At 40.5% G+C, this 144,179-nt stretch overlaps 1 protein-coding gene and 1 long non-coding RNA gene across 3 annotated transcripts; one reads left to right on the forward strand and one right to left on the reverse strand.

Moving 5' to 3' along the window:
- Window positions 1-351: 351 nt before the first annotated feature.
- LOC148224447 (uncharacterized) lies at window positions 352-70,222 on the reverse strand. 2 transcript variants are annotated; one of them, XR_015802900.1, is made up of 3 exons: window positions 70,150-70,222; window positions 69,649-70,009; window positions 352-614 (listed from the first exon to the last, which is right to left on the reverse strand). It is a non-coding gene; the product is annotated as an uncharacterized LOC148224447 (long non-coding RNA). The 2 variants fall into 2 exon arrangements; XR_015802899.1 differs by lacking the exon at window positions 352-614 and adding an exon at window positions 57,971-59,215.
- Window positions 70,223-115,678: 45,456 nt separating this feature from the next.
- TENT5A (terminal nucleotidyltransferase 5A) lies at window positions 115,679-122,038 on the forward strand. The gene is made up of 2 exons (XM_014877837.2): window positions 115,679-116,177; window positions 117,180-122,038. Exons 1-2 carry the CDS (start codon window positions 115,755-115,757, stop codon window positions 117,957-117,959), a joined length of 1,203 nt encoding a protein of 400 aa, XP_014733323.1. The 5' UTR covers window positions 115,679-115,754; the 3' UTR covers window positions 117,960-122,038.
- The last annotated feature ends 22,141 nt before the right edge of the window (window positions 122,039-144,179 follow it).

Here is a 144,179-nt window from a genome sequence, read left to right on the forward strand (position 1 = left end):
CTAGGAGATTGCTGCTGGTATGGATTTGGAATGAGATGGAGTCTATTTTATTGCCAGGCTTGTGTTTAGCAGTAGCAGGTAAAATCAAAAGAATACATGTGTGACTGTGGAAGATGAGTGGCAGGATGGGTGCTGGATGGAATGGACATGAGAAAATCCATAGCAACTAATTTGACTGAGACCTGAGTAGCCTTTTCCCCCATATCATGGCAGGACTGATGGCAACATCAATAAGTTAAAGAGCTCCTTGCTCTTTTTTTATTAGTGATAAGAAGAAGTAATAATAACAAAACAATTACATGCAGGACACATATGAACTAGAGAACATGTGCATGTAAACCAACACACAGGCACAAATAAAGGTGAGAGATCAGTTAGCAATTCTATGGCAAATGTAGGCCAGTGTCCAGAAGCCTTGGTCTGCAAGTCCTCCTGAAAGAATATTCTGCTCTGAATCACCAGCCAGGCCTCCTGCTTCAGCAGGGTTTGTCAGCTCTCTCAGCTGGTGCTCCATGTCAAGTCTTCATCATCTGTTTGTGATAACAGCGGTGGAAACGCCAGAAGGCACAGATGAACTCCTCAGAAGTAAGCATTCCATTTCTGTATAAATATCCCTCGGAAAAAAGGGAAAAGGATGAGAAAATGCAGCAAATCTGTTATACAGTATCAGCAAAACTGTTGCTAAATAGAATGTTTTTGTGAGCAGTCAGCAGATGCTGAGGCTCAGATATTAGCTTGGTGACTGTGTAACAAATTACAGTCATAAGACTTAGTTCACTTTCACCATCTTGTGCTTGTTTTAATGGCAAATAAAGATCTAGTTTTCAGGGGGGGTATATTAGGGTTTTTTGTTTGCTTTGAGGTTGGCTTTTTTCAGTGAAAATTCATATTCCCTTCTGGCATTCACCAGACTGCAACTTAAGTCAACAACAGAGAGCTTTTATAAGACCTCATTATGTTTTTCTCATTATTGGTTTGACTGCCCTCTCTCTATACAGATAAGTTCCTTAAATCTCTTTTCAGGCTTTTGTGTTTAGACTTTTCCAAGGGCAACAGCTTAATCAATGTATTATAATCTAGTTTAAATTTTACAATAATACCTTTTTAGGATTCTTTTCTTATTACCCAATGTAATTTTGGGGTTCTGCAGATATGGGTAATAATCTTAACTAATAAATTCAAAAAGTGATGGTTGTGCCTGAGGTCCAATGAATTACTGTTGTCCAATTCATGTCAAAGCAAGTTAGTAGGAAAAAACTTCCACTGGGCCCAGCAGAATTAGATCAGGCCCTGCACCTCTGACAAAACTCACACGGCTTGAAGAGCAAAATAAAATTATAATTTGCATTTGCTTGCAAAGCTGGGAAAGGAAAGCATACTCTCTGCAGCTACTAAATGGAGCTTATGCCTGAATTGTTCCTGGTTTGAACTGTCAAGGGAGAACACAGCACACACCACCCATGGATTTATCCAGTCATTGTCTGCAATAATCAAGATAGAAAAGATTTTACTCTTTCAGACAATTACACTTCTCTCCAAACATCTAAAAGAGATAAAACAAGATCAGGAAGAGAGATATTTTTCATTATTATCCCACTACCTTTTATCCTTTGTAGCTCAACAACAGCTCTTTCTGATGAAGGGTCTATGTGCCACTGCTGTCAGCTGAGAGATGCTCTTATTGAGCAGAGCTTTTACTGTGCTCTGGGTTATCTTCTATTTTAAAATGCTCTGGACTAAAAGCATTAGTGGCAAACTAAAGCAACCTGCAGAATCTAGCCTACAAAGAATAAGTAGAGATTGTCTCAGATCATGGGGATCTGAAGTGGATCAATTTATATATATTGTGGGCCCTGCCCATGTATATAATTAAATGTTAATAAAAATATTTATTAGCAGGGTAAAATGAGTTGAACTGAATCAGTTTGGAGGTTCAACTTGCTGTTTTCACTTACAAGACATAACGAAATGTGAAACATTGTGCTAATTTTGTGGTTGACCCCAAGTTGGCTAGTGCAGGATGCTGGAGGGAAGGGATGGCATCCAGGGGGACCTGATAGCCTTGAGAGGTGGGCTCGTGTGAACCTCATCAAGGTAAACAGGGCAGAGTACAAGATCCTACAGCTGGGTTGGGTAATCCCCAGTATCAATACAGACTGTGGGTGATCAAACTGAAAGCAGCCCTCACCAAAACACTTAGGGATATTGGTGGAAGAAAAATTGAACATTAATCATCAATAAGCACTTGCAGCCCAGAAAGAAAATCTATTGCTGAGCTACATTAAGAGAAATGTGACCAGCTGGCTGAGAGGATTTTCCCACCCTACTCCACTCTTGTGAGGTGCTACAAGATAAAGCAAATCCACGGGAGAGCCACAAAGATGATCAGAGGGCTGGAGCACTAGAAGGTTCCAGAGAGAACTTATATCATCCCTCCTCTTCCTGAAGGGAGCTTATGAGCAAGACAGGGACTTTTATAGGGGTGATAGTGATGCACATGGGGCAGTGGTGTTAAACTGGAAGAGAATAGGCTTAGATTGCACACAAGTAAGATTTTTTTTTTATGATGAGGGTGATGAGGCGCTGGCAAAGTTTTTCCCAGAGAAGTTGTGAATGCCCCTCACTGGAGGTATTCAAGGTCATGTTGGATATGATTTTGAGAAACCTGACTTGGTGAATGATGTCTCTGCTGTAGCAGAGGTTGTACTAGATGATCTCTAAAGGTCTCTTCCAACCCAAGCCATTCTATGATCCCAAGGTTTTCAAGTTCTTGTAGAGTGCAGGAAAGTGCCGTAAATGGTTGGGAGGTTTTTGTGACCTCCATACTCTTGTCACACCTGAAAAAGCATTGAACACTTGGACAGCATTTATCTTCTTTTGTAAGGCTGCATTTCATTTGTAACATCTGGTGTAAATAAGTAAATTCCTTTTTGATACTAAATTCTTATTATTTTGAAATATTTTGCAAATTTTCCAATACCATTATTATTTTCCTTGCTTGTGGCGTATGTGTGACTGAAGTAAATCAACATTGTGTGTTTGGGATGGAAGCACTCTCCTGTTTTATCTGAGTGGAAATTACTCCTATGTGTGTGTGCCTTTTCAGCATGAGGTAGTTTGTGACTAAACAGCACATTTCCATAAAGCATCTTACTAACTGTTTTCCTATTTTAATTTTAATTACAAATTACCCGTGGAAAACACCTCCAGATGTACTTAAATAGCTTTCAAATGTATGGATGAATGGATGAGAGCTGCCCTGTTCCCTCCTGAGCCAGGGAACTCAGAAACCTGCAACCACGTGGGGCAGCTCTCCAATTGCAGGACCTGTTCCTCATGTTTGTGTGGCCACAGGCTTTACTGACTTGTTTGTTCAGTGGAACAGAAAATCCCACGAAGCATATAGAAATATTTTCACTCTGTCTGCACTTTGTTACACTATGAAAATTTAGGGAGGGGACATGGGGATGCATTCTCAGCAGGTGAAAAGGGCAGGGCTTAGGTGAAAGGACTGGTGTTTTGCTCTGCAGCAGCTCTGGGGTTGCCACTGTCCACTAGGATATTGAACATTAAATAAAATTTCAGAGTAAAAGTGAGGATGCGTTTTCAGGGAAAGCTGTCATCTTACCTCTCTTTGTTACTAATGAAAGACTTGTGGAAAACAGATGAACACGTGGGCACTTTCGGAGAAGTTTTTGTGCTTGGAAACTTATCCATCATCCAGTGGCTACAATGAGTCCAATTAAACATATTGATTCTCCTTAAAATAATTTACTTGCTGTTATATGCTATAGCAAGTAAAATGATGTTTGCTTAAAAAAAAAATGTGTCGAGAACCAAAGATGAATTATCACTTATGCCTGTCCCACTTCTACTTCGTATGTGGGAACAAACTTGCAGGCAACATTATCCCTAAATTAAAAGAAAGGTAAACTGACAGGTGCAAATCAGGGCTGTACAATTTAATCCTCATTGGAGATTATGCTTTTCACTTGAATTTGTATGAAAACAGATTTGGGATCCTCAGTTCAGATTTTTAATCAAGAATGAATTACAAGTGATACTTGCTCAGTTGGACAGAAATGATATTCTTGCTTGTCTGGCAAAGGCCTTGCTTAAGCGAAGTGTGTAGAGTAAATTACTGACTGCACAATGCACAAAAATATTCAGCATTTGGACACATAGCCAGTGTTTCCACTTCTGCTTTAGTTTGATCTGATCCTGTGAGACACTGAGCACAATGAGGATCAGGTGCCCAGCAGACAGAAGTTCCATATCAATAGGCTGAGGGTTTTATATTGGTTTGTCTCTGTGATATTGAGAACAGCTTTCAGCTGCTGTGACAACTCCTTACATCTTTGATGCACCACATCATGCTGAATGGTAGTGATGAGTCAGGATTCTTCTGCCTCCAACAATATTTGAGCAAACCTGGATAAAATTAAAAGGTACCAGCTGCTGGGCTTGGCTGTGCCCTGCAGGGGATCTGCTGGAGCCCCCACTGCCAGCTCCTCCCTGCTTATACCTAATACCTTCCTATCTTCCCTTTGCCTTGTCTGCCTGGGTTTTAGACCACAAATATTGTCTTCCAAGGTCTGTTTTGCTGAAATATTTGTCTTTACAGGAAAGTGTCCTAAATAAACTTGCCACTCCAGTAGGGGACATTAATTTAGTATCATCTCATATTAATTTAATATCATCTCCATTTGGATTCTATCTAGGACTTTGAGACCTACCCTCCCACTGAGAAATCAAAAGCGGTTGTGATCTTTCTTGACACTCCTGGAGTATAAATTGTGTCTAAAGTAGCAATAATTGGAGGTGAGCAGGTCTGGAGTTCATCTGTCACTTTGTCTTTCTCACTGGAGGGACATCTGCTCCCAGGACTTCTCCATCACCACCTGAGATTCCTCTGCAGTTTGCCAGGCAGTTCTGGAAGAGCAGTGAGGGCCAGGCTGAGGCAGAGCAGATTTGCTGTCCTTCAGCACAGTTAAGAAGTGCCAGAATTTAGTTTGCACACTGTGCTTCCAGCGGATGAAAGAACAGATCTGAAAGGGCTATGGATGCAAACAAAAGTTAAGAACAACATTTTCAAACACAGCTACTGCGTGCCCATGGATTTACAGCAGATTTTTGGAAGCATTCCACATTTCATAACCTCCAAAGGGAGCAGTGTTTATTGAATGAAACTACTCTTTCTAGCAGTTTTGTTGTGTAGCAGAAGGTGTTGCTTTTGTGCCTGTATTTGTAAAGGCTGGAGAATAGGTTAGCTGCACTAAATTCAGTAAGATTTTCTGACATAGGAGTTAGAACCAAAGAAGGGGTATCAACCAAAGGACCCTCCTTGATTCACACTAAGGGCTTTGGAATCCAGAAAACTACAGGATTTGTAGCTGCAAAAAATCTAAAAACTTGTAGTAGCCTTTGATTCTTTCAAACCCAAATTTTACCTGGGACTGAACCACAAGATAAGAAGATGCTGGAATGTATATAAAGGTGAGATGTGAAGGACAAGTGTACTTGAACTGCTGGCTTTTTTTTGAGAATTGCTGTGATGGGCTCAAGCTGTTGCTAAGAATACAGTTCGAATTTAAGGCAACTCAAGGATCATATAAAAACCTGAAATTCAAATTAATTAATGCAATGGTAGACATTATTTAAAAAAATTACCTTGTCAAGTGAAAAGATCTGTAAAAACATCCTCAAGTTACTGCAGTGTAAGTTCCTTTCCCAGATAAGCTTGATCTGGTTCACAGCAAATATGAATATTAATCAGAACACTAAAACATATCTGCTTAAAAGATTTGTTTTTACTTTGTCGTTGAGCCTTTTCATGAAATAAGAAAAAAGGGAACAGGAGGACGGATCTCTTACAGAGGAATTTGAAGACCATTCACAAAACCTGGATAGCTTTACATAATCTGAAGCATTTGAACATCTTCCAGATAGTTGCTTTTTATTCTAATTGATTTCCCACACTTTGTGATATAAATACCTTTGTGTGTTTTCAGGCCTTTTTTTATATTCTTCTATTTTAGTGTGAACGTGCAGTAAATTCAAGTCCAATATGTGTTACATTTAGATGTGAGACATCAGTTTAGAGGCTACCCAAGGTGGAAATTGAGTCTGTGGCCCTGGCAACAGTTTTTTGCTGAACTGAGAATGCAACATCATGGCAAATTCCTTTATCAGGTAGCTTAAGCCAATCTCTTGAAGTGTTTTGCATAACAGGACCTGAACTTAAAGTGAACTTTGATTCCTGGTAAGAAGCTGTTGTAGTGAGAAGGCCTCTGGGAAATTGCATCCATACTGACCTAAGTTTTCCAGATGGCTCAGTTCATTTCTGCTCTAAATCTTTCAAAAGCTGTTTCTTCAGTAAGCTGATGAAATCTTGTTCTGGAGGTATGCTGGACACACACTGCTAGAACATAATCCAGATTCATTAATGATGAATATTCTCTATCTGAAGTTCTCCCTGCTGCTTTCTCCTGGCTTCAGTTTGACATCTGAGAACAAAACACACAGGAAGCCTTTAGTCTCCCTATTGTTATGTAATTCATGACAGGTAAGCTTTCAGTGTAGCATATATTGCGTGAGGGAAAAACTTATATTTAAAGATTATGGCTCCTGAAAATTAAAACAAAATCTCTCCTGAGGAAATAACATTCCTAGCCTTGAAGAGGAAATAAGAGACTATCCAAATGCAGATATTTTTCAGTGAAGTACAACATTACTGTTAATCATTTGAAAGAAATAATCCAGTACTTTTTCTTTCAACATGTACTTTTCCAGGCCCGCTGTGTGTATTGGTTTCCAGAGTTTTCACAGAGGTATGTATGGGCAAAATCTGAACTGTTGAAAGTTGTTACTTCTGGAGCAGACCATTAATATTCCTAATGGATGTGAACAAACCGATTATGGGGGAAGTTCTAACACAGCAGAACTTCTTGATGAAGATGTTTCTTTATACATGTGGATGCTGTAGTCAGCTCTATAAGGGAGATAAATAGATTGATTTTATAAAACTTGCAGCTCTAAGCCAGCAAATAATAATTTTTTAAAATTTTCTGATGCTTTTTTCTGCAGTGGCTGAACATGACAGAAAAATAATCAATCTTCAGAAAATTTCTATGAAGTGATCAATTTGAATGTTTAGCTTTAAGCAAGAGAGCAAAAACATTGAAAACTTGAATGATATGCTCAAAATCATAGAGCGTCAAAATCTGAAATCAAGAACCTAATCTGGGTTAACTGACTGTGCTGAGATCCCACTAATCCTCTCTTACAGAGGAGAGATAGAAAAGACTTGCACATTTGGTGTGTATTCAAAATGAATTTTGATCCCGTGATGCCAAGTTTAACATCTAAAAAAATTTCCAGGTTTGAGCCTTCTGCCTTGCCATACAGACCCATGTAGGATCTATATGTTTCTCTGCTGGACTGTAAATGGCAACAACTTTTCTGTGATCTCTGTTTCAGTGCCCTACTGACAAGTGAAAACGTGCACAAGTAGTGAAGTTTATTGCAAGTACAAATGAACAACTGTAGAGAGATCATTCATTGCGCCCTGCCACAGACCGAGCACAGAATTAATTTGGTGCAGATGCTGAACAAATGGTTTGAATTTTGTTGCAGAGGATGATGCTAGTGACTGTTGACATGGGGAATAACCTCTGTGTCTACTCGACTGAACGTTGCTTGAACAAAAGTTCAGACTGATGGGTTTTGCCATTTTGGATCCACTTCCTTAGCAAGGTAGCTAGGCAGGGGATCCCATATGCCTGGGGCTGTGCCACAGTCACTTTTCTTGTATCCTCTAGCTATCAAAACTTGAAAGAGAAAAAGAAAATTGCTTTTGTTCAGCATTATATGTAATGCTATTTATCCTAGAGAGATTCTCTGTTGTTGACTGGCTTGAGATCTTCATCAAGACATACTGTAAGTTATTACCGTAATGTCCACAGGCTTTGAAATCCTCAAAGGATTTGTAAAGAAAATGTATTGATATCAAAACTTCTTTCAAGTCTAATTTCCAAAAGAATCAGTTATTGTTGGTTATATGTTGTAAAAACAATAGAAGATCATTACATATTTGCCAAAAGTAGCAAACAGTTTTATGGAAACAAACCTTTTCCTTATATCCACACTTGATCACTTTAGCATGAAAAATTAATTTTAAAATATTATCACAATGATAATTCCTGTTGAATGAAGCATATCAGAGGGAGAGAAATAGAAGCTGGGAAAACAACTGGAAAGGAATCAGACTAGAAAATTTTCTCAACATCTTCTGGATTAGACAAGTTCATTCTATAACAGTCAAGGCAGAGATGTGGTGAGAGAGAGAGAAAAATGGAGAAATCGTAGCTATGACAAATGTTCTTCTGACAGAGCCAGGATTTTACTTGGCACAACCAAACCTGTTTAATCACACAGATGGGGGCCGTGGAAAGCATCTCTCATGCTGGCAAAAGAAATTACCTCCGTGGTATTTGTAGTGGCATATGAGATATCCTATGCCTCAGCCTACATCAGGTGGAGGAACTACAACTTACAAAGCCTGCACTGAATTAGTAAATATATACAACATGCAAACCAGGAAAGGAGTATAATGGGAGAAACAAAATAGTTACAAATGTTAAGGGATATGAACACTGAAAGAAGTTAATTGAAAACTGACAGGAGCTAATACATTCATGAGAAAAGAAAGAATAAGTGAATTAAATGGAAACATCAGGGTAAAAAGAGAAAAAAAAAAAGAGAAAATATTTCAGAAGAAATAATATATAATAATATAATTTATACCGGTATAAATAAGTATTTTTATAATTTATGCAGGTATAAATAAATATTTTTATAATTTATACAGGTATAAATAAGTATTTCAAAAAGACACTGACTCCTTCTCATTGGAAATGTGTTCTGGAGTACAACTATGAGATAGTAATGCTTTTAATTCTTTCTAAGACATTGAAAATTCTGTGAGATGGAGAGACATAGTGAATTGTGGAAATGCTACCTGATGTTTATCCTGCACTGATTCAAAACAAGCCATCCAAGCTCAAAGTAAAAGATTGCTCATCACTGGAAATTTCATCTGATGGGAGAAGTGTGCCCCATGCTTCTGTAGGATGCATGGCCAAGAGTAATGCTAAGTGTCATAGCAAGCAGCCTTCTATTATGATTGCAGTGGTGCTCTGACATTTAATAGCAACTAAAGGAGTAACCTCATTTAGCACTCAGGGCTCAGGGATCAGTTGGCTCAGGACTCATTCCTAGGAACAAAAATAGACAAATACCCATCATGATAGGTAATTTTTTCCCCATTTCATCAGCCTCTGGAAACTAAACTGCTGAAAATGCTGTTGGTCAAGCTGGCAGACAAGGGGGCTAATGGCCTTCAGCCATGGTAGCTGGGGGGATCCAAATGAGCAGATGATGATGGCATGGCAATGGTTTCCAGCTCTGTGAAGGAAAACTCCTGCTGATTTGGAAGTTCTACTTGATGAACACCACATGTCTCTACTGAACTTTCTCTCCTATTTATTTTAAATTTCCTATGAAAGTAATTTCTATGTGAAGGAATAAGGAAACTACGTGCTTGAAAAGAAAATCTAACTGCAGTGCTTAGAAGTATGTTTATTCAACTGTGAAGTTGACCGCTGAAATAAGGATTGACAGACGTTAGCCATATTTTATCACTACTCTCATGAATGCCAGGACTAGAAATGCTCAGGAGAAGCTGATGCCAACAGTAATCTGAGCCATCAAGCCTGAGCTGAACATGTACTGAAAAGATTTATTCTTGCTTTTTTTTCATTGTGCTTATTCCAGACTTCCCACAACAGGTCTTAATGAAAAATATTCCAAACTTAAATGACAGTTCCAAGTAACTGACAGATGGAACAAAGTTCACCAAGAACTTTATTAAGAAAGCGGACACCTGAGATAGGATTTGGGAGAGATGCAGGTGATTCTGTCTGATACTGTGATCCCTGAGACCTTCTGTCAGCTTGCAGCCGAAGCTGGACATGTTTACTTTGTGTTGGCAATCTAGACTTTGACTTTGTAAGCAGCCAAAGTTTGACTTCTTCCCTGTCCAGAACAACTTTCTTTGTGCTAATAGTAATTATGGAGCAAACATTCCACGCCTAAAACCTAAGAGGATGCCAAACTTGAGCAGCTTTCTTCTGTCTGCCTTGCTTGTAGGTGTGGCTGCAGTACATGATGGGAAAAGGGCAGGTCTGTCCCAGGATGGTCTTATGCAGCAGCAATGAGCAGCAATGGGCTTCGTCCCCAGGCTGCCACTCTGTCCCTTTAATGCAGCAGTCCAGCCCATACTCTTCTCTGTCTGATTGTGAGGTATTTTGTCTGATTAAGGTGAGACTTGCAAGGCAAACCTATTTCAGGTCAGGAGAGAGCTTCCCCTCTGTTACTATTCTATACTCTATTCTTTTGTCTATCAGTAATTTGACATTCATTTTAGCATGTGAACTGTAAAATGCTCTTTAATTTCCCCACATGAGGGTTAGCTGAACAAACTACTAGCTCATGGTACATTGCAGTTCATGGTAAGGAAAGTAGGAGTGGCTCTAAATAGAAGGAATTTTTCAGTTTTGTGTGTCTTCATGACCTATCCCTGCTATCTTCACACGAACACACACACCCCCACACCTGTCTGATCAATACTCTTGATTATTACTTTGATTAAAATTTTGGGAAAAGCAAAAAGAGTGAAAGATTTGCTCCTGGTTAACGCTGTGTTTATCTGCATAGTCTGTCCATATTCTTGTCACATAATGTTCTGCCTCTGATAAAGAAACCCATCTGATTGATTAACGGGGTGTAGTTGCACATAATGTTGCTATAAATGTCTACCCTGAACCAGTCACAAACAGCTTAATATACAAACAAGTTTTTGTTAAAGGAACTTACAAGTAACTTCTGATAATAGAAAGCAAATGTAGGTAAAATTCATTGAAATAGTGATTTATTGCAATTACTTGATTTGCTTTTGAATATATGCATATGCAGAGAGCATGTGGGCTTTTATGAAGGAGCAACAAATAATTCAGTGGGTGTTTGGTTTTTTTTGTTCCTATACAAACAAAATCTGTATGCAAGCTTTGGAGACAGGGAAAAAAGAGGAAAAAAGAGTAGAACTTTTATGTTTTCCAGAAGCACCTTGACATATCAGTCCTGATTTACTACACCTTACAAGCACTTAGAGGGAAGGTTGGAGACATTCTTTTCCCATTGGAGAGTGCTGAATGGAATTACTGTGGAGTACTGCTTCATCAGTACTCCAGAGAGTGAAGTTCACTATAACTGGTTGAGAGATGCTGCTTCTGCTTGAGAGCTAAGGCTGCATGCTTCTCCAACTCTCTGGGAATCTTTCTGCTCTGGAACATTAGCTTTGATCCAGAATTTATGAAAATCTGTTTAATAGCACTGCAGAGAATGAGTTGCAGAGCCATTTATAACAGCCAAAATAATTCAGTCATGACCTCTTTGTGTTCCCATAAAACTGTTTTTCCCTCAACATCAGGAGATGAGTCAGCAGCAGTGATAACAAGAGTTAGAGAAATACTGGAAAAAACAAGTGTCCCAAGTACTTTGGCAGTGAAAAATTTAGCTTCAAAGTGATTTCTTCATGGAACATTTTTTCTCTCTCCAGGACACCAAGTTGATGGAGTATATTAAAGAATGAAGAAAAAGAGGGAGAGAGAGAGTGAAAACAGGACTTGGATGATATTTTTCAGTGTCTGCCAATATCTAATATGCTTTTGGAAAAGTTGCGTAACACAACCTACCAAGAGAGCCCTGTTTGAATAGAGGTCACTAATTCTTTCTATTTGGTGCTATGCTTGTGGTTTTGCAGAACTGACCCACAGGGCCTCATTTTCTGACTGGTGAAACAGGCTGTATTTTTTCTTAAACCTATCGGGATCAGGAAGTTGTTCTCTGAATGCATGCCTGACTAGAATTTGCCATCAGTTTACCAGCAGCTCTATTATTCTTAAGCCTGTAGGACACTTTGAGTGATGGAAAACCTTGAATGTTCTCTTTTGTGAAGGAGAGTCTTTGCCTCCAGTGATCAAACATACAGGTAGAATGTCAGGGAATTTGAAGTGTTACCTTTCATATAATTCAAGCATGGACTGTTTGCAAAGGTCTTTTCTGGTTTGCAGTGCTTTCAATATAATTTCTTTAGATACTTTAATCTACTCTGTATGACAAATTAAAAGCAGCGTCGCACAATATTTTTCATTACAGATAAGTGTCAACAATTTAAATTTTTGAATGAAGGAATATGACTTCTAATACTGAGATTCTTTTGTTTTCATGGCCTTTAGGTAATGGCTATGAAGAATGGCTCAGTGACTGCTGAGCCGCTTGGATATTCATAAATTTATGGGCTCAGATAGGATCCATCCCAGGGTGATGAGGGAGCTGGCAGATGAGCTTGTGAAGCTGCTCTCCTCATTTACTAACAGTCCTGGCTCACTGGGGAGATTCCAGATGACTGGAAGATGGCCAATGTGACACCCATTCACAAAAAGGATGGGAAGGAGGATCCTGGTAATTATAGGGCAGTTAGCCTGACCTCAGTACCTGGTAAGGTAATGGAACAGTTTATACTGAGTGCCATCACTCAGCACTCAAAGGATGGCCAGGGTGTCACACCCAGCCAGCCTGGGTTTAGGAGGGGTAGGTAGTGTTTGATCAATTTGATCTCCTTTTATGACCAGGTGATCCAGCTGGTAGATACAGGAAAGGCTGTGGATGTTGTACCTGGATTTCAGCAAGGTCTTTGACACTGTCTCCCACAGCACACTCCTGGAAAAGCTGGCAGCCCATGGCTTGGACAGGAACACTCTTTGCTGGGTTAGGAACTGGCTGGATGGCCAGGCCCAGAGAGTGGTGAATGGTTCTGCATCCAGCTGGGGATCAGTCACCAGTGGTGTCCCTCAGGGGTCTGTGCTGGGGTCAGTCCTATTCAATATTTTTATTGATGACATGGATGAGGGGATTGAGTCTTTCATTAGTAAATTTACAGATGACACTAAGCTGGGAGCGTGTGTTGATCTGCTGGAAGGCAGGAGGGCTCTGCAGAGAAACCTGGAACGTTTGGATGAATGGGCAGAGTCTAACAAGACTTCATAAGTCCAAGTGCAGAGTCCTGCATTTTGGCCACAATAACCCCTGCAGTGCTATAGGCTGGGGACAGTGTGTCTGGACAGTGCCCAGGTGGAAAGGGACCTGGGAGTACTGGTCAACAGCAGACTGAACATGAGCCAGCAGTGTGTCCTGGTGGCCAAGAAGGCCAATGGCCCCTGGCCTGTATCAGGAATGGTGGCCAGCAGAAGCAGGGATGTCATTCTTCCCCTGTACTGGGCACTGGTGAGGTCACACCTTGAGTGCTGTGTCCAGTTCTGTCCCCTCAGTTTAGGAAGGACATTGAGACACTTGATGTGTCCAGAGGAGGCAACGAGGCTGGTGAGGGGCTTGGAACACAAACCCTGTGAGGAATGGCTGAGGGAGCTGGGGTTGTTCAGCCTGGAGAAAAGGAGACTCAGGGGTGACCTTATCACTGTCTACAACTCCCTGAAAGGTGGCTGTAGTCAGGTGGGGGTCGGTCTCTTTCACCATGCAGCAACTGACAGAATGAGAGGACAGTCTTAAGATGGACCAAGGGAAATATAGGTTGGATATTAGGAAAGAGTTTTGTATGGAAGGAGTAATAAAGTACTGGAATGGTCTGCCCGGGGCAGTGGTGGAGTCACCATCCCTGGATGTGTTTAAAAAAGACTGGATGTGGCACTTGGTGCCGTGGTTAAGTTGAGGTGTTGGGGCATGGGTTGGACTCGACGACCTTGAAGGTCTCTTCCAGCCTGGTGATTCTGTGATTCTGTGATCTCTTTCCTGAGGTTTAGGGCCCACCTGCCTTTGACAGTGTAAATGTCTTCACAGTTTCACTCATGTGATGGACCCACCAGAGTCCCCTTGCACAGACATAGGTTGGTCATGATTATACCACATCTCTGACAAAAATCTTGTCAAGTCAGGTCTTTTGTTGGCTGGGCTATGTGTGTGTGAACCTGTAAGACTGTGCATCCACTTGTTCTGGAGCAGGTGACAAAGCGTGACAAAGACAATTAAGGGACTGGAACATCTCTCCTACAAGGAAGTGCTGAGGGATCTGGGCCTGTTCAGCCTGGAGAAGAAATGACAGAGACACTGTATCAATGTCTCTGAGCATCTGAAAGGAGGGTGTCAGACGATGTTTCCAGGCCCTTCTCAGTGGTGCCAAGCATCAGGACAAGAGGCAACAGGCAGACACTGAAGCACAGGAAGTTTCACCTGAATGTGAAAAAATTTCTTTACTGTGTGGGTGACCAATGACGCCTTTCTGCCTTACATTGGGAGCAAAAATGGGTGCCTTGAGAGGCTGACCTGGAACAGAGGCTAGACAGTGTTAAAGGAATACAATAAGTATTTATTAAAAAGGCCTTAAAAGGATAAACATTGGGCAGTACAAGAGCCCAGCTGTGGCTCTACCCAGGATGGACCCACGATGGACAACTGGTCACCAGTTTTCACTCTTTTATAAGTTTTGGTCCATTTACATATTGGGGTTAATTATCCAATTATAGCTTCAGGTTATGAATTCCCATACTGCTAGACTGCTTCTCCATTGTTTACAGTTTTTGGGCCCAAAGCTGCAATGGTGCCCTTGCTTCTCAGGCTGGAAAAGGATTGTTTTGTCTAACTAAACTGTGAAGAGAACTTGCTATCACTTTATATAAAGTTACACACTAAGATAGTATGGAATCTGAAAAATATGAAAGCTAAAACTTAAGGCATCAGCAGGCACTAGAACAGATTGCCCAAAGAGGCTCCCTCTCTGGAGATGACCCACTGTGTTCCCTTCCAACCTGACCTGTTCAGTGACTCTGTTACCTATCCTCTCAGGTCCCTCTGGTGCAGAATTTTCCTATGCTGGTGCTCTGTGTAGTTGGGATAAAGGAAGCTGTGTGACACCTATTTACAGAAACGTGACCATCCAGGGGATTTTCTTGGGATGAACAGAAGATAGAAGGAGTTTAGGGCATTCTTGAAGGTAGGTGGTAGCTGAAATGGGGAGCTGAGATTCCCTCTGAGGGTGAAAAATTGACCATTTTTAACAGACTGCAGAAAATTGATACTGTGACTGTAAAATACAGTTTATTGTAGTAAAGAGTGTAAAAGAAGGTGTTTTATGAGGCATTCCCCTGCAACTTTGCCCTCGATATTTGCTACTTGAAACTAGTAAGGGGGAAAAAGAAGTGACCATTGCTATCTTGTTTTATTGTTCTGGCTGGCACATTCCTGTGCATAATGCTCGAGAATCTGACTGTACACCAACAAAGTCTTTGCCTTGACCCATTCTCCTCATAATCATGAGGTTGACTGTCAAATTATCTGGGATTTGGATGAAACCTGCTGAGAGGAGTATAACATTCCAGCTTTATTCAACCTAGAGCTGTGAGAAATATTCACCACAAAACCTAAAACTTTTCAAGGCAGCTTATGTGGAATATCAAATGCAGGGAGGGATTTACTGTTGGGTCAGATTAATGTAAAACTCTACTTCTGACATACTTTTGACCTGAAACCTGACAATGCTCAGATATTTTGACTAAAGTTACTTTGAGGCTACAGAGCCAAAAGTTAAACTCAGAAACTGCAAAGGTGGCATGAAGAGCTCAAACTTAACCCCAAATCTGCTTCAGATTTCATGCTGGATTGAGCTAGGTGCTGTTTAACCTTTCTGCTTCCAAGTAAACAACAGGCATATTATTGAGGCATTGTAATCTGTTGCAAACACGAACATGGACTAGAATATTGTGAAGCTTGAAAATAATCAAATCATTTTGTATTCTCAGAAAAAGAGTCATGAACTATGAGGATAGGAGTGTTACTGCTGATTTCCCCAAAGATTTGCTCAAGGGCATGGTTTAGAATCCCAGCTGAGATGGAGCTTTGTTGGATATTTAATCTAAGTTGTTAATTGCTTGGTGTTGCCTTAGCACTGTCCAGACATCTCAACCTTTGATGATGAGCAGCAACTTGGAAATGATCCTGTGCAGTGCATTTTTGTCTCCTATTTTAAAAGTATATTCTTTTTTCTCATCTCATATTGCATTAGGAATAACTACAAAAGATCAACACACAGCAACAAATAGGAATAGCAGCAGGATTTGCTTAGTTATTTCACCCAGGCTAAATTTAGTGGAAAACCTCTATCAGATGAAGAAGAGGCTGTGTTGTATTTGCAGATGAAAATATTCTTGGGAGAAGAAAGCTTTTCTCTATAAAAGTGTTACTGCAGGGGATCAGACAAACACTCCCAGCTCACTGAATAGCCCAAGTTCTGAGAGCTGTAGTTCCAACAGGCTCTAGGAAAGAAGTCAGTCATGCACATGTATGTGAATTCTCTCACATGAGTAAAAGCAAAGGAACTTTGACACGCTGAATCCTAACTTTTTTTCAGCAAGGAATTTTCTGCCTGGAGAAAAAGAACATCTTATTCTCTCCCCTGCTGACTCTTGCTGCTTATATTGCCTCCCTAATTGGAAGCTGCAGTATAGATGTGCAAAAAAGGATATGCTTTGAGCATACCTCAAGGGTGAGCTGTCTAACCAAGGAAACAATTTCATCCTGTCTGTTGTGAAAAGAGCCTGGCGCTACAGAACACCTATTTCATTGCTCAGCAGGGCAAAATACAGCAAGGAGAAAAGACTCTGAATGCTGAAACTGCAATACATTAATATTCATAGTTTCTCTGTGAAGCTTTTTGTAGTCTGGTAAGGAATTGTTTGGCCTTAAATTGGATAGCTGAAGTTCTAGCATTCTGTTTTTGTCACTGTTTCAGATAGAACTGTAATTGAATCAATGAATAAAGAAGACATGAAAGTCCAGAATAGATCCATTGCTTGCTGCAGAGTGGGCTATGTTTTCAAATGGTTTCCATCATACACCTTGCATTTGAGACTCATAGGTGCACAAAGGGAATTATCAGCTTTCAAAGGCAAGAGTGGCACTCTTAGCACTGCTCCCTGCAGGGGAACAGCGTGGTTTGTCCAAAAACCTACCCACCTGGGTATAGGTGGCACCTTCTGCATAAGTGGTGATGTTAAATCCTGAATGTCATGGTGCTCCCAGAAGAGCAGGTCTAAATAAAGAAATTTTAAAGTCTGACTTGCTCCCAGGGTTACCACAATACTACCACAAATAGGGCACAACTTCAATAAATATGATGGTCTTCATTCAGCAAATTTTAATGTTAGAAACATCCCGGCTAAAACCAGTGGAGGTATTCAGGTGTTTAAAATTAACCATATGCATATTTATTATGTAGCATTTTGGAAAGGTAGAAGTATAACTGAACAAGCTCCAGATGCTCTGTTTTCTTGCTGACATTGTTTGTAAGTTGAGTGAAATATTTGTCATCAAAGACAAACAAATGGAGGATGACTCAGTCTCACCCTTGCTTGGAGGGGAAAAATCCTAAGGGAATTGGATTTCCCTGTTTAGAGAACCCACACAAAGTGAGGTGAATTCACGTTTTTCTGGAGCTGTGAAATGCAATCCTGTTTAAAAACTGTTTTTCTGCAGCTATTATTATTTATGTCTGAGGTTTCTAGGTCAAACACTGTTGAATTTTTTCTCACAGTGAAAATCTGAAGGAAAGACTTGATATGACTTCTCAAGGAAACACAAAATGACTGTAGTCTCATATATGTTCTTTCTCAGGTCAATGAAAAGTGCTTTTCAGATAGTGGCAGCACCTCAGCCACAACTTTCTGTTACTTAAGCCAAGAGCAAAAGATAGGTTCCTTGTAAAGTCAGTGAATTCAGTGCAGATAAAACAACTTTTTTTAATAGCCCCACCTCCTCCTATCAAAACCACTGATGTAATAAAAACAGCTTATTTTTCTTATGCTCTTGGTGTCTTATTTTTTTTTCCAGATAGTGAAATATGTGGGAAAACAATATATTGAGCAAAATGAATAAAGAAAAATGGAAGATCACATTAAATTGTCATCTGAGTAAATGCAAGTAGAGATTTAAGTACTGAGCTCCTCAGAATGTCTAAGAAATATCCTTCATTATTTTTTATTAACTCACCTTCCCTGATAGTAAAAGCCTTGCTCATTTTGTTGAATAAATGTGTGAACCAAGCTTGATGGATGATGACAAATTAGCCATAAAGAACCTCATAAGTAGCAAAGGGCCATTAATCCTACATAGTTTGAACTTCACTTTCAGCATGGTGAGTAGGAGAATTTAGCTGCAATTAATATCATGGAGCTTTTGATCATTGTCAAATAAGTATTAGAAAATGAATATCTCACAACACTGAAACACCACCTTTCCTAAGATATGTCAGCAAGGAGCGTCTCCTGTGTTAATCATTGATTTTCCCTGAGCAGAGGAAGAAGTGTCACTGCTAGTGCTCAGTACAAGATTTGCTGTGGGGTTTCACCAGGAGGGAAAAATAGCTGGATTGAGGAACTAAATACTGAAAGGATTAAAACAATTGTGGGGATGATCCTCATGAATTTCTGGCCAGAAAGGGAGAGTGAAGGAGGGAAATGCTTTAAAAGAAAACTTTTGAATTACATTTTCTGAACTGCACAGCTGCACACAGGTTATAGAAGGATGAGATTTTGCTGCAGAAAACTCCAGTGTGAAACAAGTCTGGATCAGGGGGCTGGCAAGAAAACTACAGTGCCCACTTCAGTCATGTGGATCCTCATGGTGGGTTCCCATTTTCAGTGAAAAGTTGTGTTGGATACTTTCATCAGAAGGAGCATGTAGGGGTGTTCAAAGAAAAGTTAAGCATTGCAATATTCAAACTGAATCTAAGAAAACATGCTTCAGCTAAATAACATATTTGAAATATATTGGACTCTTATTTGTGATTTTCCTCAGGGCAGTATTAGTGCAATAACAAAACAGATGAGGCTGAATGCTTGATTTAAAAAGTTTGGGCCTTCAAGGGCTGATTTACTGTCCAGTGAGGCTCTGCAGGCTGGTCTTCCCAGGCACAGCAGCTCCCAGATTTGGAATGCTGAGGAAAGAGCCTTGGAGTGCAAAGCAGTCCAACTGAGGCCGAACATAAGGTCACAACCAGGAACATATGAGATGAATAAATCTTTATTGGGCAGGACTGCAAAACATTAGGTAATGGGGCCAGTGACAAAAAAAGAACTTTGTCTGAATCATACTCTAAAATGTGCACAAGAGCAGTTCAGGCCTCTAGCAAGGGGCAAAACTCATGTTTCTGGTGCTGATAGGAAAAACAAAAGAAAAACCAAGCAAGCGGTTTCTTCTGCTTGTGTAAGTGCATGCTTTGTATACATCTACAGCAATTCAGTCCACAGGAGCTCATGATATTTTCTGTAGTTCAGACTGGATGCAAATACTAACACAACCCTTTGTATTTCTTTCCCACCTTCCACCACCATATGTGTCTTCTGCTGCCTTCTCACCTTCTTTCTCACCTACAGATAGAAAAATTGAGCTGAGAAAGAAACCAGAAAACCAAAAAACCCTAACCTAACACTTCTGGGGGAGTGTTTCAGTGCTTATTTTGCCCTGAACTGTGGTTGATAGTTAAAATATCCCTTCTCTTCCCTCTATGGAAAATGAAATTCTGAGAACTCTTTGCTCATAACGAATGAAACAGTTGTGAATCATGTTGGAATTAATTTTCCTGTTGAATTGGTTTGTGCCCAAGGGAGATGATTACACAGTTTGAGGGGCTTGTAGTCCCATCTATTCAGGTCAGATACCCAAGAGCTTGTGGGCTAGAAGTTTGTGTGCCTTCTGGAATTCATTACTTGAAACACATACCATGAGCTATTTCCTCAGAAAAAGGACCTGCCTCCTGAAAGGGAGGAGAGCTGCTAAGAGGTGGAGAGACTTTGAAGAGAAGGCAAGGATGTCAGAAGGAATCACTCCCACGAAGTAGATCCAGACTTTAGGTCCCTAGTTGATCCATTTTAATGATCTCTGTTGTGACTGCTGCTCTGCCCAGGGAAGAGACCCATCCAGAAAACTGTAACTGTAGCTACAGTATGGCAAGTATTGAACAGGTTTCACATGTTACAAACTAAGAAATTAATTTAGTGCACACAAAATTTATGGGATTCAACACTGGTTGATGGGATGGATACCCCTGGATGGGGATTGCTGTCTTCCACTCAGATATCAAACATGAATGACATTTAATAGGAAGAGCTCTGACTGTGAAAATGTTTATGTGCCCAAAAGTAAATTTAGTACTGTTTGACTTCTATAGACAGCAATTCAGGATATCTGAATCACATTAATGGTTGGAAATATGGGTGTTGAGGGAAGGATTTTGTACTGTAAATATATTAATCCTAGACAATAAGATATGAGCTCATGTACATAACCTGAAAATTGAGATTTCGTTGCAATCTGTTCTACTTATTTTACCATGCATTATTGCCATATAAACTACTGTGTTTGGATCAAACTGAACAGAAGCTCCCACTTAGTCTAATATGATTTGTACACTTACTCATGCAGCCTCACTTTTATTTTTCTTTAACAAATTATAGCAATATGATCGCATACATATCTGAACTTAATGTAGACTTTAACTTAAAGCAAGCCAAGGACTATCTAGATGAGCTGAGGAGTATCCTTCAGGGCAAAAAAAAAAGGAGACCTACATGTATCAGGCTGGTGCTATAGATGCCTGCTTTTGAAATGATGGAATACAATGAAATTCTTGTCTCTAACTGAATGCCTAAGCTCTTCTCCACCACTAACATTTTGACCACTATTCCTTGTACTATTAATTATCCATTTGGACAGTTTCTGTAGCTTCTCTGCACAATACTTTTAGTCTCTGGAATATTTTATTTTAGCTCGGCCAAGATTAACTCAGCTTTCTGTGAAGTTAGCTGTAGTTCAAGGAACAATCATGCATGTGTGTGTGATACGTTTCTTTCCTCTGCAGGATGACCTTGAATACCTTCACTGGCAACATTCCTGGGAAGAAGCAGCAAGTTCATGTCATGTAGCAACATATTACTTAGTGGATTCACCCTGCTTTCTGTGCACATTGGATGGGTGTGCAGTGTTCTCCTCTGGCATGTAGTTTGTACATTAAAATCTCTTGGGATTAACATAGTGAACTACTCAGGAGGAGGAGACATGCAAGAGAGATGCTGGATTTCATAGCCTGCTCAATGCATTGTTTCAGCTGGAATCTGGAAGACTAACCTTTTATTTCCAGGCATGAGAAATGAGTTCATAAAAGGTACTGAAGGCTCCCAGGGCAGGCTGGAGGAATGGGTGAGAGAGCTGTCTGCCTCCTGGCATGATGCAGTGCATGCAGATGAGAACAAAGAAAAGTCAAACTTATGGCAAAGAGCCTGCTTTCCTACTAGGTACTTCCACTGAACTTCTGCTCTGTAGATCGCTACAGCTACAAGAAATACTGGATGTCTCTCAGTCGTAGCCCAGATTCCCTCACTACAGGCAAAACACCTCAAATTTTAATATTCAGGGGATTTTAAACAGGCTGGTCCTGCAACACTTTAAGTGAAAACTATAGTTGAAGGTTGAAAGCTAAGCCCATCATCAATTAACACAGCATCCCCTTTGGATAGCTAATACCACAATGGGCAGGACAACACAGGTACAGTGCCTGGGAGGCCCAGCATATTTATCAGGAGACCCCTACAGTAGGTTCGTGACAACAGAATTCCCCCTAAAAAAGAGCTATTAAGGTGCTATCAGAGAGATCAGATTAAAACTGAAACAGCACAATTGTCCGCGTTGGCAACAATTTAAATACTTTTATTCATGTTTTACTCCAGTGTGTTGCATCAGTAAAATGTGGAAGCAAGCTAGGGATTTAGGAATGCAGAGGCAGAGTTTTTTTTGAAACTGATTTGGAAAGTTTAAAAAACCAACTCAGTTTTCTATTTAAATAAGCCTGTTTTATTTCTTTATATAAAAATGGTTCCCCTGCATTTACAGCAAAGTAAAGAATTACTCGACTGCATAAATCCTAACAAAAAGCAGCCAGTGTCTTCAATTTCCCTCTTTATTTTAGAAGAAAGAACAGCCCTGCATTCCTATCTGCAGGCAGTGTGACATGAATCACAGAATTGTTTGGGTTGGAAGCAACCTCTGGAGATCATCCAGTCCCACTCCCCTGTCGAGGCAGGGTCACCTAGAACATGTTGCATAGGAACCTGTCCAGGTGGGTTTGGAATTCTCCAGAAAGGGAGATCCATGACCTCCCTGGGCAGCCTTTCTAGGGCTCTGGTACCCTCAATATAAAGAAAATTTTCCTCATGTTCAGGTGGAACTGTTTGTGGGGGGTTTTTTGTGTTATTTTATGGCCATTGCCCCTCATCTTGTCACTGGGCACTATTGAAAAGAATCTGGCACCCACCTTTGAGAAATCTTCTTGTTTTGATGAGATCCCCTCTCAGTCTTCTCTAGACTAAACAGCCCTAGCTTCTGTTCTGTCCTCATAAGAGAAGGGTACTCTTCCTTATGGAGATACATGATCCATTTCTCCGTCCACCTTCCCTAAGGCCTGTTTTGCTTTGTGAGAAATTCTGACTCATATTCAGTCTGAGAGAAAATTTAAAGATGAAAGTTGATACATGCAGCTATATCTTCTGCACTGTAAGGTAGATGAGGGGAAAGAGTAGAGAGCTAACATGCCATGCTCTGGGTGTTCACATCCTTGCTTATTTTCTAGGGACTGATAAAACTGTTAATGACCTCCTGGGCTCTGCTTTTTGAAGTTTACTCATATTCCTGAGCTTGCTCATTTTATTCTACTTGACAAAATTATCTGCTGTAGTATTTCAGTTGTTAGGCTAAAATCTCTACAACAGGTGGGCAGAAGACTGACTAGGATTTGCACCCTTGCATCTTGCTGACGCAATAAAGGCAAAATCCCTATTTATTCCTGTTACTGTCATATTACATATGTCATCTGTATAATGTTCTGATTGCTTCTGTGTCATGGGATGGTTCCTCTTTGAAACAATCTGATCTTCATAAAGCATGTTTAAGAGAGGCTGCACATTAAAATCTCCTTCCCCAGGGATTTGTTCCTACCTCTGCAATGCTGCTCACAGCTGCCTCAGTTTTGTTGGTGCAACTGTATTTAGGGTTGGGACAGCAATGGGGCCAGGGATGGAAGGAATGGCTAATGAAATGGAAGGCAGTGAGGATAGGAATAAGTGGCTGTAGGAAATCTTCTGGAAGTGGAACTACTAATAAAAATTTGCTTGTGGACACTGGCATTTGTTTTGTTGAGCATGGCACTTGTTAATTTGAATCCTTCTAGGCAGGTTAGGAAAATTAGAGATCTGTGGAATATAGATATATAGGTGCTGGAAGGAAATTATTTTGGCAGCTTGGTTCTAAAATGGTCCTGATATTTGACATTCAACATATCTCTGAAAGAAAGGTTTCTGAGAAAGTTATATGGCATTTCTGTGAAAAGGAAGTTAAAATATCTGCTGGTAGAGGTCAGCATTGGCCCTGGTATGTTGGCCTCTATCAGCTGGATGTTGGTTTTAGTCCTGTTGCAAATACTACCTGTTGAAACATAGTCTGAATGATGCAGTGTAAACTGGTCCTTGCGAGCCTTAATCTGGATGATCCTACATGTTTTCAGTCAGTTTACTAGACTGTCAGACACAAAATTATTACGTTTAACAATAATGTTCACTTGAGCTGCAAGGCTCTATAATATTCTCATCTGCCAATGTTTTAATTACAGGGTCACATTCACTAAGGGAAACTAAAATTAGAAGTGGATGAATGGATTTTGATATGAAGGGGAAGATTTACTTTCTTTTTTTTAATTTTGCTTTTTCCTTTTCCCAAGGAAATTACATTCTTGGGAGAACTGCAAAACCAGAAAGACCAAAATGGCCTCTCTTGAGCCATAGGGCGGAGAAGGCTTTGCAAACCAAAGGTCAGATACAAAGAGACATCTATTTATAAGTGACAAAACACAACAATAAAATAGAGAAAAGGATGATGTATAAGTGGAGAAGGGATTCAGGAGAGAGGCAAGGAGAGAATGGAAACTGTGATTTGTAATTCTGTCAGTGATGAGTGAAAGAATATTTGTGCAAAGTGGGTCAAGAACAGAAAAAAACTTCAGTGGTGGAAGGGTTTGGTGACACAATACAGGGAAGGGTCTCTCGGCCTGTAACTGACAGGATTGAGGGATGCCAGGATTTCCATAGAGCTGGGCTTGTCAGGGAAGTCCCATCATGCCAGAGTCTTCAACTGCTCCTTCTGAGAGCTCTTCCTTAGTGAGCCCTGGGTTACAGGGTGAGGGCTGTAGCTTCCAAACCCCAGGCACATAAAGAGCTGTGAGGGCAGGGAGGCCTGAGCAACCGTGAGTAAGATGGGGACTCAACATTGTTACAGAGTACACCTCCAAAACGGGAAGAAGAATGTTCCTTGTGCACAGCTCATAAGTAATCTCTGGTCTCTGTCTTTTTGGCGGATTAATCTTGCTGTAATGCTTCATAATTTTTTTTTTCTAGATATGAATAGCTGCTCTGAGAAAGGTTACTAGATACAGGACAGTATGATGTCATTGACATAAATCGTTTATGTGCACTGAATTACTACAGATATTTGTGAAAAATTTTGTGATTCTGCTGATGGCAAAATCAGTTCCCAAGATAATTTTTACAAAAGCAGTTTTTCTCTGCAGACTCTTGTCAAGTCTATGCAGCAGCACCAGGAGTCAGTGGGAGTTTTGTGTGTGTGTGTGTGTGTAATGTGAACTGGGACACCATGTTCACAACAAGTTTTGTCACTTGAAGATAAAAAAGGTTCAAAATATTTCTTTTGTTTGGCATCTCTCAAGTAGGTTAACATAACAATTTATGTGTACAGTATGCCACGGTTCATCCAGACATTGGACACCCCACCGAGTTTAAATGAAGAGAGAAGAGGCATGAATCCAGTCCCTGGAGCTGTCCTGTCCCCCAGACTGAGGGAAACTGAGCTTATGCAGAATATTCAGCCTGAAAATCAACCTGGCCTGAGACTTTGGGGTTTGAGGAGTTAACGGCATTGGCCCTTATGCTTAGTATTTCAATCTTAGACGTTCATAGCACTCTACAAAAACAAATAAAGACAAATGTGAGAGAAGCAAATAGTTCATACCCTGGAGAGTTTACCTTTTCAGTTTCACAGAATGAATTTCTGCATAAATCTGAGCACTCACTGAAGAGGTAGGCCACAAAGAACCAAATGGAACTAACCACGACTAGAAAAGCATGAAAGAAAAGGTAGATAAAGGTAAAGGCAGATAACATAGTTACACTGGAAATCAATGCAGATGCCTATGTCTATGTGCAGCTTGGTGTTTGTCTACTTTTATAAATTATACAAGACAATGATATTAAGAAAGGACACCAGAAGAAAGGCAAGCGTGAGAATTGTCTGGTACTCTCAGAAAGTAGTTGGTGGCAGAAAGGTAAAAGGCACACAGAATTATATTAAGGAAATTTTAGAGTAAATCAGAAGAATACATGAACTGAGAGAAAAAAATCTTTGCAGTTATATAGGTGTCAAAAGGAAGAGAAGGCCTATGTTTGATGGAAGTGGTAGAAGCCGTTTACAATAAAATAAGTCCATTTGGATACCAGACAGCCACAGCTTGTTATTTATACAAACTTGGAAGGAATTCCGAAACTTAACCCAAACACAGTAGCTGTCGTAAGAGATGCACAGCTCTGGAAAGAGACAGCTCAACTTAAATATAAACGAACTGAAACGAGGTTGGGCGCTGGCATAATTGTGACAGCAATTCTGCTGCGGTTTGCTGGAAAGCAGCGCCCGCAGTCGGGAGCTCGGGTGTCGGACCCGCGGTACGCCTCATGTGATTCTCACACACGTGCTGTGTGATGGAGTGGTCACCAAACACAGCAAGGGCACCTGCAGCTCTACCTTCCAAATTTCTCAGCAAATCTGGGTGGACAAATGTCTGCTAGTTACGGTTAGAGTCTAACTACCAGTCCAAATTTTATTTTTTTTTAATTACTTATAGCATTCACAAATAAATTGTTTTCAGCTGAAACTTCCTACACTGAATGTTCATTTTGCCAGATCCTTTAAATTGAATCCATGAGTCTACTTAAGGATTTTTTCAGTAATGGGGGAAAAAAGTACTTTTTCTTTTACGATCTGCTAAGACCGGGTTTAGAGGCAGAAGGACACATACTGAGCCTTGCAAGTGAATTGAAGGAGTTGACTAATACCTGCACTGCAACAATACAATGAGACTCCTGTGGATTTTTATTCAGTGGGATTTTCTGATTTTCAAAGAAACCCCTGGATTTTGTATGGTTTCCATCACAAAAATGTTAGTGAAAAAGTCTGATCTTTTAACTCAGAGATCTTTATTCTATAATTTAAGGTTAAAAAATTAGATTTTGAATGTTTTTCTCCACTATTTTACTAGCTTCTTTTTCTGACTTTCTTTTTACAAATTATAATTAAAAACCCCCAACCAGCCAAAAAACCTCAAAAAAAATCCCCACAAATAAACCTGAAAATAAGAAACAAGGAAATATAAAGGATAAAGAACAACTATGATTTTCATTAACACTGTTTTTGTGAGCTCATGAGATTATCCTTATATTCACCATTGCTGTAATACCTGTGTCAGTGAAAGGGAAAGCAAAAGCTTCATGTCCATTAGTCTGACTTGAGTAGTTTAAGAATATGAGAAAAAAAGATTGAAAGCTGTTGCTGTGAAAGATAAATACAACCTATCTTTTAAAAAAAGACTGACTGCCAAGCTGATCTGATATCTGAATGAGATAACTTCCCATGGAAAATATGTGTTAGTTATTGAAGGTTTGCCATTATTAACAGTGCAAAGAACTTTATCAACAGTGTCAATGCATTGTAAAGGAATTTGGTTGGTCCCAAGTCTGAGAGTGGAAAGGCCTTGACTCTGAACAGCAGAAAGGGAAGCAGGAAGATTTCAGCAATGACAATGATGCCATGTGGAGCAATGGTGTACACCATTGTTACTGTGAGCAACTTCAGGTTTCTGACTGCCAGAGAGTTAAAACTCGGGAACATCTCTGTCTTGGAGGCAAATAACCTAGTTATGAAGATGGAGCTTGATAACTATCTGGAACCATATGGCATGGTCAGCTGCAGTTGCCGACAGCTGAGCCCAGGGGAATCCTTTCCACTCTCAGGTTTCTGTACACTGGCTACTGCCATGTGAAATGTTGTTGTCCTGTGGTTGTACACGTGTGCTGATAAGTGAAGAAGCCAACTATGCTTCTGATTATTTCATAAAATGCCTTTGGTTATTACAAAAGCTATATACTATCCCATTTCCTAAGACTAACTACAAAAAAGCAGAAATGACGTTTTTAAAGCATCTTGTGTTCCAGTATCTCCATGAATGTTGGAATCTGAAAAGCAATTAATGCTTATGAAAGTTTATAGAGACTTTTATTGCAGTTTCTTAGCATTCAAGTTAGGATAAATGGGAAACTATGATTTTTTTTTCCCATCTTATTTTTTTTTTAATGGCTACAGGGTACATAGTTGGAATGAGGAACCTTTAAAGCCTCTCCATTTTTATTCTTTCCCTTTGTTTGTAAGTAGTCTCCTCACAAATCTGAGAAAACCAGTGGAGTGAAAACCATGCTCACCACTATGGATGTGATCCTCCAATATTCTGAAAGCTGTCTGGCTTTAGATTCCTTAGCTAAATGTTTTTTATGTCTTGGCTCATGCCAGCCTATGTTAGTCTGCACACCCCTTGGTACCTTGGCTTGCCTGCACTCCTCTAGAGCTCTGCCCACTTGCATTGAACATACAAATATTACAAATGGATCTTTCTTATATCAGTTCATTATTATACTTTCAAGTTCTCAATCTGCAGTTTCCAGGATACAGTAAAATACACTCAGTTTGACTTCCAGAATTCTTTTGATCTCTGAAGACACTCTTAACATGCAGTAGATGTGAAGGAAGTGCTTTATGCCACTCAGAGAGAAGTGTGCTCCATGGAGTCAGCCTTTTTCATTGCACTTGCAGGCTCTGCTTGTACTGTAAATTACACAGTGCCAGAAGACAGACCCAGGCACTAACTCCATTGTCTACACTGTTAAATTGTTTGAGCAGTCCCTGGAATGGTTTGTCCCCGGGCAGTCAGCCCAGGCCTCTCCCAAACAGTTCCTGGGCATGTTTTGAGAATTAGCACGGGCCAGGCACCATGCCCAACATGTAGTTTGGATGCGGGCACCCTTTTTTGGATGATAATAGACTTCACTAGTGCCAGATGGCCTCAGAGCCCCAGGGAATAAACACAGTCTGATTGCATATGCCATGTGCTCGTGCAGAGGATCTCTTGTGCTGTAAAATGATAGCTTGAATTGTGTGTACGTGCACATCTCCATGTTAGGAAACTGCAACCTGAAAGACTGGATTTTACAAGGGGTAGCCTCAGACTGGGACTTTGTGGCATCCAGGAAGACAGAGTGGGCATTATGCAATGCCTGTTTGCTGAAAACATCACAGGCACAGATCAAACCCTGGGACCATATGTCCAGTGCACTGTCTCAAATGGACGCCAAGTATAAATTGGCTTTAAGGTCTCCTGGGCACTCTCTTGCCTTAAGACATGTTTATGTCTCTTTGCTGTTCAGACTGCCTGAAATAATACAGGGTCTGTGTTACAACCCACCAGACGAGTGTTTTTAGCATACAAATTAGAAGGTGTATGTTTTATGTTTTAGGATGTGGTGTGTTCAAAGATGCAGCATCTACCAGGATGCTGTTACAAGGCTGTGTTGTTGGGAGAGAGCCAAAACAAATGTACCCTTGACCATTATGAACTGAGAGCAGCTCCTGTGACGTTCAGGCACTGCCCAAGCATTCTGCTCGCTGAAGTGATCCAAACCAGAGGTGAGAAATGATTTCATGGGGAGACTGATCAGGGTCTAGTGTGTGGTTCCCACACTGGCCCTCTCTTACTGAGGAGTACAACCATACCCCTTGGTGCTGGGTTCGTGGACACAAGACCCTAATCTCTTGAAAAATCCTTGCAGGTTTTAGGTTGTCTGTGAAATTTTTGAGCTAAATAACTTTCTTTCATGCAAAACAAACTCTGATAGTAGAATGAGAGAAGATCTCTGCACTGGATTCCTTTGTTGTTTTGTATGATTACCAGGGCTCAAGTAACAAAAATGATTAAATACTGAAGAGTTTAAATCTGCTGAAAAACACATGGGTGTCTGAGCCTATAAGTGTGTCTGCTGAATTATAATTGTTCCGGTTCCACTGGAGAGTACCAACAAACTCTGCTGGGATTTACTTTAACCCCAAGGTCTTTAAGAAATACAGTAGATCATATATAAAGACTTTATGTTCAAACTCTTCTACCATTTTGAAACTTTGGGATTAAATATTGAGTTACTTCTCTCTTTTTTTCATTTGCTTTCAATGTCACAAAGCTGTGTGGGAGAACAAACCTTGCTACAGCATGTTCACATTAAATAAAGAACACTTCAGGAAACCTTCTAATTAAAGAAAATTAAGAGGATAAAACCTGTCCTGGATGTGAAAAAATATGTTAATGATTATTACCATTAGCAATGATTAATCTTTTAAAAAATACTTTTTTAAAAAATGCTTTTTTAAAAATCAGTAATTTTGGAGAATATGGAATATTCAGGGATAGGCACGCAAACAGTGATGGAGCACATAGAGTATGTATTCAAGAGAAGCTTTTTGTGATTAGAAGCTGCTGAAGTACTTTGCAGTATTGTGCATTGAGCAGCTTGTTTCAACTTCAGACACTGAAGATGGGAAAATCTTTTACTGTTACAATTTTTTGTCCTTTTTTAGGTTGATCTCAATATGTTATCTTAGAGCTGATTTATGAGGTAGACATCTCAACTTAGTGGGTGAAAGGCAGGTGCCTGGAGACAGTATCTTCTTCAACTGCAAACCCAATGCTGCAAAGTGAGAGATGACAAGGCCAACCAATGTCTGCAGACAGATTTGGACGAAGAGGAAAACATAGTTAATCATCGTGTCAGAAGGAGGTGAATTAATAATATGAGACAAATTTTCAGTACTTGTTTGGATGGTGTGTGTGTGTGCTATCTGCCAGCAAGAAAATAATATCGATACCTTTCCTGATAACAGAAGTGGTCTTTTGTTTTTTTCTCCCAACATTTCAGCGTAGCTCATCAGTATTCAACTTATTCTTGCTTCATAGAGAGGGATTGTGAAGAGCAAAGTCCGAAGTTCAAAGAAAAGATCTTTTTCACTGAAGCAGGATAGCCCTGGCTACCTTGAGAAGAAACTGGATTTTCAGTTCAGAAATAGTTGCACAGTCCTGGAGACACCAGAATGAAATATTGCTGTCTTCAGCAGTATTTATTTGGCTGAAGAAGGTTTGCATGGTTTCAAGACAACTATATAACAGAGGGAGACATGCATACCTCTTCCATGTCATATACAGCAATTGCCAAATTTCCATCACTTCTGCTGCAGGAGTGCTAGCAGTCCCCTGGAAACACTTTTTATAAATTTCTGACACTGCTCAGGAATATCACAGCATATATTAACTTTGGCGGTTTTTCATAGTCACAGTCACCTACCTGTGGATGCCAAAATGTAGATATTTCTAGAGATGTTGGATGAAAGAAATGACTTCATGACCTAAACATATCTGACCTGTCAAGACTCCTTCTTATGCACCTATTTGCCATAAAAAGCTGTCAGGAAAATAGACTTTGTAATCTCCTTAAACATTGTTTATTTCTGTTTCCATGGAAAAATATTGTGAGACTGGTATAATGGGCATTTGAGGATATGTGAAGGAGTCATACTGCAGGCTGTATTTGCTGGGGTGCTCTGAGACAAATTCTTGGTTAAGTATTTGTAGTAAGCACTGGTATATATAAAAAAAGTCACCAGACATTCCATTGAGAATGATACAGGTATCATTTCAGATGCATCTTTTACCCTCTAAATGCCTGCAATCCATAGTCACCAGAAATAACTGCCCCACTGGGCAGTTGAGATGTAATCACCTTATTTCCCAAGAACAATTTCAATTTCACAGCCTGCACGTCTGGGCATGTGAAAGCTGCAGACCGAAGTATTATCATTTTATAGTGTTTCATGTGCAATGAAGTCACTACTTTCTCATGATTCACAGACAAATAAACAACTATCTTGTACTCCACTATCTGGTTTATCTCATTTTCTGTTTTACTACTCTCTATTTTTACACTAACCATGCATCTACTCCGTCTGTGGTGATGGATCATAGATTTCAATCACTCTGGCTTACCACTTCCTTCTTGTCAAACAAATTGAAGTCTTTAAAACAGAAGGCAGTTACTTATGAAATCAAGTGGTTAAGCTTTGTGGATAGTCTCAGTTTTATGTTGGTGCATACTGCAGTTTGCTTGTGAAAGATTAGCCTAACTGTCACTTGACACTTCTTTTATTTGTGATGTTTCAAACAAAAAATAACACACACATTTTTAACAATATAATCGAATTTATATTTCTGGGTTTGGTTTCAACTTCTGAGACTTCATTATGGTTGCAAAATTCAGAACTTTTTTCTCTAAAATGATCCTCCTTTAAAAAAGTTAAAGAACCCTTCCCTTCCCTTCCCTTCCCTTCCCTTCCCTTCCCTTCCCTTCCCTTCCCTTCCCTTCCCTTCCCTTCCCTTCCCTTCCCTTCCCTTCCCTTCCCTTCCCTTCCCTTCCCTTCCCTTCCCTTCCCTTCCCTTCCCTTCCCTTCCCTATTAAAGAAAATAAATTTGAACAGTAAGATTATACAGTGACAGATGGTAGAAAAAATGAAATTCATTCATTTACTATGTAACCCAACTTCAATCATTAGAGTTACAAAGAGCAAGAAAAAATTGTAAACAGAAGTTCCGTTTTCCTTAAGGATTCTCCAGATAGATTCAGAAAGCGCAAAAGAAGGCCTTTCTGCCTGCAGCTTCCCAAAAACTTGTTATGCTTGACATTAATATATCTAAGAAGAAGAGTATACCAATAGAGAAGGGTAAAAAAAAAGCATGTTTCATAATTTTAGCTAAGGTTCATGCACACCATTGCTTTTAGCTGTCATGTTCCACATGCAGGTAGTGAGTGACATCCACAGCCACTGCATCCCACTTCCTGTGCTTTGAGTACTGCCAGTCCTGATAACCAGTGTGAAACCCATAAGAGGTGGGAGGACTCACAGCCTGCTTGCTTCACTGAGAAGAAAAATAAGGAGAGGTATTAAAAAAAAAATTAAAATAAGGTTATGGCTATGGCAATAGCAAGCAGTCCCGTATTGACATTGGTGGGAGGTGTTTGATAATATGCAGTCAAGTGTTAATAATTGTAAGCATAAGACTAAATTTCAGCCACTAAACAACCCTTTTATACTCTGACTCTGCTTCCTCTTTTCTCTAAATGAGATAATGATCAGAATTACTCTTGAACAAGAAAACCAGGGAAGGTTTTCTTGGCCAGAAGTACTGGGGGAAAATCTGTTGCTGGAAGGATGAGCATAACAGAAGTGCTGCTCAGGATGCATGGATGTTGGGGGCCATGAGGTCATCAAAAGGGAGATTATCATTAGGTTTTTGTAATCTTGGTACAAAGTGGGAATGGTTCTTAAGGAGATTATAAAAATGACAAATTTAGAAATGGGGAAATTAAAGAGCAAAAAGTACTATTTCAGACAGGTATATTTTCATAAACTGTCAGTAGTAGGTGGTTGTGAATTTGGCCTAGCCCTTCCCCAGGCTGGTTTGTTGGACTGTGTACTTTGTGCCAGATCTGTCTCTTCTTCATGCCTCTGTTTTCAGTGTTTGATTGGCACTCAAAGGGTGATTGCACTAAGCTGATAAAGCTTGTTCTTTCTAAAGCTAATGCTTGCTCCAGTCATTACATTGCACTGGTAGCTACTTAAAGTAAATCTATCTACTAAATAAATAACAAGGAGCTGGAGGTCAGGTGGGTAGAAAGGAGGAGTACTGCCAGTTTGGCATTACCTCCCCTCTGAGCATGGAGGTGGATTCCTTGATCTGAAGCTGCACACCTGTTCCCAAACAGACTTCAAAGAGAGCAGCAAGATCTGTCAGCCCTGACTGCTTGCCAGCACTTCTGGTACAGTGCAGAAAGGTGAGAAGTGGTGAGTTAGATGCACATGATCTAGTTCAAGTTATATCTAGGCAAAGAGCTCTGTGCAGACAGCCTGTCCCTGCAGACAGACACCTCCTGTGAAGCAAGCCCAAGTGCGACCGTTCCCTGTAATGCCACTTGCTACAGCTCTGCACAACCTGTGGCTAACCTCCAAGCTTCAAGAGTTATGGGTTTTCGTCACACAGTGCTGTGAGGCAAGATGAGTCCCTTTGCCTGTCAGAGCCATTGCAGCCTGTTCTGCAATTTGGGCTGATTTGCTGCAGATGAATTTTTGGGAATACTCAGGCTTCTTTTTGGACCCTGACCTTTTCTTCAGTTTAATTACTAGAAACCTCTCTGACATAGATCTGTCTAATTTCAGTAATTATTTCTCAATGATTTGTTAACACAGTCGTGGTTAACAACTTTATTTTACCAAAATAGATGTAACTAATATCTATAGCTCAACATCATTTGTAAGTGCTAAGTACAAAGGAGGTATTTGTTTACCTGAATAGTGATGGTGGTGTTGTTTCCTGGAGAGATATGCAGCTGGCCTCATTGATATATGAATTATTTCTCTCAAAACTTTTTCATAATTAGACAGATTAGTATGTAAACTGCTTATATTATTTGTGCCAAGTTATGCATATTATCCTGAAGTTTTAATAGAAGTGCATTGAGGAGTGTTTTTTGGTTGGTGTGTGTCTTCCTTTTTTTTTTTTTTTTTTTTTGTTGTTGTTGTTGTTGTTGTTGTTGTTGTTGTTGTTGGGGTTTTTTTTGTTTGTTTGGTTTGGTTTGGTTTGGTTTGGTTTTTTTTATTTTTTTTTTAACCTTCTCAAATGTTAAGGTATGAGGCAAAGCAGCCAAATTATACAGGAGTTGTATGTCTTCCTGGTAGCATGTGTGCTGGTAGGGCACAGAACATCAGGAATAGAAGAACAGGAACAATGCTTCTGGAACAATTTTCCACCTTAGCAGTGGGTATAAAACAAGACACTCCTGCTGAGCTCAGATCTATTCATTTCACACTCTGTATCTTTCTGGGATTGAGTCTATTAAGAGTATTGTGCCCTTTCAATGTGAGATTCTTATTTGCTGGCAGATATTTAGGCTTAAGTAATTTGTGTTGTCTTTATGTATGTGTCTACACGGGTGACACAGTGTCTATAACCAATCCCACAGACCATAAATAATTGTCACTTATTTGGCTGCTAGTCCAGTGGTTAGAATTAAAAAGGACCTAATGAAAATAAATTTTTGTTAATGAAGCTGAGCTAGTTGGTTGGAAACCATCTTCTGTAGTTCAACTGTGCATGAAGACATTGGTGGGAAACTTGATCTTGTGAATAGGAAAACAAAAATCTTGTGAATAGTTGCCTAGCAGTATGAGGGAATTGTCACTGGGATGAGGAAAGCCCAGCAAAAAACCATGGATTTTCTACAGCAGAAAGCAGAGGTACAGAATAAACAGTCACTAGAACAAATGCCAAGGGGTTTTGTTTGCACTGCTCCCATATGAAGAATCCTGGCTCAGTACCCTCATGCTCCCTGTGGGAGCTCCATTTGGCACTCCAGCACTACCACCTTGTTCTCATATTGTCCAAAACCAGTCTCGTTTATCAGCCCATCAGAGAGGAAGCAGATAATTATAGTTTTTGAAAGCAGGGCTATTTGTGGGTGCTGCAAAAAAGGGAGCTGCTGGTTAGTCAGCAGTGTCACCCCTCTGCTACCACAAGGTAGAAAGAAGCTGCCTGTGTTCCTGATGCAAACACAACGCAGGGCCAGTGATGTTCTTGGCTTCTCTGGTAGCACATCAGTGTATGATTTTGCTGTGTGACATCAGCAGCAATGTTGTAGCATCCAGGAAAGCTGAAAACCTTCCTTTGATCTTCAGGGGAGCACACCAGGACAAACCCATTCCAAACTCTCTTTCTCTCTCTCTCTCTCGTATTTCTTGCAAGAAATGCTCTGACAGCTTTCACTTTTATAGATGTACACCTGAATTCCAAAAAGATAAAATTGCAGCATTTGGCTGGAAAACAAAGAAAAATACAATCCAAGAAAGGTGTAGTTTTGCTTGGGAAGTAAAAATCACTTTTGGAAGTCACTTTTTCTCTAACCCTGTCTCTAATGTAGATGCCTTGGCAGAAATTTTCCAGTCCCCTTTAAGGTATTGCTGGGATCTGGCCTTGTGTGATGGTTTTGACCTCAGTGGGAGTTAAGGACTCTCAATAAATCATTAAATCATGTCTGTAGAAAGAGAAAAATATTCTATCTTGCTAAGCATCCAGAAAGTAAAACCAAAGATACTTTTAAAGGTGAACCAGACCTGGGATATAAATTAAGTCATCATCCAATTTTTAATATAATCCATTACTTACCATAAATCAGGAAATGTATTTCAAGATAATTACAGATTTTTGAAAATGTTAGTTTTAGTAAAATTTAACACAACATTCAACTAACAAGGACACTTAGGAAAGACAGAATGGATATCTTAATTTTTAAAATAGGGGATTTAGTTTTATTGGCCTGTGTATGTCACTGTAACTATATACATTTCAAACACACGTTTACAAAATTAGACTGGAACTTTTATCTCTGCTTTCTAAGGAGGCTCAAACTCAGGAAGCATCTGAGCCTGGACTTTTGGGTAGCACACTAGAGTCAAAATGGGCATACAGAAAATGTCTTTATCAAGGTCTGATTGTAATTTCATGCACATTTTATACTTTCAGAGGAGGTTAGAGCAAACCTGCCTTTGGACTGGCTGGCCACAAAGTTGGATATGTGATCCTCTGCTTAGGGCATCTGGGTGGTGGCAGTGATGCATCATGGAAAAAATGTGTGCTTGAGACTGAAATGAGTGAACGGAGAGATTGATGGAGAAAACTTTCATTCAGTGAGCTAATTAATCTGCAGAAGAAATTGCTGAAGGTCAAACTTATCAAAACACGGTTGGTTGGCCATTTGATTGTACAGTGTGAGGTACCTTCATACCTTAATAAATGTTAGCTGCTCAAACTGGCATGAGCAAAAATGCAGCTTTAGTCTGAGGACTGTGAAGAAAACTCTCTTTCCGTCTCTGTGCCAGCCACGGAATGGAAAGAGACTTTCAGCTAAGTCTTGGCAAGGGGCCTTTATCTGCTCATCGCAGCTAATTAGCAAACAAAAATGAGGATATACTTTGGGAAAAGAATATCTAAATTTTTCTTATAAGACTCCCATTGTTTGGATTGTTTCCTTTCATTAATCTTAGACTTTTTTTACTCAAGTTGTCCTGTAAATAAAGGATAATCAAGCTGAATTTCAGTTGGGAATAGTTTTTCATTGTTTGTTTAATTACATTTTTGGTTGATTTTGTTTCTTCTTTTGTTTTCTTTTGTTTGTTTGGGAGGGTTTTTTGGTAAATTTTTATCCATGTGTGAAAGTCCCTTTTCCAGAACTGGCTTAGAATAACTGTTCTCCATGTTAGCCACCACAGTAGACTTCACATGAATGAAAGTTTAATCTTTGCCATGTTCATGAGCTTCCTCTCCTCCGTTAACACACGGATATTTAAAATACATCTCCTATATGTTAGAAATTGTAAATCTGGTATCTCTGTTGCATCTCCAGGACTGAAGGTTTAATTTGATTCCTAAACATGTGTTATCTGTTTGATGAATTGTATAACATGTGTGAGCTGGCTTTCCAGCATTAATTTGATTTAGTAGCTTGGGCATCAAATGAGCTCTGATTCTTAACACTCTCAATTCTTAAACACAGGCTCTCTGTAGCCCCCTGCCTTTCTTCAATTGTGTAGAATTCTTTGGAGCTTCAGATTTGAAATGACATAAAGCATTTGTTTAAATCTTTCCAGTTATTAGACATCGTACTGAGATTTACTGAAATAGAAGGGAAAGTGCTAATAATTAATCAAGGCAACCTAGCTGTGCTGGTGCCATGGAAGTGAATGAGTTCCCAATAGGGGATTTAAATGAAAACCATTAAGTTTCAAAATGAACTGGATGAAGTCAGGGGATTAGAACATAATTCTTTCAATTCTGGCAATTTAAAGAAAGAGAGAACTCTTCCAGAGGAAGGAACTGCGTAATGCATTGATGAGCCATCAAACACTAATTGCAGGCTATTAGTTAAAAGTGACACCTGGAGATTTAATATTGGGTATTTGCATGCAGGCCCCAGGATGAAGATATCTTCTGAAATGTGAATGGAGGTGAATTTAAGTCAGGAACCCTTATTTGGTGTGAATGCAGCCCAACTGTATTTCACTGGAAGTGAAAGATGGGCCTGCAAGGACATTTAGGGCACTTTGTCTATTCAATGTCCAATCGTGGGTGTTTCTTCACAGAGTGAGGAAATGTCACAACCACCCATACCACTGAATGTTTCCCTCCTCTCTGCTTATCACCTGGGTGTCATTGCTCTCACTGGTGGTTTTGCAGACTGTACAAAGCATGCAAAGATTAAAGAACATTATAGTCACATACATTTTCAACCACTGGAGTTTTCCCTCTGCACAATTCTTTTTATTTATTGACACTTCTGCAAGGGCAGCAGGAGAAAGCATTGGCAAGAGGACTGACTCCTTGTGATCCTGCAAAATGTGATGGACTGCAGTGACAGTAGAACACTTCTGTTTGGTTATTCTGTATAGCACTTATGCAAATGTTTTCAACTACAGCTGTGGAGATACACTTTTTACTATATTTCCTTTGGATTCTTCGTAATATTTGGTTGCATGATGTGAATTCCAGTATCCAGTGAGGCTGATGTGAAACACATTTGTCCTGCAAACCAAAAACTAGACCTATTTTCCATCACATAGCTGTTGTTATGCAGCAATGCACATTATAGACAGAAACACAGCAGCTGGCAGACACCACTTATAAAAACGGGTGCTTCTGAGACATGAAAGTAGACATTAAGTCTTGACCTTTTGTTTTGCTTATCATGAGAATGGAAACGTCATTGCCCTGAGTATTTATGGAACACTGACTTAAGTTTTGAATTTCTTTTACGTTTTAGTGAAAAATGGTGAGCATCTGTCACCTGCTGCTGAGGATGAAACTGCAAAGCTGAAAGGAAAGAAATAAGCCTTTTTACACACACAAAAAAAATCTTGCCTCTTATTTTGACTGTCTGACTATCATGTGAGATTTTTCAGTATCTTTAGTAGGACTGATGTGTCAGGGGTTTTTTTTGTCACAATACAACCTGATTTTGTTTTAACCAATTATTATTTCAGGTGTTTTTGGAGCTGCTCTAGGGTAAAGGGGCTGGGAAGGTTGATTATCCAAAAATCCTGGCCTTGTGACAAAGCTTGGCGGTTGCTAGTGATATGAAGGCTGGAAAATGAGTGTATTAGATTTCTGTAATTTAAAAATATTTCTATACTGATTCTTTGTCATGCAAGGGCAAACTGCTAAATGGGAAACATATTCTATAACTGCCTTGAATGCTCAATATAGCAATATAGCAGTTTCAAAAATAAATGACAGTAAGTTATGCATAAAAGCTGGTTGAGCAGAGGTTATATTGAAGAAAGAATTTCAGCTCTTTTCATCATTCCCTTCTTGAAATATTGCTATGCACTTTAAGTCATCTGTGTGTAATTTTTTATCTTTGTGTCAGTCTTTTTGGGACAACAGTGCAGTTGTTAGGACAACAAGACCAAAAGCATTTTTACTCCAGATTTCTGTCTCAGTCATCAAGAATGGATGCTTAGAAAGTGTACAAAAATCTGTGCCATATCATGTAAATCTTTTGTAAAGATAATCTGAATTTTTACTATCCCTATTAACTTTATATCATCTGTAAATTCATTACTTATTCAGTAGTTCATGTATGAATCTATTGAACGCTTTTGCTTCTAAACAATTCCTGAAGTAATTTGTTTATTTTATGCCCACTCTCAGTTTTTAATTAGTTACAAATATACAATAAACTTTTCTTTCTTCCTTATATCATGACAGGTTTGTTTCTTGCAACCTGATGGAGAGGTACCTTGTCAAAAGTTTTCTGAAAATTCATGCAGTTCTGTAAATCAGGCTGTCATTGTCAATATACCTACTGACAGTGAATCCTAATATCTATGTATATATAATACCTATGACCTGACTTTCTACTGAAAAAGCTGCTCCAGTATAACCAGAATATCAAATGTTGAGCAGATCCATAATTTCTAACAGCTCCATATGCACAGAAGTCAGACTTTCTGGTGTACATTACTTGCTCCTCTCTCAATCCCCCTTTAAAAGAGTTGTTTTTACAGCTGATATTCTCCATTCCTGAGGAAGTGTTAGGCAGTAGGTTACTGCTACAGCAGAAATTCAGTAGTCTCATAGTTTGATTATGGTACTACTTGGTGTTAAATGCAATGGAACCCAAGTGATTCTTTAGCATTTATTTTATCAGTCTGTTCATAAATGTTCCCTACTGACCTTTTGGTGGTTCACCAAACTTGACCCCTATAAAGAAAGTGTCTATGAATCTCTCTAATATTTTCTTCAACAAATGTGGATAAAGAGAATTCATGTATTTTTTCTTTATGACTTTACATTTTTTTAGTTCTTTTAGATCTGTGGACTGTACAAATTTTCTCCAGGGAGGAAAAAAGTTCTTATTTACTCAAATTAATCTTCAAAATCTGTTTTCATATGCCTTTTATGGTTTTATTTGTTTTTATGTGAAATTATCCTCTTTTTTCTTTGCTTCTTCAGATATGGCTTCTGCTTTTTGGAGGAAATCTTTCTTACTTTAAATGCCTTTGTTTATTGCTGTTCAGTGGTTCTGACTTCTATGTCTTCCTTTTAATTTGTTTTTAACAAGCTTCTTCTACTTTTTTTTTAAATTAAATCTACTTCATTCTTCTAAATGCTAAATTTAAATATATAGTAGTCATAATTACAGAGCAACGTTTCAAATGTAACATTGCAAACCACATCTTGTCTGCTTAAAACTGAGCCAAACTACTTCACTTGTGGGTTTTCTGAGTAGTAAGTTTAACAAGTGGTCATTTAAAGATATTTAAAACTTGTACCTCTATATCATTTCTCACAATGACATTCCTTCAAGTTTACATGGGTATAATTGAATTCTGCCATGTTTTTTATTTGCTCTGCTCTGGCAGCTTCTCTGATTTCTGTCTGAGCAGGTTGGTCACATCACTGCCCTCCTGGCTGGAATACCAAGGCTCTCATTAGGGCAAGCCTGTCATACCTGCACAGATGGCTGTGCTCCTCCTGGGTGCAGTCGATTTGTTTGCCCTATTTCCCACATTTAACTGTGTCTTCTCCAGTCAGAGAGAGCCAGTGTGCTCGGGTCAATGACCCAGAGCTGGGACAGGTTCCAAAGTTTGCCTGCTCCTCATGGGGCAAGGCCTGCCTGACCAGCCCAGCGGAAAAGCTGGGCAACCAAGAGGGGCACGGTGGCTACCCCAGCCTTGGGCATCTCCGTGGGGAAGGGGCCAGGTGGGCTGTGCACCTGCCGTGGTGGGGAGCCAGGGACTGGCCCTGCTGTGCTGCCAATGGGGCAGGGACCCACAGCCCTGGAGCCCCAGGGATGGGCAGGGACAGCTTTGGGGACCCAGCTTTGGGACACAGCTGATGTCACTTTGTTCTTCCTTCTCTGACCTCCTGAGGGAAGTGGCAGCACTTTCTCTGTTGCTGGCGTTATGCTAGCCCAGAAAAGAGTTTCATAGTTAAGAAAGCAATATACCTTGTTACATCCACAGTTCAATTTAAATATTTCCTGCCCTTTTGTGTGGGCTGACTCCCATTTATTTGCTTTGCTGATAACCATGAAACCTTCGACTTTGGCCTCCTTCATTCCCTATTGATTCCCTTCTGAAATCAGCAGTGGCCTTGGTCAATATAGGATACACAATAAAATCCTGAACAGCTTTCTGCTCTTACATATATATGGATTATTTCGAAATAGGAAGCTAGTGGAAGCCAGAGGTTTAACAAATGCACCTAGTACTGAATTTAATTTGTTTTAATATTTTTTTCTAGAAAAAAACCCTTTTTTTCCTTGCTCTATGCCAAGGAAGAAAGATCTGGTCCAATTTTTTTAAAAGACACTTAATGATAAAATACATACTGTTTAGTAGGAAATTGCAGTTTTCACATGAGGTAGGAAAATCAATTTTTATATATAAATTGACAATAAATCCAACAAGTATTTGAGTGGGTGATCATCAGATGCATTTTTGATTATGATCACACTTGTCCTCAGCTGTGCCTCAGATCTTTGCTTTTAGCTTCTTCCTGAATATTCATTCCCGAATCAGGCTCTGTTTAATGCTCTCAAGGTCACTGCCTTGGGGATCGAGCTGGGCAAGTGAGTGTGCCACAAAAATGGCTCTTTCTTACATACAGAAGTTATAGCTCATCTTTCATGCCTAATTTCCCATGGACCTTGAGACTGTTCGTTTGGGTTCAAATGCAATTTATTTTAAACCACACTGTTTAAAATATATTGTGATGAAACTCTCCTAGCATTTCTATCTGGTAGCTTTTTGTTGATGAAATTTTGCTGTTTCCTCTTTATAAGCAGCTTTGACTTTCCCTAGTTCTCTAGTGAAATTATTCTTCTGCTAAAGTGACAGAATTAGTGTAGCTCCCACAACATTTCATTCGAGTCTATTAAATACTTCCCTCTAATTCTATAATGAATTGTGAGTTTCATACAAAGAGTGTCTCAGTTTCCAAGGGAGAAGTTAGAAGCTGGCAGTGCAGGGTTTTTTGGCTTATATGGCAAAAAGCTAAGGCATCCCTATAACTGAAGAACAAGACAATGCCTTTTTGGCATGCTCAGTTCTATTAACTGCTCTGACAGTCTGTCTTATTTCTGAAGACATCAATTAGCCTGCTCTGTAACATGGTTACTATTTAAATATGTTTAAATGGAGAGTATGGCTGAGGCAAGAGATGGCTTGAGTGTCTCTCAGAAGCAATGTCAGCAACACTCACAGACTGTGTTTATTACTGTCCTTTGAGAATTCCTCATGTTTTGCACATGAAAAACCCCACCACTCATCAGCAACAGCCTTGTTATGGTGATATGTAGCACTCCATGAGCTTAGAATTTCCCTTGGCACATAGAGAACTGCACAGTTATGGATAATGGTGGGCTTAAAAGCTAACTTGGTATCTTTCAGAGAATTATTTAAGAAGAATTAGCTATTTACATGTGTGCTACTTGAGAATGGGATAGTCACATCAACATCCCCCAAAAGCCTTAAAGACAGAATTGTCTGTAAGCCGGCATTCTTACCTATTATATACAAAACTTCTTGACCTTTCCAAAGAAATCACGATTTTCTAATATCCCAATTCAGCTTTGAAAGGGCAAATATCTGTCAAAAGTGTGCAAAGTGTTCAAAGTGTTTGGCACAAAGAACTCCATAATTTTAACTTCAGATAATACATTATCAGTAGCAGTTAACTGAAAGGAAAAAAATATAAATAGAATTTAATAGGAGAAAGTTCTTTTTACAATTGTATAATTCAACAGGTAATTTTTTATTATTGCTCTTGCTAATGAAAAGCACTAAATACTTCCAAAAGTAAAACACTTATAAGAAGGGCTAGAAAGAAAAGGAAAATCTGACCATATCTCTTCTTTAACTCCTTGAAGTGCCAAATGCAATCTTGAACTTTTTCTTGATATGGGGAGAATATAGGAAGGTGAGGTGAAAGAAGAAAATGGGGCTTCTTTCTTCTTGCTGTTGCCATAGCTTCAGCATGCTTTGATTGTAACAGAACTGCAATTTTTTCTCCCTCCCCTGGAAGATCATCACAAGGGGAGATGATCTCTAGAGGTCCTTTCCACAACAGCAACCACTCTGTGATACACTCCTAACAAGCCCATTTAGAAACTGGCTAATTCCGATATTCACAGCCTCACTTCAGCCTCTAGCTTTTTTTTTGTAAATTGATAATTTAGGGATTTCCCTGCAAAACACATATTTTCCAAGTGTATTTTCAGTGGTGTGCCTATTTTCTGTCTAGATAGATAAAATCTCACTGAATTTGGTGTCAGTTTAGCCATTTGAATGGGAAAGTTCTAAATTGAGTACTCTGGAACACAGCCCTCAGTTTCCCTTCAAACCCGAAACTAAATGTCTATAGCAGAAACTTGACTGGGTATGGGATTCCTGAACATACAGCAAATTGTAACCTTTTCTATAAACTCTGTTTCATGATTCAGCATGAAACATTCACCTCATTCATCATGAGGTCAATATTTTACAGTAATAAGTGCTAAGATGACACTGGGCTAAAAAAAAAAAAGGAGCAGTGAACCATATAATTACATAGAAATGGGATTCACTGTATGGTGAGAGGAAGGTTTCATCAGAGCTCCTGAAATGCAGTCATTACACATTCTTTCTCTTTCCTACAAGACCATTTATCTCTGCAAACAAAGTTCTTCATTGACACATCCACAAGACTGAAGCTGGGTGTGTTCCTTGGTAAAGATGCACTAAACTCCATGTAGACAGCAGTAACCAGGTCATCTTTTATTTGGTTTTGACTGTGGGCATAGAGGATCAGGTTCTGAACTATAGGAGAGCTGAGTGTTAAAGTCTTGGCTGTGGCTGAAGCTTCTTAGTGGTACAAGAACTTGTGGCAGTTTCCCGACAGAGCTTGATACTCTGCATGTGGCTGAGTATTGTGGCTTAACAAGTTATCACCATCAGAAGTGAGCAGTGGCTAGCAAATTGGCAGGCCTGATGTCATGTTCTGAAAACATGAATTCTCTTGCAGCTATAGTTACTTCTGCAGTTCTTGTTTGCCTGGCTCTGGGTAATTGCTAGTTGGGATGGTTCCACCTATGCTCATTGTGAATTTGGTTTCAAGATGAGCAATAAAGTTTAAATCATTGACCTTGGCTCCAAATTAGAGGATGATTTTGTAAAATGTTCTCTTTCTCCTTCACCCATTTAGCAACCTCTTGACCTCTGTGGGCTTGATTTCCTTGAAATGCAGAGATAAACCTAACTTTGTTTCCTGATGGTGGAGTAATTGGCATATTGTTCTAGTATAATTTGAAATTATTTTTTCTTTCTATCACTGTTCATGGAAACCTTCAAAACTTTTTCTTTGTTTATTTCTCCATTCAGTTTTTGCCTTGTGCTCTCTTAATAGGAAAAGATTAAAATACCTCTTAAAAATATGAGAAAATATAAGCATCGACTTGTTTTTCTCTGACACAAGTCTCTATCAGTAGGACTTCGAATTACCTCTCTCATCTTGCCCTGGATGTCAGTCAAAAGTTGGTTCCATTCTCCCCTACCATGTCTCTCTGTTGCCTCTGAAACCATTTGTTTTGTTTCTCTGAACCTTGAACACACATTTCTGTGATGTAAAATGAATCAGATTAAAGTGACTTGAAGGTTTCTGAGGGGCAATAACAACATTTTCAATGGAATCTCTTGAAGCTTTCCTAATTTTGGCAGTGAGAAGAAATCAAAGGTAGCAGCTCTGCTGGTACTAAAATGAACTACACGGAATTTGTAAGTTTGAAGTATCTCTGTCCAAGACTACAAAGTGCAGATTAAAGCTGCTTTGTTCCACCACTCTCCTCCCCCAGAATTGCTTTCTGTTTGTATCATTTGCCATTTATACATCTGCCCATACTAATAGTTCCCTTTTCCTTTCAACTGTAATTTCCTTGTTGTTTGTTACTGAGAGATTACAATCCAACCAAATGTTTTTGATGAACTACTACTATTTTATCTACTGTCTCTTTTCTGGACAATCCTTTACCTAGAGTAAATGGGGACAGCTTTGCTGTTTCTGGTGAGCCTGTGTTACTTTCTATTGCACCTGATCTCATTTTCAAGCTTGTTCCTCACCCTCCAGACCCTTCTAGGCCTTACTCTGGTGCAAGAAGGAAAGGAAGTTCTGGCCATGGAAGACTATTTTTGTATTCTCTTTTAAGAGAATATATATATATATATATATATATATTTAAAAAACCCAACTCTTGATACTCTGGATAAGGCTCTCAGTGTTGGCAAATATTACTAACAAGAAGTGATCTAAGTTCCTCATATCATGGACTGCACTTCCCTCTTTATCTTTCCTGTGTAAGGCTACTTGCATGCACAGGAATATGATGATGATGATGATGATTATTATTATTATTAAACTTTGGAAATTATTGTTAGCTAACTAAATGCTAATTGTAGCAATTGTACCTACTGGATATGTTGGGAGCTTTTCTTGCTGTCAACTATTTCTCAGAAATTTTGTACATCTGTGACAATCAAAAAATGGATAGGAAATTGTCTGGTACAACAAGGTCCCAGCAAAGCTTGGTAATATGCCTTGTTACTTAATATTCAATCTTTTTCTGCATTCATTTGGTATGAAAATATCATTCCCATTCTGAAGGTAGCTGGGAGTAGCTTTTAAAACTGAAGATGCTGACTTTGCTAGAAAGCCAAGGAAAGAAAAAATGCTAATATTACCACAGTAGTGTCATTGGTGATGGCACAAAACACCTGCATGGAACAACACAGCCCTGCTGAAGGATAAACCAACTGGGGTGACCATGGGAAATCAGCAAGACGAAGTTTAAATGTGAGATGTGTACTGTGCTAAGCAAATCAGGAAATTTGATTCAAAAATGCAGAATGGCAACAACAAAATGGTCAAAATTAATTTGGAGCTGAGAAAGGCAACTTTTACTTTGGTGTCGGACAGATGAGAATTTAACTTTCTTCCACTTAGAAGTGACAAGTCTCATCTGGAAGGCTTCTGCCCACAGGGCTGTTAGAAATGGAGAGACAACTCAGATAACAGCAAAAATTTAAAACACAATTTAGGGAATGCTATATAAAAATACACATTGATATAACTGGATATAATTGCAACAAGAGGGTAATATATTGCTTCAGCAATCAAGCAAAGTTTTACCAACACAGTAAGTGTAGGCAGTATTGATGATTTTAGAAGAATCTGTTCAAGTCTAGTCCTCAAACAGTTCTTGTATTAAATGTCTATAATGAACAAACTAATTTCGTATTTAGTCTAAGTCCAGCAAGTCACAAAAAATTTTAGGGGTAAGTCTGACCCATTGCAACAGCCATAATCTATGGGCTATTTTCATATGCACAAACTTTTCACTTTGAAGGTATTCAATTCCTGCTAAACTGACAAACAATTGAAAAAAAATGGCACAAAATAATAACTTATCAGAAATAAATACATGGAGAACTAAGTTGTTTTCTGTGTCTTAGTCTTGCTGTGCAGGGGTTTAGCACAAGGACATGGAACATCACATCTCATTATCAGCCATGGTCCTTGCAGGACAAGGACACTGAAGTGAGTCATGGCAGCAATGGAGCAGCAGCAGCAGCAACACAGAACTCTGCTTTGTATGTTTAATTATACTGAGTTTCCTCTTACTTGCCTTTTTGTCTTCCTTCATTTGGATGAGGTGGGGACATTTAGTAATTGTTGGAATGTCCTTGCATTTTGTAAGCGTGCCTTTGCAGTTTACAAATTCCATGTATCTCTATCTATTAATTTCCATTTGTTTTGAAAGTAGAAAGTGGTCATAAAAAGATATGTACTTGAAGAGGTTGAAAGAACTATAGCAGGTTCTGAGTGCAATGCTCACTATATGAGGGCTGAGAACTGTTCAAGCACAAGTCCCTGACTCCTTCTATCATAACACTGTAGTCAATAGTAGAAATTCTTTAGGATTAGGTATTTGGGTAAATAGAGATAAATACTTACCACTGGAATGTGATTATGGCCTTCTTGAAGTTGACAGTGAATGTTGTGGTACTTTCTTTATGTAAATTAACCCTGAAATATGTCAATATGTTTCTCAAGGATAAACTTTCCATTAGTCATACTTAGTTTAATATTTCTCCCCTCATGTTCCAGAGCTCATCTTGAGGGTATAATGATTGGGCACATAGTCTGGTATTATTCAGTGTATTCAGAAATACATGCAGCTAAAGTAAGGAATGCACTGTGTAAAGAATGCACTGTGTAATCTTGTAGTAATTTCAAGGTAATGTTTCTCTTCAGTTTTACAGCTGAATGTGATGTGAATGTGTCACCCACCTGGGTCTATTATCCATTTGCTTTCATTGTTTATACTCTAATGTATAGAGAGGTTTAGGACATGAGAATGAACCTATCCAAGAAGGGGAAGCAAGATCTGTAGGAGGGCACAAAGAGATTCTAAAAGATCTCCATTTCCAACATCATATTTCTGTGAGCTCCCAGTGTAACTCAAGCACTCCTCATAGTGAAAGCTCTCTACTTTGCCTCCAAGGTGTTCTGGCACCAGTCTTGTATGGATGTTAGGACTGCCTCTACGTTCCTCTGACCCTCCAAAGTTAGATTATGCTCCCCAAATCTCCTGCATCTGATCCAGCATTCGCAGTCCCTGTGACCTGTCATTTTTTTTACATGATTTCTGAGAAATTTTCTCTGATCAAAATTTTTACCTCAGCTTGTCACAAGTACTTTTAGCACCTGACTGCACTTTGTTTTTCCTATGGCCATGCTTTTCCTAAGCACAGAGTAGTGCCTGTGTGCAATTTCTGAGTCATGGTAGTGTTACCCATTATACTTTGTGGAAATGCCGTCTCTGGACTCATGGTGGCCTGGGAACCCATTTACCCTTAGTCAAATCATAAAAGGGTCCCAAAGAACATGTTATAATTGGAAAATTAGATGAAGAAGGCCTTAGCAGAAAAATTTAATATCTGGTAATTTTGGAGAAAAAGCAAAAAAAAATTCTCTCTCTCTCTCTTTTTTTTTTTTTAATTTTTGAAAAGTATTCTCAGCAGAGAGAGTGTCTGAAGCACATATGGAAATACCTTGCTGAGCAATTTGAGACTGCATTAAAGCAAGGATTAGTGGGAGTTTGTAGACCTGTGGTGATTACTAGTATTCTTCAGTAAGTCTGTAGCATTTTCCCCACTCAAAATAATTAAATTGATGCAAGAAAAAAAGAAGGAAATCCCACTTCTAAAATGAACACACGACATACACAAATCATTGTGTGGCTATGAGACAGCAGAAGTGGTTTGACTGAGTCACTTAGCTTAATCTGCACTAAAGCAGCAGGTTTCAAGCTGAAGGAAGATCTATTGTTGATGCAGGCTAATGGTGAGGTTAATACAACCCAAATTTAGGGCAAAAAGATATTTATATGGTTTTAATTTCTATTGCAGGTATGTTATTCACCTTTCCATGCTCTGATATAAGAGTACACATTGAGTACACTTTTAAGAAGCACTGGGTATAAGTTTAGCAGGTTTAAGTCCAATAGTTTGAGAGAAGGGGAAATAAGCCCTTTTACTGAATTGTCTCTGCTGTTCTTCATATTCTGACTGGGCTTGTTGTGAGTTTGGTATCATTATCCTGTACTGTATTTATAACTATATAAATCCGAACATTTACAAGATGGAAAAGACAGATACAAAACTAAGAATAATCTTAGGACAGATTCTGTGAGTGTTGCTCACTGGGTAGGAATTCCCAAAGAATGTTGTGAAATATGTGTATCTGCCTAAATCTGCCTGAACAACTTCATCCTGCCAGGAATATTTTAAACTCTGGGTTTGCTACATTTCTCTGAAAAGACTGCATTTCTTTAAACAGACAAAGATGACCTTTCCCGACTTAAAGTAATGGGGCATCAGAAGTACTTATGAAATTTAATAGGAGACATTTTAGGGGACTAACAATATATGAATAAAGGCATCTTGCCTTGCCCATGTAAACGGTTATTTCCTTTACCTAGGAAAGTGTGAAATGATAAAATTCTCTTTCATTTCAGAAAAAGCATGCTGTCAGGATTAAAATTAGAAATAAAAATGAAAAACTTCTGAATGCTTCTGAAACTTTCGTTACTACAGAAAAATATTTAATTCCTGAAACACCCATGGACAAAGTACCCTGTAGTTTTAAAGTTAAGTACATTTACTGCAGTGGGAACAGAGAAAGTGTGCCTATGTGTGTTTTTCTTTGAACTTCCTCAGCTGTGCTGAAAACACAATATATGTCTCTGGTAGAGTGACTCTTCCATTTCATGTTTATGGGTAAATCAGTACCCAAAACCAATGGCAAAAGCTAGTGATCTTGTAGATGAAGAAAACGCCCTGTAATTTGCTACAGGCATCAGAACTCTTGGGATTTAAATCTTTATTCAAAGAATGTACGTATTTAAAACCAGGATCTCCATAAAAAATTTTCAGACCACATGTAGACAAACACTGACTAGACAATTTACCACATCCTATGCAATTCACAACTCTAAAAAGACATTTAATCTTTGGTTTTTTACTTCCTTTTTTTTTTAATGTATTTTTCCAAAAATACTTTGCTGCTATTTTTAGCAGTAAAGCAATTTTTTGGATATGAGTCTAGACATACTGTGATTTGAAGGGAACAGGTACATTCCACATGTCCTGCCAGAAAATCTATCAATTCCTTAGTTAGTGTCACTGCTGGAATGAGCAGGCTAAACAGAACAACTCAGTAAGAATGGATTAGCTGTGCAGGGGAATCTGACTCTCTGGATGGGACCAGACAATTCAAACTAGATTAAGAAATAGAAAAATCTGCTGAAGGAAACTTCTGGGTGTCTCTGGAGACATTCTGCCCAAAGGCTGATGTTTTCACTCTGTTGCACAGGTACTGGCAGAGAGACACAAGCGTTGTACTTTGCCTGGGAGTCTTCATAGGTTTTATCAAATGACAGCTTGATGTGAAAAAATAGTCTCTAACAGCAGAGTTTGGAACTCAGGTTCTCCTATTTCCCAGAGAGTGCCCTCAATGGTCTGGCTAGAAAGCAACATTCCTGACCTAGTAAATATTGGATTCCTTCATAAAGGTGGAACAGCTCCAGTAGAAAGAACTAAACTTACAACATTTTCTTCAATCCCATGTAGTCTGTAGATCTGCTATGAGAGCACTCCTCCAGGCAGTGAAGGAGAAGGGCTTAAACTCCTTTTACTGAGCACAGCCTGGGTCCCAGGGTTTTCATATTCTATGTTAGTGCATTAGTCATGGACTTGCTGGTTAAAGAAAAAAAAAAAACCAACTAAAAGTAAAATGGCTGTCCTGTCATGTTTTAAAAGAATCCCATAAAGTTAAGCTTTCAAGTCTCAGGGAAGGATTTAGGGAATAATTTCTCACACTCCTGTGGCCTTGTGTTGTTGCTCTGCCTCTGAGTCCCAGCCTGAAGATTTATATAGAAATACTTCCCTATTGAATGGGAAGAAAATCTAATGAAAAAGAGCTTTAAAAATTCTGATGTGCTCAGTGTTTCTCTTGTTCTTTCTGGAAAGATCTGTTTCCAGGCCTCCTCTCTGTGCAAAGTTTATGGGAAAGACGTATTGACTACAGTAGAGAATGATCCCATTCAGGATCAAATATGAGAACTGGATGCATACAAATCCATGGAGACTGCTGAAGGAGCTAACTATCCTCTTTGAAAGGTCAGAGCAATTGAGGGAGGTTAAAAAAGTCAAGCATCACACTTATCTTCAGAAGAAACCAAATAAAAGGGCAAAAAGGACAACTGAGGGAACTACCAGCCTTACCTCAGTCTTTGGGAGGTTGTGGAGCAAATGATCCCAGAAGTCATGTCCAGGCACATGAACAACAAGATGGTGAGAGGGAACAGCCAGCACAGATATATCAAGGGAAAAAATGTTTCTGGTTGACCTAACTGTGATCTTTTATGAGAGGAGGGAAAAGCAGTGGATGGCATCTCCATTGCCTTTAAGAACAGAGTCTGTCTCCATAGTACGATTGCAGTTCAGCCAGTGAGATAAGGACTTTATGTGATCACAGGTGGGAGAAACCCAGCTGGACTGCTGGACTCAAAGGTTGTGATTAGAGGTTTGAAATCCAGCTGGCTGCTGAGTACTGGTGATTTTCCTAAGTGGTTATGCCTGAAGCTGACACTACTTAGCATTCCTCATCAGTGACCTGGGCAATGGGACTTCCAGCTCACAAAGGTCACAGACTACACGGGTGACTTGGAGGCTGCAGGTCAAAGCAAGACCATCCAATAGCAGGACCTTGATAATCTGGAGGTGTGGCCAGATGTCCTCCACAAGTCCCTCCCATCTTAAAGTAGTTGGTGACTCTTTTCCACACTAGGATTTCCAAAAGTGTGGTGCTGTGAAATGAGAGCAAGAACCACCTCACATAACTGAGTTTCGTTGTTTCTGAAGGGCTAAGTGGCAATCTAATGCTATACTGGGGGGACCATGAAGGCAGCTAACTGAGAAAAAGTTACATTGGAAAATGTAGTATTTCTACACATGTTGTCTTAACTTACTTGATTAAGAAAATAATCTCAAAATCCGTGTATCTAATCAGGATACAGAAAGAAACCTAGGTCCCCATTTCCACATAGTTGGAAGGAACTACTTGAGAGAAAAATCAATCTTGCAACATTTATGGACAGATTTGACATAAAAAGTACCTTAAATCAACCAGTGAGGAGTTTTTTCCTAATAATTCAACCCTTTATTGAACTAGTCATATTAAATTATTTCTATAAAATGTTATTCAAGAATGATCTGACCAATTTTGAAATATGTTTTATTTTAAGTGCCATGACTAGATCATACTTAAATGCTCATAAATTATGTTACTTTGAAAGGGGGGACATCATGCAGCAAAAGGTGCTTAATAAAAAGATTATGGTGTCTTGCAAATGAATAGCTGGGTACTTAATGTCAGGATGTAGAATGCAGAAATTATGATGTAAAAAGTATTGACTATTCATTGAAATTAATGCTCATGGCCAAGTGGGTATTATTAAACTTCAGCAAACAATCTTTATAGTTTTTGAAACAGTCCCACCCTGAAAGATCATAACATCTTGGTGATTAAATGAAAATGAGATAGTAGCTATATAATGGCAAGCACTACTGAATTAACTTCTAAAAGAAATTCACTAAATGCTTAATATTAACACTGGGCTGAGAGAAACACAGCTGCAGAGAATTTCACTGAAATGGCAATGCTCAAACTTTAATTTGATTTTAATGGAAAATTTTGGAAAGACAGCTATTAAGACTAGATGGGGAGATGATCACTATCATTCTTTTATTAGTATAACCAAGGGGCTTAATTTTCCTTAGCTCTTTAATTGTTCTTTCATCTTCTCCAGTTCCATGTTCTGCTTCCTAAGAACATGTGTTTATCTAAATATGTTTAGATGTAAACTGGATATAGGATTTTCAAACCAACAATTTTGTTTTAAAATTAAAACACTCCTCATTTTTATAAGAAAGGAAGAAATCTATTTCTCAGTGATCATGGTCAAATGTTCTTACCCCACTAGAATGTATGTATGCCAATTCAACCAAGAGGGTTATTTGTATTTTGAAGTTATGTCTGTTGTCTAGGATGTGGAGAATTGACCACTGGCAACCAGTCAGAATCATTTAAGGGAAGTATTTGCTCATCAATTTTGAACTTGGAAATTGTGGGTTTTGAACATCTCACTCATTAATTTTGTTACTGATGACTCAAGACTCACCAAAACTTTTTATTCCCACATTTACTTAATTGTGCATTGTACCCTCTTTAATGACTGTACCAGATTTCAGGGAGATGTCTGTGTGAAGTGTTCTAGACATTATTTTTCCATGCTTAAAAATGGTAAAAATTAAAAGAGACATTTTTGTTCACTGATACAAAAAAAATGGTACAAGAAAAAAGCAGATATTTAGCATGAGTAATTTGTGGAAACACAAATGTGAAGAATAATATAAGGCACAGAGTTGTGTTGACTCTAGTTAAAGAGTAAAGCTTAGCCAGCTCAAAGGTGAAGTGCAGTAGCACACTTTCAGCCTGGGACTGCAGAATGTCAGGCATAGCACGGAATTGCTGTGAAGTGGATGTGTTTGCCTGAAATGGGGAATGTGGAAAGGACTTTCTGTTAATGTAATTAAGCAGCTTTAACGAACACAACTGGGACATTTTATAGCACATAAGTAACTGAAGCCTAGGTGTTCCTCTCTCCATTAATACTAGCTGACATAGCAGGTGTTCCCCACTTCACATGCTTTGAATGCACAGAATTCCTCCTTACTGAAAGAGTTTGAATTCTCTCATGCTCCTCCAGAGCTGGCCATAGTCCTTGCTTTCTTAAAATAAACCCAGATAGGTAGGTTGATGTGTGCTTTTTGACTAGCATGCATCCTTGTGAGAGGGAGAACTGTACTCTTTGTAGTGACTTGAATTTTAAGTCACTGCATAAATTATTGTAATGCTTTGCTTTATTCTTGTACCTTTATATTTCTTCTGACACTTCTGCCTTCAATAGTCTGCCTTTTCTAGGAGACTAACCACATTCATGTCACAAAATGCTTGTTCACAGCATAGAGTAGATTTCTACTAAAGAAAAGTACTCAAAGAACAAATAATGTCCCAAATCAGAGAACAACTTATGAGTTTCAGTAGTGTAGACAGAGGAACTTTTAAGAAAAAAGTTTTAGAAAAATATTTTTCTTTTAGGAAAAATATCTGTTGAAAAGTCCTCTGAAATTACCGTTTAATGCATCCTACACTTAGATACATTTTGTCTGTAAAGTGGCAGACATAACTATGCCAATGAATATGGAGAATGAGTGCTATAATATGCGTTTCCCTGGTAACTAAATTATAATTATTCATAGAAATAAATTTAAAGGCCTTAGATAAGCAATATTCAGAGTATTTGTTACAGTTCTACCATAGCCTAAGTATAGATAATGCACTAAAATTTGATTTAGCTAGATATGGTTCACACTCCTTAAGTATGAACAAAAAATGGGTGCAGTTGCATTTATTTGTAAAAATCCTTGCTCTGAATGTAGCTATCTGGAAGAAGTGTCAGCTCATATCCTAAAAGAAAGCAGGAGAGTTGAGTGTGTGATTTGGGGCAGACAATAGAACATCGACTTGTAGAAATTACTCACAACTCACAAAATTGAGACTCTTTAGCTGTAGTTATAAAATCTGCCATTTGAACGTTTGTGTGAAATTTACACTCCAGCAACCAATAAATCAGTCTGCATTTCCATCTTCTTCCAGCTAACCTTCGATGAGGTCATCCAAAAAGAGATAAACAACAATGTTTCATGGAAGTATGTGCCTCTGTTGTTGCAATGGGAATTACAAAATGAGGCATCTTTGAAAGATAACTTGAACAGGGTATTTATTTTTGATTTATTTTATTTTCCAATAAATGATGACTTGGAAGAAGATTTATCAGCAGAAGCCAAAAGTGTAGAGTAAATGATTTTTTTTCTTTATGTAATGTACATGCTGGTTATGTGTTTGGGGAAGACTTGGAGTTTTTAAAAGAACATTTGCAACATCATACTGCAAAGTTTGAGAGATCATTAAGCAAATTGGAAATCTTATACATGGAGGAAATATTATGTTCAAGGCTTCAGTGCTTGCTATGATTAGAGTGCTCTTTGTGGGAGTTCTGTTAATATTTCTTCATCCTGGACACCTGCCAAGCTTAAGGCTTTAATGCTCTGAGACTGAGTCACGAAAGTGGGGACTGACTGCTCAGAGCTTGTTGACTTGCCAGGAGGTGGGTGTGGGAGGTAGTATACAAGTAAGAAAGAAGAGGGGCATGAAAAATAATCTTGACATTCTGTGATAATCTTTTGTTTAGAAAAAATAAGCCCATGGCTTCAGGTTTTTTTAACTATTTTCTGAACTTTCCAACAAAACTGATATTTTAGAGATGTGAACTCTTTTCTTGTTTCAGAAAGAATGTCTGTATGCTTGTTGAAAAAAACAAAGGGCTAGAAAAACAAGGATTAACACATCACAGAATACAGATAACGAAATACAGCATCTGTCCATGATAATTATCAAGTGAAGTTAATAATTTTGACACAGACAATAATTTGTTTTACCTTCTTTCATTTGCTAACCACTAGAAATCTCTAGTGGATCTCTGCAAAAACTGACTTGCTGAAAATAGAGTAGATTTTCTGGATCATGTTTCATGGATCTGGACAGTACATCCCCTGAGTGTCTCTGAAGTATATGCTTAAAATCATTAGACAAACAGAAATTGCACAGATAAAAAGAAATAGGAGCATTTGTGAACTTCTTTAGGCAAATTAGATCAGTGTAAGTATTCAACCTTTCTTAAAATATAGGAGGGGGCTTATATGCCAAGCTCAAACACTTTTGAGGGGACAAATAGTAACTTATGAGTTTGGAAAAAGCTGCTGAAAATGGATATGGCTGCAGGGTTACACACGGAGCACTGGATCCTAAAGTCATTCAAGACATGAAAAATGTCTGGAATACACCCATCTTTTGTATGTTAACATTCACAAAGTCTGACTAGTGCAGGCTTCACAAATACTGGTTTTCAGCTGGGAAATGAGGACTGAAGCCTGGGGAGCTACTTCATCATTCTCGCATAATAGAACTTAACACATCTGTGCTTCAAGAGGACTGAAGACAAAGAAGCAGAGGTTATTCTAAATTACTCTCAGTGCTGGGCTTGCCTTTGCCCTGGTGTACACTGCCTGTGTTTATTCTTCAGCCATTTTGTCTTGCTCAGAAGTTACAGTGGAGAGCACAATCCCTTAATGAAAACTCTCTGACCTTTGTGTCCTATGCCTGCCTGTGTCTTGTGTCCCACAGCTACAGGAGGTTCAAACACAGGCCTGGGAAGCTAGAACAGATTCAACTCTCTATCAGGATTGCATGCAAATTGACTTGCACATGATTTTTTTGTGTGTTTAGTTCCATGTTCAGATTCAGAGATGGATGTATGTAACTGTAGTATGGGTTTGTGAAAAGCCAGAAGGTAGTGAACTAAGAAAAAGAGATTATATGTGTAAATGGACATAAAAGGCTCCCTGTGATCTCTCATGGAGCAATAAATAACCATTTAAAGAAGAAGTGTGACCATCAACATTTTAAATTTTTACATCATCCAGAAAGAAGACTGTAGATCTAGTTCATTACCACATCTACTCCACAAATTAATTTTGGTCTGTAAATAAATACCTGGTATATAAAGGCATGAAAACTAATAGCAATAAGGAAAATAGTTTTTCCCTTCAGTGGAGAGGGGAAAATAACTTAGTATATCCAGGAAGAGCCAAGGAATGAGGTCAAGAACTAGATCCTAGATCATCACTTAGATGTTAATTTGCTTTCTGACAGCCTCAGCCACTTCTCTCCCAGACAGCACCTAAACATGGTTGATGTCACATTCCACCACAGACACTGATCTCCACCACTGATATGAGTGAAATTGCAACCAAGTTAGCTTCCGTTATCCTATTCAGTCTTCCACTTTTACCCCCAAACCTTGTCACTATCAAACATGTCCTCTTGCTGGAGCCAGGGCATGCAGAACACTGACCTCTCATTTCAGAGACTTTAGATGGAGCAAAGAGAAAAAATTGTAATTGTCTCTCAAGAAGTCACAGTCCCAGCAGAGCCATGAGGACAGTGCTGTAACACAACGTGCCTGTTAAGCCACACTACAAGACCTCACCAGCCACAGCAGTCTCTCCCTATCAGCCTTTGCCTCTGCCAGCCACCTTCTGGAAATGATTTTGTGCTTCTTTAGTTCCAGATGGCACATGGCACAGCACAGATGGAATACTGGGCTAGCTCTTGGACTGCTGTAGTGATTACCTCTCACTGAGGGTACAGAAGTGGCTTTGCCACTGATGAACCTCTCAGGTCCTGACACCATCACAGCTGCTCTTCTTGCCTCCACATTACCCACAGACCACTTGCATGGGAAGTAAACCCCAGGAGAGTTTTAACAGAGGATGTGGCAGGATAGATTGGTGCTCCTCTCTGGTGGTTTGAAGTTTCCAGAGCCTGTCTCTGCTGACTGGCTGCCTTCCCACGTGTTTTGCACTTGAAGGAGAAAAGACTCCAAAGAAACCCCTCAAAGTCCAACAGATATAATCCTTTTAATACTCCTGAATTTGAGTGCTATATCCTCTCCCTGCCTGCCTGCCACTATAAAAAAACCCAAGTGTTTGTAATCCAGACATTATTTCCTGTTGAGCTAGGAGTTTCAAGATGGCCTAACATGAGGCTCAATAGCAATAAAGAAAGTTATGGAAGGTTATGGGGTATTTCAGAGGAGCGGAAGGGCAGTGATGTTCACAGATGTTATTGATTTAATTTTATTTATAAATTATGGAGAATCAAATAATAATAGAGCAGAGACAACTTTCTAGAAAAGAGAAAATTGTATTTACCTAAGCATCTGTTTCTATACTGCTCTGACTTGCAGTGAATCTGGAGGAATCTGTTCTTCTGTAAAGCAATGCAAGAATTTAGTCTTTTCCATCAGAGACAAAAGAACTGGGGACATACTGTTTCTGTCTCTTCCGGTGTTAGTCTGCCAGCCTTTACCCCAAGGTAAAGTCTCCTTTTTCTCATTTAATTATTTGGAGACATTGCAGTTGAAATGCTGCATTGCCTCTGTCTGAGTCACATGTGATTGCAGCTGCTCAGCATATATATGCATGAATTCACTCAATTTCAGTAGGGAATTTTTAGGCGGAACCCTGCATATTATATATTAAAAGAACATATCAAACCGGAAAAAAAAAAAAAAAAAGAAAAAAGGAAAGAGATAAAGGAGGGAAAAGGAATGGAGAGAGAAGACCTAAAATGTCCCTTGAATGTCATTATAAGAGGAAGGTCTAGTTGAAGGCTCTATAGACAATAATGAGGATGTTTATTTCCACTGCACCTTTTACATTTTAATCTAAATAAACATTGCCCTAAAGCAGGAAAGGAAATGAGTCTTCCTTTTGATGGTCTCTGAGGTAAATCTTTCACTGTGTTGTCCAACTCTCTTTCTGTCTTTTGTTGTTGTGAGTTTTTGTATATATATTTCCAAGGCAAATATTTCTACTTCTCAGGTTAAGGCTTTTGATTTGTCTATTGTGTGACAGTTTCCTGGGTTGGAGAGCATCCATCAGCACTGGGACAAGGGCATTTAAAAGGATTTTTTTTTCCACTGTAAAAAATGTGGACTCAAATTCTGCATTTTACAGTTAATTTTATGAACAAGATAAAATCTTTACCTTTAGGAGTATAATAACAAGATAAGGTAAAAAAAGATGCTAATACATGTATGTAAATATGTATGCATATGTATATAAACAGGTGCATTATATGTATGTATCTATACTAGTGTAAAGGCCTATTCCTCCTTTCATAGGAACAAAGGAATTCTCACATGGATTTTTTTTATATAATAGTGGCACTGTTATAGCAGCCTAAAATAAACATTGAGGCCTTGACTGAAGTGTTTAAGCATCTGAGAAGCATATTGAATTCATGGGGCTTCTTCACATACTTAGGGTCTGGCATGTGTGTAAATACTTCACTGTAGCAGGGTCTCAAGACCTCAATTCAGCTCTTATGAAAATCAGTGGAAAACTTCCTCTTAATGTTAAAAGCAGTTGGGTGTGTTTGCAGTGTGTGTTTTCTAAGCTAATGTGGAGTGAGCCAGCCATATTGCAGGAACATTTGGTACACGTTAAAAGTCTTAGGGCTTAGGAGCAGTAGCAACCTTACACCAACAACATTTATCCAGATTGATTAAAATATGTGAATCAAAAGACATTCCCAGACTGGCAGAAGGCAGCGAGTGCTTCCAGAACAGGCAGCATGGAGTGAGCTGTAGCTGGGGAGCTGTCAGTGGAGACAGAAGGGCACAGTGGGGGCCCACAAAGTTGACTGAAGATGATAAACTCATTCCTTGGATGTACTGGGGAGACAGCTGTGTTGACACACCCCGTGTACACCTGGGAGTTTGGGGACAAGTCCTGCTACAAGGAGTTCACCCCAGTTGGGGAGGAAGAGCAACATCCCTCCATCTCAGAGACTGGATCTTGGCACTCGGGCATGTCCAAATTTCTGGAGAAGAAACCACATGCTGTAAGCTGTAGCATAACAGCAAATGTAAAACTATCGCTGCTTTGACACCAAGCCTGCTGAAAAGGCTTTGTCTACAATTGTGTTAAATTATCCCAAGCAGACCAATTTATCCCAATTTAGACCAATTTATGGTCTAAGTTTCCCTTGCATCAGAGTTGAAGGGCATTGGCCGAGAAGATGCAATGGAGGAGAGTGCAAAGAGGCGCCCCTGGGAGATGCACTGCATGTGCCTTTTTGATAAGAGCTCAGGGAGCTGAGAGGGACCTAGAAAAGTGAGGTGTTACTATGCCAGCTCACACTCAGTTATTCCTGGAATGCTGCCTCTAGGCATTTCTTTAGTAAGAAAATTTGCAGAAAACCTGGAGAGGGCAATACAGTTGTAATGGATATGGTTTGGTAAAAAATGACAAAAATGACAGGTAAATAACTCCATTGGGACACCTAATTACTTGTGGCATTTGAAGGAAATGGATTGAAAAGAGTACTAGATGAGTAATCTAAGGAGATAAAGGGAGGTAATTAGGAATTGGAACTGCCTGAATATTTCCAGAATTTCAATATGGGGAAAGGAAGAGATGAAAAATCATTCTATATTGACCTGTTCTGTTGGCAAGGACAAATGTAACAGAGAGGAATATTTAAGCTGGCTGATATAGAGAAAGTCTGCTCTGATCACAAGACATTTAATAGAAATAAATGGCAAGCCCTTCACTCTATTGCATTCAAAGTAAGACTCAGAAAAATTGAAAAATAGAATGTAGGGGAAGGCAAAGAACGAGAAACAAACCAAACAATTTTAGAGGTACTTGATATATGTATTTGATTAAGGAATCAGTTAGGTTTCTGTGAATTCATTTATGTAAATTCTAGATATTTTTCCCTTTATATATGTTGATTAGTACAGTCAGGTTTTTTTTGTTTGTCTCCCCAGGCTGAAATTCAGCCTTAGTTAATACTTGACTCAGGTGTGTACAGCACCCCTTTGGGCTGAGTGTTTCCATCTTATCATATATAATCTCTGTTCCTGTTAAGACAACATCTGCCTAACTCTTCAACTGACAAATAAAGCACCCTTTTCTACTGTCTTTTCATATATGAAAGCGTTCTTTGTCTTTCATTCTTCTTTTTCTGTAATCTTTCCCTTCTTGTACATCAGGTTTTTTCTCAGTGCTTTATGATAGCCTAGCTCTGACTGACATAAAACCGAGAGTTAGTTTCCTCAACAATCTTCCTAAACATTTTGCTTCAAAAGATACAATAACATATAATTTGATTCCTTTTTTGCTCAAGGCTCAAAATTTTTGCCTGCATAAGGGTGGAACATAGAAGGTCAAAAGACAAATGGATATTCCTCACTGGGAAATGTTTTAAACCAGAAAACCTAACCCAAAGGTAGCCCTTGCCAAAATCACAGGAAGACTTGGAAGCAGCTCCCTGCCTATGTGACATCGTCTCCCAGCCCCTTTTATCTATCATTGACATGGACCCACAGCATCCACAGTCACCATCCATCTTTTGTGCCCATCTAGTGCTTCTTCCTACTTGTTCCTGTCTACAGCTCATTCTATTTCCTAATTATTTCAAATTTCAGTTAGGTTAGCTGGGACAGGATGAGTTATCTGGTAGACTGACAGCCTCAGGTGGTGATACTGTGCAACGTTTTCTTAATTGCCGTCATATAATTATGCTGTTTATTCTGTTACTCAACTAGAGAGGACATGCAGTTTGAAGTTTAGATATCTGGTTAAGTGGAAAGAGAAATGTAATAATATTGCCAACTAGAGAGGGTTATCTAAAGCTACATGACTAAAGGACAGCTATGTTACATAATTGTGCTGACTGGGAGCAGGAGTCAATACTCTTTTATTACCCAGATGTGCTGAGGTGAGGAGGGCTGGTTTCACTTTGAGAGAGGCTGAGCTGGTTTTGCCATCCTTTCTCTCCTGGGTGCATATATTACAGGTTCATATAAAGGTCTGTCCTGGTTCCAGCCAGGAAAAGGTTAGTCTTTGCAGTAGCCAAGAGGGGACATGGCCAGGACCTAGAGGGTATTCTATACCACCTCATGTCATTTTCTGGGGATGGAGTCCCTTCTGATTGAGTAAGCGTGGCATGAAGAGTGGTCAGGTAGTGCAAATTCCCCCTGTTACTGATATCATTGCTGTTACTGTTTGTTTGTCTTTCTCCATAGCTCTTTCCAGTAAATTTGTCTTATCTCAATCTGTGATCTTTACCCTTTGTGCCTCCAATTCTCTTCTTCATCCTGCTCCAGAGGGACTGAAAGGGGGAAGTGAATGAGCGAGGGGCGTGGTTTGGAGTGCTTCAATGGGAACGCTAAAACGGAGAATACTATTCCTAAATCATAGCAGCCTTATTTAAATCACTTTCTTCACTCTTATGTCAGCACACAAAACACTGCTACAGAGACAAATAAATTATTCCCCTTAAAACTCTGTGAATCTTAGGATAGAATTTACTTACTTCAAGCAAAAGAAACGAATGGACATGGGATTTGCTCAAGATGAGGCACAGAGGCCATTGTGAAGGTGGGGCTGGAAACCTTCAGACTTTAATCACAGGCATCTGCCAGAGTTTGGCAAGGGAAGATTTCTTGCAGGATGTTGGAAGATTTCTTGTTGGAAGTTGGATGTATGCTTAACAATTCCCAAGTTCTAAACATATTTTCAGGTATTAGTATTTAAGTGATTAACATTTAAGTTTTGTGAGCACAAGCTGTTTTGGCAAAGAAAATGCTATACAGCTTCATGGTATCCAACTGAGATTTATTCTTCTAGTATGAGGTACTAGTAAATTGGCTGTTGGCCTATCTAGCTTTTTGATAACGGTATCATGATTGGTAAGTACCTTGATAAGAGTAACAAACCCGAGCTCAGAGTTTCTCCTGATGTTTCTGAAATCCCCAAGTGGATTAATTTATGCTTAAGATGTTCAGTTCTTTCAAGGCTGTACCATTAAGTATGCTGTTGCTAATGTAATGTCAGAGGCCTTAGAGCTAAGATGCAACTTTTCAGCAAGCTTAGAACTCCTTCAGCTTTGCTCTGTAAGGCAGGTGGAATATCAGAGCTCAGAACAGAGAGCCCCAACCTGCTGCTCATGTCTTCTCACATCTAGGCAAAATTTCATAGGGGAAATTAATTTTAAAAATATTTATATTTTGATCTTTTTTATTAGAAGTCAGAGAGGGAAGTTCTTTATGTTGCTTTGTACAGAGCCATCATCCTCTTGCCCTCCCAGCCAGCAGGACGGCAGTGTAGCTATATGTGGCTATATGTAGCTATATGTGGCTATATGTAGCTATATTTGGTTATATGTAGCTATATGTAGCTATATGTAGCTATATGTGGCTGGTGAGCTAGTGAGGGCAAACAAACTTATCCTTGCCTGAGAGGAGACACAGCAGAGACCCACAGGAGCCACACGGTGCTTCATTATGCTCCCTATGCCCTTGGGTTAACTGAGCCTTTTTGGCTTCCTTGCTGTGCAGCTGACTTCTTTCAGTGTGGGAGATCAGCTTTGTAGGCACTGAACAAGAAAAAGCAGTACCCAGGAATCAGCAAGACTCTTCTAGCTCCTGGGTGGGGAGGAAGGGGAAGACTAACAAACAGGGATGGGAGAAAGTCCACTTCCAGATAAGCATGTTGAAAGGTTGAAAACAGAGAGAAGTGTGCTTTTCTGCTCAAAGTTTACTTATTGATAGGGACTTGGTTCTTGGCTGCCTCTGCTACTTGGTGCATGTATTTAGAATTTATAGAGCTTTATGTTCTGCTTTAGCAAATTATAATCTCAAGTAAGGGAAAGGGTAAACTATCAGGACACTTGCAGGGGATGACATCTGTTACCAGTATTTTATATGGGCTGTTATTCAATTTTGTCATCAGGAGTCCTCATGATTTCTTCAGTGCTGTCATCATGTGAGCACACACACAAACACAGTGTGTGATTATAGATTTATCTATCTGTCTTTATACACTAGTTTCCTGCACATTGGTAGGATGATGGAACTGATGTGACTTCTTATAAACAACTAAAATGAAATCTCATTTTGCAAGAAGAAGCTTCATGCCGAAGACCCTCTTGATCTGCACTATTGGAATTTCTTATCTCGTGCTTGTGCGATATTTTCCTTTTCAAAATGTTCTTCAAGTCTGTCAGAAAAGTTTGCCTTCCTCTGTTACAATTAACCATACACACTTAAAAACATCAGTGAATACATATTTTCACTTTTCTTCTCTCTCTTGTTGTTGCTTCATGATGCTGTAGTGCTTTGTACAGTTGGTTTATTGTTTTCCCTGGATGTTCAATTCTTCTTTGTACTTTTTTTTATCATAGCAGCAAGAAGAAAGTCTCTTTTATAATAGGGAGATAAGAATATGATTGCTAAGCCACAAAAACTATATGATAGAGAGAGAGATGTTGTACATGAAATTGTTTGACCCTGAACTAGAGTTTAGTAGCACTTTGATTTCTATAGATTGCGATTTCAGTTCTTGTCATTAGAGAAAAAGAATATGCAAAATCAAGACAATGGAAGGTTGTATAATTTCTTTCCCAGACTTATAGTTTCCTAGATGAAAAGTACTGAATTTTAAGATGTATATCGCTGTACTCCACAATGCTTGTGCTTTCCTGGATCAACAATTTTGGTCATAAATTCAGTAAATACTAAGATGACTATCATAAAGTACATACATTAAAAAAAAAAAAATCTTCTTTGGACATAACAGGTTTGAGTGATTACACTTTAGCACACATCACTGTGAGAGTATCATTTAGCTTTAACTAGGATTTTTAGAATTATGTAATATTTATCAGGAAATTCATACAACTTTCCTAAGGTTAATAACATGATCATAATTCTATTTTCCTCTCCTCCTCTGTAAGGCTTCAAAGAATTGGGAGTATCCTTATGCTTAAACAGCATAAGATATTCATGCAGAACCAAAGCTAAAGTTTTAAAGTCTCATCCCAGAATGTCATTAGCAAAACTTACAAGACTGGTGTTCATACTTCTCTGCCTGTTTTTTATTACAAAATTTGGGTAACAGATGAGTTTTAATTATGCTGTGTTATAGTTTTGGATCATACTTTCAGGCACACTTTCAGATAGTATAAATTAATGTTTTTCTATGAAAGCAGTGAAGCTGTGTGTCCTGGGGTCCAGATTAAGTCACCCACACACATCTGGTGCCATATGAGATATTATCAAGGAGCCTGCCTGGCCTCTGACTGCCCCTGCAGATGGGTGTCTGCTTCCCTCCCATGGGTCCTGTGTTATATCCACCTGCTCAAACGGCATCTCAGAGGACACTCCACACCTATGGCCAGTCAACACAGCAGCCCTGCCTCCCATGAGCTTACTTCACAGCTTTCTGAGGTTGGAGAGAAGAAATGAATAGATTAAAATTAATATTTTCTGGAAAATCTTTGAGGACTGTTCTTGCACTGATTTTTTATTTAAAGTCACCTGTCTGTCCAATTTATATTCAGTTTTACCTGACAGCCATTTATCTTACTTTTCTTACTCTTTTAAAATGCATTTAGTGTATAAGTTCTGGAAAAAAGCCTGACCTACTATCACCAAGTACTGCCATCAAGTCTGATATATTAAGTGTCTTGGTAAACCTGCAAAGCTAGTAGGGAGATGCTCTTAGCTGTGTGTGTCATATCCTCATTAATCCATAATGCTGGAACACAGCAAAAGCTTGGGAATATTCCTCAGTAGAGTGCATAGTAAGGATTTTCTTGCCATCAGTGGAACAAGAAGAATTAATAAGTTTTAAAAATACTATTCATCTTCTCTTCCACTAACATATTTTCATGTCGCCTCCTCCTACTCTATGTGAAAGTTTTATTGTTCAAATTACCAGTATAAGAGAATAGCTTTCTGTGCCTTTTCTGAAGATGGGTAGAACCAGATAATGAAAAGAAAGTATTAATAATTAAAAGATGAAATACCCTTATCTGATTGGTGGGAGTTCCTTTCTTCCTTAGGAAATGTGGCTGATGGGAATAAACTACGAAAAATTATTTCATACCCTTTCATATACTTTTGTAATACCAACATTGATTGCTACAACACCGGATATTTTCCCTTTCCAAAAATATATTTACTATTTCAGTTTACCTAGATATTTGGCATCACTGACATCCTGGAGCAATAAATTCCAAGATCAAATTGCATAACAAGATTTATATCTGCTACTTCCTGATACAGGTAAATGTCTTGTTGCTCTTATTCTTCTGACAAGGAATAGAAACATATCCTCTCTGAAGTTTTGCAAAGGTGTATGGTTCCAGGCTTTGTAAGTCTTCCAGGTTTAACAGTTCTGCTATCTTGGTGACTATTTTCTGTCATCTTCCTCCAAATCTTCTCTAAATGCAGAATCTGCATTCATACTGCAGGTCCCATTAATGCTAAGTATTTCACTATTATATATTTCGCTGTTTGTTTTTTTTTTCCTGGATTTCAGTCACTATGGTTTTTCCTTCACTAGTTGCATGGTTTATGGATTACTATGTAACCTGGCTTTGTGTTTGAACTAATCAGGATCTTGGCAGACGTGTAAAAGCAGCATATTGAATAATTGTTGGAAAGTTGTCACCAGCAGTTCCCATATGTTCTGAGTCCTCCAGCTGATTTAGCAAGATCCTTGGATATGTTCTGAGATCTATTTATCTGGTTATGTTTCAGAATTATAATTCTGAGATGTGTATTAATAGTTAATTTAGCATTAGCCAAAGAAGATTGATTATGAAATCGATGGTGTGTAGGTAAAATTCTGGTTTTTACTTACAATATTTGAAATTGAGTGGTCCTAATTTGTTTTAAGCACTTAAAATCAGGTAGCCTTGCAGAGCTCTGGCCCTCTTTGCTAACAAAATGAACATGGTTGTCTTTGCCAACTTAATTACGAACACTTTGTTCTCAACCATAAATCAATATTAACAAATCCCTGCATTCATCCACTGTTTAAAGAGTCAGGCACCCTGAGGATGGCTTGCTCCTGCTGGGAAGCAGCCTAAGGTCATGGTGGTGGAAGGGGGCTAAGGCAGAAGAATGGTGTTCTGCATGTGACCACCAGCACATCTCTGAGTTACCCAGCTTAGCAGAACCAGCAGGCATCCATGAACAAGAAAGAGCTACTTCAGGATCACACAAGTCTGAGAGCAACTCTGCCTTCCAGTATGGGTCCAACTGGCCACATTTGAACACCTGTCTAAGTCACACGAGCGGCTTTGGAGTGATTCCTTTATTTTTTTTGTATCCTGCTGATGTTCTTTTCGGGTTTGCAAATATAGTTCAACAAATATTAAGTAAGACAACTAGAGAAGAACTTCTGAATTTTCAAGGTCTGTTTTCTGCTATTAAAATAACCACATTTTCACCTCACTGATTAATGGCTTAAGATTGAAACCAAATTTATTTTCTGCTATTAATATTTCTATAGAGTATCAATCAGCCTTTAGGTAAAAAAACTTTTATCTGATTCCTTACAATGCTTCCTTCACATCTAGTTTTGATGAGCTGAGATTACTTCTGTGACTCCCCTGTTTATCTTCTGGCACTGTCAGATAGCAGTCCTTATCTTGCTAGTCAACCTTCTGCAAACAGGTGCAATAATTTCTATGGCCTCCTCCCTTTGGATTGACTCTTCACTTTTCACACATCTCAGTAGCCTTCTCTGCATCTACCCCAGATGTTATTCTTCTTTTCATAGTCAAGGTTTTTCAGATGAGAGCCTAATGAATACTATTAGTCATTCAGTCATGGAAATGACTCTTTTGTTGCATTCTGGGGTTGTATTTGGTAGGGGTTATTTTGTTTGGTTGGGGCTTTTTGTTTTGTTTTGTTTGTTTGTTTTGTTGGTGTTTTTTAATGTTGTTTCTCACAACTGCCTTAAATCAGCAACAAATCTGCCCTGAGATCAAGCAATGTATTCTTTCTCACCATTAATTTCAACGTATAATTTCTTCTTTGTTTCTTTCTGTTTAAATTATTTTCCCTTTCAAAGCAAGGAATCTAATTGCCTCTGTAGGGAATCTGTTCAGATCCTTTCTTGACAATGCATCCCCAGTTTGTGTAATTTATCTTAGAACTGTTTAGCTGGGGAAAGACATTTAACACCCAAACTTAGCCTAGCACTGCCAAAACCCAAAAGCCATATCTGCACATCTTTTAAATGCATCCAGGGATGGTCTCCACCACTTTCGTGGGCAGACTGTTTCAGTGTTTGAGTACCCTTTCAGTGAAGATATTTTTCCTAATATCTTCATATCTGCTACCAGTAAAAAGGGCTATGCAGAAGTGCCTATGCAGTCTGTGAGCATGATGCCATAAATATTCAAGGAGTTATCTAGAGATCCTCCAAAGAACATAATCTGCTCCTCCATCTAACCACCCATGCATCTAATAGTCAAGGATAAACTATTTATAGTGAGTATTTGTTAGTCTTAGCCATTTCCCCCTTCTTTGCAAGTTATCTAGAAAAGGATGATTATTCTTATGATGCAAGGTGCATATTTTTTTACTTTGAATGAAAATTAGGATGTGGCTGAGTGCATGGCTTCTTTCTAACTATTTTCTACTAGTCCTGATTTCTAAGGAAAGAGTGAATTAAGCAAATGATAATTTGGTTGCTTGCTGTGGTAGCAATTCTTTGGAAGGTGAAAGCACAAAGAACAGGGAAAAAGAATTATTTGCAGAAAAAGAAAAGGGATCCTAGAAGATACAGGAATGGACTCATCTCATGAGCCAGAAGGGAGTGGCTGAAGTTGCTTTTTCCATAAGATAAAAGAGAAGGGGTTAGGAAAGAAAAACTTTGGAAATCCCAGAGAGCGGGGCCTGGATCTTATGACGGAGAATTTAAGAGACAATATTGGAAGTAAAGGGAAAAAACTGACTTTGACACTGAACTGTCACTGTATTTTACAAGACTTGGTCTCAAAAAAGATATATTATGGTGTATGCATAGAGAATAGCTGGCTGGTGGATATTCTAGGATGTCTAATAGGTTTGTAAGCAAACAATTCCTTTTCACAGCAGTAGCTACCTGTATTTATTTTTGCTTCCTTTTCTGCAGTCACAGTTGTCCTTACAAACTACTGGAACACTGCATGCATTTCCACCTGTGATGGGGATCCCTGCACAGCCTCATTTTCACTTGTCCAAGTGCTCAGCAATGTCTTGATGCCTTTTCTCTTGAAATAAACTGCTTTCTCTCCTCACCCTGTGTGTGTCAGGATGTGTAAGTGTACATTCTGACAACACCCACACAGTTGCATGTTTGGATAGCAAACTCCAGACTCTTATTTAAATGTTGTGAACTCTTCAGGAGTGAGGCTTTTGCTTTGTTTGCTGAGCCATATTTAAGAACACTTCCCAAGACCTTGAGTAACAAGTAAAATTGGCAACCCTTCCTGCAGTTCTCCCTGCCTGTGGCACGCCTTGGTTGCCACAGCTGTGCAGGTTGCCCAGGGAGCCCAGGGGCAGTGAGGTAGAAGGACGGACAAAGGGCAGTGCAGCTTTTGATCTTCTGTACTCGGCACTATAGTCACAGGTTTAACAGCATGGCATTAGAAATGGAAAATACAGCGTTGCTTTTCTGTCTCCAAATGTAATTTTTTATATGTTTAAAAGAACTTTCTACCTGGCTATGACTTTGCAACAGGCAGGTGATAACGTCAGAGTGCCAAAAGCTATTGTCCTGTAGTGAACTCTCTCTATCGCTTACTCGAGCCTAACAGTACATACTGCATGACATCAGCAACCAGTGACTCATACACCAAGATACCATAGGTGTGTTCCTATATCCTGGAGATCAGAAAAATCCCACGCAGAAGACTTGGCTTGTTTTTCCTATCTTGTTATGGAAACTGCGTGCATAGGCTCTAACAGCATTAAACAACTGTAAATGAAGTCTTTCTGTTTCTTATCAGAAGATAAACTGCCTGTTTAAAAAAGGTGTTGCCAAGCCCGGGAGAGCCTCTTAGGAGCCTTGCAGCAATGTAAGGGGGAATGTTATATGTAAAATATTTAATATTTCCACAGTGAACACTCATAATCCTGTTCTGGGGGAGAGTCCAACTAGTCTGAAGCATTGGATGCATTGAAAATTGAACAAGATCAGTAGTTTGATATATAGCAAAAAATGTATAAAAGAGGATGCAAATTGCCTGGTTGCAGGGTGACACTAATTTCCTCCTCCTTCTACAAAAATAAAAATACAGAAAAAGAGTACTCATAGACAGTTTAGAACTTTTGTCTCTAAAAAACAGCAGCAGGTAGTTTCACTGAAGGCTTTTAACAAAGCGCTGTTTTCCTCAATTCTCATTTACTTTAACAACTTCTTGTACATCCCATTCCAATTAATTTGTAGCATAATGACTTTTACCTGCTTGCCTCTTTGATCTCACTGATAACTTTTCCATGTAATATTTGGTTCAGTTCCTCTTCATGGCATATAGATATGGAGGAGGTGCCTGCTGAAACAGGCTGGAATGGTTCCACAAAACTTCAGAAGAAAAATCAGGGGGAACAAAACTTGAAGGTCGAGTGTTGTGCATCACTGGCCACCCCACAAAAGACTTGGTGGTTTAATGAAGGCAGAACTTTGTTATCCAAAAAACAGGCTAAGAACCTTATAAACACAGGGTCACTCAAGAAGTTTCTGGAACTTTCTATTTCTCATCAAAAAAGAGAAACAACGCAAAGCTTTTCATGTGGCATTTCAGTATTCCGGCTTCTATTGCCATCTGAAATAGAGAAGGGTAGAGTCACAAACAAATTCAAAATAATGACAGCATTGCAGTAAGAGCATGCCAAATCTCACATAAATGATCTACACTTCAGGAATAGTTTCAGAAAAGGGGCAACAACTGAATTCTGCTTTTACCTGGGTCTCCTACATCTTGTGCTTCACGGTGTTTTTGAGCTGTGAATGACTGGAGCCTGTGGGAGCAGGAGGTGCTCTGTTTGTATTTGTATTTCCATGGCAATGCAACAAAGGAGCTGTTTGGTCTCCTTTCCTCAAGAGACCTGCCAAATCACTCCTCTTTATAGAGCAAGCTGGAAGAAGGACTATAGCTGGCATTCTTATGGAAAATGTAACTTTGTTTCAGCTTCATGCAAGTTGCAGATATCATTCGAGTGCTTCATGAATATTTTTAATTACCAAGGATTAGTAACTTAACTAATTTAATGCAATTTGGTTTGGAATTTTTACCGAGGCTTTAAATGCTTTGTTGTCTGAACTGATTCTTGCTTCCTTATGCACTTTCTCATTTTTGTGATATAGAATAGACTGGGTTGGAAGGGACCTTAAATATCTTCTAATTCCAACACCTTGCCACGAGCAGGGACATTTTTCATTAGACCAGATTGCTCAGAGCTCAATCCAACTTTGCTCTGAACACTTCCAGGGATGTACTTGAGTATAATTCTGAAGGTTCATTAATTTGATATTTTTAACACTGAGGATGCTGGATGTGAAAGCCCTTTATAAGCCCTGCTATAAACTTGCGAAATAGACTGGGAAACTAAAGCACCAGAGAGGTAAAGAAGATGTTTGCAAGTCTCTAATATTCTGAAGCCTGATAATGATAACTATGTTGGGAGAGGTTTTACTGGGCCCCATAGACCTGTAAACTTCCTGCCTCCTAAAAGCAGATCTGAGGGATGAAGAGGGGTGGTGGTATTCATAGATTTGACCCCATCTCTCAGCAGGTCAATAACAGAGTTCTGAAGAGTCAAAGAAAGCCAGGAAAAAAAAAAATCTTCCAGCTTCCTCTCATCCTTCAGTTGCAGAATATGTTACATAAGTGTGGTGATCATATAAGGCAGCAGAGCAGACTTGAAGAAAGGGAGGTCACACCAGGGCGTTTGTGCTTTATCCAGGCATTTAACCCGCACAGCCAGCTGAGCAAGGCTGCTTCCTTGGCTGACTCAGTTCAGCTACACTCATGCTGTGACCTATCCTGCTTTCCTTCCTGGGCTGCTGCTGAGGTTTTCTAGGGTCCTGAGTCAGGTGTGTGTCTGCTCTGACACTTGAGCTCTCCTACAGCAACTGCTGTCTGCATCTGCTAAGAGCAGAAATGCAGCATGATGAATAGCTATGATTGATCTGGCATGTTAATGTAATGTAATGTTAATTTGGCTTTGGAGCTTATTTAACTGAGAATCTCCTGTTGTTGTACTTCTGGTTTGCTATTGAAAGTGATTTGGGTTTGATGAAAGCCTAGTGAAACCAGCTAAAATCTTTCTCTGTGTCTTAGTGTATGTGAAGGTCTATATGAGAATGAAAGAAAGGAATTTAAAATACTGTGTGGTATTTATCTGAGAGAGCTTAAGTGCCTGAAACCCAGAAGCTGAGGGTGTGAGTCAGTTATGGGATAATAAGCAACTCCTCCTTGTGCCTTGAATGATGGTGTTATACTTTATGATGGCAGAAGCAACATGAGAAATGAGAAAAGCAAAATTTTATCTGATGTGTGAAATGTCATGAGGGCAAGTATCACATACAATAAGTATGAGCAATGAAATGGATTGACTGACAGAAACTGTCCATTTCTAGAATAAAAAGGATCATATTTTTGTACAAAACAAATATGAAGTAACTTTTGTTTTAGAAATATCTATGACTGGTCTAATCCTAGGCAAAGTGTTATATCCTTTATTTTCCTACAATTCAAGTTTTAAATAGAAAAGTATGAAAATTTATTCCTCTATGTCTGACGCTAAATAATGCAATAAAATGCTGTAGCTGCCATGAGAGGATCCTGTGGACCATTCATTTATAAAACCAGACTGATTAGCTAGCAACCAACTGCTTATAGGGAAACATTGTTTTTTCAGCATTTTGCTGCATGTTTTGGGTGCTCACTGAGAACACACATAATTATCAGTATTTTTCCCCATGACAAGACTTTTTAAAAGAATTTTTTAAAATCATAACTCAAAATTCCACATGAGAGCTGTGAGAGCATATTTACAGAGGAAATGTAAGTTAGTCAGGGTCACGGCCATTACATTTAGATGACTACACCTAATTTTTAATGGTGTTGGTTTTGTATCACCATTGTCTTGCCTTTTTGTTCACCTCAATCACATTTCCACACTTTAATTCTTAATAATTAAGGTGAGGAGGAATCCTAAGTAACTTGAGTGAGATTTTTGTTAGACAGTCCTTCAGACTTTCGGCTTTGTGCCATTATGCAGAAGCATAATATTATGCCTCTGGAGCAGCATTTCTGTGTGGAAATGGAATATGGAATGGAGAAGCCTCATAACCTCAGCAGGTGATCAGGGCCTGTGCAGTAAAATCACAGTCCCATCTCTGAGTGGATTTCAGCCAAAGGTTACAAACACGTGCATAAGCTGTAACTTTCCTGCAGCACATAGCCCTGATGACACCATTGGGTCACTGGCTGGCATGATGTTTACATGTAAAGTTATGTGAGTGTCTAGAACTTGCAGACTCAGAATAGGGCTTGTTTTGAGTGTCTAAATCACTACCAGTAGTAAGTGGAGCATGCTGAGCTCGGCTGAGTTTGTCCAAAGGTGATGTTGATTATCCATTTGCTTTTATTCTCTGGAGACCCAAAGAGATGAACCAGTTTTTTTCCTGCTGGGATCTCATCCCTGAATTTTCAAAACTCTGGTACTCGCTCATATCAGGCTTCAGCCTGGGCAGTAGTGAGATTCACTTAGTGAATTACCAGCTTTTTATCAGCTTGGATTAGCATCAGAACAAATTGCATTAGTCTTCCAAGGATCCTAGAGAGAAGTCAAGCTGGGCTGTAGGCACCAATATTGGTGGTACAATAGGATAGCCAGAAAGGTAAAAGTAGAAAATGCCTATAAAGGCAAAGTAAATAATATATCTTGCAAGCAGAAATTTCTTCTTACTGCCAAAGTGACATAGTTCTGCCTGAAGACTTTTTCTCGAAACAGACTTTTTCATTTAATAACAGGTATTACATACATACACAATATTTATTGTGGATATGTTCATGCATAGTATATATTTCAAAGTCTAAAATAATAATATTTCATAACTTACCCTGGAGGTAATTCAGAAACAGAAGAGTTATTTGATCAAATTATGCAAAATTATTATATTCATTTTGGTGAAAAGATTTCATGCTTATTTTGGGGAAATATTATCATATAATTTCCTGGATGTATTTTGTTCATACATAGCAAATATTTTAAAAAATAAATATTGAAGTTGTTTGTTTTGCTTGTAAGCAGTTCCCACTAAATCAGATCCAAACCAAACCTACTCTTTCCCAAGAAATGGTTCTCTGGATAACAAAATATTTTGAATTCGGAGATTAGGCTTAAGATTTGATTGCAGGAGTTGAAATATTTCTGTTAATGCAATTTGGCATTTTAGACTATTTTTTAATTTAAATTGAATTTTTAAGTTTCAATTTAAATTGAAATATTGGAATCAACTAAGATATAACAAATAGCATCACATGGACTTACAGAAAATTTATGGATGAATTTTATTAAATATAATAGGCGAAAAATCAGTATTTTAAAAATGGTCTTTGAACAGAGATTTGAGCTAGCTTTTAATGCAGTCAAGTGAAGAAAGATAACAAGAAAAAAAAGATTATTTTTCCTCTGTCTTAATAAACCTTGCTTCTACTGATGCCCATGTGTGACATCCTATTTTTAGCTGTCAGGGAAGCAGTGAAGCATATGCAGCAGAGTGGAATGCCCTGTTCCCATGCCTGACTCTCCATATATAGCTACTGCACTGCACTGTTCTTCCCTGGCACCCACTCTGAGGGCTGAACTTGAATTTTCTTGTCAGAATTGCCTCATCTGAGAGCTGTCCTCATAATAAACACTCAGGCAGCTGCTTCATGGCATCCACCTTCTGATGAGGACCCACAAAAGCTGAACATTGACTAAACTCAGTACCAGCGAAAAGATGTGCAAAAAGCACGTGCAATGAATCTTCAGCCATCTTTCCTCTTCCCCAACCCCCACCCCCTGTTTCATCTTGGTATTGGTACTAAGTATGTCAAATTTTCTTTTATTTTCTTGTTATTTTTGGAACCAAGTTTCAGACTTGAGAGACTGCCACGCACAGGACATGTATTTCGGCTCTTCTGCCAGTTGTGTTCTGTGGATGATTAGATCAAATCCAGGGACTGCCAAATGACTAATCAACTTATTACAGAATAACAATGCTCACTGGAGAATTAGCAATGTCTTTATAGTCTGCCCTCAATGAATTGTCTAGAATTTTCTTAGGTTACAGGATAGACAGTTTAAAATTTTCCAGCGTTACTTGAATATGATTTTTAAGAGAGTTTTAAAACCAACTCACAGCAAAAACAGCCACCCCCAACCTCTAGCATTTAGGTCTTTTAATTTTTACTTCAGAGTTAAATACCATCATTTAAATAGCATTTTGCCTTGCATTGCATTATGTGGTATTTTATGCTTCCCTGTATTAGTAGAACAAGGAGTGCTAGTAAAGAAGGACTTTGAAGCATATGCAGCAGTGGAAGTATGATTCAGATGGTTAGGACTGTGCTGCTCAGAGCACTGTGGCAGTACAGTCTGAGACCTATAGAATGTATGTATTTTTCTCTCCTGAGCAGGGCCAAAACTTATGTAACACCATGTATGTTGATGCAAGAGGGACTATGATGCAGAAGTCACCTGTTGAAACCAGTGGTTCGGTTGGCTGCTCCCACTGAGGGTCATTGCAGCTACACCCTTGCCTTAAGCCAGCCCAAAACTGGATGATGCAGTTTGCATTTATTTTTTCCCTGTGCTGACTTCAGACTGGCTTCATCACACCTAACTTCAGAAGTTAAAAATTAACCGTCTAAATCCAACCTAGTCATGCAGGTCTGCCAGCGATAATGAAGAGAAACAAGACGTTGCTGGTTTCGATTCCTGATTCAGTCACAGGCACAGGTTTCACTGCCCTGAATGGTTTTGTTTTCAGAAGCACCTGGTTTTCCAGGATTTTGTGCTGTAGTGGGGCAGATGAGTGCAGCTGGTTAGACATGATTAACCTTGCTTTTCATGTCATTCCAAGCATCCTCCTATGAGCCACTCTTTCCCCTGCACCGGGGCTGGAGCTACTGCTTCTATTGACCATTCATGCTCCCTGCATGCTTTGTCTGCAAAAAGGGAGGCTAGGTAAGGCAAGGAAGTATGGAAAGACCCTTGAATGTTAGGAGACTATAGTAGGGAAAGGCTGACATGTTCACTCACAAATCCAGAAAATAGCTGCATGGTTTTGGCTGCACTTGTTTTCATATTTGGATCAATTCCAGTCATCATCTTGGCCAGGAACTGTGTCTGATTTAGATATATTTGTTGCGTCTCTGGAGTGCAAAATAAATATTTTAAATAATATTTATCTCTGTGTTACAGTTCTATGACCAGAATGATACCCACAAAATATTACTTTCTGACAACATAGCTTAGTAGCAATTAAATACTTTCTACAGCTGTACTAATGACCTACTTTAAATAAAGCCCATATTTCACAGAGCAGATCTCAATCTCTAGTTATGCCAAATTCAAGTCACTTTGCATGCAACATTTTTCTCTGCCTTTTTTTTTTTTTTTTTTAAATCTTAGAAGGCTGTGGGAGAAAAGAAATGTATTTTGAATTTTTCTTGTTAATAACTGTTATTGTCATCTGCAGGGCACTGGCTGTTAGCAATTTCTTTCTGATCACTTAATGTATTTGTATAATATCAATATTAACATGAGATTAGGTGGAAAACAATTGTTGCTGAGTGACTGTTAGTGCAAATTGGTTTGTATTAGAACAGTATGAATAGTGTATTTGGTACGTTGTTAAATTGGACTGCTGAGATAGGGGAGACATTAGCAGGGATCTGCATGTGAAACTATGCCAGAATCTCCATTTGCAAAGGTCTTTAACTCATGCTGAGCACAAACCCGACTGTGCTTTCCATGTGAATGTTAGAAAATCTCCAGACATTACTGCATGATGATGATATTAATAATTTAGATCCTAAAAAAATATTTAAGCATGCTCATCAAACCATACAATGTAGCAGACCTCATACTCTGGACTTCAGTCATGGAAATGAGTTTCACATCAGAACCCACGCTCTGACAGTAGAACCCACAGAGATGCTGATTGCCTGCCACTTAGAGTTCGCTTATTCTTTTTCAACCTAAAGCTGCACTGTTGTGGCAGTACTTTGTCATGTTTTTCATTTAACGGGTGTTAGTGAATGTGAAATGGAATCAGTGGTTTGTTCCTTTAAGTCAATTACTAGATCCAAATTGTCTTTTTACCATAAAAGAAAATGCTAATACCAATAGGCTACACAGCAGGGGTTCAAGGCATTCTAGGAAGAGCAGCTAATTATTGCTTTCTGGGTATTATCTGAAACAATGTCCTATGTATTGAATGCTGTCTGGATTCTGTTTGATTGGTTGGTTTTGGCTTTGGTTTCAATAACCAAGAGCCCAGTTCTCATTTCATGTTGCTATTCACTTTCAGGTGAGTTACTTTGCAGAGTAATGAAGTTGTGATTTATAGTTAATGAGAATCAGACTCACCATAGCATATGCCTTGTATTTGTTTTTGTACTTTAAAACACCTGTTTGCAAAAGACACTTTCCCTTTCAGCTGGTGTCATGGGTGGCTAACTACTGGGCTCCTCAGCTTATGGTTCTGCTGATATTCAGGGTAGTTCTATAATTTTGCATGTCTCCCAAAGGAAAAGGGGAAAGAAAACAAAAAAGGAAGATTGTAATTTTCAAGTATTCCACTTGATTTGATGCTACAAATGTTGATTTGAACTACAAAACATGGCAACAGCTTGTTCTGTAGTATTCTAAATGAATGTGACTTTTTTCAGTATTTTGAGAGTTGGATGATAAAACCTAATATTTTAATGCTGATTTTGAAAGTTTGACTGGAAATCAAGTGTTTGTTGGAAGCAAGAGAACACAGGCTTTGAAGAATTCTTGTACAAAATATAAGGGTAAATAAAAGTGGTGGTTGAGTCAAAATTTCCTTTTATTTTTCTAATTTATTCAGTCTAAAACATAATCCATGAAAAACAGACAAAAAGTCATGTTCTTCTCACACAAGAGTTCCAGTTCAAAATTGTGATTATTCTGTATCATCAGGAAGTTAGGATAAGAGAGCTAAAACTAATCATGCAGATAAAATTCAGACCTCTTCTGGTTAGTGTATCCTTAAATAGAAGGCAGGTGGAGATGATGAGATCTTAAATTCTTTTGAAGATAATTCATTTCTAGTGACAAAGAAACAGAGTTGTACACTTAATTTCCTAATTTGCAATAATAACCTGAAAGGACTCTATGGCATTACTGAAATCTTTCTCTTGCATATCTTAGTTTCTAATATTTAAATTTGTTTGGTTGTTTCTCTCACTTTTAAACTCTAATATTTGTGAAGGAACATTTGCCCCAATGTTTCTAGAGCCATACACCAAAGCCTACCCACAGCAGGGTTACCTTCACCTGTTGATGACAGTATTTATTGAACAATGTGTATTTACAGCCTCAGACAAAACTAGGAAAATTGCTTGTGATACATATGCTCTGCATAGAGAAGAGAGGGAGTGAAAAAAGAACTGCCTAAAAACCTTAAGGTGCAAGTACAAGGGCTAGAATGAGGCAGGGAATGTGTATATCTGGCCAGAAAAAGCAAAGAATACCTTGCTCTAAACTGACTGTACGGTTCAAGGAGCTTAGATTTAAGGTGCAGATGGCTTTTGAAAGAGCTGTCTTAAAAAAACATGGGCTGTACAAGGAGCAAGGGCAAGCTCTTCTCCATGCTCTCCACCTGAGTTAGGTGACTCGCCCTGGTCAAAAACCTGACACTAGTTTGGTCTGGACCACTGTCTTCCAGGCAGGCAGCCAGGATTTCTCTTCCTGAGCTTCTGTTTCCCTTCTCACATTTTTTTTTTTCTTTCCTTGCCTTTTCTTGCCTTTCTTTCCAACCTGACCAGGGCACCTACATGAGGGGTTGCTGCCCCTGGGGGCAGCACTTGCTGGCTTTTTCTCTCCTTGTGCTCTGGGATATGCTGGCTGTCTACTGAGTGCTTGCAGTGAAATGATCTAACACAACAAGGGCCTCCAAACAGAGCCCCGAGGTTCTCCTGTACAATTTATCCTAAAACCAGTTAATATGTGGATAAACTTTAAAAACACACAAACAAATAGAAAAGCCTTAGTTTCCTTAGTTCTGCATGAATCCTACTCCCCAAAGGTGACAGAACACATAAAAGAGCCAGCAACACATAAGAAAAATATTCTGAGGAGGAAAAGAAATCTTCTGTAAAAGCTTCACATTCAGCAAGTTGCTGTTTAGTTCCTGTGTGAACAATTAATCTTAAAACAAATATTTGGGCAAGGGGGGATTGAGCTCTGGGAGGTTCCATAGCTAACTAAGGTTGGATGAAAACACATGCTGCCTGACTTCTTCAGGCCAGTATTTCTTTTTCACCCTTTCCATAAAAATAACTAAGAAAAAGTATCTGTTACAATGACCCAGGTTTTGCCATTCAAACCTCCCTAAATTACAGGCTTTCCCTCTGAGCCCATTTACAATGAGGTATATAATGCATGGCTGTGTTACACCCTGCTGCTCTTTGGGTCCAGTGTAACTGGTTATTACTACGTTAAAATGTAGTGGTCTGGTTCAAAGGCTTTTCTATAAATAAATATCTTCCTTGCTGGGCAGATGACAGTCCCTACCAGTAGCTCCTGTGTTAACAGCACTAGTTTTGAGCTCTTCAGCTGAGCATGGCTTGGAGCTGCTTTGAGAAGCCAGTGAATGGCTGGCAGCTGCGAGGTCTTGCAAAACCTGACTAGGATCAGACTGGAAATCAATAACCTTATTACACTGCTGGTATTTATTCTGGTTAGTATTTCACTGGGGGTGTTTTTTAATTTCCTGTTATCTAAACTTCCTGAGTTATATTTAGTTTTAGATAGAGGAAGAGAGAGGGCACAATTGTTCTGCTTGGGACACAAAGGTTGTATGCTATGTTTTTTCTCTCATGAATGCCCCTATCCAAACCAAGACAGAATCCCCCATTGGCTGTAGGAAGCTCAAGGAACTGCCTCCATAGCGGGCAGATGCCTTTTTATCTTGGCTCTGTTCTGGGTTGTGCTGTATGTATGTGTATTTAGTCCCTGGAGGATGTATAAAGCATAGCCAGGGAGTACCTAAAGCACCTGTACATCCTGCTGTGCTTTGCTGGGCCCCAGCAGTCAGCAGAGCCCTCTGCTTTTCCCTGCTTGTTGGTGGCTCCACCTGGAATAAGCACTCAGCCACTCTTCAGAACCTCTTCCAGTAAGGGAGAAGTGCTGCCTCCCTTTACCTCCTTGAAGTCATGCCCCCTCTGAGCCTCCTGGGCCATTTTTGAATAAAACAAACTTGGTATCTCTACACTTTCAAAAATAGGTGAAATGCTTGAAAAAGTTGACCATGACATTCTATTTTAACTGGGGTCTTTAGGGAAGAGGCTTGCTTGTGCTGTGCATAGTAACTAATGGACTTCTGATAACTGCAGGCTTTCTGACTCTAAAGTAACACAAAAAGTAAAGGGATATAAAAGTATAAACAATATGTGGCACTGTTTGAAAACAGTGCTTTCCATTTTCAAGTCCTGCAAAAGAAAAAATACAATGTAATTCTTCTTTTGGGCTCTAACATGCAGTAGTATTCACCTCGTGTCAAAAAACCATTAGCTGGTCACAAGACTGAATTATAAGCATTTAGAAATTATTTAAAAGGAAAAAGGCAGCAAATTATTTGGTATAGGTTTGGAATTTTTTTTGTGTTCCTACCCTAATTTTTAGGCTTTTTATTTTCAAGATTTTGTCTGCAGTGCTGGGAAGAGGGAAGAGAAATCCAACATTTTTCTTATAATTGCATAACTCAAAAGTTGACGCATGAAATATTTCATTTAAATAAGGAGAAAAGAAGCCACAGCACAGATAGGGAAAGAGTACAGTACTGCCAGCTGTGCGATAACAAAGCTCATGAAGCATACCCTAAGAAATCGTGGGATTGCTTTAAGATTTAATGAGAATCAAAGTATTTTTTTCTTTTTTAATTGCTTAAAGGTTTCTGAAGTCACTTCAGACTCTCAAGTGTTCTTTCAAAACCATGAAAGCTGGCAATCTACCTCATTTTAATGAAAGACATTTTCAGTAGAAGGTGATCCTTGAAAACATTGAAAATCAGAAAAATTAATGATAAAGAGGTCGCTATGATCTAGTTGCTTCAAGCTGCTCACTCTATACCTTTTTTGTCATGAATCATACCATCTTTCAAATTTTTATGAAAGAATATCATGGCAAAGAACCTTAAAAAACCAAGTTATTGCTTCAAAGGATGCTAAGATCACAAGTCTTCAGTGGGCTAGACACAAACTGTTGAATTGAAAGAGTTCAATGACAGAGAGAAAATCAGTATTTTGTTTGTTTTGTCTTTTTTCTTCTAATTGAACTTCGAGTAGAGTTTTGTGTATTATTATTTTTTTGAATTTTAACAGGTTTTTTTAAAAAATGCCAACTAGGAGCTTCTAACCAGTGACATCAACTGCTAACATAGTAACTACTGTACTTCTCTCCAGTTTGTGCCGCTCCACTTATGCTTTGTGAAGTACTACAAGGGAAAGCAGCTTCCAAGGAGCAGGAGATTTTAGCTGCCTCTAAATTACTGGAAATGTTCTGCTTATATGCCATAATGAAAGGGTACACATGCAGGAGATGCTTCAGCAACTGCAATCTGCTGCAATTATAGCAGATACAGCTACACCAGGAGACCAATTTAGGTGGACAGCATTCAAAACACAAAGCCAGACAGTCCTTGGGGAATTTCAGCTCTTTTCTTCTTTAAGGACTAGTTTTCCCAGACATGCGTGGCCCTCTCCCTCCTCTTTCTTTTTGATCTTGGTGAACCTGTCCCAACTTACAGATGAAACTCAAAACTAAGATCTTCATCACTTGTGGTCACTGAAAATCACAGGGCATTTACAGTAAGAGCAGGGTTCCAGCTCCAGCATCACAGACACATTTCCCTGGGAATAAAAGCATTGTGGGGCTCTTTTGGGAGAGAGACCCCCATGTGCCAGGGCTCTCCAGGCTGCCTCTGCCCCACACTATGGCATTACAGACACAGCAAGCAGGGAAGGGAGTCTCAGCCACCCACCCACCAGCCTGGGATGCTCCACTGAGCATGAGCCTCGTGAATTTGACACAATTAGTGAAAAAAGGTCATTTCCGTGCAGATGTACCTTGTGTACTCACAGTGTACACTAAAATTTCTAGTTCTGCAGGAAGGAAAGAATCTCCAGTGTTCACAAGCTCCTTAAAGAAACTTTAATGTCAATAACAAAAATATTTCACTGTGGCCCCTCTGAACACCTAGAAAAGTGGACTTTTTGGCACAGAAAACTTCTACAGTTTGTAACTTCATAGGGCAATGATAGCCATCATTTAGTTTATGATATTTTTAATATACCATTCTGCCACACATAAACAAAAATAATTTTCAAATCACTCACAAAGAGATTACTTATTTATCCATGAAAGTATATTGCCATAGAAGAGATTTTTTAATGCTAAAAAAGCTGCCTTGTTGTAAATTGTAAATGAGGGAAAAAATAAAGAAAACCTTAAAGAAATATATGTTTTTCTAGACATCTACACATAATTCAGAAATGGCTGACAGCATCTTGTTCATTTTTTTAGAAGTGTCTCTGGGCTGGGACCAGATTTAAGAATTTTTAGTCCCCAAAGTGACTTGTTTTTCCAGAATGTTAGGAGGATGTGAACAAAGGGATTATTAAAACAGTCACTGTCAATAAGAAAAAGCTAAAGTATATTAGTCCCTTCAGGGGAAGGAAGTAATATACTACAAGATTTTGCTACTCCATTTAACAGGTGCAAGAAAGGTGTTTAAATTCTACATCATTCTCCTTCCTTCCTCAGAACTGAAAATATGCTTCTCTCATTTTATCTGCTTATTCTTTTATTGCAGGATTTTATTTTCATTACTGGAATTTCCTGCTTATGTGGTGACGTGCAAGCCAGGATTTTCTTGGCTGTTACCAAACTATTTCATTTCTTGTTGAAGAAGTGCAGAACAAATAGTGGTCAGAGGCTGGTGTTGGGCTGCTAATTCCTTCACATTACTTCTCTTACAAATTTGTCTCCCTTCAATACCACAATGTCTGAAGAATGTCAGACTCTTCCTACTTTGAATTATATGGCTGTCTTCTTGCAAGATGCAGAGTTTCTAGGTAAACTTGACCATATTGCTCTGCATTGGAGTCTTCTTTTTGTCTTCTGAATAAAAATTAGCTCCAGTAAGATCAAAGGCAATTTTGGCAGCTCAGAAAAAAAAGCAGCACTGCCTTTTTATTCTTTTTCATTTTTATTTTGCTGCCAATTCTCTTTGAAAATGGCCCTTTCTGCCAAGGCTACAATTTTGCTAAATGAATTAGTATTAATACTATGCCTTGTTTATTTGCACGAGTGGAAAATGAAAGATGGGAAATAAAGAAGTGAAAAGACAGTAAGAGATAAAAACCACAAGAGTATCAAGAGAAACATGAAATATAGCCAAACACGTACCACACACAATTATTCAGCACTTTGGCAGCAGGTTGGCCCTTGAAAATCCTCCTGACAGACCCACTGAGGAGCCAGACCTTTGGGGTCTCTTGACAGAGAACTGACCCTTGCAATCCCTCAGCTCAGTCTGGGATATCTTGAGGAAAGAGTTTCACTGGCTGCAGTGTTGGAAAGGTGTTATGTCAGGATGGAATGGGGGGAGTAAGGCCTTGCAAGTGCCATCCAGGGCTCTGTGAGACCAGAACAGGGACCAAGTGGCACATGAGCTCCTGTCCCTGATCTGAACAGGATACTGAAGTAGCTGAATTTGCTTCTGAGGGGCTTGTTGCCAACTCCCATTTCATGTGCCTCAGTGAGATTCTGAGAGCTACAAAAGTCTGGACCACTTCAGTCAGGTCCTCATCCTTCAGCATGCTGCTAGCCAGGAAATAATAAATTAGACACGGCTCAATATGGGAATTCTATGACAACTGCGGATAGGAATCTGTCAGGACCCTTTGCAAGCTTAACAATATGCTAGTCACTACTGAGGACTGGAGAAAGAGCTCTTCATTTTTTTAAAGCCCAGAAGCTTGCCATATGGCCAGCATAAGCTGCATGCTTCCTTCGTGTGGTAACTAGCTGAAAATCACAGACTTGTACAAAAAAATGCAAGGTGGGGTAGTCCAGCCTCCTGCTCCAGGCAGGAAATTGTTCAGGGCCATGCTGAGTCCAGTTTTGAAAACCCTCGGGGATGGAGACAACACAGCCTATCTGGGCAGCCTGCCACATTCTTTGACCACCCTCGTGGTGAGGAGTATGTTGTCAGGATTGTTTAATAACTGAAAAATGTGTCTCTAAACTCGAGAATTTTCTGTACAATGCCTTCCTCAGAGTGTGATATTTTCTGAGAAAATGACAGTCTCAGAAAGCAAGGTTATTTAAGGAGTTTTAACCAGTGGAAGTTTCCTAAACATGAGTGTTAAATGGCTTTACACTTCCATTTTCCTCTAGGCATCAAGTTTTCTGGTCATGTTACATCACCTAGGATGCAATTCTTATTGTATATATATTTCCTTTATTTTAGGGGAAGAAATCAGTTTATGACACCAGAGGAATAGTCTGTAGGTAGAAATAGGACTGTAAAAACCACGTTGTAACAAATCTCATTAGAATTTCTGGCACTACTGTGAATTCAAGTGCTTTGGTTGTTAACATTATGTGAATGCATGTATTTGTATTAATGCATGTGCACACATTCATATATATATATATATATATATGTACATATTTACGTCCACATGCAGAGCCACATATCTGTAGATTCACATGCTCATATTCATTTACATGCATAAATATATATATATTTAAATGTATATATATATATACACACACACACACATACAACAGGTCTGCCAGCACACATGACAGCTCATTCTGGGTAGTAAAGGCACCATGGGCAGACCCAAAGATTACCAAGATTGCAGCCAGTGTCACCTGCCTGCACAAGACAGGGCAGGAGGGGCTGCCAGGGAAGTGATGAAGCAGTCCTGGTCAGCTCAGTGCTCCATAGATGGAGGTAGGCTTCATTCTCACATTGCATGAGAGATGTGGGAGATGCTTTTGGGATTAATCACCTTGGCAGGAAAGTTGTCAGCCGAAAGGAATGTACTCATAGGTACTCTAGACGACCAAGAAGGCCAATAGTATCCTGGTCTGTATCAGAAACAGCGTCACCAGCAGGGCCAGGACAGTGACTTTCCCTCTGCACTTGGCACTGGTGAGGTCACACCTCAAATCCTGTATTCAATTTTAAGTCCCTCACTTCAAGAAGGACATTGAGGTGCTGCAGCATGTCCAGAGGAGGAAAATGGAGCTGGTGAAGGGGCTAGAGTGCTATGAGCTGCTCTATGAGGAGCAGCTGAGGGAGATGAGGGTGTTTAACCTGGAGAAAAAGAGACTCAGGGTAGACTTTATTGCTCTCTAAAACTGCCTGAAAGGAAGTTGTAGCCAGCTGAGGGTCAGCCTTTTCTCTCAGGCAGCTAATGACAGGACAAGAGGAAATGGCCTCAAGCTGTGTCAGGGGAGGTTCAGGTTGGACATCAGGAAAAATTTCTTCACTGAAGGAAAGGGTGGTTAAGCATTGGAACAGTCTGCCCAGAGCAGTGGAGATGTTCAAGAAATGGCTGGATGAGGCATTTAATGCTATGGTTTAGATGATGTGGTGGTGTTCAACCAAAGGTTGGACTCCATGATCTCGGAAGTTTTTTCCAGTGTTAATGATTCTATGATTCTATGATAGAAGAGCCACATGATAACTACAGATGTGAGTGTGATGACTTTCTGCAATTGCATATGGCCAATAAAGACTTCTCTGGTGTCATGCCAAGCTTGAAAGTGTGTGGTGGCATAAGAGATTATAAATAGAAGCACAGAGATGCAAACAGAATGACAGTGGGCTGAAAAGGCTCCTGATGCTGGGCACTGCCATCTACACAGCTGCCATCACCTTCTGCCACCTCTCCTCTCCTCTCTTCCACTGGACCACAGTGCCAGCAGCATGTGTTCGGATTTTTTACTGTGGACTGAAGAACAGTCTGGCCTGAGAAATAATACACTCTTTTTTTTTTTTGGCTGATTTATCCTTGTTGGTTTGCCCACCTGGCCCATGTGGGTGCTGCATAAGCAGTTGTGCTGGCAGTGGTGGCAGAGAAGCATGAAGTGGTGGGGGCAAAGTCTGTCTGGGTGTGGTGGGTTTAGTGCTGGTTCCTTTCCTTCCTTACCAAAAAATAAATTAATACAAAACTAGCACAGTGGGCCACTCCTGCAGGCACACACATGCATGCACATTTGGATCTCCATCTGGTACATCAGGACAGGAGAACAATATCCTGTACAGTGGTCTGGGAGAGCAGTTCTGTGCTGGAAGGATGGAGATGAGCATGTAGGTGCTGCTTCCATGCCTTCTCCTCTCTTGGTTGTGCATGAGCTGCTTTGAGCTCTCTGATCACCATCCTGAGACTACAATTTATTCTGAAGAACAATCGAAATAACATCATCACCATTTCCCAAGAAGACTCACAGCAATTTTATGTACATCAGATAAACATATCTGTACACATAATTTCTCTCCTTGTCTTTTCATAGCTTCAGCCAGAAAGCATGCATCTAAGAGGTGGACCTAAAGCCCTGTCTGCCTATAACTTGATCTCAAACACTGTCTTTCTCTTTAAGCTTTGCAAAAGGGAAGCAAGTTTATATATATCATCAGCTGAAAGCACAGTTGGAAGTGAAACAAATTAAATTTAATGAGGACTGCTTTAATTCTCATCATTACTGTCTGCTCACTGTTGTAAAAAAGTTTTACTAGCCCACTTAGAATGTCTAGATTAACTGTCTTTATTATTTTCATCCAGGCAAATCCTTTTATAAGGCTAATGAAACTGCATCCCTTGGTATAAATGTAGTCATGACTTAATTTCATATGACATCCAGCCCTACAATATCACAGTAGTCCACAGCAGGTCAGTTGATATTAATTTATTTTTGTGCTGTTATTGCATAATTCTGATATACTGGAATGTTAAAAAGTTCCTCAACTCTGCCTAAAATGACAGACAGTGAATTTCTATAAAACTTGTCACTAATGACATGAAATAGCACTGCTGCTTGTCAAAAAAGCATCTGCAGTTCAATTTCTGTTGAACACTGTAATCCAGAAACAAAATTCTATGTTTTTAATGGGAATTAAAGCTGTGTGACTAAGAGGACCAGGTGGTCCCTCACAGCAGAATCTGGACTATTGTTTTTTAGATTTATGTAGGGTTCTATGCCTATCCCAAATGTTGCCTGCTAGTAATTTCTTCTGCTATTGTTGCTTAAGGTCATCTATAAATGCAAAATGTTTCTCAGCGGGTACTTAACAGCAGTAACCTAGATAAATATTTTCATTTACATAAACATTGTCTGAACAATTCAGAAAGTGTAGTAAACAGTCTCAAATCCCAGAAGCAATCTAGACATTGCAAGAATTACATTGTTTTCTGAAAAAGATTGATGTCCTACGTTATTTCATTGGTAACGGTCCAACACAAGAGGGTGGACTGATGAAAGAGATGCTTAACACGTCCAGGGTTTGTGTTGCTTTCTTTTTTCTAACTGTGCTAATGGCTGAATTTCCATTTGTTTTTCAAATTTTTATGTAACCTTACGCAATAAAAGATAATCTAACTGGACAGGCGCAAACAGTGGGGACCAAATGGATTTTAAAAGCAAATCCAGAACCAAAAAGCCTCTCTATAATTGTAACAAAGTACTAAAAAGGAATGGAATTACTTTCTGCCTACTGTGAGCACAAACATTGTTATTTCATTGGGAATAGATGCCCCTTCAGAGCTCGGTAAGTTTGCATGTGAGTAGCTGCAGTCCTCTCTATTTTGTTGAATGTGATCTTCATGGAGGAAATTTACTCCTATGAGACCTATTGGACTGAGGCCCTTCACCCGTGCAATGCTGCACCACAGGTCTATGCCAAACACAACCGGGCTCCAGGCATTTCAGACAGGCTAAAGCTAACAAAAAATACACTAAATATGGGGTGTGGGTTGTTTGCATTTGTTAACAGTAACATCTCATAAGATCAAACAAAAAAGAGACCCTTTCTGTACACAGACACTCTGTCTCCAGGGACTTAGCTTTGTTTCAAAAAAGCACATGCATGTGAATGGATCCAGAGAGGTCTCAGTTCACCTCTTGCTGTTTACGTGACATGAGCCCAGCGTTGCTCTTTGCAGCTGGACATTGCTGCCTCCCCCTCACTGTCCAGCCTGAAGCCCTGCAGTTAATGAGGATTAAGTGCAGTAGGTATGACTGAATATATCTCTGGCATGGGTTCACTGACATGCTGTCTTCTAGGGCTGCCATACCAGCCTGAGAAAGAATGAAATAAACGTGAGGAGGTGAATATCCATTACTTGAAATACTGGGGTTCTATTAGAAGAGAAATCCAGCATCCAGCCATCGATTGCCATCGCCTCTGCATGTATATTCCATGCCTTCTTCTCTGTGTATGTTTTACAGCCACAGCATGGGTATTGAAGCAAAGCCCTCTGTGCAATTGCACTGTTGTCATGATCTGTTTATACTGAATCTCAACAACTAATCCTTCTAATCCTCAAACAATTATTTTAGCCAGTACTGTAGCTGTTCAGAATTAGTTGACAGTGTTTGTGCAGTTCACACTTGATTTAAATAATCATTGTCTTATTTTAACTCTCCCGTATGAATACATTATGAATCCACTCCAAGGATGGGACCACAAGCACATGCCCACATATATGTAACCATTTATGTGCACGTCTGTTTTACAGGTTTGTGTTATTATTTAGAACCAAATTATGGTGTTTGGTGTTCAGCTTGGGGCACTTGAAAAGCACCTTGATTTTAGGAAGCACTAATCACCCTCCAAAAACCAAGTCCCTCAATAAGGGGCTCATATTTTGCATCTGCATCCACTAGTACTTTTTGAAAAATTATGGCAGATGATCTTCCTGACAGCTGGGAGTTCTGTGCTCTGTCATAGTACATAAGTGGGGATTAATCAGAGTCCTTCAGAAGCTAGGATTGTCTTGGTTTTACGTGCTGGGTGGTTGCTCAATAGCTGGTGTCTATCAGTTGTGGTGCCCACACAACTGTAGGTACATGTTTTGTCAACTCAAAGAAGAAACACATTTCCTCCTTTTTTGCTTATTTATTCTATAACATTAACTGGATGATTACTGACCTGAATATCCTGCAGTCTTTTTCAGAGGAGATGCACGTTTTTCCTCTCCCTGTGAGTGTGGCAATTCCTGCTGCTGTCTGCAGTAACTCCTGCCTCCCAATCATTATTTCACTGGCTTGAAACTGCAGCTTGTGAGTTAATTCCCAAACTTGTACTTAGGCATGACCATTTACCTTTCCTCAAAGCTACCTCAAATACTTTGATTCCTCAGCTTTAACTGGGTTTTGCCTGCTGACTAAAGAATTCAGACAATATAATTGTGACTTACTTTGAATATTCAGTGATTGCCATAGGGTTTTCAGAGATTGACTGTCTAGATACTATAAACTTATATCTATACTAAATGCTAGGAAATAGATTAAATGCCATTATGATCTTTAAACCTGTTTTTGACACTGTCTCCAGCTAGTGAAGGAGCTCAGGCCCAGCTGCAAAATTATGCTAGTATAACTTTCTGATGACAACACTATCAAGTTGACTTCAAGGGGTATAATCTATCTTTCCCACAGTACTTTCCACTAAATTCAATTTCCTGAATCATCATATTGTAAAGAGACAGGAATCTACTTATTCACAAATTGCTTTGAAGGCTCTGAATGTAAAGACAGTGAATTCCACTCATTTTATTGCTAAAGTTCAGCAGAAAGAGAAGGTCTTTAATCACTCTTAAAAAATATTTTTACTGGGTTTAATTTTGTGTAATACTCCTTCCAGGTCTCTTACATATTGTTCAATGCAAATCTATAAATGCTTGATGAAATAAATATTTAAACAGAATTAGTGTAGGTGGGGTAAGAAAACCTCTAATGAAGTATAGAAAAGGAACAAAGAGAGGATGATTTGTTTCAAAAACAGGGGCAGGGATTAAGGCTTAGGAAGATCCTGCACTGAGTTTTTCAAGTTGAATATTCTGTTGCTGTGTATGCATGTATGCTTAGTGAGCAGCAGGGACAACGTGATCAGTTCTTTATGGCTGAAAGGGAACCTAAACAAAGAACAAAATTTTCTTGCCTGTCATATATTTACACACTGGCAGCTCTACTGAAGGCATCTGTCGATGTCTCTGTGCAGGATGAGACAACAATCTCCAGTCCTTCTGTCTTTTCCACAGGCAAACTGGGGAGTGGAAAGATAAACTGCCTAGGGCTGCCCCATGCCAGAGCAGAGGAGACTGCTGCTCTGTGCTTTCATTTCTTCAGGATCTCCCTGAGTGCCACTGGACATGTGAGCAAGAATTTTCAGATTATTTTCTCTGGCCTCTTTCTGTGGTACACTTTACATCAATGTCTAACCTGACAAAAGGCAACAAGGCAGGTTTAGAGGACAGCATGCTGAATTGAAGAAATTCCTTTGGGAATGGCAAAATACTTTTGAGCCTGAGGCTGTTGTCTTGTTTCATTTCAGAGATGAGTGGGTGCCTTATATTCCCAGCATTGGTTATCTATCAATGTTGAACAATTATTCAGAAAGGCCTTTGGGTCTGCTGTCTTGCTAACACACCTCCCCCACCCCTCCAGCTCTAGCAATCAATAGCTTGCTGAAACTGCTTCTTTTGGACATTTATTGCACATCTCCTGACCAAAACACTTAAATACTAATTCAGAAACATCCCAGCTAAACTGTCATGTCACTCAATAAGGCTACATTACCGCAGTTTTGTCAGGACTTCTTAGAGTTGTTAGTCAAGTGGAATTAACTGTTGGGATTTTAGAATCACCCAGATAATACTGTAGTGGAGAAAGGAAAAAGGGAGTTAATTCACAACAGCAAAGAATCACTTGTGGCAGATCACTGCTGTTCTGTAAACTGATACTGTTTCCATTTCTTCCAAAAGAAATTATGCCAGTTACAGTCAAAATATTTATGATCTTACTTAAATGTGTGACTTTATATTAAGACTAAATTATCTCACAGTTCTCATTTTTACCCTGTCAGTGTACTTCTGCAATTAAAACAATTTCAGACACCCAATCCGCCTGATCTGGATTCTAAACTGCGCTGTTATGCCAAGAGGAAAATGCTGGACAAATGCTGCTTTGAAGGTGCCAAAAAGGCCATTGCAAAAGAAATTGCTGATCCACCTCAAAATTTTCTTTGCTGCTTTGCTTACACAAGAGGTAACTAAACCGTGGACTGAAGACATGCTGCCTCCAGTGCATAGCAACACTCTAGGCCCTTTCGTAGGATGAAAAACCCTTGTCAATAGTGAGAGTTTTTGGCTTGCACAAAGACACTGAAGTGTTTTTGCCTGGTGAGAAGCAGGAACCCATGGTCTCCATTACTGAAATCCAGGGCTCCTGTGTCAGTCTAATATCCTGGTGCACGTGGGTTTTGCTCACTTTTTGTGATCAGAAGTGCCACCTTGGATCTTCCTTTGGTTTTCAAACTTGGGCATGTAGATGATGACAAGACATCCTTTAGTGAGTTCATCCTCAGCAAGCTCTGTTGGTGACCACCACTTACTCTATGAAGACTGCTCAGCCCTGTGCCTTGAGAAGATTCTCACACTCTGCCCTGAATCCTTGTTTGGCAAAATTTCCCAGGGAACAGTAGGAGTTTTAACTGAATGAGGTTCCTGGGATCAAACCACAAATAAATTATGTTTGTTGCCTTGAAGTCATATGGTGCTTGGCTGATAATTTTAAAATTTAAAGTTAAGACTGAATCTGAGAAAGAACAGGACACTAAATTATCAGTGTAGTATATAGAAAGAAGACCAAGTGTTCAAATTTCCAATGCAAAACTGCACTTTTTATGCTAGTGTTTTCAAATGAATCAGCCTGAAACTTGGCTCCAAGTAGTAAAATATGTCACTGTGAGCTAATGAGCTTCTAGTGTCTATGCTTGTTTGCTAAACCTGGCAAGCAGGGAAGCCTAAAGCCTTGATTAATGTCCTTGTGATATTAAGAGGCAAATAATAAAGCAGCAAATCAATTTGTATAAGTGAAGACAAAGAGCACTGGGGAGGATTGGAACAGTTTTGTACGTTCCTATGGATTTCTGTAAAACTCACAAGAAATGCTTTGAAAAAGCAGGGAAAGGAGAAAGCAATTTTGGCCTTCTTTTAGCTTTGTTTGCAGTCTCAGACTAGTTGTCCCATGTAAACAGTTCATTTAATAGAGGAGGAAGTTAGGTCTATTAAGTTGCCCAAGTACTTCAGTGCTGAATTTATTGCAATGTTTGTTTTAAAACAGATCTGCATGTTTCATACAAAATACTTCCAGATTTGACGATGTTACTTTCCAAACACCCCAAAACTCAGATGGTTTGTTACATATTTAAAATTTAGTTGGGTTTTGTTGAAAACTTTATGAGAACTTCTTCAGTACTCTAAATAAAGCTGAGCATTCAAGTGAGAACTGGAGTTTCTGACTTGGCCAAAAGTTACATCTATCTAAGACAATAGAGAACTATGAACTCTGCAATAAAAAATTGATGAGGTTCTCAGAGCATAAGGTGTTTCCTCATTTCTGACCTTTCTCTCATTGAGTCAGATACAGTACTTGCCAAACAGGGCTTAATTCGGGTCAAACACAGCCACCATTAACTTTGAGAGAACTGCCATAGTGTAGATTTCCAATAGAGAAGCTGCTCTCTACCTCATGACCCATAATCCCTAAAAACCCACATGATTTTTCTCCAGTTTTTCTCCAAACTGACCGTAGGTACAAACATTCTGGGCTCTTTGACTATCTGGAATTTAGATCTTTGAGGAGGTTAATGGGATTACCCAGGGGATGAGGGACTTACCCACGTGAGAAGAGGTTTAGGAGAGCTATCCCTTAACTGGGCAGTGATGATCTGCATGTGTGTCAGGAACAATTCAGTTTGCATTACTCCTTCTCAGCCACTCTGCGACATTAGACTTTAACAGGCTATTCTGGGAGGAGTGCCTAAAATGGCAGTGGTTTTTATTCTGCTTGTACACGGCTTTGTTGGAGTGCTGGTGTAGTGTCAGTCCTGCAATCCCACGAAGCAGAAGGAGTTGTCCTCTTTTTTGTCCCTGGATATCTGGTCATCTTGTGCCTCCAGCTGTAGTTCTGGCACCCATAGCAACTTTTCAGGCTAAAAATTTATACTGTTTATTTAAATATTTTAAAAAGTAAACCTTTCTCTGAAAGAATTCTAAAAAGAGAAAAATGTGGAGTTTTCTTTGAGAGGCAATATGAAATGTCTTAGAAAAGAAAGACTGAAAAGCTCTGTTTCTGTTAATTATATTTTGTGAAAATGGAGTAAGAATGAATCAGAATTTTAGCCAGGTCTGAGTATTCCCATATCAAACTCCTTATGCACTGATGTTAAAAAGCAAAACAGAGGATTATCTCTGATTTGGTGTCTGAAAATAGAAACATTATTTTCTGTAGTACAAGCAAGGCCATGCCATTTGCTGACATGGTTTTTTTCCCCAAATCTCTAAAGTGCTAGAGTACTACGATATAAAAGCAAATATTATTGTTTTAGATAGATGACTCTATCTGTTTAATAAATTTCTGCTGTGCAAATATTTTTGTTACGGATGATTTTAAGTATTTTACTATTTTTGTAAGTTTTAATTTATTTTCAAAGTAATTTTGCAGAACCAACTGCTTTGGTAGTCCTAGATTAATGTGAACAAGTATAAAGCCCAACTGACAATCTAGAAATGCAAAATACTTGGGTTTTGCCTGGGGAGCACACGTTTCTGTGCATCCCAGGGTGATGATAGCCAGAAGCTGAAGGTGGAGTGCAACCCACTCCACAAAAAAGGAGTCTATACCTTGAGCATAGTTCAAAGGCAAGCTGGAAACTCCATTCTGCTCTGAATTCCACTCCAGATCATATTCCTAGATACACAGGGGACAACTCACTGCTTGAGGCCTAGACAAAGCCAGGCTCCACACAGGGAGGCTGGGATTTCATTCTTTGAGAGTTTACTCAAATTACTAGTGGATACCTGTTATGACACAGAAAACATAATAAATACAGATGGGGATGCATCTGTGGGGATGCAAGCAGGTATTTGACTCTACAGTGGGGGTAGAGGAGCTTAAACTTCTAACATCCTCCAAATTTGCACCTTAGTTACAATTCAGCCTCTGAGCAGACAAAGAAATGAATTATCCCTGTGTCAAACCTGTGCCCCTTTGTTACACCATCAGATGCTCCTGCTGTCGGCTGTGCAGGCAATCTCGGCACAGACACTGAGGCAGTAAACAAAGGAAAAAAGGTGTGGAGAATGACTAAATACAGCAGTTATTGCATTGAATGATCCTGCTGCCATGGTTTCCCATGAAGGATAAGGCTGCATTGTACTAGGAGGAGGCAAGGGAAAAGAAATAAGGGAGTTTTGGCAAGAATATCCACTTAAAGCAGTGCTTTTTCCAGCTTGTTTCTTTAAAGAGTGATATCCCTTTGAAAGCACTCTGGGAGAGAATGAGGGCACTGAGATGGAGCTACCTGAGCTGTGAGTGAAGCCCTGCAGATGGCCACCTGTCCTCAGCTGGGGACTTTCATCAGCACCTGTAGCCAGATCCCAAATAGCCATCTGGTTCCAGCACCACGCAGTGTGATCCTCACCTCGTCAGAAGCCACTTCTGAAATACTTTGTTTAATCATCTTCCAGCAGCTGCTTTAAAATTGTTTCAGAAAATCAAAGTAAACATCCCTTTGGACTGAGTGGGTTCATTCTCCTGGAACACAGGCAGGAAGAAAAGGAACTGGCTGCAGTGCCGCTGGTTAGGCACTGGACTTGTGTCAGCTCAGCCCGGCTGTGCAGCACTTCTGCATTGCTTTGCAACAGTTTGCCATTCTAAAAGCCAGTCCAAAACATCCAGTTTTACTGAAAAAATTTTGCAGAATTTTAGCGTTTTTTGGTAAAGGGCTGAGCACATTGATTTCTACTTCACAGTTCCATTTATATGGAGGATATCATGCAGACATGTGATTCTACAGATTTCATTATGACTGCTTTGGCATACAATTTGATTTATATGTTATCTTTTCCCATGTGTAAGCTATGTATTTTCCTTTATCCACACATTCATATTAGAGAAAACACGAGGATGAAGTATGGTTTAATGAGGCAGGATGTCAAGACACTCTAAAGTAAAAAAAACAACACAAAAAGGAAAAGACTTAGCAGCATAAAGACGAGACTTCTTTTCCTTTGGTGGCAATAAAGGGTTCTCACATATGGCTTTTATCCATGGGAAAAATATACTTAGCCTGAAAAATCTCAGAGAAGTCTGTGTGACCAATTTCAATTCAGATGAAAAAAATCTTCCAGAAAATAAGCAAATGTGCTGTTTGCAGTGCAACAAATGCCTACAGTACTAACATGAATTGTGAAATCACTGGCTGTGACTGATCAGAGTTCATTAAAAATAAATCTTGGCCCAGCAGTTTTAATAAACAGAATGAGCAATAAAGGCAGCAATGATTCACTTATTTCCCGTGCAGAAAACCGTCTGATTTTGCATATTTCACTCAGTCAAAGGATTTCTGCTGAAAAAACCTGATTCTGGCATCCAATGTAAAAATTCAAATCTCACCTATCTGGAGGCAAGGAAAAGATGGGAGGCAGCAGTTTTCTCAATCCTTCTGAGCCCTCCAAATTTAACTTAAAAAAAAAAGAAAATAGAATTTGCATTTTCTGTTCTGCCTGATGAGGAAAGTTTGAGAGCACAGGTATAAAAAGAAGGCTTTTCTCATTCTCACTGAGGACAATCCCATTGAGGACAGCTGTGCCTGGTGGCTGAAGGGCTATTCACGGGGAGCCAACTGCTACCTTGGCTGGAGAGAAAATGCAAAACAGTTCGGGAAATACAGATAGTGTAATAACATTTTATATCCATCTCATTGGGCCAAGGAAGGAATGAATAATGACCTGCCTTGGAAATAGAGTCTGCCTGTGAATGCTCCATCACACATGTAAGCTAAGAAAAATCAGTGGACGAGGCACAGAAGTTAACAGCACCGTGGTGCTCAAAGGCACGAGCACCAAGGTGCTAATGCTGCCCCAGAAGGTGGCTGCTGAACTGCTCAGACCTCCAGCCTGGGTGGAGTGGCACTTCCCAACGCTGAGCACAGCCTGAACACCTGCAGTAGTGCTACAGAGCTAATCTGGCACAAACCCCAGAAATCTAGATTGCTGCTTCCTGGCTCAGGAAAAGGGAAGCAGGTAGCACATAGGCACAGCACCTGGGTGGAAAGGTCACATGCTTCCTCTGCATTTTCCACTGTTATTTTAATTTTTTAGCTCCTACAACAGGAACAGCAACCGGACAAAATCAGTTCCAGAACATGGTCTCTGTGTTATTTATGGCACACACAATGCAAAACAAGTATGTCATCTACTAATGCTAGCTCTTCTCTGGCACTGGGACACAGAGAGCAGTCCAAGTGGGTGGACCTTGCTGGTATTATGGAAGTCCTGTTACAGTTAATATGTCCAGAAAGCAATAAGAATAGGAATTAACATGGTCGGAGATATTCTGTTCCTCCCTGCCATCTCTCCTTCCTTCCCTGCCACCTTCCTTCTCCGTTGCTGTCTCCACAGTCCCAAGTCTGATTGTGCTCTTGAGGAGCAATAATCCTCACTGGAGTTCCTCTGTGCTGACATTCCATAGCTCAGGAGCCTAGTTCTTGAAAATTATGACAGCAAACATCTATCAGTAAATACTCTATCAACAGCAAGCTCCTCCATTAAACTAAGCACACAGAAAAAGCTGAATATTGGCATGGCAAAGACACCTGCTCTAAGCCAAGATCATGCGATTTCCAGTCAGCCTTTATCAGGCAATTTCCATATATAGATAGGGTCAGTGCCAAATTCACCGGGGATTCAAAGAGGCAAAGGTGTAGTCATCCTGGTCTGAAGCCCAGTGGAGTGGGTGGAAAATCACACACTGGTCTCAATGTCCTTTGTAACATATCTATAAATGGGGAGGACAGAGTACTCTCTGAAGTACTCTGGCAACCTACCATAGTGGCTATGGATTTGGGGGAATAACTTTCCTAAATCAAAACACTTGCTCTGCAAGTGCAAACTCAGAGTGTGTGTGCAAGAAGTGATACCCGGAGGGTATTGGTCATTTATACCCTAAGATAAATGGTTTTAATAAAGTAACAATGTTTACTTTTCCTTTGCTGCAGCAGAACACAGAGCACCTTCATGAAAGGTCACTGAGGTTAAATAAACTACACTTCGTCACATACCTTACAGTTAAAACCCCGGGCTGCTCGTGTGCATGAGGTGGGGTCGCTGTTACTCTCCTGGGTATAATAACTTGTGCAGCTCATTGCTTTGCACCTTGTATCTCTAATTAAAAAAGGCAAGTAAACAAAAGGCTCATGTGAGACTGATCCAGGTCAAAGGATGTGTTGAAGGGTTTGCATATTCTGATGACCTTTCATCACTGGGGTTTCTCACATACAAGGCTTTGGGCCAGAACTGATCCTACAAACTAGCATGTGCCCAGAGGGATACATCACTCACCTGTTTTCAGGACTTCTCTTTTGAAATCTGATTTTGCTTGCTATATTCTCATAACTGGCAACATGAATAATAAATGAGGCTATGTCTTGTAGATTTGATAGTAGCAGCATGCCACAATGATTTCTGTCCTTTAAGCTAGCCAGAGCAGGGTTTATTTTTTAGCCTGTAGTCTCTTTAGCTGTATAGCCTACTGCCTAAACTCCTCATTTTCATTTGATAAAGATCTCTGTTTACCCACTCTGTAGGCCTTAGATGAAGGACAGTCCCCATTAATCAAATCTGAGGAAGACTGTGGGGAAATGAGAGAGACATGTATGTGTTTTTTCCACGCAACGTGTTATGGTAACAAGCACTCCCCTCTAAGGTTTGCTGACAGATGTTCAAGGCTTGGAAAAAAAATCTGCTTTCAGCTGATGGCTTCACCACCACTTTTGAAATAATTGTCTGTTCCAGGCTCCTAAGTTCATAAGGGCAGAGAAACGGCAGGAGGAAAACAGATGAACGGGTAACAAGGGGGAAGAACAAAATGGGAAAATAAAACCTTGGTGCTGACAGAGCTGACAAATGTAATGTCTCCTGGACAGCAAGGAAGAAAAAAAAATATAGAGTTGGATGTGAAAGAGCTGGAGCAGTGACTCTCAAACAGCTGTGTGTATCTTGAAGCTAAACTACCGTGGAGGTCCAAACTCCCCACCAGGCCTTGGACCAAGAATTTAGTTGCTATATATGTGCCCCAACAGTGCCCAGGAGGAGCCTGGGGTGGATATCCCTCCTCAAGGCATTGAGAGGGCATCTCTAAGGCATGGGCCATCCTGGGGGAAGATGGGGACCCGTGCTTTTGGGGATCCCGTTTGAGCACAAAGGGAAGTGTCTGAGGAGTTGCTGACACCAGCAAAAGGTCTCCCATTAGTTGATCCAATTTACCAGTCCCGCCTGTGGCTTGGGCCATGATGCTGCCCTGGACAAGAAGTTCAGTGTGCAAGGCCTGGGTAATCATGGATGGCCTTGCTGGGACAAACAAATTCACTGTGCTGTCTGAGTCCTGCTCATAACGGTGGGAATGAGGCAAATAATAATTTTGAATGTGAGGTGCTGCATGAACCAGGCATGTCAGCAGACTTCAGTCACTTCTGAATTCCTGGCCCTTCCCTAGGATTGGTCTTGCATCTGGCATAGTCAGGATTTTCTCAAAGGCTACTAAACTTTTCCCAGCTATGGCCTGAGCAACAGAGGCATGGAGGGGAGGATTAATCTCAAGCAATGAGACTTCATGTCATAGACAGTTGGTTTGGGTTCTTTTTTTTAAATTAAGATGACAGAGATATGTGTGTAGGAACTGGAAATCCTTCGAGTGTATCCATTTCAAAACACTGTTGGAAAGCTTTTCTCTGCTCATGGACAGACTGTAGCAACATGAGGATGATCCCTTTCTGTCTTCACTTCCTTCTTCCCCTATCCCAAGCTGGAAGGAGTGACTGGAAAGACTATGCACAGTCTTTCTCAAAATTTCCACTACCTGGCTTTGTCTTTCCTTCTTCCTTCTCATTTTGCCATCTCAAATATCTGTAAAAAGGTAAAAAAGCTTATTTAATCTGAAGTTCAAAGTAAACTAGCTGTGTTATCACCTTGCACATATCCCTATCTTCTCTGGCAGCGTGGGAGTATTTGTTTACTCATTGTGAATGTTGCAGTGATTTGTATTTCTACTTTTTAAAAAAAATCGAATCAAAGGATTAATAATATACCACCAAGTATCATTCCTTTTTGTAAAGTTGCATCCACACCCCAAAATCTTACATGAGTAGCAGATTCTGTAGATATGAGCTTCAATACGAGACTAAAAAAACAGTGTCAATTTTCAGCTCTAACAACCCTTGGCATTACCTGTTTAAAGGTGCATATATATTGTTTCTGCACTGTTATTCTGAAAGACACATTAATTCAATAAAAAATAGCAGCATATGGGTTTTTTCCTATGTGCAACACTTTTTGCAAATAACGTTCTCTAAAAGACAAGCAAAGTTTAAAAGTTTTCCTTTTCTGTGGATGAATCATTTGGCCATTTGAATAGACTGAACTAATAGGAATTCCAGTAGCTTCAGACCTGTATGCCAGACAGAATGACAGCAGTACATAACAAGGAGTGTATCGTGGGTGTGCATGCCTCCTTTCACAAATCCAGTTCTGGCAAACTAATACTAGACAGGAGGGAAAAAATCTAGATGACGAACTATTCATCCCATTGTCTCTGTGGCTGTGGAGGTAATTGTGATGAATTGCACTAGAGTATTTTTTGACTTTTCTGTAAGCAGTTTGGGCTTACATTATTTAATTGAATCTTTAGCATTTTATTAAAGGGTACAATGTTTTCCCAGGGTGTACTGGAAGAAGAATGTCTCGAAATGGAAAAGCTAAGTACATTTTCCATTATTTATGCCATTGACTCTGCAAACATAATATGTAGAGCAGAACTTTGGCAGGTGTTAATCAGTATATTTTCCTTCACACCAGTAGAGCTGATTCAGTTTATACCAGCTGAGAATCTGGCTCTGTATATTAAATAAAAAAGTGGGTCTGGCTTCCTGATCTTTTGTAGTAGACTCACAAAACTGTTCGTTATTGAGCTGTGGGCTTGAAAAGCAATCTCACTTTTCAGTATTGGCAGCAGGCTGAAGAAATGGGAACATGGTGTGCTGAGCTCCTGGGTAGAAGAAATGTTTTCTTCCAAACCATAACAACCTTTTTGGCTATCTGAAGAAATATGTTCAAACTTCCTTGCCAAGGAAAGGTGGGACACTAGCCAGTTACTACACGAAGGCTTTGAAGATGGAGGGAATAATAAAAGAGGGAAAAAATTAAAGAGGAAAATCTTCTTGTTCCCAGATGAGTAGCTAAGGTGTAACCATACTTTTCTCTGTTTTGGAATCAGAACCACAAATTGGCCTGATACATGAAAATCAATTTTTTTTTCTTTTAGTTCCTTGTCTCAGATGTTGTGTCTGGTTTTTACATGACTGCATCGTTTTAAAATAGGTCCAGTTAGTTTCCAAGAGTGCCTTCAGGTGGTATTTCTGATCTGTACATGGTTCTGGACCAAGCTCTTTGAAAGTTCATGCACACTACAATTTGCTGTATTTGCAAACTATAGCTTGCACACTATAATATTATTTACTATAGGTAAAACAATATAAACTCTGCCTGATATTCCTGACTTAATGAGGAGAGGAAGCAGGACATAATTTCGGGGAAGAAATCAGGGATTCTGGGGGAAAATAGGAACATTATTTTGGCAGAATTGATACATATGCGCATGTGCATCAGTAACAGAAACTGTCATTTGCAAAAAATTGCTTCCAGAAAAAAAATAGTGAAAACTTAGGTGGAAGTTGGAGGAAAACTAGGGAACTGTATAAATATATGCATACTATTTATTTTTTTCTAATCCTTAGACAAGCTTATTTTAATCAAGACAATTACTCAGGATAAGCTCAGAGGAGCACTGGTTTTTGCACAGGAAACATGAGACAAGGTTCTCATAATGTAAAGCTCCCGTGAGATCTCAAGGTCACAAAAAGTGAGCTTTATATAACAAATTTGGGGGGGAAAGGATATAAAAGCTTGATGGGTTTGAATGTCAAAGTCTGGTGTCCACTGACTGTGCTTAGATGTTGCAATTGCTTGTTTTGTAAGGAATGTACTTTTGAGTATGCTGAACATGCTACTTTAAAGACTAGATCTCTCTTTAATAAGCAATATTTTGTTACCCCAGACTTTTATAATATCAGACTGATCTTTAAATTCTATTTTCTATTACTAGTGTTTGACCTAAACTCCTAAATAGCTCTATTATGTCCAGTGACCTCATTCTTATCAGGTTTACAGGTCAGTGGTGAATTAAGAAGCTGGCTTCCAGCTAATTAATCCTATTTAGTTAAAGAACTGGTAGACTGAATTATCTTATCTCTTTAAGAGGAAGTTTTTACATGATTGGCACCAGATTACTGTTATGAATGACAACCCTTTGCAACTCTGATATATAGTAAAAGAGCAGAAAGGTAGAAGAGCAAAAAAAGAGGACAGCACACAAATGCTGTCTTGTTCTTCAGGGTTTCTCTATGACATGAATGATCAGAATTATTAAAGCACCCAGATGGCACTTGGAAATTACATAGATCCTGCCAGGTGAGTCCAAGTGTCTGGTCAGAAGCCCAAGTCTTCAGCTGGTGTGACTGTAGATGGGAGAGGCAGACAAAGCCAATGGTGTATTTCTGTACACACTCCTTGTACCACCCCAGAGCAGCAGAGGCCCTGCAGAATTGAAACCCCCTGTGTGTCAGGAAGGCTCTATCAAAATTTCTGATACGGAGATTGCACAGCTTGCTACAACTTGGAGGCCCCAGAGGAGCCTTTTTTATGTCAAGTTTTGAAATCAATGTGCTGCATTAACTAAAATGGAAGGTGAGACCTTGTGGAAAATGCATGTGAGTAGAAAAAGGGTAGGGCATTCAATAACTACACATCAGACAGCAGAAACATATTTGGTGGTTCTTGTCCATGTTGTATGAGCTGTAAATGCACCAACAGGTTTACAGCTGCTTGTCTTTTATTGCATTTTCCCTTTTCTTTTTGCCTTTAACTTTTCAACACCATTATGCTTTCATGCCTTATTGTTTGGTCTAGAGTGAAGTGGATGAAGTGTGTGAGAGGCACGGTTCACCCTGCCCACAGGCATATTTTAGGAGGGGGGTAGAGAGGGAGAGGAAGAAGGAGATCTTGATCTTGATGTATCACATGGAATTTGTGGAACTACGTCTATGAAAAGTACACATTTAATAGGACAGCAATTGGCACAGGGGAGCAAGATTAGCTGTTCTGGGGACTGCTGAACAATGGATGTATTTTTGCCTGAGCTGCTCAGAATTAACCCACCTGTGCAGATCCTGTGTCACCCATCCAGCAGGCTTTGCTGCCCAGAGCTGCCGATGCCCTGGCACCAGCAGCATCTGGACAGCCCAGCTGCAGTGCCCAGCTTGGAACAAAGGCTGGGCAGATGCCACTCCCAGAATGCTGGCAGGAATGAGTAGGGGCTGTAAAGATGTGTGTTCACTCTGGTCAGGATGAGGAGGATCAGGATTGGGGGAAGACCATAAAAACGAAATAATTAGAAGTCAAATAATCCATGCAGAAAGATTATTAGGGTCCTCTCCTAGGGGCACTGAGGTGTTTTCCTCTGTTGGATACTAACAACAAACCCAAACACTTGTGCTTGTGCCACTCCTCCAGAATTAGAATCAGAATAATAAATCCTTGGTACATATTTTAGACGGAACAGGGCAGAAACTGATGTTTAATGGAGACTGCTGCATTTGTATTCTTCAGGGTGAGTAGGAAGCTTAATTTTAATATTTTGGACATCTCAGACACCAAAAGAAAATGTATGTTAGCTAGCAAGAGGAAAAGAAGGCACAATTATTAAGTAAAAAGGACTAATTTAGGACTTCAGCTCCACTAAAAACTGTTTTAAGGAGCTAAATATCTCTCATTTCTCCTCTAAATGACCACTGTCAGCTAAAGAGTGACCATGGCGTCCAAGCACATGAGGCCCAGGCTTAGGTAGGCATACTTAAAAACAAAAGGTAATGAGGAACTCTTTACCTTGGTTGTCAGCAGACTGACCATAATGTAGTAGGTGTTTTAACGTTAAGAGAAGGGACCAACACCTGAATGCAAAACAATCCATTAAATTACACGTTTTGTGATGAATTTCTAATGTGTTCTAGTGTCCAAAACTAAAGAACCTCTATTCAACAGCACAAGAGATATGTGAAGTAAATCTCTTCTGCAGTAAATTTGCATTGAAAGACCAAAGAAAGTTCCATTTCTTTATATAGGACATGACATACACCAGAAAAAGAGATGATGAATAAGAGGGAGTTAGAGTACATGAAAAGCTTTGGCTGCTGAGTGACTGTTCTTTGTCTGGGCTGTGTCTGAGGGCTACAAACATTTTCCTCATTAGCGAGCACAGAAGGTTTATGAACTGCACGTAAATGTAGGCATTTGTGCAGCAGTAAAAAGCAGGAATTCAAAAATGGTCTTATTAAAAAAATTAATTTTTTCAAAAAGAAACAAAACGGGAAATAAAATTCTTGAAATTTCATCAGCATCTTTTCTATGCGTCTGGAGTCAGCCACTCCTGCCTTTGAGGACAACACATTTATTGGGCTGCACTGTATGATACAGGCTAATACATGCACAATACAATTAATTGGAGCTAAACTGAGCTAAGTATACCCTAGTACACTTCTGGCTTTCATCACGTGCAGTTAAAGCACTGACCTATTCAGTTCTGAATGAGTGAAAATGAGTGCCTGTGTGTTTTTTCATGCTTCTATATCCTAGGATGATCTGTGAAAATCAAAGGAGTCAGTTCTGTACTGTGTGGCTCCCTACCACACAGACTTACTGAACAATCTATTCTGGAACTCATGCACTTCCAAATGACACATAAACCTCTAAGCCTTAAACCAACTGACTGCACATTTACTGCGTGGTTATTTTTAATTCTCCATCTCATTTTGCACACCGGCAATAATCTCATGCCTGGCAAATTGGGATGATCTGGCTTAAAAGTTCAGCTGCAGCCATGTTAAAAAGACCAGAGGAAATAGATAGCTCATCTCTGGAAAATGCAGCCCTTTGGAGTAACGCCAGAACTCCTTAAAAACAAATCAGCTCAGGATTACAGTTTATGAGAGGCAAAATGGCGAAATCATTTCCAGGCTGTTTTTCGTCCCACTCCTCCCATGCTGTGGTTAGCAGAGAGCAGTTTTGCCCATCCCTAGCTTTGTGCATTCTCCAGGTGTGGTGTTTCGAAGGGCATGTGATAATTCTATGTCCTTAGTACATGAGCACGTAAACAATCAGAGGCAACTACCGCCAGGCAGAGTGGCTGCTGGAAGTGCTGTGAGAAGCCTCCTGGCACTTCCATCCCAGTCCCCGGCACGCCGCCCATGGGAGAGAAAACGTAGGAGGAGGCAGCCAGAGATGAAAGCTGGCGGAGCAGTTGCAGCTGCCGTCAAAGCAGAAATGGCATTGGTATTTTCCTCAGCTAGATCTGGGTTTCCTCAGCTCCTGGTGACCACCTCTTTGATCAGCCCACTCTCCTAAGCCTCAGGGCTTCTTCCTCCACCTGCCTGCTCACCTGCCCTGCTGCCTGCTTTGGGCTTCTCTTTGACTTGTCATGAGGTCAGTGGAGATGCAATGGGGGATGCCAGTGCCCTTGCCTCTTCACAGGACTGGCACAGAATGACGTGGGGCTTCTTTGGCCTCTGGGCACAACCAGAGCAAATGTGGGCAAATGTGGTTAGTAATTAAACACTGAGCTTCTGTAAGGCTGACATTTAGGTGTGGAAGGTGGCCAGTGATGAAAAGCTGCACACTTTGATTAACAGGAACACCAAGTCACTTTGCCTGCAGGGAACTGGCTGCTTTTAAGAGGTTACTGGTTTACTTATAAAGATGATGTGATTTAAGACAGATGCTGGAAGGATGTGTGCAATACCAGCGTTTATTGGGCATCTGCTGCTTAACAGCAGCCAAGGTGCAATTGTTCAGAGCAACAAAGAGCTGTAAATTATGAGGTAGATATTAACACCATAGACAGATAAAAATGTATTATCTGCCTCAAGTGGGCACACAGTGTGATTTAAGCAGCAGAAAAGGAATAATGCATCTCTGCTTCTTTGCTGTGGACTACGATGTTGGACAGCTGGCAGAACACTTATCACAGGAAGCTTTTTCATATGAAGCTGCCTCATCAGTCGGTTTGGCAGAGACACAAGACTCCAAAAAATGTCCTGGGGTTGTTGGGAAGAGACTGATGGGGAATCAACCCTCTCACATAGAGAAATTCTGCACACTACCTCAAGAAATAATCCAGGGTTGTTTGTGGGGCCTTCTGTGTACAAGCACAGATTGTCTCTTCATAAGATTCTCTGTATGTAGAGCCAAAATCCTTCCCCTATTATTCTACTAGGAATCATAGCAACATTTGGCATATGGAATAGAAATCTTTCTCTGAAGCTCTGCATTAGTACAACAGGTCTCCAGGGCAAAGCAATATTTGGAATTGGGTGGCAAATGAAACAAATGTTATGCTGATAAATAAAAACCTCTGGAGGTTAATTTTGAAAGCAAAGACTATTCTTCAGCAGAGGAACAAGAAATAGTCTTATAATATTTTATATAATTATTTATATAAATAAACACTCTGGTTTCATTTACCAGGTAACCTTGCAAGAATAACACCCAACAGCACTTTCAGATGCACAGTGGTACAATCACAATTCCTTAATGCTGGGGAAAAAGACTTGAGGAGGAGTCTGGAGTAAGGGAGCTGAGACTGTTGCTCAGGATAAGATTAGGTTTAGATATGAGTAGGAGGCAAGCTCAGGGCTGTATTTCAAAAGGACGAAATTTCACAAAATGTTTTCTGCATTTTGGCTCAGATAAGTTTAGAGGATTTTCACTGTGATGGGGAACATTTAAACATCAGGGCTGGAAAGGAAAGTTCCATTCCCAGTTCAGCACCTTTTTACAATCCCAGTGGTGGACTGAAGTTACACACTGTGATGACTCCTCCTAACTCCTTATCAGAGCCCACCTCAAGGTTTGCGTGTCCAAGAACCTGTCCAGAAAAAAAAAGAGAGCTAAAAGGACCGTGTAGTGCTGCGACTAAGAGAGTTTTTGCATTTGGACTTTTAGACTCTGCCCTTTTATCCTTGTGAGGACTTCACAGTAAAAAAAGAGCATAAATGTGACAGTTGCCCTTATTTCGGTGTTAATGTTATTTGTGCTGTACTATTTTTATCTATGTACAAAGCCAGCTTACGGTTCAGAGCTCAGCTGGGCTATTGCTGAGCTCAGCAGGACTGAGGAGCTGGAGCTGCTGCTCTGAAGAAGAGGCTGCTCCTGCCTCTTGGGAAGGGGGCAGCAGCTGATCTCCAAACACAGCAGGAGCTGGACGTGGGAGCTGGTCTGCTCATTTCCCAGTCAGGGAAAGGCTCCTGGCTCCTAGGTCTTGCTGATTTTTGAGATCTTCAAAGCCAGTGTGACCCATGTCTCAGTGGCACAGCTCAGTCAAGACTTTTGTGCTCTGGCAACTGCTCCTCGGAAGCAACAACTCTCCCATCTGCACAGCAAGAGTTTGTAGTTCCCTCTGAGCTATAACTGGGTTGCAGCTGCTGCTGTGCCACTGCCCATCCCTCCCAGCAGTAAATAGTGCTGGCAACGCTCTAGTGGTGCTCAGGAAGAGTTGGAGCCCCAGGGTCCTCGGCTTGCATTGCACAAAGACTGGTGGTAACTCGCAGCTGTGATAGGTGATGGCCCTTGATGCAGCTCATTCCATTTGGGATCCTACAGGGTCTCAGCAAGAGAACTGGCAGCACAGATTGGAGCCTTCTCCTAATCAGAGGTGACTCTCTTCTTTTCAACTGAGGTGGTGGCAGAGCATACTGCTACAAAATAAGCTGCCTGAGGTACTGATCTGTATAATTTTCACATTCCTAAAGGAAAAATCCTTCATGGGAAAAAACATCCTTTTTTTTTGGCACCCATGACATGCTTTCCTTTCTAATTAGGAAAAAAAAGGGTTGTTTTGTTTTGTTTTGTTTGTTTGTTTTTTTAATACTCTGCTTCTGCTTTGAAATGTACTTGATAAATTGCCGAGTTCATTTTTTCTCTGTACTCTGACTAAACACTCGTCTCTTGTCATCACTTTGCTCTTTGAACCTAGCATACCAAACCAGTGCATGGTATGGAGAATCAGGTTTTCCTGTGAAAGAAAAGGAGACCCGTGGAAGAAAAATGGAATATTGTAGTTGGTGCTGTGGCAAAGTACACCATTGTATTCTTGTTTGTGAAAGCAGTGCAATTCCAAACCAGGTCCTTGCTCCAGCTGCCATCATTTAGCATGTAGAGAGCTGAGAATCATCAGTGGTGGGGAAAGAAGAAAGGATTAAGAAAAAAGAAAGAAAAGGGACAAATTTGTATGTTTATTAAGATTAGGAATGGATGCCTACTGACATCTTGCAATTCTGGAAAAGCCAAGCAGCACCAGGATTCAGGTACAATGGCAGTGCACACTGGCCCAGTATGGTGGCATTCCATGGGCACCAGCAAACTTATTGCTTGCTAAGATATCTGACACTGATGCCTTGAGAGGATACCTGAACAGAGACCAGACAGTGTTAAAGGAATACAATAGGTATTTATTAAAAAGCCTTCAAAGGGTACACCTTGGGCAGTACAAGAGTCCACCCATGGCTCTGTTCCAGATGGACCCAAGATGGACTCCAAGTCATGAGTTTTCACACTTTTATAAGTTTTGGTCTATTTGCATATTGGGGTTAATAGTCCAATTACAGCTTCAGGTTACGAAGTGTCATCCTCCCAAATTGCTCTTCTCAATTTACTGTTGTGTACACTTTTTGGGCCTGAAGCTGCAATGGTACCCTTGGTTCTCAGGGTGGAAAAAGATTGTTTTGTCTAACTAAACTGTGAAGAGAACTTGCTATCACTTTATATGAAGTTCAGAGTTATATACCAATGCAGTGGAGAATCTGGAAAAATGAAAACTAAAACTTAAGGCATCAACACAAACTGTGATTTTTCCAGTGGTAGCAGAGAGGACCATCAACTCGCCTTGTCATCTCTTGTAAGATGCACAAGCAGACTGTGGTGCTCTCCAGCTCTTTGTTTCTTTGGATGAGTGCTCTCACACCCTTTTGGTCCATTGCTACACAGAGTTTTGGTTGTGTTCCCACTTCTATAGTCCTAACATGTTGAGTTTCATCCTTTCATCTTCATGCCATTTTGATTCTTTGCCTTTAGGCCAAGGATCCCTCCATAGAATTCTGGATAACCAAAATCTGCTCTAGTATGTCTAATGGTTACCAGCTCTAAACAAGCACATTTTGCCTCCCTGGGAAGAGCTAGAGGTAGGCAACCTTATTTAAGACAGCCTGCTACCTTCAGCAGACTCAGATGAGATGTAAAGCCATATGGGATGACAGCTAAAGAATTCTTATTGTGCCTCTATGCAGGTTTTTGTCAACAGGTAGTTTTAATAGGAGGAGCATCAAATCTGGACATTATATTTCACTTTTTTATAGATGCTAAGAATAGCATTCTGGGAATATGCATGTCATTTCAGTGTACAGCAAATTTCAATGCAAACACTCCTGTTCTGTGCAAACTTCTGATTAGGAGTATATTGCACATTTTTAACAGTGAGGTTAATTGGGTAATAAAACACATTTTCAGTAGTAATCCAGTTAATTTCCAGCATTTATGGACTATAATCTAGACTGAAAGGTGCTTGACTCCATCAGGAATCATAGTCCTGGCAGTGAAAGTGCTTGGTAAATCAGCATTTGTTTTGTTGTAGGTGAAACGACATTATGGCAATTCTGTCTGAATGAAGAGTAACCCAGTTTCTGTTAGTTCATGTAGCGCATTTTCACTCTACAGTTTGCTGTTCCAAAAGAAGAACAGCTTGTTTAAATCTGAAATGACAAGTTTCTTCATCTCCCCTGAATAAAAGGCAGAATGCTGAAATCCAGTGGAGTATTCCCATGTGAGCTTAATGCATTGTAGGGTAAACAAAACATGAAAAAGTAAAATCATCATAAAATCCTACAAGTCCAAAGCAAATGAGGTTGCATGAATGCATGAATCATGAAACATTGCAGGGGTGTCTTTCCTATGGGGGTAGAAATACTGAAGCTTCAAACTCTCCTACATACCAGTGAAAAATGTGGCCTCTTAAAAAAACACAAAACAAAAACAAAAAATTAAAAAGAAAGATTTATTCTTGATTTCCATATGACTAGGAATACCTAAGATCTTGTATAGTTCATTTTTATTGCACTTTGATCCCATGGGCCAACATGAGCAAAATCACAGTACTGGGTGTAAAACATAACCAAACCTGAGAGCATGGTTATTTTTTATGCAGGTGGCCTAGAGAAAAAGGGTTTGACAGGACCACACATTCCTGTGCTTTGCAGGCTGAGATGGCTGCCAGCCCGGCATGGAGGAGATGAGAGGTTTGCCATTTCCTGTTCTGTTTCAGCACCAGCTCTGAAAAATCCTGCTTAAGAACAAATGCTGATGGGTTTATCTAACATAAGTTACTGCAATGGTGTATTCAGGCTGTGAATTTCCTAGATGAGGCAGGAATAGTCTTTTGATAGATGAACCTTTTGGTGCCTGATCTCTTGACTTGGCCAGTGGCTGTTGCAGCAATGCACATGTTGAATACTACTACTTTATTTAACATGCTCTCAGCAGCATTGCAAAAAGCCACTGGCAGGCCCATCAGAAAATTCTGATAATTTGGCCTTCTTCAAACTGCACCTTTTCAAAACATCACAGTATTTAGTCCAAACATTGACTTTTTTCCCAGGATCAGTAAAACATCTTTCCAGTAAAATCTGGCAGAATGAAAATAAAACTAATAAAAGAGTAGTACTTTGAAAGCACAAAGATTTATTTGTCCTTGAAAGATCATTTTCTAGTATCTCTGCTTTCATTTTATTCAAAGAAACTTAGTAATGTCTACTCCAGCAGTAGATGATAATTCTAGTACTGATTCCTAGTATTGATTATTCCATCACAAAATGTCAAACACGGAAATAAATCATTGTGAACTACAGAATAGCAAGGTACCAGAAGATTATTTTGTGCATGCATGTAAGAGAAAGACAAAGCCCTTGGAAAAAAAATTAAGTCAGATTCGAGGAAAAATTATTTTGTGAGGAAAAATAAACCAAAAAAATCCCCAAGAAAACCCCAACAAAAGCAGACTTTGAGCTCTGCTTCCACACCCATACTCAAACTCTGCCCAGACTAGTTCTGAGGAAAGATATAAATCAAACAAAATTTGGAATGGATTGCAAGTGCGTCTGGTATAGACAAGACCTTAAGAGTTTATTTTGAAGGTACTTTATTCTGTGCTATTGTCAATAACAGTACTAGTCCTTTTGGTACTCAAAGTATTTCTAGCAAGTCTCCATTTACTGCTTTCATGAAACTAATTTTCGGATTGTGTATGTGTGGTGCAAGGGTGAGGCTAGGCTCTATTTGAATCTGATGACTTTGTGTTTGTTAGCTCCCAGGATTTCCCACCCAAGTCAATCTCTCCGAACTTTTGTCCTGTTGGCTGATGGCTCCTTGAGCTCTGCCCACTCTCTGGTCGGGGGCAGCAAGCAGCAGAGAAGAGCTGTGGCACACTCAGCACTCCGGTGGGTTGCCCAGCCAAGCAGGGGGAGTGGGATGGAGCCTATGCTGCCTATGGAGCACCTGCCAGCAGCAGCACACGGGGTGACAAGGAGGGAGGGAAAAGGGTGCAGCATTCTCCAGAAATTTGGTATCTGGAGCTGAGTTGATACATTCACGTGCTATTTGGGTGGAGAGCAGCTATGAATGTATTCTTCAGTCCTATAGCTGCTGTTTCCAGCAAGATAATCGTGTAGCAACACAGTGAATAACATAAAGAACTTTTCCGGTGATTGCTGCCCAGCACTGTCTTTCCATCTCAACAGAGAACAAAATTTAGGTCAAGATCTCATTTTTAGTGTTTTAGTTGCCGTTGGCCCCTGTATGACATAGGGCAAGCCAGCTGTGCTAAGGCACTTTGAGCAGAGACAGAAAGAGCTGCCGTGCCAGGCCTGGGTGGGAAGCTGCAGTGCTGCTGTATCCCTGTGCAACCGCCAGCATTCCCACTGCAGCCAGGGCTGCCGAGGGGCCCCACGGCTCCCCTTGCACAGCCTGCTCATCCACACTTGACACACGGCACATTCAGACACCTGGAAATTGTGGCTCTTGATGTCCATCCTGCAGCAGACCGCTGCTTTTTTATGATTCCGAACATCTATTTGCATTTTTAACATTGTCAAAAGGACGTAAGGAAAATCATCTTGAAGGTACCTGCTGTTTGTGTCTCCAATAGGAATAACTGCTAGAAATAGGAAGATTAGAAAAAAATAAAAGAAAGGAGGAATGACATTACCAAACTTTTCGTGACACAGCTGTGATAAAATTGTGTTGTATCTTTTTTTCTGAACTCCTTTTTGGACTTCCTAGACTTCTTTGCTCCTGTCAAACCAATCCAGGCTGCTGCTTTTAATGCATAGTAATGGTAGCAGTATTGATGTTTGTTAGGTTTTTAACAAAAACAAACACCTCTGTCTGAGTCAACACTAGTTTTTGGATTGAAGTAGTGCTCCTGCTCAGAAGTGAATCCCTTGACTGTCTGTAGGTAACATATGTTGTCAGTGTTGGCAGAGAAGCTCTGTCACACAAATTCAACTCCTCTTGGAAAAAACTGAACTGGAAGTTTTGCTCCTGCTGGGCACCAAACAGGAGCCAATTCCTAGACTAGGCACAGACGAAGAGTCACAGTTTCTGGCTCTTTTTTTTCTGCCAGAAAGAGCATGTTCCTGTTTTAGGCACCACGTCTTGGGCAGAAGGGAGGCAGAACAACACTACAGTCACAGTTGATGTAGTTCAGTCAATAAAATACTTAAATTCCTAAATTCAGTAGAGCTCACCTGGAGAATACACTCTCTGCTATGTGGCCAAGCTGAATGAAGAGCTCACACTGGGGACTTTATTAGGCAAATATACACAAATTCATACAAAAGAAACACATTTCTTGCTATTAATTTTCATTTGTTCTACGGCAGGCCTGAGAGTATGAGACTAATTGAAGGGACTAATTGAAAAATATTGTGCGAACATACAGAAAGACATGATTCACATCACACATCTTGCATTCCTACTAATTGCTTGGGCAGCACAAACAACCTGAGTGAGTAATACAATCAAAATTCTGTCAAAGAATTACTGCTCACATTGACAATTTAAAAACTCCCACCTTTTCCTTCCAATAGTAAGTTTGTCATTAAAGGGACATGAGCTGAATTAATGCTTTTATTAGCAGCAGCATTACCAATATCAGTCATAATTAGAATAATCTCTGTAACTCATACAAATATTTCTAAATTTCTCATAATATAATTCACCCTAATTCAATTTCTTGCTACAATTCTAAATTATTTCTACTGATTTAAAGTGAGGTGGGCTTTCACATTCAAGTAGGACAGAGGATCAAAATATCCATGATGCATATATACCCTAGGTAAACTACTCCACTGATAGAGTTCTAGTTCTCTTCTATTTACACTGTTTATTTAAAAAATATATGTAAAATACCCTTTATCTGGTGTCCATTAATTAGGGGAAGAGAAGTGAAAAGAACTGCACATCAGTGCAAATAATTCCTAATCTATACAAAGAGTGTAATGATTAATATCCCTTGCACATTTCTGAACTGAAAAAAACCGTAAATGCAGTGATTCTGACTGGAAACGATTTCCTCTCTTCTTTCAGATGAGTGGGAGGTGATTTGCAGGTGCTTAGACCGAGAAAGGGAGGGTGAGGTGAGGACAGGGCTTGGCTAGCCCTTTTCCTTTAGCAAAGCCCAGCAGTGTAAAGGTCTTCCTTCTGAGATGCATTCACCTTGCCTTTAGCAAATCAGTGATCTCCACGATGAACTTTTGCCCATTTTTCTTTTTAAGTGGGCAAGAGATAGCAACATAAGAGAGGTCAAAAGTCACACTTCACAGGGAAATGCAAACAAGATCCACATAAAATAGCATTAAATCCAACTGACCAGGGTAAATGCACTGGTACTACATTCTGCAGTATTCAAAATACTGCTAAAATTTCACTGCAACATGCTGAGAAACACAAGTTAAATGAAATGTTGGTTACTCCCAGGCCGGAAGTTGTTTCAGTTTCTTGGAGCTGGCCTTGCTTAATATGGGATGAGCCTCCAAGTCTGATCTTTGTCCTTGCTCTAGAAATCAGTAATCCGGCTGATTGCCGATAATGATAATTTGCTTATAAATAGGGTGGTAGTTGCCCCTTTTGAAAGGTTAAATCATGTGCCCTAGTGAACTGCGGTTCACCTGAGTGATGCCAGTCTGGGAATGGGGTTATGTTTTAACCTCTCCGAGCTTCTTAACTACGCATGGAGGGCAGTGATGCCTCAGTGCTGCAGGCAGACAGCCCCTGAGGAGGGACCCCTGGGAGTCCCTGTCCTGGGCTGTCACCTGCGCACGAGGAGCCCCCGGCATCTCTGCCTTGCAGGGAGAAGGGCAGGCAGTGCTTGTCGCGCTCCTCTCGGGATGCAGGGTCAGTGCGAGGAGATGCTGCTCCTGCATCCAGGGGGAGAGTGGGGACTCCCTGTGCCCAGCAGCAGTAGCCAGTGGCCCAGGCTCCTAGCAGCCAGCCAAATACTCCCCTCAACAGGCTGCCTTGCCAGCACGCCACTTAGTCCGAATATTTATTTTATATAAAGGAATAAGCTGGCAAACCCCATTCAGTATGCTGGCAGATGTACAACGTTCTGTTTCTGCTGTTAAGCTGCAGTCACTTGGACACATTCGGATTTTAAAAGCTTTATACTTTTTTTTTTTTTCTTCCTATAACACAGAGAGCAATACAGACACTTTTATCGCCCCGCGAGCGGCACGGGGAAGGGGCGGCGGTGTCGCATGACGGGGCACAGGGTGGAGTCACCCCCGGTGGGTGTCTGCTCCGGAGCCGACACGCGCAGCCGCAGCCATAGGGAATGTGGGCAATGGATCAAAGCCCGAGCCGCCCCCGCTCCCCCCGCCCCTCGGCAGCCGGCAGGGGGCGCCCTTGCCCCGCGCTGCGCCGGCCCGAGCGCCCCGACGGGGCGGGCGCGGAGCGCCGGGACCCCCGCCCGCTGTGTGCGGTGGGATGGGGCCTGCCGGGCTCGGGGGCTTCTCGAGCAGCCCCACACCCCTGACCCCATCCCGGGCCGGGAGAGAATGGAGGGCGCGCTAAAAATGGAGGGAGGGGACAGTAAACCCCGTCGGGCTGTGTCGCCCACTCCCCCTTTTCGGCGAAGGGCTCGGTTGAGGGAGCCGCGCGTCACGTCGCCGCTCACCCCCATTAGCCCCTCCTGCCGCGCGTCACAGAGCTGCGAGCGGTGACGCAACACCGTCCATGACCCCCCCGTGTCCCCCAGCTCTGCATCCTTCCGCGCAACCCTGCCTGCACCGCGCGGTGCTCGGGCGGCAGCGGCCCCGGGTGCGTGCATCGCGCGTGTGCGCTCAGTCTGCTTTAAATCGTATGTATATGTTTTAAATAGCATCTATCTCGAAACAGTATCGATATGCATATAGTATCTATATGTATTTGAAATACTAACTGCACGTATGTGTATGTACGTAACAGGTGAAAAACAAGCAGATGCATTTATCATTATTTAAAAGAAAATGCAAATAAAATGTATGGTATGTTTATATAATGTGCTTGTCTCCCACGTCATTTTTACGGCTCCGCGGTTACCCAAGTTGTACTCTATAGGCAGGATGCTCCTCTGGAAGGCACGGGCTCCTCCGTGGTCTCCGAGATGTCTTTTTCCTCCCCTCGCCGGCGAGGAGGGCGGGCGGGCACGGGGGAAGGGGCCGGGCCGGGGCCGGGCAGGCACGGCGTGATGCCGCTGCGCTGCCGCAGGCGGCTCTGCAAGTCTCGGTCAGGAGCCGAGCGGCGCAAACCTCACGGCCCGGGATCCTCGGCATCTGCTTGGAGAGGGGCCCTTGCCAAATTCCGTCGCTCTGGTATGAAGTTTGGCTGAGCCTGGGACGACCGGGAGTGTCGAGGGGGGGGCGGGCGGGCGGCCGGGGGGTAAAAAGACAGAGGAAAAAAAATCGGGAATGAATGGCATCGCGGAGCTGGGTGCCCCTTGGGCGCGCATCTAGGCACGGCAGGAGCGGGAGGGGCAGGGAGCGCTGCTGCACTTGTTGCGTCCGCGGGGCCGTGCGGGGGAGGCTGCGCAGCGCTGCGCGGGTCTCCCGGCGCGGGGCGGTGCGGGACGGCGCCGGGCGGGAGAGAGAGAGGGAGGGAGGGAGAGAGGGAGGGCGGCCCGCGGGTGCGCGGGGTGTGGGCGGGCCGGGGGCACCGCCGTGGCCGGCCATGCAGATAGAGGGGGCGGGACGCGGGCGCCGTGACTCGGAGCCCCGGAAGCGCGGAGAAACCCCGTATAAAAACTACTGGAGACCTTTCCCGGCCAGATCTACGAAAGCTCCGGAGACGGCGGCAGCCTGCGGCGGCAGCGAGCGGGGCGGCCTCTTGGGCGGTGCGGGGCGGCCTCTCCGTCGGCTCGGGGCGGCCTCTGCCCCGGCGAGAGCGCGGAGAGCGGCGCAAGCAGCGGCGCTGCAGGTCGGGCACCTTCCCTTGTCCTGCAGCACCACCTGGCTCCGGGGGGCTTTTCTCCCCCCACCCCCCTATTTTATTTATTTATTTTTTTAAATCTAATCAGTAGGTGTGTCCCCCCGCTTCCCCACTGAAAGGGACAGCCGCAGGGGAACGGAGCTCGGGCGCCGGGTGCACGCAGCTGCTGACCGCTGGCTTTTCCTCTTCTTTTGCCAGGCGCGGAGAGAGAGAGGCCCCGGGGGGCCGGCGGGGAGCCGGAGCGGTGCCTGGATCCAGCCCGAGGAGGCGGCGGCCGCTCACCATGGCAGACGATGAGAAGGCCGGCGGGAGTTCCGCGGACGGCGGAGAGAGCGCGCACTGCAACGTGCTGAGCTGGGAGCAAGTGCAGCGTCTGGACCGCATCCTCAGCGAAACCATCCCCATCCACGGCCGCGGGAACTTCCCCACGCTGGCCATGCAGCCTCGCCAGATCGTCAAGGTGGTGCGGAGCCGGCTGGAAGAGAAGGGCATCGGCCTGCGGGACGTGCGGCTGAACGGCTCGGCCGCCAGCCACGTCCTGCACCAGGACAGCGGCCTGGGCTACAAGGACTTGGACCTCATCTTCTGTGCCGACCTCAAAGGAGAAGCCGAATTTCAGACTGTGAAGGACGTGGTCTTGGACTGCCTCTTGGATTTCTTACCCGAGGGGGTGAATAAGGAGAAGATCACGCCTCTCACACTCAAGGTAAAGCTGCCCTCTGCCCAGCCGCCCGGAGCGGGCAGGTGTGAGCGCCCGCCTGCGGGGAGCGGGCACCTTCCCTCTGGGGATGGAGTGGTGCGCTCAGGAACGCAGCTCCCCCCCACGCCCCTGCGGCCCACGGGAGCCCCGGGCGATTTATTCACCCCACGCTTAAAACCGAGGAGGAATTTACAGTGAGGCGCCCTGAGCGGGGCTCTTCAGGATTAATTAGCTTTTTCTCCCTCCCGGCTGATTTGCTGTTTTACCTGGGGCGTGTGCCAGGCGCTGCACATCTCTCTCCCAGCCCGGCTCGGCAGCAGCTCGGTGTGCCGGCCCCGCTTCCCGGGCGCACGGGGAGTGTAGATGGATTTCACATCTGCAAGAGGGAAGCCCCATCTGCGAGGCATGCTTCCAGGTGTGTTAAGAGCCCCAGTGGGGAGGCATATTCCTTCCCCTAGAATACACTTCTCTTGGGTTGATTAGGCTGAATTCGAATAATTGCAGATTTTTAGGGGGATTTTTTTTTTTCGTATGGGACTCATTTATGGAACCTGCACTGGTAGGATTGAGGGGGATGAACATCTGCTTACTTGTTTTTTGGGAAGTAGAGAAGTGAAAACCAATGATAAGATTACTTCTCAGATTGTAGTTGTGACCTTCTGCATACGGGTGCAGGCATATTTGGCAGGTGTGCCATGGGCTTAGTCTGTAGATGTATTTAGAAGTGTCATATAGCAAAAGTAGTGTTGCTATATGCTTCCCTTGCATGACCCAGGAAGGGAACCAGAAGAGTCCCAGCAGAACACCCTTCTCTGTCATACTCTTGCAGTGACTGCATTTTGTGCTCTCACATTAAGCACTTATTCTCTGGTTTGTATCTGCAGGCTCCATTAAATCTTTTATGAAATGCAAGTACTGGGGGGGCTTGGGAGGAGTGAGTGGACACAGTGAAGGAGAGATTTCTTGGATCTTTGTCTTGATTTGCTCATTTTGTCTTTCTGATTATAGGAGGCTTATGTGCAGAAAATGGTAAAAGTGTGCAATGATTCAGACCGATGGAGTCTTATCTCCCTGTCCAACAACAGTGGCAAAAATGTGGAGCTGAAATTTGTGGACTCTCTGAGGCGGCAGTTTGAATTCAGTGTCGATTCCTTTCAAATCAAGCTGGACTCCCTGCTGCTTTTTTATGAGTGCTCAGAGAATCCGATGACTGAAACTTTTCACCCAACTATCATTGGCGAGAGCGTTTATGGGGATTTCCAGGAAGCCTTTGATCACCTCTGCAACAAGATAATTGCCACCAGAAACCCAGAAGAAATCAGAGGAGGTGGTCTTCTGAAGTACTGCAACCTTTTGGTAAGGGGCTTTAGGGCAGCCTCTGAATCTGAGATTAAATCCCTGCAGAGATACATGTGTTCGAGGTTTTTCATTGACTTCTCAGACATTGGCGAACAGCAGAGAAAGCTGGAGTCCTACTTGCAGAACCACTTTGTGGGATTAGAAGACCGCAAGTATGACTATCTCATGACCCTTCACGGTGTGGTGAATGAGAGCACAGTGTGCCTGATGGGACATGAGAGGAGACAGACTCTGAATCTGATCACCATGCTGGCCATCCGGGTCCTAGCCGAGCAAAATATCATCCCCAACGTGGCCAATGTCACCTGCTATTACCAGCCAGCCCCATACGTAGCAGATGCCAACTTCAGCAATTACTATATTGCCCAGGTTCAGACGGTGTTCCCTTGCCAGCAGCACACATACTCTACTTGGCTGCCCTGTAATTAAGAGCCAAAATTAGTAGACCCCGTGGAGAGAACTTTTTTTCTAAGATGTAGGAAGGGGCGACGGGTCCCTCTGAAATGGGGTGTTTTGTGCAATGATGATCTGCTCTAGTTTTCAAGCTTGGGACAAGCTTGTGGTTCTTCTAGTAATTAATGGGAGCTTGATCAAGAAAGAACCCCAAAATAATTGGATCCTACCCCAGAGCACAAGAGGCCTGTCATTAAAAGCAACCAGCTTCCCCTGAAATAAGTGAGGGAGGAATGCTTGATGACAATATGGGTTGGCAATATCTGCTCCCATAGCTTTGGCATAGAGAAGGTGGGAAAGCCTTATTTTCTTTTTATTTTTATTCTTACTCTAGAATGGGATCTGCAAAAGGGAGAATATGAAAGAAACAAAACAAAACAAAAAAAACAACAAAAGAAAAAAATTTCACAAAAAACAGTTCTATATATATTCAGGAGTTTAAAGTTAGAGGCATAAAGCAGAGATAAGCTGAATAAAGTTGTATATTGGAATTACTGCATTTGGGGCTTGCAGCAAGTGCCGTCTATGGATTGACTGTGTAGAATGTATAGCTTGCTTGACTAGAATGCTTTATCAGAAACAGCTTGCTCCAAATGAACAGTAGTGGATTGGTACAGTTATAAAAACAGAAACACGTACGATGACAAAGTCCATTATTTCCAGCTGTGTGCATGCCTCACATTTTAAAAATGTGAGAATGCTGGAAAACCAGCTGTGGCAAGAAGTATATACTTAAGGACCAAAGATTTCACAAAAAAGTTATCCAAGCAAAGAAGATACAGTAGAGTATATATATATAAATATATATATATGTAAAAGGAGATGTTCCTATATTTGTACACACCAATAGTAATCAAAAGTGCCTGATGCCTTCAGAAAATTTGAAGTGAGAAAAAAATATATAGTTTTGTGGTTTAACCATGCATTTTATTTTATCAGGGACACAAGGATAAAAAAAAAAAAAGCAAACCAACCCATAAGCTTGTGAATAAGTGGTGGAGGAAATGCCCTATTTTTTTTCAAATACCTGTATAGAGTTAATGTTTTGTCGGTGTGCTATTATCCTAGGTACGTGTGTGTATGTGTGTATATATGTTTGTGTGTGTATATATGTACATGTTATTGGTGTATATCTATATATATACACACACAATATATATTAATGTGGTCTAGGAAAATGTAGCAATTAAGGAATGTTTAAATAAAGTACTACTTGTTTTCCAGTTTGCAACAGGATGTCATAGGACAGTGGGCACCTTGCAGTGAAATTTTAACCCACACCTGAAAAATTTGGAGTAAATGAACCAGTCAGGATTAAGGTGGGATTCAGATAATGTCTTTGGTTGCAAGAACAAGGATTACAGTAATTTAGTGGGTTGCTTGTGAGCCATAATAATTCCACAGATGGAGAAACATATGACTAGCTGATTTTTTTAACTGTTTTGTACTGTAATGCCATTTTGACATTTAACCCACTAATGTTGTGACTGCATACCTCCATGATGTGTAATTTCAGTGGAACGTGGATCAAAGATAGGTTTATTTAAACCCCCTGACAGCTAAAGAATATTGTATTAGTTGGTAATTTGAACACTAATTGTTAATATTTAAAGGAGTATTTTTAATAGAATGCATTGTGCATTCCAGGACCACTAGAATTTAGCAAATGTGAAATGAACCCTTTTTAAGAGTGTTGCACGATTGCTTAAAATTATATTTTATATATATATTATATATATATATTTTTATGCAAATATTAAACATCTTTGATCTGGTTGTCACACTGCATTTACAATTTTAGTACTGTACTTTATTTAAATGGAATCACTTTACATTGGAACAATAGCTATTCACTTTCATTTCCTCTCCCGAAAGACCAGCAGGGGGGAAAAAAACCAACCAACCTCCGCTGCTGTTTTCACTTCAGTGCCATCTCTGAAGGTGTTAAATTCTTTGTTGTGCTTTGAAAACCTAATGACTAAGTGACACTTGACTCTGATATTTTGCTTTTTCTTTCTGAGGGGAAAAAAAAAAAGGGAATTCAGGCTTTTGAAGGAAATCTGTCTGTGCCCTGCCTGGTCACAGGCAGGGTCTGGCTTTGGAGTCAGGGGCAGAGAGAGAGAGAGGACTCGTGTCCTGGCAGTGTATTTTCCCTATGGAGCGAGTAAGGTACATCTATTTTTGTCGCGCTTTGTACTTTTCACTCTGCAGGCACTTTAATAGGAACCCGATTTGTTTACTGAAGCACCTTCCCCGCGAGTCCTTCAGGAAACTTAAAAGCTGGTCCATTGCCATTCCTGGCCTTGACGTGCAGACCTTGTCCCCACCTTCCCTTCCTTTGGTGCTGGCTGTCCCAGCGAGGTTCCCTGCAGCCCTGGGCGCTCCTGGCCCACTGGGCTCCCCTTACCTCCTGCTCCTGGTTCGCTAGGGGAAGCGAGGGGCGGGCTGGGGAAATAGGATCAGCTGGTAATGTGGTATGTCTTCTCTCCCACAACTATTTGCAGCAAATAAATGAGTCATCCTCTCTTTGAAAGGGTTTGAGAATCTATAGCTGTGCCACAACCACAGAATGCTGATAATACATGATACAGTGCTGTTTTCCTTTGAAGGACCCTTTATTTTTGCCGTTGCTTGAAAGAAAGTTTTGGATTACTTCCTCTCAACTCAAATCTTATTGTGGGTTGGTTTTTGTTTTTTTTTTTGATTGACAGCAGCTAGTTACCTTGTAGTGCATACAGCAGGGCTCTGAGCTAAACTGCACCTTTTGGCATTTGCATTTTGATACATATATAATATGTTTTTATATATATTATATAGGTATTCCAGATCTGTTTTACATATGTTAATGATCAAGTGGTGGAACTGGTGGAGCTTTGTTTTATTTGTGACTGGTGGCTTAAAATGTGCCTGATGTTAGAGGTGGGAAGAAGGCATGAGTTCAAGCCAAGAGTAAAATAAGAACCCCTTTTCAAAGCTGGTTTATTTCTGTGGTTTGCACACCTTTCCCTCCATAAAGTCTGACTTCTTTTTAACAGTTTTTTCCCCTCCTCTTCAGCACATTGGTACTTTTAAAGTTAATAACCGTGTTCTTGCTTTGTAGACTTGATCTATCCCATCCAATCAGCTGTAAGGTTAGAGCTTGTGCTGCAGAAGACAGTGCCCCTTTTAAAGAGCTGAACTGATTAAAGACATTGACCTGATTACAGCAAAACTGTTTGTGCCACAGCTGAATTTCCTGCTAACCAACAGGGCGCTAAACTTGGTTAAATGTAATGATCGTGAAACAAGCAAGAGCTTTTACATGGGATCTTTTTCTTCTTTTTTTTTTTTTTCTTAGAGGTAGCTGTCCTCTCAAATGCAAGAACACTTCTGCTAAAAATAGAAGGGCAATTAGAAGACCAAAAAGATGATATTTTTCTAGTTTCTTGTATTGCACTTAAAAATATTTTTTATCTTGCACAAAGGCCTTCACACAAATCCTCTAAACAGCTCTTACTAAATGCTTGGTTTGCATCACATCAAAAGCTCCTACCGGTTCAAAAAAGGCGCTTTTTTTAATTGAGAAAATGAAGTGTGTTAGATAAAACTGCACAGAAAAGGAAAAATTGTATTTGCATATTCAGCTCCTATTTGAATATATTCTTTTGTATGGTTTTCTTTATGCAGAGAATTTCCCTTGCAAGAAAGAAAATCAGTGTACTGTTTTGCTGTTGTAATAGTGGTTTGCTAACAAAATAAATAGTTAAAAAAAATAGCCTGCAAATTTCAAGACAGCTTGGCTAAAGGCACTGCAGGCTCCTGCAGTCTGTAGGAGTCTGTGCAGATTTGCTTTCCCTCAAATTTCCTTACAACTGTTGCCTTCTGCAAGGCATCCTGTTGCAGCAAACTGCTCCTTGGATTGCTCTTTTGGAACATTTTGACTATAGGCTTTGTCACAGACAGAAAAAGAGCTGATGGAAAACAGACTCTAGAGGGAACAGATTGTGAATTTTGTTTACAGCATCCAATATTTGGATTTTTTTTGTAAATAAAAAGAAGTTATTTTTTTCTATTGATTTGTGTCTGCTGTCTTCCATGTCTGAAATAGCTCTGGCCTGCTCCTACTGAATACCAAGTTCGCTTTCATTAAAAGAGGACAAGGGCAGCACTTTTCTGAGAAGAGCAGCATTCGGCTGCTTTCCGATTGGAGCACAGAGCATTTTGAAAAGCCCTGCCTCGTGCCAGCCGAGCTTGGCTGGCTGTACTCGGCTGCAGAGGAACCTCCCCAGCCACTGCCAAAAATATGCACTCCAGCACCAGTTGGGCCGTGCAAATGGTCCGAAACACGAAAATGAAACCTCGCCATGGCAACCCCACGCCCTCACTGCTCTCCCAGTTTGGGTCCTGGGACCAGGGCTTGGTGTTGGCTGTGATCTGTGCACCACAAACCACCCTGCTGGCAGCAATGTGGGGGTCCTGGTGTCCTTGAGGTGTATTTGGTAGGGGCTGATGGCTCCACCTTACCATTTTGGTAGGTCTAGGGGGTAATGGTGTGCTGCTGCCGGGGTGTAAAGGTGGTGCCAGCTGTAGCGGGTGGGGGGCTGCAGGTCCTGAATCTTGGGGTGCTGCTGGGGGGAAGGGATGCACATGCCTGCTTGATTCAGCTGCTGCATCAGTCCACTTCCTGCAGATTCAATGTTTACTCTTCTTCCCTGCCCTACAATGCTGCCCTTGTCAGCAGAGGTATTTTCTGTTTTCTATGTTTACAGGAGAAATGCCTCAGTAATGAAGGCTAATTTCCTCAAAAAGCACTTCAAGGGAATATAAAATATTAATTTACAATGCTCGTGGCAATACTTTTTCAGCCATGGTGCCTCAGACTGACCCAAATTTGAAAAATACTGGCTAAGAGTCTGCAGTATGTAGCTCTTACTAGGCTCATTCATATACCATGCTGGTCTTGGAAGTCTCAGACTGGCTCAGTGGGAGTGTGAATATGCTTATTGTAATGATGAGTGAACCTGTATTCCTCTGCAAAAAAACCCAACCAAACAAGCTGGTAGGATTGCTTGCTTTTCCAGGCACATGAGCAGCCCCCTTGCTGAATGCTGGGTGCCTCCTGCACAGTACCTCTTTTGAAATCAGCCTGGCCAGGAGAGGGGGATGCGCTCAGCATCTCTGCCCGTACAGCATCGTTTTTCCTCCCATTTACTGCCAGAAAAGAGAGGGGCACGTGGCCTAACCTTTCCTCCCGTTCACTTGCTCAGTTAGGAAATATTTCAGGCAGTTTGACAAAGGCAACCACCCAAAGACACAGATGGAAACTGGGGGATTTGAAATTAACTAAATCTAAATGCCTTTGCTTGCATCTCAAAATCAAAGCCCATATGGATGCTTTTACACTTTGGAGTGAGTTAATTCCCATTTCTTTGCTTAAATTTGGGGGGAATTTTTGAGAGCCAGTTGAGTGTCTGGAGTGTTGCGAGTCCTCTTTCTCAAAATGAGGAGGAGTGTGATGCAGACACAGCCAACTGAATGCTCCCTTTAGGATGTTGTGATTTTCAGGAAGGAGGAAGTGGTCAGTACTGAAGAGGAGCGGGGGCAAAAGCAAAGCAGGACAGTGGAAATCACGTGAACACCACTGTGGAAAGCTGGACACACTGATAGGTTACAGTAGGAGAGGAGAGACAGCTCAAGCCTAACTTCTGCTCACCCTGCTAAAATAAGTCAGAGAAGCTGTCACTTATCAAGAGAAGTTACAGTCTGCGGTTTTCCTTGGCTGCAGCAGCACATATTTATTTTATTGCAATAAAAAAATTAAGCAGGAACCCCTTTACTCAGGAATGAAACTGAGTTTCTAGTTTTTATAGAATTATTGAGGTTGGAAAGACCTTTAAGATCAAGTCCAACAATTTACCCATCATCACCAAGCCCACCACTAAATCATGTCCCTAAGTACTACATCTACTTATCTTTAAATAGCTCCAGAGACAGTGACTCCACCACGCTTCCTAAGGCAGCTTGAGAACTTTTTTGGTGAAGAAATTTCTTCCTAACACCCAACCTAAACCTCTTCTGGTGCAACTTGAGGCCATTTGCTCTTGTTTGTGGAACCTCTGCAGAGAGTTCTGTAGAAGTTGCATGCACATTTTTCCCAAGTGTTTCTGTGGATCTGGTCACAGCTTCCTGGAGCTGCCACCAAGCAACTTCCTCCGTTTTATTTATGTGTTTTTACGAAAATTCAGTGCATGTGGCTATATGTACTTAGGTAAAACATAGCTATATGCTGTTGCACTGGAGCTGATGTAGTTTTGCAGCAATGCCCTGAACAGCTATAGATATGTGTCAGAAGCAGCTCTGCAGCAGGGCTCTAGTCTGCATGCATGGACCAAGAGCAGAAAACAAAATCTGTACATTGGAGAATAAATATTCACCCTTCAAAAGCCAGATAAGTCTATGAACACTAATTTCCTACATGCTTACATAGCCTTAGGCAGAGAGTGTTTTGTGGATGTAAAATTTCACTATTTCACGTGGCTGTTGCACCAGGACGTGCAATGCCAGTATTTGCCATAAAACTTTCTTTTTTGCATTGTTTGGGAAAAAAACCCTATGTCTTAAATACCTACACACATAAATATTGGGTGCACAACGTGAATATTCCCCATGGTGAAAACATTCCTTAGATTCCCATAATGGCTTTGAGGGCATAAATTGCTGTTTTTCAAGAGGACATTGTTCTTGAACATACTTTTTCTTTTCCTAAAGACAGTAGACAATGAATGTGCTTTGGAGATGTCCAGCTCATCCTCGTCTGTGTGTGTATATGGTTGCCTCTCTGCAGTTTGAATGAAGGTGATGAGGGATGCCTGGAGCAGGAAGACAGGCATTCCTGAGGGAGATGTACATGGCTCTCTGATAGTTTTCTCTCAGGGAATGTGTTCCTTAGTGAATGTGTGCTTGAAGAAGAATCATGTGTCTGCAGTGACTTCATAGCCATTGTTCTAACCATGACTCCCGTTCTTGGCTTATTTCTTCAATCCAAGATATCTGTGGAGTTCCTGCAGTACATTCTGATGTGGAAAAGTAATTGTGAGGAAACATTTCTGTAATCACAACCAGTCTTAACTAATGCTTTGAGGAAAAGATAAAGCCAAAGTCCTTTTGGTTTTTAATATTTTGTCCTTAAGTAATTTCTCACAGTTTCACTTCTGCATTGCTGTTCTCTGCTTGCTTCTCTGCTGCCTTCTCATCCTGATTCTTGCAGAAGAAGGAGAGACCAGCACCGCATGCTTCTCTTCAGACTGTCAGTAATTCTGCTGGTACCTAATGTTTGAGAGCCACTAATGTAAGATTAGTGCTAGATGGGTCATTAGGTGAGGTTCAGCAAGAGGAGTGGAATATCTCTGTGCAACCAGGTGTCCTGGGTGTCCTGTGTAATGCTATTTAGAAATATGCCAAACCAAGCTGTCTGCTAACAGTTCTTCATGACAGGGGAATTATTCATACAGCCTTATACAGTTATTTGAACATCTCAAGAAGTGCAGAATATCAGTTAAATTAATTCAAAATTTAGCAAAACAACAATTATGATTAAATCAGGGAGAAAATGCACTACAGGGCATTTATTAAATGTCAGCATGCAAACTAGTAAGAGAAGCTCTTCCTCAGCTTGAAGTATTTTATTTGGGTTTCAGCAGGCTGTTGATACACTTTGCAAACCAGGGACTTGGATTTGGGTTAAATTGCCCGCTGAAGAAGGGTTTGCATCTCTTGTTCCTCACCTCAGTCTTTGTTGTTTAGGAAGCAACAAATACATGACTGTGGTCTGCTATGCAATAGTGATGTAAACTATGACTTGACTGATTTATGTAAGTGCTGTTTATGAGTAAAACCCCATAAATGTCAGCCAGTGGCGGAAGCGAAACCAAGAGTTTGGGCTTCCTTCTCACCAGCTGTGAATGGTTCTTTTGCATTTTTTATGGAACTATAAATTTGAATAGTGCATCTTCTGTAGATTGAACTTTCTGACATGCTTTTAATTTCTTCCCAACCCTCTGTCACCAATAATGTCAAATATTTAAGGCTGCATTTTCTAGTCTGGCAAAACCATTCTTGCCTGTTTTTGCTGAAGTCTTGGACCCCTGTGGGGTCACACAGAAGCCAGACACAGCTTGCCACATGCCATTCTCTGCCCCCAGGAAGAATATCTGTATCTGATCACTACAGCATCTACCTTGGATCAGGCTATTGCTGTTGCTCTTATGAAGACAATATGTTTGGCAGCAGAGACTCTGCAGGGCTGCACTGATGGCCATCCCAAAAGTGATCTACTAAGAAGAGAGAAAAAACAGCTTCCAATTCTGGTAGGAACTACTGTCAGTCTTTCTGTGAAATGCACACACAGTATTGGCTCAATGCTGAACATGATACATTTGTTTCGTGGAGTTTTGTGGGCAGATGTATTTGCTGTAGATCACCTGTTGCACCACTTGCATTTTAGTTGTCATGGTTGCAGGTGATTGACCAATGCACATGGAAGTGCCCTTTAAGCTCTGCTCTTTGACTGCTCAGAGGATATTCTCTATAGCAAGAAGGTGCCCAGCAGATATTATTCACTGCTAAAACCTCCATCTTTGGTGTCAAGATATTTTCGTGATAGTCTTCCCTGTAGGATAAAGATTTTTCATCATCATGCCCTGCACAGCAGTGGGAACATCCATGAGTAACAGGAAGCATCTGATGAAATTCCAGCCAATGCATCAGACACCTAAGCAGAAGCTGTGGGGTCAATTGACTTTTCCTTTGGCTTTAGCCAGGTTTTGTATACAGTGGTAGCAGCTGCCTCAGTGCTTGAGGAGGCATGTGGGGCACATACAATGCAGATTTGGTAGCTGAGCTTGACCTGAGCATTACTTGCTACTTCTTTGTTGTCGAATGTTTGTTCTGCAGTAACAATCAAAGGGCATGACCAGGTTAGGACCCATTGTACCAGGCACTGTGCAAACACCCCTGTGCAAGTACTGTCCCTTAGAGCTTCTCCACGTGGAGATTTCAATGAGCTTATTTTTTCCTTTAGCTGTCTCACAGTAAGTGAACTCATTTGCTTAAGGCAGACTCTTGCTTTTTTAAAAAATGGAATTTAATCTGCAAAAATTGTTCCCAAAGAGGCAATTTTTGTGAAATATTATGGAATTCTGTAAATTTGTTCACCTACTAAGTCTGTCATGTCATAATCGCAGCTTGCCTTCATGAATAACTGAACTCAGTTGCTCTCTGAAAAAGGTGTGTACTTGATGCAATACTTTTTTGTCAGAGACCTGAATCAGTTCTATAGTCAATGGAGACACAGGTGCATTTCTCTTCCCACCATTGTGAATTTCAATCACCTCAGGAGGTGAAATGAGACAACTGTGGAGCAGTGTGCAGCAACATTAAATGACTGCAGAGCCACAACCAGCAAACCTACTGAAGAAACTGAGCCCATAATTGGAATTTCTTGAAACTGAGCTTTCCCCAAATGAGTGGGTGTCCTTATTGGTCTTATTGCTTTTTATTTCTATAAAGGTGATACCATTTTTTTTTCTTTTAGGCTGGCCACCAGACAAATGCATGAGGTACAGGAATTTCTTTAACAAGAAAAGATTGATCACTTTGCAGGGCTGTGTGCACCAGTCAGCTGGTGAATCCACCTCCCTGTAATACTCGCTGTAGTAAATCTACCATGTCCCAGTCTTAAACTGATAGAAGAGAATCATTATTCTGGGACACAGTCTCAGGATGCATATTGCAACTGAATGCATATTGCATCCTGAATATATCAAATTGCAGTGTTTGGAAAATTTTGAAGTCCTAAGCTATTTATGGACAAAAGTTGTTAGAAAGAAGGTTTAATTATGGAAAACCATTGTATATAATAAGCTGAAGGGAAGAGGAGCCTAATAACAGTCATTTCTGTAATTCAATAAAATATTTGAATCTCAGCTGTAAGTCTGTGACTATGGTAGTTCCTACGAGAGCTGTGGACTATGGTCATGGCATAGTCTCTGTTTTCATCATCGTTCCTGCTTCAGGGTTTACATTTCAGCTGTAAAACACCCATCACAAATTAGGTGAGTCCACGTATGTCTTAAACCCTGCCCCCGTGCCAGGCTACTGCACTGTGTCATGCTGCCAGTTGGGAGAAGTGTAGCCTGTGGGCAATCTCCTACATGCAGCTCTTCACAGTAACACTGCTGACTAATAGGAGCTATTTCTAAATATATAATTCCACTCCTTCCACCCAAAAGTATAATGCCATGCATCACCAAAAGGTTGGCTCATGCCTCTGATGTTGTGATAAACATTAGTGGGTATTTTCCCTGAAAGCTTGGCATCAAATACAGAAACTTATTCAAATATGAACTGTATTTACTATCTGAAAGGCATATGGATTTCTAAAGTGAATTAATTTGTAAGGTATCATTTAACTAGCTTGCCAAGAAAGACCAGAAGGATAACCTTTTCTTGAAAAAGTATTTAAAATATTGCTCATTTTGGTTGTGCAATAGAGAGAAACATTCTTGTTTGAAAAGATTAGGCTCAGACCTATTTATTTTGCACCAATAATTTTGGATCCAGCTTTTCCTAAACGTAGTAAAAGCAAAAATAGGCAAATCTAAACAAAAACCCCACTGATTTTTTTGGGGAAGCAGCTGCTTCACTGATCAGAGGTATGGCCAGTCTGCTATAGAGAATGTCCTTCTCATACTGGTCCAAGCTGACTTTTCCAAAGACCAGTGGCATCTCATGGCTCAGATTCCCTACAGAGTAGGAGGCTAATGTCATTTCTACTCTCTTCTTTGGACAGATGAGGGCAAAAATCACATAGGCTGGTGAAGGCCTTCTGCCTTGTTCCCTTGAATTTGAAGGAGGCTTGCAATAGAAAGTACAGCTTGCTCCTTTGTTCTTTACTTCTCATCACCCCGAAGATTTGTGGGCAGAATCCATTCTCATTTTCTGCAGCCCTTTCAGGATGCTGGCAAGAAGAGTTTGGAATGAGCATGGTCAGGTAAAGGGTCACCACACAGTTGGCCTTGACCTGTGCAGTAGCCATGGTGTACACCTAATCTGTTGGACGTGAACCAGGGGAAAAGTGACTTATGAAATCCTTTTTCAATAGATCTGGATTATGCCAGTTTCCCTCTTATAAAGAAGGGCTGGATTTTGATGGAGCTGTAGGAAGAAACCACGTGTTACTTGCTTGGGAATTCAAGATAGGGGATTTCCTACACTGCTTGCAATGGGACCCAAGGTGGCCTGGGTTTTCAGGCAGGCCTGCCTGTGCTCTTTTTTTATTCTGAACATGCAAGAGACTCCAGTCTCGTAATTAACCCACACAGCACTCCAGCAGCTACCCCCATGGCAGGTCATGTTTCCTTCAGGCTCTCCTGATTTTGGATATAGTGACCAAAGCAATTCAAACACACCTCCTTTCATCTTTGCACCCTGTTAAGGACTTGAAATAAAAAGCTCTAGCATGCAGGGAAAGAGACCAAGGGAAATGGTGGTGGGCTGCCAAGATGCAGAGCTGAGGGTCTCAGATACCATGGGGGGCACCCCTGTTTATGGCTGACCCATGTCAGGAGTGGAGATGGTAAATAAGTCAAGCTCAATCAGGAAAACACTTTCTGGCTACGGGACAAAACCTCAGAATGCAGATGGGGACAGAAAATGGCTTAGGTTAGCATTGAAATGAAAATGAATAGAAGGGACAGAAGATGCAGAAAACTGGTTCTGAAGCAGGGAATTTAACGATAATTAAACAATTCATTTTGTCTGTCTTAGCTTCATTTGAGACATTTTATTCCATCTGAAACAGGTAATTTAATTGTAATTTATTTTAAAATATGCTTTTCATGCTATTTTAAAAAACAAAGTAAATGTAGCAATTTTTAAAAAGTGGTTTCCAAACTATAATTATATTAATTCTTATGACATTTTGTAGTCTAAATATTTATCTCAAGTTGTGGGTAAAATTTATTTTGGAATAGCAAAGTTTTCTGACAGCAGTATATGCATGCACACATATGGCAGTGCGAATATAAAGGTTGGATAACGCCTTTTAAGATTTTTGTTTCTGCTTTTAATGATGTGATTTAAAAAGCAACTTTATTAAGGCCTATTCAGCTGAAGTTCAGTGACTTCTGTGCAAAACCAAGGCCTTTTCACTGGTTGTTTCGTGCTCAAAAGAAGGAAGCATGTGCTGACAAATATTTCTGTAGAGACACTTCCTCTGCTCATCACCAAAAACTGCAGTTAGCATATATAGCTTTTCCCACCTCCAAGGGGAAGAGTCCCAGGAGGACTGTGAGTGAAAACTCTGTAAAGTTTCTTTACTGTTCAGTCATTTTCAATTTATCTTGAAAGCCATAAAATACAATTCAGTTCATACATCTGGTAGCAAAACTAGAGCTAGTGTATGTTCCTCATTAATCTCTTATGAACAAAACTTCCTCCTTATTTAGTCTACATATATGATTCCCATTTATTTCCTCATTAATCTCCAGTGGCCTTCCTTTTTGCAGCAGGATGCCTGCATGTAATACTTTTCTTCCTTCTCTGCTAAATCCAAGGGTTTTGACACTGAAATTTAATTTTATGCGTCAAGTTGATTTTTTCCCAACGTGTCTTTCATTCATAAACCTTTGGTTGTCTATTTTTAAGGGAAAAACCCTCAAACAAACCTCAAAGAGGAAAAATATACTTATAAATAATCTGGCACTGCTGCTATAAGAGCAAGTTAATCCTCACAGCCATTATTATGTCTTCAGATTTTTTCTCTGACATTTATTAACTTCTCATGAAAAGGAGGGAGGATTTCTTTCCCCAGTGGACACTTCCCAGCTTGCTTTACAGGCCTCTGAGTTTTGGCAATGATCCATAAAAGGATGGCTGCTGTCAAAAAGACCACATCAGGATTTTTAGCTTCCTAGCAAGAAATCATTGTGTCCATGGAAGTGTTACCAAAGGAGTGGCAAAGATTTTGGCCCCCTCCCTCATGATGCTGCACACCTGCTATGGACCAGGTTTTTTTTTTTCCCACTGATGAGCCATGTGGTTTGGGGAGTGTGCAGAAACCCTGAAAGTTCCTAGCAAGGCTGTTGGATAGCTCAGCTCGTCCCAGGGGTCACAGCCAGTTGTTGGGGATCAGCTGGAGTGCAGCAGGGTGGTGGGGAGGTAAAGCAGCACACGGCCTTTATATAATCTGTTTCTACACCTGGGGGTGCTCAGTGTGCAACTCTAAAACTGTCAGTCCATGTGATCCCCTTAGCAGAGAAAACCAGAATCAAAGAATCATGGAATGGCCTGTGTTGGAAGGGACCTGAAAGATCATCTCACTACAACCCCCCTGCCATAGGTGGGGACATCTTTCATTTGATCAGGTGGCTCAATGCTCCATCCAACCTGGTTTGGAACACTTCCAGGGAGGGGGCATTCACAGCTTCTCTGGGCAACCTGTGCCAGTGCCTCACCACCTTCACAATAAAGAATTTCTTCCCAATACCTATTCTAACCTACCCTTAGTTTGAAACTGTTCCCCCTTGTCCTATCACTACATGCCTTTGTAAAATATTTATCTCCATCTTTCTTGTAGGCTGCCTTCAGGAACTGGAAGGCTTCAACTAGGTCACCCTAAAGCCTTCTCTTCTCCAGGCTGAGTAACCCCAGTTCTCTCAGCCTGTTCTCATGGGAGAGGTGCCTTCTAATCACCTTGGTGGCCCTCCTCTGAACCTGCTCCAGCAGGTCAATGTTCTTCCTGTGCTGGGGACCCCAGAGGCTCCAGGTGGGATGTCACCAGAGCAGAGCAGAGGGACATAATCCCCTCCCTCACCCTGCTGCCCACGCTGCTTTTGGTGCAGCCCAGGATAAAATTGACTTTCTGGGCTGCAAATGCACATTGATGGCTCATGTCCAGCTTCTTATCCACCAGCACTCCCAAGTCTTTCTTGGCAGGGCTGCTCTTGATCTGTCCATCCTCCAGCTTTTATTGATACTGGGGGTTGTCCTGACCCAGGTCCTGCACCTTGCACATGTTGAAGAACATGAGATTCTTGTGGAGTGGGTAGATCCAGCAAGGATGTTCTGCAATGTCCCCTTGCCCAAAGGCAGGATCAGCTGTCCTTAAACTCTTCCTTACTGTGCACTCACAGCCAGAGCAAACAAATATCTAACATATTTTCTTGTAGCAAACTCTTCAAGCTGGATGGTAGAAAATTGGCTCATGTTAGCTCCTTTGCCCTTGGAATCCTCTGCCCTCCCTGGCTGGCAGCTGTAAGGAAATGTCCCACACTGCCTTGCCAGGGTTAGGCAGCAGGAGACTGTGCTGGCTTTGGCTGAGATAATTTTCTTCAGAGTAGCCAGTATGGACTGTGTTTTGGACTTGTGCTGAAAACAGTATTGATAACTCAGGGCTGTTTTTGTTATTGCTGAGCAGTGCTTGCACAGTAAGGCCTTTTCTGCTTCTCACCCCACATCACCAGAGAGGATGCTGGGGGTGCACAAGAAGTTTGGGAGGCAACACAGCTGACCTCAGCTGACCAAGGGACATTCTATACCATATGGTGTTGTGCTCAGCATATAAAGCTGGGGGAAGATGGAAGAGGGAAAATGTTCAGAGTGACAACTTTAGTTTGCCCCTGTTTAGTTTGTCCCTGTTATGTGTGGTGGAGCCCTGCTGTCCTTGGGATGGCTGAACACGTGCCTTCCAATTGGAATGAATTCCTGGGCTTGCTTTTCTTGTGTGCATCGCTTTTACTTTCCTTATTAAACTGCCTTTATCTCAACTCATGAGTTTTCTCACTTTTACCCTTCGGATTTTCTCCCTAATCCAGCTAAGGAAAATGAGCAAGCAGCTACATGGGGCTGAGCTGCTGACCAGGGTTAAACCATGACAGAGATCCACCATGCTCCAAAGCTGTCAGATAATTAGCATTTCATATCTCAGACTAGCAGCAAACAAGGTGTGCTGAGGATGGGTACAGGCAAAGGATCAGTACATCTCACCAGGACCTGCCCAGGAGGTGAGGAGTGGAAAGATTTCTGTTTAAAAGATTTGTGCAGCAGACACAGAAAGAAAGGATCAGCAAAGTGAAAACTTCAAGCCAGCAGGTCTTGCCCCATGGAATTGCAGCACTTCTGAGCCCTTGGGCCGTCTCAGCACTGAATCTGGAAGAGGCTGGTTTAAGGAACAGGCCTTTTGCTTAAGGCGGTGAGAAAAAGTAATGGGAGGAGTGACATCAGGTTTTGTTGCTGAGTTTTTGTTTCCTGCCCTGGGCTGTCCCCGCCCGGCTGCCGGGGGAGGCTGCGCACCTGTGCGGGGCTGCACCTACCGCCCTGAGCTCGCCCCTCTCCAGGAGACAAAGACATGATGTCAGCTCTAAAAACAGTGGTTTGAGCAAGAGAAACGAGTTCTGGGGAAGACTGCAGGGCTGACACTTGGACTGATAACATCCAGGTGACTCCTTGTCTGCGTTTTTGTTCTTTTGAATGATGCCAGTGTGAGAATTGGCATATCAGAGCTCAGTCCTGCGGAATTGCTCCATGCATACAGTTATTGGAGATGGGTACAGAGGATTTGCTGCCTTCATTGCATCCTGCTATTGAAATTGCTTTGCAATGTGCTCTACATTGCTTGCCATGTATTGTAATGTACATCTTTTCTTAAAAGAGTAGCTCCTTAGATACATCCCAGATCTAATCTTGACAATTAGCTCCTCCAAAACGCTGCAATAAATTCCCATTCCTCCTCTCTTTCCAAAATGTTTGCACTTCTTGTTTTTCTGCCTTGAAATAATTTCTTATAGTTTTCTCATTTTTCCCATGCTGCCCAGAACAGCTGAATAACAAGCCCCTTTCCTCCAGTTGTTTGCCATGTCCTGCATAGTGTGTCCTGATGGTTTTGTTGTGCCTGGCAGCTAAATGTTCCTCTCCCATTTTGTTGAGTGGCTACTGTTGCCTCAAATAGAATTTGAGGGGTTTATTTTGTTTTGGTTTGGGGATTTTTTTGTTTGGTTGGTTGGTTTTGTTGGTTTTTTTTTTTTTTTTTTTTTTTTTGGTTGTTTTTTTTTGGGGGGGGGGAGTTGTTTGTTTGGTTGGGTTTTTTGGGGGATATTTTTTTGTCGGGTTTTTTTCCCCTGGTTCTGCAGTGTTGTTCTGTTCTTAGGGGGTGTCTTGCTTAAAAAAGACTGTAATGGAAGGAAAATTATTAGTAGTCCAACCACCAACACTCATGAACAACAAAGTCCACTGAGGAGTGGGTGCAGTTTATGAGGTGTTGCAGAGGCTCATCTGTGACATGCTTTTCACATTGCATTTAACTTCCAGCTATATTGGCAGCCCCAGACACACAATGGATTTTGTTTGCCTTCTCCTTAGATGCTTGAGTGGAGTTTGAAAGCATTTCTTGGAGCAGAATTAGTTGATTTCTGATATGCAAAATGCACATTTCACCTTCCGTTTCACACACAGACTTTGACCCTAAGAACCGAATAACCAACTACCTATTGGAAGATAACAGATCTGTGGAGTTCCATGACTCCACAGAGCAGGACTAAAGGATGGAAACTGTTGGAAGGACATCTCACTCTCATAAAATCTCTTTTCTAGATCTGGACATTCTCTGCAGATGATGCTGAATTTAGCAGGGAGAGTAGAAAAGATGAAAGTACAGGTATTTTATTGATACAAGTCTAATTTTGAGAGTGTGTTCTGATCACATGGCATCTATAGTCTTGTGCCTTTTTAAAAAAGGCTTGATGGGGACTGTTTCCAGTGTCTGCATTTCTTTGGCATGGTTATTGGGTGGCAGTGCAGGTTTTACCTGAACTAGCCCTGTTCTCAGTCACTCTTCTCCTGTTTGCCTCTGGGATCAGATTGCCTTCTTGCTGCTTTTAACTCCTCAGAGATTTGTTCTCATCTTTAGGCCTTGGCTGCAAACAGTGCAGGTTATACATAAATTGTAATGAGAACCACAGAAGTTTGCTCAGGGTAATACAAATGCAAAATTCAACAGGTCATAAGACACCAAAAACTCTCACAAAAAACCTTTGAGACTTGCCCACTTGTCTGGAGTTTCTACCAATAAAGGATGTCTTAAATCCCCCATTCCTTTTCAAGCTGACTACTCAGTAAAAGCTATTAACACTTTGCTGTACTTCACATCAGGGAGCTGGAGAGCCAGACTTTGTCACATCTGGAACTTCATGTGCTGGCCAGCAAATTCTTTTCTTCACAGTGAAAACTGAGCTGAAAATTTCCTTTAGATAGCTGAGTGTACTGGAGAGTATGATATAATCCTGAGGTTTTCATGGAAAACTGATAATAGCAGCAGGTGGCATTACATAGGAAAATTTGAAAAATTGAGCATCACTAAAATCTGCAAATAAAAGTAGTGAGAAATGTGAAAGATAATAAGCACAAAACTGAAAGTTGCACAGAGGTTTATATTTGGTTCTGTAAATTGAATTATACATGGCTATAGAATTTTTAGAAATAGAAAGTAAGAGTAGCATGTTGATAAGAAAATAGAATATCACTAAAAGCAACCTCTAATTTTCATATAAGCAAGAGAATTTAAGAATAGAGAATCTCACCGACGATTTGTCATTGGTTTGAATGGGACCTACAGCTGTTTCTTGTTCTGTAATTTAAACAGTTAAAAACAATTGTGGTAACAGCACACTGCTCCCAGCTTCCTCTGCTTCCTCACCACCAGTGATGGGTGTCTAGCATTCCAGGGCAGGGTTACTTGCAGTAATCCTGCTAATCTCAGCTCCTCCAAGATGCCCACAATTTCTTTTGAGATTTAAAAAAAAAAAAAAAAAAAAGTCATCTGTAAGAAGCCCTGCATTCCAGATCTCAGTGTGTTTGGTGCACAATTGTTTCTCTTTAGCTGTCACAATAGCTTTGTGTTCCTCTAGCCCCCTGAGAAAAATACATTTAATTTCTATACTCTTGCTAACCAGGAATTGGAAAAATCCTCAGGATTTGAGTATTTCACCGAAAAACCTACTGAACTCAATTGGTTTTGAGTGTTGGTTACTCTAAGTAGGATTGCTGGTTGAACTCCTGGTCTTATTCACAGTGTTCATGCAATATAAAGCACATACTCCCTTATGTAAGATCAGAACATCTGGCATTTCTTCTGAGACTGCAGCGAAATAAAATCAAAGCACCTTGTGATTCTGTGGACTTTCTCCTGGTGATTTTTTCAGTGAGATAATGGCCATCACCTGCCTCATGGATGGATATGAGAATGTTTGAACTAACTTCCCATCTCAAAATCTGGATCTTTAATTGGGGTTTATCTAAATATCTTAACCATGTCGAAAAATGCTCTATCTTATTTCTCTTTCCTTGTGATCTCAGTGAACTCAAAATCCTGCTATGAGGAAACGAAAAAAATGCAATCAGATTTTATGTTTCTCTAGGATAGTGCCTTTAAACAGTAGCATTTCTAGGCTGAATTTTCCAGCCATGTGCTCCACTGCAGTACCTTAAGTTCCACATTCTGAGAAACTGAAATAAAAAGCTGAAGGCTGCTCATATAGACATTATTTTTACCCGTTAAGTCACTGATTTTTCCACATTAATGACAGGATAAAAGATATCGGGCTTCAATTCAGATTATGACAGTATTTAATGTCTTTTCCACATACAACTTCAAACTAGGAGAAGACTTCCTCTCTTGTTTTCATGGGAATTTTGTGAATTCCAGTATGTATATTTTTCCAGATGTAGTATTTTATTTGAAATTGGAAATTGCCAATTGAAATATCACCTTTCCCATGGAAAAGTTGCTCATTCTAAATCTTAGCAGCATAAATTTATTTGAAGTACTCAGGTTAGATGGTCTATAGGCATAAAGCAGTGTCCTGAAATTTGAAATCATTCTCCATAGGAGTCAGCACCTGGATCTTGGCTTGTTTCCCCATAGAGAAAACCACCACTGCAAAGCTGAAGGACAGAGAGGAGTGTGTTACATCTTTAGTCTGAGGTCACTTGAGGTAAACCTTTCCTTTGTAAATCTATCTTCTGACAAAAAAACAGCTCTGTTGAAGCATCCACCTGGTTTTCTTGGGAGGGACTGAATAAAAGCAGCTACTGCTGTATTCATGGGCTTTACTTTTTATCCTCAGTCTGGAAATTGCTTCTGAGGAAGCAGTTGACCAGGGAAAATCATGGCGGGTATGATACACTATATAGACTATATGCACTAACTTTCCTGTTAAAGAAAAAGTTTGTTACTACCTACAAAAAATAACCTGGCATTTTCCTGCTCCAGTCAATCTGTGAGTGTGAGATTCTTGATATGTGGCCTCTCCTGTGCTTCTGTCATGGGCTTGCCTCCTTCTCCAGCTCCTCTTGTCCCACAGCAGTAGCTCAGCCTTGCCTTCTCTTGTTGCCTGGAGCCTCTGGCTAGGCTGGCAAAGAAGTGATGCTTCTCACTCGCTAGGCTGCCTGTCTGGCCCAGTCTTGGCACCCTGCAGCTTTGAAGTCTGGCATGTGTCAGGGGTTAGCTGGTACAGCCCACTGTGGCGTGGGGTATTGTCCCTAGCAGCAGGAGCCTCAGGCCAAGAGCAGTTCAGCTTCTAAATGGATTGCTGCAGAGATCCAGTCTCTCACAAGGGTGAAACTGGAGTGTGTGCCCTGCACTGCCACCATGGGAACAGTACTTCTGCCAAAACAGTGGCAGCCCGGCTGAGTGGAACCATTTGTTGCCTCCTAAGCTAAGCAGTGAAGGATGCAGTGCAGAGGTGCTGCTGTATAAGATTTAGTGCATGGTTTTAAGCATTGGTGTGATCCTGGTAAACATTAAAAGACAATGTGTGCAGCGAAGTTGAAGAACCATCTTGGCTTAATCAGAACTGGTTTGGTGACTGCTCAGGAGCAGTGCTCTTTTCCTTCATGTTCAGGATGAGATATTTGGTTGCATTCAGCACAGCAGATGCTCTCAGATGGACTCTGCCTTCATCTGAGAGTCAATAACTTCAGGAAGTTGAGGGCTTTGAAGGTTGGGTGTCTTGACACTAAAATGCATTGGCAAAGAAGAACACATTGAGAAACTCTAGTGGCTTAAGGTAGGAAAAATAAAGGTAGGAAAAATAATGTCAGATTTACTGTTTTATGGCCATTCCAGTGCACTGTTTTCATCTATGACTTCTCCAGATGGCAAATATTTCTTGCTTATTCAGTGCAGCATGTCTATGCATATGTTGCATATACATGTATGCATATATGCATAGGTATATATATGCAGCAGCTTTTATTCTCACTGACCACAACTCTAATTGTTCAAGCTTCACATTTTGTAAGCAGGCAAAACACATAGTCTCCAAATATTCTTTTTCTGTTTCCTGAAGTTCTGCTGATTGTGTATACAGAGCAGAGAAATGTGACAGAATTTTGTCACCACCATCTGTAGCTGCTGTATTCAACATTAAATTGAGTTAGTAATCCGTACCCGTCAGTTTTCATTCTGATCACTATATGCACACAAAATTCCTGAACAGAAAGGTACAGATAAGTCTTTGAAGACTGTACATCCCCTGTTTTTCTCCCTCTCAGTTTCATCACTAAACAGCTATTTACCATGCAAATTATAATTTCACCAATTGCCCTCTGCAAGGATGATCAGCCTTTCTTTCCCCTTCTCCTTGTGCCCACATAAGAAAAATACCCAAATGAGCACTTCATTTTGCCCATAAAGCTGACTAGTCATATTTTGTTTAATAATCTTTTTGCTGTTGCTGGTCTCTGTTTAAATATTTTGGAATTTTACATGATCAGCAACTTGGACAAGATCTGATGGACTCTAAAAGGATTATATTAAATGCTAAGAAGAAGATAATGTGCCATTTAAATAAACAAATACCATTTTAGAGGCCTTTTGCTATGACATAAAGCATCTTTGACTATTTTGGAAAGAAAAGCAGTCCTTAAATATAAGACTTTAAAAACAGATAATATAAAACTCCAAAATAAACTCACCCCTCCTTTTGGAAACAGTATCTCTCTTTACTCAAGCTAGACAATTTCATAAGTCATCTTCATTTTTTGAAAAAGACATCCTAGAATGGCTGGCAAATCTGGTGATCCAATGGAAAGAATTTCTGGATGTTCAGCCAGTCTGATCCATGTCTTGACATTTTTTGCAAAGGAATAAAAACCGGTTTTCCCCCCATTACTACAGGCTGCTATTACAATCATTTCATGCAGGTCTGGTTACATGCTCGCAGAAAAGTCTTCAATGAATTGGAAGAAACTAATAAGAAAAACTATTTCTGTTTATTCAAAACTTCTGGAGGTGCATCTCAGGTTATTTACTGTTTCATGGTGCAGCTTGCCATAGATCCAAGTTAGCAACACAGCACTGTGCAGCAAAACCCTCAGTGACAGCTGTGACTGTTAGCCTGGGAGGCCAAATAAGACTAGCTGTGTCTACCTTGTCCTTAGAAGATCATCAGAGACATACATCCCCACACTAGACAGCTCAGAGAATGGTGCATATGGTCTAACTAGAAAGCAGAAAGATACCACATCCCCTCCTAGAGACATTTCAGAAACTCCCTGTTTTAGGTGAGATTTTAAGAGGTGTGTTGGGTACCAGACATAGTTTGGGAAGAGGGTTTCATTTAAGCAGTATTTCATTGTATTTTTACCTCTGGAAATAGACACATTTTGGGCTTCTTTTCAGAAGACTTCATACCAGCAAGACCAATGATTCAAGACATTAACCTGTAATTTCTGGCACTATCATGGTTAGTGACTCTCCTTCTGATGTCTTCTCTGCTTCTGACTTACCTTTCTGAAAGATCTATGAGCTGGCTGCAGCATAGTGTGAAAAAATCCAGTCATGCACTTTGTAAACTGCAAAGTATCTTGGGGAAAATAACCATATTCTCCTGAATTTTCTCCTCCAACCTTTTGAGGTCTAATTGCGTGAGTTGGAGGTAACTGATCCTGTCAGACTTAAGATAATGTCACATCCAGGACACAAAAAACAGCTTGACCATTTTGGCAGACAAAGGTGATGAGGAGAAATAGATGAAGAAACTGAAGATATTCCTTGATCTCAAACCCTAGCTCCTTCACCAGAAGGAAGCTGATGGAAAATCCATGGTGCTGAGAACATTGGCAAGTTGGATACCTTGGGTGTACCACTCCCCAGTCACATTGTCACTGCCCAATGAAATAGTGGATGGATGCAAACCTTTGCATGTTCAATCTCCATTACATTGTGTGGTCTTCCTGCTCTGTGCCTGCAGCTTTCTCCTCCTTAAGACAAAAATGTTGACTCTCCACTTCTGACTTTTTTTCCCACTTGGCCTCCTAAAAGCTCTAGTTAAAGATCTTTCCTCCAGGTTATGCACATTGGATTATATTTTAGAAAACAATAACGACAGGGCAATGACCAATCCCAAATCTCAAAACCAGCCCCCACATGTGTCCTGTCTTACTACTGAACATAGTTCTTTCTCCAGCACTCCAACCAAGGTCTCAGCTTTTAAGTGAGTCTGCCAGACTGCAGCCACTCCATGAGTATGTTATCCTTCCTCCCTCCACACTTGAATCAGCCCTTGTCAGGTTCCTCTGGCAGGCTGCAGGTGTATCTATGCTGGGGGAGAGAAGCTTTGTTTGCCTGCCCAAGCTGTGGGAGAAACAAGCATTTAAAAAGTGTATCTGGTGCAATTCCCAGCTGAGCAATGGGCCCACTGAGCGTGGTAAAAAAATACCACCCTCTGAGGGTGCCAGAACAGCCAGTGCCTGTCAGCTACTGCTGCTCACTAGGTTGGCATGCACAAAAATAGAAATGACAGTCATGTCATACTTGCATGCAGTGGCCTTGGATTTCCTCCACCAGCCCACAGATTCAGGAAGTTCTTAGGCTATGGCAATATAATTATTCTAGTATTGATTTTATTTGGCATAGATATATTAGAAACACAAGTAGGTTCAATTTCTTCCCTAGTTAGAAGTCCATTTAGTGTCTGATCAACAAACATAGGGGAAAATTACGGTTTGATACATACTTCAGTTAAAACTAAGGATCTAGGCAATCTAGGAAATGCAAATTGTGCAAAGACCCTGGAAGCAGGACTGTGTATGCAGCCAAACTGAAATGGAAATAGAGCAGAAGTGAGGTTTAGTAAGTAAGTCAGTAAAGGTAAATGAGTAAAGGAAGATGTTTTAAAAGACCTATGGAATACAAACAGTATAGTAGGGAAATACTTGAAGAGGGAAGACCACAATAAATGAGACAAATCTGTATGTCTGTGGATGTGTCAAGCAGGGAAAACATCATTGGTCTTTTGCTTATAGGAAATAGCATTTTGCTACGGTAGAAGGGTTGAATGAAATTGAAAAGGCAGGACATTATAAAAACAGATTTTCGTTGTTCCAGGCCATTGACTCAAATTCGGATATGGTCCACTGGCTTTTGTTAAAGGTTCCAGTCTTTCATAAAGAAACCCAACAAGATGTACTTCTCCAGCAGTAGTTCCTTCCTTAAAGAGTGAGATGCTTAGTCAGAGCACAACTGTTTTTGTTTCTCTTGGCCTCCATTGACATTGATGGGATGGTGCCATCAGTGAGTCAGAAAGCTCATAGATACAATTTGGAGTTAAAGTCTGTATTGTTCAATGTATATTATACCATAATTGGTTCAATTTTTTAAAAAAAGTTTCTTACACTTTCTGTAGTCTCTGTGGTGTGACTAAGATAACTAAATACATTGAATGGGAGTTTGTACATCTATGCTGCGATGTGTTGCAATATCCTGAAAAAGTCTCCTTCTTCTGCAGGGCACAGCCTGCCTCATGAGCCCACAGAACACTGCTCAGAAGAGATGATTGCCTTAGGGTAGGACAGGGCCCGTGCCAAAGAGGAAGAAGCTGGTCCAGAGAGTTCTTGCATAGTGCACTGGGGCTGGGGCTGGTCCCACAGCAGCAGACAGCAGTGGGAAAGAAAGCTGGAGTGCAGGATCCTGAGAACATGGCCAGCGAATCCTGCCCAGGGGACCCACAGCAGACCCTCCACAGCCAAACCCAACAGACCCTGGGACTGCAGATTGTCTTGACAACAGATGCAGATACATGTTTGCTCTCAGTCTGAAGTCTGGTCACAGTCCTTGTCAAATCCCCAAAAATGCTGCCTTCTGCCAGCAAGCATTACTACTGTTTTATCTGGATGGAACCAAGTGTATTAGACTTTCATCCAGACACTGGGGGCCACTCTGGATTTACACTGGAATAACACCAATGTTACTGAGGTCAGAGTCTGGCAGTGGGGGAACAGAAACAGAAATAGCTCCATATCATGCAAAGGAGACAAAGAAATTTGTCATGAACTGTGATGTGACAGAAAATCTAAGAAGGTTCATGAGAATAGACGGACTCAAAATATATTTTGTCTTTTTTTAGAAGACTTTCATGACCTATATAATTTAATACACAAACTATGTATTTATTTGTGTTCATTGTTTGAGCTTTTATATATAATGAAAAGAGGGAGCCCAAGATTTCCAGATTAAAAACCGGCATAAATCAAACATGCATACTAGATGTTTTTTGGAAAAATGTTTCAACACTAATGTCTGTCTTCTACTTCCCTGAAGGTCTACATGGTAAAAGGATGGTAGGGTCCAGCTAATTAAAAATATGTATATCAGAGTAGAACCCACAGATTTAATATCTCAGGGCCTGTGTAATTCAAGTCAGAATGAGAAATACATTATTTATATTTCTGCAAGGTAAATGCGAATAAAATTGCATGTTGGCAAGGATTTCTAATATAACCTTAGGTCTTTCAGAATAAGACATCTTCCCCTCACCCCAAGCAGAAATTAGAAATGAAGGTAAAAATAGGGCTTAAAGTTTATTTTAAGAAAGAAAAATAGCACATAGAAGCATAAATGAAAGCTCTCAAATGCAGAGAGACAGTTTTTGAAATTAATCCAAAAATAAGAACAGATTAGATTGTATTACTCTGCCAAAGAGAAAAGTTCATCTGTTGCTGGACAAAAGACTGAATTCATTAAAAATTACTTAGGTGGATACTGATATTTTTGATATCTCACCCTCTATGCTAGAGTCAAGATAGTGATTTTCTCCCTGATTTAAAATTGAAAAAGGCACTTTTGTGGCATAGGAGCTACATGAGGAAGCTACATGAGAAAGCTAAAATAAAACATAAACCTAATATGCCTTTATATTGCATTAGAACACTTCAGCCACATCTGGAGGGTGTCAGTAACAATGTTTGAGTGGGAATGGGTCTGGGCCAGAAGTGGCTTTGTCTTCTGTCCTCTTGTGATTGCAAATCACTGTTCTTTGAATCAGAAGCATAAGTAAGAGAAATATGAGAATGAGAAGCCCCTGCCTGCTTTGAAAAAAACTGTCTTCCAGAAAAGCCCTCACGATAAAGTTTATCAGCATGGATAGGATGGGAAGTTATTGATCAATAGGAACAGGAGTGGTATGAAGTACACCCTGACTGTACCACCTCTTCAGGCTTCATCTCCACTCACTCTTGGACTGCTCTGCTGGCTCTGCCAGTAAAGCTGTCTGCAAGGGTGACTTCATCTGTGGTGTGCAGGTGAGAGCAGAATGGAGGTCAGCAAGCAACAGGTAGTGCAAGATGTTCTGGGGACACTGCTGCAGGTCGAGGTCACTCATGCAGAATATAAAGCTCTTTGTAAATGCACAGCTCTGATATCCCCATCTTTTCTGATGGCCAACAATTGTGTCAGGTGTGCCAAACCATGTCTTCCTTCTTCTTTTGCATTCATGTCAACAGTTGGAAGAATAACAGCAGTTTTTCCACCTAACACCTTTATGGAGGAGAATGACACTTGACAAAACCCATGATTTGTAGAGGTATATTTGATTAAGATGCAGACTGCAAACTCCCTGTATAGCAGCTACTCCTCTGCCTTTGTCTTTGAGTTTCTCAGGACCCAGAGTGGTTTTTAAGTAAGATCCTCATTAGGAATGCCATCATGAGTCCAAATTGAAGGTATTCAAAAATAGCACTCTGTTGTGACCTCAATGTAGATTCACAAACTTTTCAGAGGTCTGTATTTTCACTGTGTTCTTTAGATGTTGGAATTTGTTGGGGATATGAAGTCTAACGAGTTATTCTAAATAGTCTTGAAAGTCCCTACCCAACTACCCACGA

Source organism: Sturnus vulgaris, chromosome 3 (assembly GCF_052056855.1).
Source record: "Sturnus vulgaris isolate bStuVul1 chromosome 3, bStuVul1.hap1, whole genome shotgun sequence".
Classification (NCBI taxonomy): Eukaryota; Metazoa; Chordata; class Aves; order Passeriformes; family Sturnidae; genus Sturnus; species Sturnus vulgaris.

Excerpts from the sequence above, each read along its gene's own strand:
- TENT5A (XM_014877837.2), top strand. The coding sequence starts at position 115,755 with ATGGCAGACGATGAGAAGGCCGGCGGGAGTTCCGCGGACGGCGGAGAG. Across the intron at positions 116,178-117,179 it reads TCACGCCTCTCACACTCAAG|GAGGCTTATGTGCAGAAAAT; the intron begins GTAAAGCTGCCC and ends TTCTGATTATAG.